The 143,094-nt window shown below is 48.1% G+C and overlaps 4 protein-coding genes and 3 pseudogenes across 10 annotated transcripts; 2 read left to right on the forward strand and 5 right to left on the reverse strand.

Annotated features, from left to right (window-relative positions):
• Positions 1–16,839: 16,839 nt before the first annotated feature.
• LOC149353677 (uncharacterized) lies at positions 16,840–32,030 on the reverse strand. Its single transcript, XM_089575846.1, has 2 exons — positions 30,446–32,030; positions 16,840–16,869 (listed from the first exon to the last, which is right to left on the reverse strand). Exons 1-2 carry the CDS (start codon positions 31,913–31,915, stop codon positions 16,840–16,842), a joined length of 1,500 nt encoding a protein of 499 aa, XP_089431972.1. The 5' UTR covers positions 31,916–32,030.
• Positions 32,031–38,195: 6,165 nt separating this feature from the next.
• LOC149353678 (uncharacterized) lies at positions 38,196–39,325 on the reverse strand (annotated as a pseudogene). The gene is made up of 2 exons (XR_016289332.1): positions 39,055–39,325; positions 38,196–38,805 (listed from the first exon to the last, which is right to left on the reverse strand). The product of XR_016289332.1 is annotated as an uncharacterized LOC149353678 (transcript).
• Positions 39,326–43,707: 4,382 nt separating this feature from the next.
• LOC149353679 (uncharacterized) lies at positions 43,708–95,915 on the reverse strand. Of its 5 annotated transcripts, XM_089582722.1 has the most exons (13): positions 92,310–92,386; positions 84,141–84,165; positions 83,390–83,483; positions 82,012–82,114; positions 70,875–70,949; positions 70,615–70,694; positions 69,919–70,028; positions 68,628–68,697; positions 58,093–58,883; positions 56,630–56,714; positions 50,545–50,593; positions 50,369–50,469; positions 43,708–45,892 (listed from the first exon to the last, which is right to left on the reverse strand). In XM_089582722.1, exons 3-13 carry the CDS (start codon positions 83,450–83,452, stop codon positions 45,785–45,787), a joined length of 1,635 nt encoding a protein of 544 aa, XP_089438848.1. In that variant the 5' UTR covers positions 83,453–83,483; positions 84,141–84,165; positions 92,310–92,386; the 3' UTR covers positions 43,708–45,784. The 5 variants fall into 5 exon arrangements, 4 of the variants coding, with proteins under 4 accessions (XP_089438848.1, XP_089438849.1, XP_089438851.1 ...); XM_089582723.1 differs by lacking the exons at positions 84,141–84,165; positions 92,310–92,386 and adding an exon at positions 95,731–95,915; XM_089582725.1 differs by lacking the exon at positions 83,390–83,483 and having other exon boundaries at positions 92,310–92,325.
• LOC149353680 (uncharacterized) lies at positions 84,244–87,805 on the forward strand. The gene is made up of 2 exons (XM_089582719.1): positions 84,244–84,666; positions 85,452–87,805. Exons 1-2 carry the CDS (start codon positions 84,331–84,333, stop codon positions 86,916–86,918), a joined length of 1,803 nt encoding a protein of 600 aa, XP_089438845.1. The 5' UTR covers positions 84,244–84,330; the 3' UTR covers positions 86,919–87,805.
• LOC149353681 (uncharacterized) lies at positions 86,623–92,283 on the reverse strand. 2 transcript variants are annotated; one of them, XM_089582720.1, is made up of 3 exons: positions 91,949–92,283; positions 91,278–91,757; positions 86,623–91,172 (listed from the first exon to the last, which is right to left on the reverse strand). In XM_089582720.1, exons 1-3 carry the CDS (start codon positions 92,178–92,180, stop codon positions 90,160–90,162), a joined length of 1,725 nt encoding a protein of 574 aa, XP_089438846.1. In that variant the 5' UTR covers positions 92,181–92,283; the 3' UTR covers positions 86,623–90,159. The 2 variants fall into 2 exon arrangements, with proteins under 2 accessions (XP_089438846.1, XP_089438847.1); XM_089582721.1 differs by having other exon boundaries at positions 91,160–91,757.
• An 11,828-nt stretch (positions 95,916–107,743) lies between the features above and the next one.
• LOC149353682 (uncharacterized) lies at positions 107,744–110,800 on the forward strand (annotated as a pseudogene).
• A 1,841-nt stretch (positions 110,801–112,641) lies between these two features.
• LOC149353683 (uncharacterized) lies at positions 112,642–120,789 on the reverse strand (annotated as a pseudogene).
• Positions 120,790–143,094: the final 22,305 nt, after the last annotated feature.

Here is a 143,094-nt window from a genome sequence, read left to right on the forward strand (position 1 = left end):
GACTGCCGTTGCCAGAAAAATGCTGAAAGTTGAGAGAGTTGGCATGTACAGGTAATTGAAAACTTCCTTAGCTCACTGTTTTTCAATCATTTCTCTCAATCGCACCTCAAATTCTATCTTGCTGCTAACTTCCTTGCTTTCGAGTAATGCCCATCTCATGTCATCTTGTACCCACTGATTCGGTGTATTGCCATGGGCTCCCAAAGCAAGCCTATTTACACCATGCTGCTTAATTTCTAACCTTCCTCGAACCTCTGCACGGGACTGCACGGCCATGCACGGGACTGCATGGCCGAAAGTCAGACTAGGAACCATCACTTCTTTCCAGATCCCTCTAACAACTTCGTACCTGTTATTCCACGATGCCCCATTTTTCATGACAGCTGCATTCCTGCTACCTTAGTCGCTACATATTTTTCGTTCTCCGCTAGATACTACGCACGATTATTTATCCACACCCCAAGATACTTGTACTAATCCACTCCCTTTAGTGTGACCTCCTGTAACCTAAGCTCGCCGCCCTCGTTATCATTCAAAATCATGAGCGCTGATTTTTCGTTACTAAACTTCAGACCTAATCTATCTCCCTCTGTTCCACAGATATCCATCAACCTCTGCAATCTTCCTTGTTGCCAGCTGCGAGTATATGATATCATCCGCGTATATCAGTCCTGGTAATGACTCTTCAATCCATTCTCCTTGCTTGAAAAAAGAAAGCTTGAAGCCAAGTCCGCTCCTCTCTAGTTTGGTCTCTAATCCTTGTAGGTACAACATGAACAACAAAGATGACAGAGGACGCCCTTGTCTAAGCCCCCGCTGTATCCCTACAGGTTCTGATATATTCTTTTTTATTTTTTTTTTGCCCGCTGAAACCTGCAGCACCCCTAGCGGTCACGCAGCGAACCACTGAGGGGATGGAGTGAAGAGAATAAAGAGAAAGGGACGAAGAGGAGAGTACGACAGGGGTGCGCGACCAGACACAGCAGCAATACAGTGTTCTAGAACAATTTAGCAGCGAACAGCGACTACCGTAGAGCCCCTAGCGATCGCTGCGCGAACGAAAGAGCAAGGAGAGGCGGAGCGCCACATTTGCTGCATCTATCCTCTCCTCATAACTTCCTTATTCCTGGAGCGCTAGACCCGACAGAGCCCGAGAGATAGAGGAAAGTTTATTGAATAGTTATTCGGTCGAGGATGGTTTTTTTACTTCAGAAGCCCAGCTCTGACTGCGATGTCGCGCGCGCGGCGGACCAGTGGAGTGCCCGAGGGCGCACTCAGCTTGCGATTAGCGCAACGTTTACTGCGCCATTTCGTTCTCTCATAACCTTCTCCTTCTTACAACGCTAAGTGCGTCCCAGCGCAAGTTCCAGAATGCATGGTTGATATCTGGGAAGCGAAATGGCGCTGTTACTGGACATAGCTTTCTTGGATGGGTAGTGAAAGGCACGAACTCCACGGGAAAAGCGGGCCTTCAAACGAGCTAACAGAGCGTCCTACGCATCTTACTATGTACAGGTTGAAGCAGTATGAGAGGGAACACTGGAGCGCGTTGTCTACGCGCTTCGTGAAGCACTGCCGCCGCGAACAGGTAGGAATTTGTTGTATAGGCACATGCCCGGTAAGCATGGTCGGATGCTCTTTCCGCGCATGCACATGGTGCCGCCCATTCCCGTCGGCTCTCGGGGGCAGTGATGATGATGATGATGTCTTCTGGCTTAATGGCACATACCCACGGCGGAGGATTGGCCAGGGTGCAAAGCGGATACAAACGCACTCATGTGCAAGGAGTGGAGTATTCGGATTATTTTGGGGACTTAGACTAGAATTTGTACAAAAAAATGCGTAAAAGAAAAAAACAGTGAATTTTCATTCTAGCAGAGGAATCTACATGATGCAATTACATAGTCGTGAGTACAATTGCACACTGCTTTCAGGACATATCCCTTGGCACTTGCCCCGAAGGAGAGGAGAATCGGAATAGATAGAGGAAGCTCTAGTCGAGCGAGGAGGATCTCCAAGTAAATTCTGCGGAGAGCAGCGAACCACCGGAGAAGAGGAAAAAGTGATCTATGGACTCAATTTCGCCACAAGACTCCCAAATGTTGGTCATAGATAGCCCCGATCGACGTAAATAAAGGTTTAGCCGCGGTACCCTGCAGCGCAAGAGGGTCATGGACACATCACATTGCCTCGAACTGCACATCCGCACACTGCTAGGAAATGCCAGGTGTTGAAAACCCGCTGTAGCAAGGAAAGGCTCGTGGCTCAAGTAGTGGAGACGCTGAAATCGCTGAAAGCTTGCTATAGTCAAGTAGATAGTATCAGGGACGAACGGGACAATAGGCCAATCAAGGGCGGACTTTGCTAAAAAATCAGCCCTCTCACGAGAAGCAATGCCACAGTGCCCACGGACCCAGTGAAAGCTTACTTCTATAATATGCGGTGGGATAAAAAATTAAGGGCAATGGCTCATAGGAGTATCTCTCGAGTTTTCGAGCGCGGTCAAGACCGAAAGGCTGTCTGAAAGGATAATGACCTGAGAGATACTGCAGGAAACCTTTATTAAGGCCAACTCGATGGCCAGAAAGTCAGCGACAAAAATAGGGGTACAATCAGGGGTCCGAAATGAATAACTCAAATCAAGAGCTCTTGAGTAAATGCCAATCGCTGCCTTTTCATTTTGCCGGGAGGCGTCTGGAAAAACGGCAATATGGTTGGGAGAATTATCTAGGTAATAAGCCCATTTAAAACATTGGCAGGCAAATTATTAGCATTCCTTGGGAGGGTGTCCTCAAAGGAGTCTACCGTATCAGCTCACCTGTGATTAACTTGTACTAAAGAATTTTGTTGATACAGAAATGTTTGATAGTAGGGAATTAGTGAACACAATCTGAAGGAGCTTATACCTAGGCCAAATAGTACCAAACAAGAGAGTTGGGTTCGTTGTAAATATGGGGTTAGACAATCCAGGAACAGGCTCGAAAGACCTTATAAACGTCCGCAAAGCGAGAAGCTGAAACTGCGAATTTAGATCAGGTATCCGCGCCTCCATGTACAACACAGCATTGGCGACTGCTTTACGCAGACCTAAGCAAAGGCGCAGAGCGCGTCGCTCCATTACAAACGGGGGTTCAAGCTTGTACCTAGGGCACCCAGAAAAGAGAACGGAGCCGAATTCAAGTATTAGCCGTACATAGGTCTTATAAAGAAAGAGCAGAGAGTCCCGACGCATACCGAATTTGTTTGCTGATCCTCTCCAACCGACCAAGGGCACGCTCACCTTTAAGCTCATTGCTTCACGAAGCGTGGAGGCAACGCGCTCCAGTGTTTCATCTCATATTGCTTCTACCTGTACGTAGTCAGAGGCTCCTTGTAGTAGGGTTTTGCGATTTTCGCACTGTATTTATGGGCAAATTCGGGTGGTGTTTTTTATGTTAATTTTGGATGATATTTTTTCAGGTAATTCAAACATTATAGTAGTTTTCATTTTGTGACGTACGTGATTCGTAGTTTTTCGAGTTTTATTCATTCGGTTCCAAGCTTCAAGGGACATTCCTCTTGTACACAGGTATGCCGTGCGGCTATAAACAATTATCGGCAAAGTCACTGCCCGGATTTTTACAACATGTTGAGATATTTAGATTAATTAATGCAGAAAGGTATGCGCGTTGGTCATTCGAATTCTGATACATTGCACCAGAGTAATGGACGGAAACATGAAAGATAAGTGGATAGGACTGTTCCTTAACGCAAAAAAAAAATCGTTACTGCAGGAAATGAAATATGAAAAGAGTGAGGACAGAAGCGAGTACAGGCAGCATCAGCTGATGGCTAGAACATGTGTACACCGCACAGACAGGTATTTCAATATGCCACGTCTCTTTGTGACGGGGCCTGAGATGAGGTGCTCACGGATTTATAACCTCCTTTTTCAGTGCTGTAGCCCACAAAATCTCATGACTTACCTTCGTTTTTGGCCTCCCAAGGACTTGTGGACTCATTGCGGAAAACGTGTCTGTACGCCAGAGTTTATCGTCACGCGTGTTCTTGGGAGACAGGACACAAAGCAAAGCATGAACATTTTTCAGTCCTGCAGCGTTTAAAAGGACACGATAAATGCGAAAGCACTCCTTCTCTGGCCCTGTCACAAATAGAAATGCCTCATTTGATTACCTGTATGCGTTGTGCACACGTACGCTGTAGCCACGCACTCAAGGTGCCTGTTACCTGCTTTCCTCAGTCGTTTCATATTTCACTTACTGTAGCGAAACACTACCGCACGTACAGCGATTGTCATATCTAGTCCTCTTGTATGTAATCGTCGCTTACACTCGTACATTGATCGAAAATATATACACGCGTACTATTTTAAGTCTGTGTCCAGAAATGCAGCGCGACACTTCCACAAAGCATCAAGCATGCCATTTCGATATTCTCGCTGGATACAACAGCTATAGCAGACCCAGCGAGGATTGCTAAAGAGCGGTCGAGTCTAAGACATGTTCACTCCCGAACAGTACTGGTTATCTGCCCTCAGATTGTATAGGCTCGCACTGTAGCACATTCGCGAGGATCGAGCGACAGCTGCACTTCAGCGTCTTTCCTTCACGTGCCACCTGGCAACACTGCAAGAACTACAGTGCAGTATGGGGTACGTCGTAATTTTCTTGCTTAACCAGGGCATGTAAACGATTGCTCACAAGTCTTGAATGTTCGAGGTGATTCCGGCTTTACATTTGGGATTAGGGTTTGCGCCCGGTGCCAGAATGACTCGTCAGGAGAGAGACAATAAACGCGCAAAACTATTCCGAACGCGCATAGCATTGTAGGAACGCCCACCTTATCCCTTTCCGACCGCGAATCCGATCCACTGATTAACTAATTAATTAATTAATCTTTATTGACAAGGATGGCCTGAGGCCTAAGGTGGAAGGGGGGGGGGGGGTATGTGAGGTTTAAGGCGCCGGGCTCCGAAACGAACTTCAGCAGGGCACGGAACTTGCGCTTGGCTTCGCCACTCGGGGCCGTCCTGTCTTGGTATGCCTGAATGTGGAGGGAAGAGGTATAGCGGACGTGGAGGCCAACCAGCCGGACTGACATTTTGGAAACCTTTGCAAGAGATGGCGCCGGCTGATCAAAAATACAATTAAAAACAAACAAAAGACAAGACACTGGTGGCAGTGGTCGCGTGTTGTGCACGGCTCCTATATACCAAAAAGTGTGTCCCACACAAAGTAGGGGAATCGGTTTACATGGAGGAAAATAGGAAATATAACTCGCCGACGATGGGAACAAAACTCTCCACCCCGCCATAACGCGCGAGGTGCTGTGTTACCCAACACCGTGCAAAATGTCACGAGTAAGACACAGAAAGGAGAGCAATAATTTTTTTGTGCGAAATATAGAAAACTTAAGAACACAACAACCAGTGCGCGGCCCTGCAAACAATGCGCTGACTGACGCGGGGCCACATGAGAGATTGTCGACGGAGTCATCTTCTCACAGTATTCAATGCACTCTTGCAGTAGAATAGCCCGGCGTTGGCGCGAATATAGCTGCAGGTTATTTTATCGCGCACTTTTGAGAGACCACACGCTGGGAAAACGCCGTGCAACGTTGTTTGCTCTCCACTGTAGGCCGGGCGCAGCTGTCGACCGCAGACGCGGACGCTGTATGACGCCGCACCCGCTCGCTCGACCAACGGGATGAGCACCAAAGAAAGAAACTGAGAGCAGCTGTGCGAACGCTCGTTCTCGCATCGCCGTTCTCTGCAGTGGGCGGGTGCGACCTAAATCCTCTTCTGAATGGAGCTAGTGCTGCGCTACACCCGCAACTTAGTGCTCGCTTTCGTTATCACAGCTAGCTATATGCTCCCGTGTATTTCACGGCATTTTTTTTTTCTCCTCCAGTCTTCACTACTCAGCCGCCACTGTCTCCGCTTATGCTGGCCCCCGTGCGGTCACTGACGCGGAGTGATGAGCTAGAAGCAGTTTAACGGCAGCGCCTCATAATCGACGGACGACGAAACCGAGCCCGCTTAAAACCTTCGCTCTTTTCCTTTCAGAACCTCGTCAAGCCAGGCACTGAGGACAAATTGAAGTTGGCCTACCAAACTTGGTAACAATGCGTTCTAATGGCAAACGGGCGCTCTCAGTGAAAAGAAAGGCTTTATGAGGTGGAAAAGACAAAACAAAATACAAATATCGTCGCATCGTCGTTGCCGCCGGCCGTTTTCATAGGCGAACTGCGATGAAGTCTTCTTTTAAAGCGGATCTCTGAGACACCGCCGTCCGCTGCCAATCTCCGATCACAAAGTCCACAGCTGTCTCGACGTCATCATCAAAGTCACGAGTTCGAATATCAAGTAGCGGAAAAAATATTCCACTTTCAGCTCCTGATTTCTCTGCGATAAATTGATTTTTTGCTGCCGAAAAAAACGCCGAAAGGGCCACAAAAAAGACAAACATTTTGGATTTCACTCAGAACAAAACTTTGATGCAGCTATTCTCAGGGTCCCTTTAACGCAACTTTCGATCGGTGAATGGTTGGAGCGTTCCTTGACGGTGATCCCAATATTATAAGGTGTTTCTTTCAGAAATAGAGAGAGGTCCTCCACCGTCCTGTTAACCACTCTGGCAGGTAGGCATGTTCGCAATGGCTGAGCTCGCGCTCCAGGCGATTACCATGCTCAGTTCAAGCACGGGCCCAAACAAAACTCTCCGGCGTGGGCGCCTTGCTCATCGAGTGCTTTCCTGCTTTCCCTATTTTTGCAGTGTCTGTATTAGCTCAAAGGTAAAGACCAGGGATACCACTGTCAGCACGACAACAAAGAGGAAATAGACAACGATGATGATTTTTTTTACTATTATGCAAGGGCGTCTGTGGTCAAAGAGCCCCATGGCGCAAGGTGTTTTTGTATACTGAAGATGGAGTCAAAGAACTATTTCTCAATTGTTTCACCCCAGGTAAGCGGAGCAACAGGCCAGGAGAAAGGGCATAGACAATGCACTCTATGTCGAGCATGTGTACAGCAATGGCATATACGTTATGCCAATCACATTAGGTTAAATATGTGATTGTGAAAACACAGGAGGGTTGCAGACGAGCTGCTCCGTGTCTTTCTGCCTTTGGCTGCCGCCTCATGGTAGCACTGTTCGTACTACAGTATGCTACTGACCAGTCCAGGTTCCTTCCTTAATTGCTAAAGCATTTGAGGCCTCTTAATTGTGTCATAATAACTCGCGCGACCCTAACAACCTTGGCCGACATGTGAAACCGAGGAAATTGGTGTCAGCAGTCTGGACTTCCACCTCATCCCCGAGAAATACGCTTCGCAATGTCTGGATAGGCAAGGGCCGTCTAGGAATACTTTGTCACTAAAGATGCATGCATTACATTTAGCAGCTCAAAAATGCCTCACAATTGCACAATATCTGGTTTCAGACCTGCTTTGTCAACATATGCGCAGGACGAAATAGTTAATATTTTGTTTACGCGAATCAATTAAATAACCAAATTAACATGTCACTTTGCCCTTGGATTTGTCCTGATGCCAGTACTACCGCAATATATGCCTTCGTAGACGACATATTTGCTTCGGTGTTACAGCTTTTCAAGCGAAAGCTTTACTGGCCTAGCCAAGCCAAGGTCATCGGCGCCTCATTTTGACCTTCAAGTGGAGGAGCGATGGAGGTGTGGCAGCCACGTGACATATCTTCTCTCATTTCCTCCTCTATCCCTTCCCTTAAGGCACGGTTCAGGTGTGCATCGAGATGTGAGACAGACACTGCGCCATTTCCTTTCCTCAAAAACCAATTTTCTATTTTCACTTTCCTCTTTCTTCCTTTCTTCTTCACTCCCTCCTTTATCCCTTCCATTACGGCGCGGTTCGGGTGTCCACCAGGATGTGACAGCTACTGCGCAGTTTCCTTTCCCCAGAAACCAAAACAAACAAAACAAGGGCCGCCGGCGTTCATTGGGTACATTGGCGTTGGTGCTGACAACGTTGTCGAGTTCGTTGATTTTGATGAAAGAAAAGGCGCACAACTGGCTACATCTAAATCTCGCTTTCATGTACGTGGCGTTGGTGTCCACTTGCAAAAACCTGCTTTCGCTCAATATTCTATGCTTAGCAATGTTAAAACCTCCAGCAGTTTTTTTTTTCTTTTCAGAGAAATTTTGCTAACTTTGCTCCTGAACGCATGGTGTATAATCGCTTAGTTTTATCCCCATCGTCTGTAATGATATAGTAGCCACATAAACCTAACAAAAAGCAGACGCCAGAAAGTTTAATTCGAAATAATCTTCATTCCCCTGTGTTCGCTAGCAAGGTTCACGTCAGCATTTGTTAACACATGCAAAAAGGTTATCGGAACGTCGCTTCTGCGCGAACCTACGTGCTCGCGTAAGCGGCGTTTCGATAACCTTACGAGCAATATCATGGCTGCTCAAAAGCTCCATTATGGTCTAAAATCGCTTGCAAAGCCATGAATTTAGGTTAGCCCGTATAGACCACAGATCTAGTGTCATTCGGGCGCACTTGATTCTTTAGTCAACAAAGCATTTTCCCGGAAAATAAAATAAATATCCAACCGTATATCAAGGAAGGTATAGATTTTCTTTGGCTTCCAACATTCAGGTTGTTTTGTTTTTTTCAGTCTTCCTCGTGCGATAAAAAAGCACTAGCGGTTTCAAAACAACACTTATATATACTTCAACACCGATCAAATGCCTAACCTTCATGCACATTTGTCAGCCTCAGGGATTCCTGGCGTTTTTCGCCTATTTCGTCATCGCGCTTGTACTTGCGAGTTTGGCCTGCGGCGGCGAAACCTGTAGTTTAGTTTTTGCTCTTTTCTACCTTACAAGAGCTTTATTTTCAGTAAGAGTGGTCTTTTGGGGGTTAGGAGCTGTATTCTATTCATACAAGCCAACTTCAATTTCTCCTCAGCGTCCACTTAACGTGAGTGTCGCCTCCTCTACCTCACGCGGAAGCCTTCACTTACATCAGTTGCCGACTTCGCTGAGAGGGCATTTTTACAGAGCAGCTTTCTTTAGTGCAGTCATGTGATCATTTTAAAGTACCGACAAGTCTCATTTAGTAATTTATAGACGGTTTTCCAGCGTACGTGTGCTGCATCCTCGGTAAAAATACCAGCTTACTAACTTGCGAGGCGTCACCGAATTTTTTTTTGCCGCCAATCCGCATCACGTAAACTATTGTCCATGGCTGCACATATGTAGCAAGAGTAGTGAGCTCGTTGCATGCGAAAGAAAGGGCCCGAAGAATTGCCTCGGCGCAGAAATGCTGAATGACATGGATGTGAAGGAAATGACGTTATTACTGCACAACACCACTCCCTTCCGGTGTACTTTTGCGCAGTTGTACTGTCCGCGTGCCTGTATCGCCTACATCTCCTGTGTCTTCTGTGCGTTCAGTGTCTCTTCTCCCAAAATAATGTCTTCATGGGACCCATATACACAGCCATGTTTCGTAGGAGCACATTATCTGATAAGAAAGTTTTTCTGGAATCAGCAAGGAACGCGGCCAAGCGATCAGGGAGAAATAACGAAAGGTACGAAGTCGATGATGGGTCTCGGTTTTAGTAAGCTGGCATGTCGCAAGGGCTAGTTGTGCGACCACTATAGAAGAAAGGCCAGTCTCTGCAGTGGCGCGCGGCGGTGGAGCGTCCTGTGCACGACCTAAGCATATATATGACTGCCCAAAAAAAGCAGTGCGTTTCTTGCGGCATTCATTCCATACAAGTGATGGCAAAGTTCACCAACCGTCGTATGATCCAAGCTTCTGCCCCATCTTGTACACCACACGTTCACAATGCAGACATATGGTAATCAGATTATACAAGTGTAGTACCAGCTTAACTTCTTGGCGTAAGCGCATCGTCAGTTTTCGCCCTCAGGAAATTTCTTGTGGCTTTAAGGAAGAAAAGCGAACGCTTTGAAGACATTCCAATTCCTGCCGTTCGTGAAATATATACAAATATACGGGGTTGTGGGACACTGCTTTGCAAAACTGCAAGAACACGCCAGCTTGAATGCTAATTTCACGCACGAGTGGGCCGAATGTTTCGTCTCCTCAAGGACGTTTTAATAATATCCGTGGATGTTTTTGCGCGGCAACACGTTTGCTACGCGTACCGTCTTGCATGCGGATGAAATTGTTCTTGAGTCTACTCCGGTTTCTGCAGCAGTTACAAGCTTCTCATATTAAGTTTACCGCACACGTTGCTTACGGGGCTTTCAACAAGACCAGAAAGAAAATAGTACCTAAGCGTCCCAACATCTCTAATGCACTTGGAACTTGAGCGAAAACCCGGAACGCGTACTACCTGTCTTTCCCTATTGGAAGCCCTAAGTTGATAGCTGCGCTCCTTCGCTCCGGTAGTCAGTCCCTAGCAGCACAGGTAATCGACCCAGTATTGCAAATGAATGGTTTCACTCTTTGCCAATACGTTTCCAATATTGGGACTGTGGCGTAGCCTTATCTGAGGCGTAGCCAAAGTTCTATTTTTTTAAAGGAGCATACATCTGACTCTTGGCGAGAAGGAAGGTGCAATAAAAAAAAAATGGGTGGGGGGTGGGGTGCCACTTGGGAAAGGGGTGTAATACAAAGTTGTTCATAAAGTTTCTTGCATATCCTAAAGCTCAACGAAAAGACAAACTATACCTTGTTCTATATTACAACCTTGCCTCATTTTTTATCCGGGGTCGCTGTTTTTGCTTATCTCACTCTCCTTGACCCTATCATTAACCTGTTCCCTCCTGAGCTTCTTCACCCTCAGATCTTCCTCCAATCGTCTTGCCGCCTCTTTCTGGGTCATCCCTTCGGTCTGTTCCCACCAGCTTCCATCTTCTTCACCTTCTTGCCGACGTATTCGTTGTCATTTCTCATTAAGTGACCAAACCATCGCAGCCTCCCACTTCTCTTTTAACATCAATTACTTTGACCGCCCTTCATACGTGGCGTTTCCGGACTCTGTCCTTTCTTGTCACTCCACTCATCCATCTTAGCATCCACCTTTCTGCAACTTTCGCCCTCGGCACGTCAGCCTTTTTTAGAGGTATAAAATGAATACAACTGGCAACAAGTAGAGAAATGGGCCATTTTATTACCTCTGCACCTTTAGAGCTGCGCTTTCACGCTCTTTCAGGCAGCACCACGTGGGCTCCTAAACAACCTTCGTTTAGCAGTTCTTCGCTGTTTTACAAGGTACTACGGTGCAGCCAGACGTTGCGTTCATGTCCATATAATTTTTAACGATTTGTTCGACGAAGTGTTCAATGTAACATCTAAAAGCGAGCTGCAAAGTAAGGTTCGCGATTTGTCTTTCCCTTTCTTTCGTTTTTTTTTCGCTATTGTGCTATTGTAATATGTACATATCGTTTCTTTGCAACCTGGCAATTTTATAGACTTGAAATTGTATTCAATTCAGTGTTGCTAAGAGTTCCTTCTGCGCAATTTTTCTGCCTCAGCGATTTCCCGGGTCGAGTACCATAAGGCTTTGATGGCTTAGGCAGTGCCGTTTTGTACAGACGTGCAATTGCGTGCGCAATAAGTTTTATTGTACTTCCTACATTAATTTTTATTTGCGAGATATGAAACCAGCCGTGCAATAAGGAATTAAGGGCTTGAAAGAAGAAAGAGGAAAAGACAGATACATGACGAAGCCCTTGACCAAGAAGAAAAGTAAAAATCCGGCGCTATTAACGCGGAAGAAACGAGACGCGACACGGTCACCTTGCTCTTGCACTGCGGCGCGATGTCGCAACAGCTTCCCCACGTACGCAAACTTTCCCCGCACTCCTTCGACGCGCTGTAACGCTGCGCGTTTCATCGCTTCGTCCAGAAAACGAGTCGGCGTTGAGGGCGTGTAACAAATGAATTCCGCAAAGAAATTTGTCGTGCGGCTCCCCTTGCTCAGTGAGAGGCAATGTGCTCCGCATACTTCAGTATCCCTCGCAGGACTGTCCTCTGAATATTCATTATAATATTCTTCATTTAGCATGGCGAGAAACATCTACAGTACCGCTCATCGCGCTACGTGTTCGCTTTTTCTCTATATTTTCGAAACCCATATAGTCGCGCGACAAATAATTGGTGTGTTCCCTGCAACCATGCAAACAACATGAACTGGTGGGCGAGTTGGTCAAGACGTGCAGTATTGTTCATCTGTATCGTGAAGACTATTTCCTGCCTCATCCGCGGGCTTGTTTGCGATGAAACTGCAACAGAGGTTGCGTGTTACGGCAATTTTTGTCTCGCACTTAGTTTGACAGCGGTACTTACGGGTTTCCGTGAAGGGCAGCTGTGGCGCCATCAAAGGGCACGCACACCTATAGACCAGAATTTTGAGCCTCTCCTGGGCGCGGCCATTTTACACCGACTGGCGCGCCGCGGTGCGGGCGTTTCTTTGGGGACTGCGGGGCTGCGGCAGTTCCGAGGCCGCGCTTCGGGCGCTAAAAAAACATTGTCGAGCATACTTCCGCAGCGTGGCTTTGTTGCAGGAAGTATTTACGTTATTAAAGCGATAACATTGACGCGTTTTAATAACATTTAGTTTGACATTCAGGTTAATTGTGCCGGCGCTTAGAACGCGCTCGTGCTTATATCGAATTCCGTCTTGGTGCTCCAGTGCAAAGAAACTTTTTGTTCAATATCAAGCATTAGGTGTGCGGCTAGCATGCAGTTCCAATTCCAATGCACTCTTAATCCTTCCTGCCGGCCGGCCATAAAGCCCCCCCCCCCCCCCCCTTCCACAAGCAGGGCTTTCTTGTCGCCGCGCCAGTTTATCAACAAATTACCGCTGTGAGCTCAACTGAGTCGCAGCGCCAACAGAAAACAAATTTTGTCATGGTTTACGCAACCTCGTGCATAAAAACGTACTTTCGCTTAATTTATCAAAGCTTGAATAGATATGAGCAGCTAATCCAGCTTTCACTAATTCTGAGGTCCGAAGTCGCGTTATTTTATTCAGGAGCTCTCGCCGCGTGTAAAAGCGTTGCGTAGCCGTTTGGCTAAGTGTGGAAAATGTAATGAAATCGCGCATAGTATTTTCCTATGAATAAGGTAGATACTGCACCGCTGCGGTGGCTCAGTGGTTACGGCTCTCGGCTCTGGCCCAAAAGACGCGGGTTCGATCCCGGTCGCGGCGGCCGAATTTCGATGGAGGCGAAATTCTAGAGGCCCGTGTACTGTGCGATGTCAGTGCACGTTAAAGGACCCCAGGTGGACGAAATTTCCGGAGCCCTTCACTACGGCGTCCCTCATAGCCTGAGTCGCTTTGGGACCTAAAACCGTAATAAACCAAACCAATTTAGTGTAGATACCCTTTTACCCTTTTATTGGTCCTCTCAAAAAAAGAGGTAAAAAAACATAAAAGAAAGAGAGAGGATGCCTGGACCAGCAATGCTTTGCCAGGCTTAACGCCAATTCAAAATAAATGAAAAATAACTAAATGTTTCAAAGAAGAAAAAAAAATTAAGCGAAAAACAGAGCATAAAAAAACTCATAAGAAAAGAAAACAAAAGTCTCGTCATAGTAAGTTTGACGCAGGCAGATAGCCAAAGCACAGCGTGCAGTCCGCGAAATAAATAAAAATAATAATAAAAAGAAAACCCAAGTCACTGCAAAGTCATTGTCACCGTAACAGTCAAAGAAAGCACTGAGCGCCGGCCACAAAATAAAGATCACAAAATAAAAACATAATCAAGACAAAAGAAAAAAAAACCGAAGTCACAGTCACTCAGACAAGGATACAGTCACAGTCACGCAATCAATACAGAGTCGCAGTCACACAGTCAAGGACGTAGTCACAGTCACGCCACGACAAAGCCACCAACAGCAGAAAGATACTATAGATAAACCTTTACCCCCCAGATACCTCTGACATGCGTGCGAAAAAAGCAGCTGAAATCGGTAGCGGTCGTGCTTACAATCCTGTGCATGAAATGTGTTTAATGGGAACAAGAGCAAGCTCAGCGCAAGGATGCCGAACAAGTACTGGTGATCGAAAACACGCGCTCCGTCGACTTTCAATCTGCAGCTCGCCTATCCACTTACTACTGCACTGAGTCAAATCAACAGATCTACATTCTGATGCATAAAATTATCATAGATGATATCGCACGTAAAAGGCGACAACAAACGACACGACAGCTCAGAAATCTGCTTAAAAGTGCCGGTTTGCAGTCCGTACACTACCTGGTAGACTACCCTCGGATGTGACGTTGAGTTACTGCGCACAAGATAACCGCAGTAATCTCTGGAAGAGGGAAAATGTGAGTAGTGACGCACAGCACCCACCCTCATACGTTAGCTGATGTAGCACAACAACGGCAGAAGCGAACACGTAAACATGCGTTCTACGCGCGGCGCCGCGCGACCCGCAGTCCCTCGGTAGCCACCCTACCCTCGGGCCGCGCGCGCCGACAGATGGCGACTGGTGTCGAGAGTAAGAGCGCTCCCGCAGCCTGCGTGCGAGGGTTAAAAAAACGCTTCCCTTGACGCCTTTCGCGTCAACGTTTTTCGCGTTGTGGCGCTTTCTTCTAAAGAGATGGCACCAGCGCTTCCTCTTGACGGCAACCGGGCGCTGGTGGCTTTCGGTTCCTCGTTCTTGGCGCAGATGATTACGAGTTTGCATCTTGCGCGGCTGAACAACGTAAGTACCGTTGTTAAACTTTTTACCAGACAAAAGTTACCAGAACACGCAAGCTCTGTGCGCAGTTCCACCGCAAACGAGCCAGCGGTTCAGGCGAGAATATTTTGAAAAGTGTTCACGATAGAGATGTACAATGCTGTATATTATAGAGTGAAGCAGCGCAACGGCTCGAAGTCTACAGGTGCCATTGCGCTGCTTCACTTGATACCACGCAAAATAATGTTACTAAGACTGAATCAGTTTCGCAGCTTCTGATCCCGGCCAACAGCGGAAAGTGGCCGCAGTGGAGGTCACGAGACCTAACAGCGATGCAGACGAGTCTTGCTTCCGGTCGAGCGTTGTCATCTGCTACTGTCGTAGAAAAATACAGGAATGAGGGACGTAGTAGCCATGCTCACGGGGCGTCTTATTTTCTAGTTTTTTTCATTTAGCTCACCTCTATGCGACATTGAAGCGAAGTGTTTAAATCGTAAGTATTTGCTCTCAGCTCTGGCTCTGAACCTAATGTCTATTTTCATTGCTTATCATTCAGGGTCGAAGACGTGTTCTTTGGGCTGTTTCAAACAGGTGTAAAGGTTTGCGGTGGCCGTACGCGAGTGGTTAAAATAAATTTTATTGCCAATTGCAAGTACATAATGTGGAATTGCTGAGATAAACCGCGAAACAATCTCACGGTGGAACTAATTGAGCCCTAGCATTAATCGGTTCCTCTATACTACCCGCTAATGCGCGCTGTGACCACCGGGAAAATTTCAGATACATAGAGCTGCGCAGTTCGTGTAATTGGAACGCGCGCATGGGAGAACTGCCGCAGTAGTGGTTTTAAAGCGTCCGCTCTTTATATGCCCGCGGCGCGGCTCTTTGTGCAATTCTTACAAAACTACACGAGTAATGCTTCTACGAGGAACACGTACCGGATTAGCCTTATGCAAATATACCAAATTTGCCAGAAAAGCTCCCAGTGCAGCGAGTCTAATGGTGGTCGTACGCATGTGTTGCCGAGATGACTTCGGCAATCTGTTTGCGGGAACAAATGAGCAATATACTGAAATTCCTCACGTCCATTCCCGAAATCAGCTCGTGCCAGAGATCGAGTGCCCGGTAGGACGTTGCGCGCCTGGGTGTAGCTTTTGCCTTTGTACTCTGGTACTTATTCCCACCTAGCTATATCTACTTCTCCCATTTCCCAACTCTGAAACCGTTCCGACACAAAACAAGATCTACTCTGATACCTGCGATCCGTTTCTCCAAATGCGTGAAATGACCTGTAATAATATTTTTTTTTCAAAATTCCACATGTAAAACTGTACCGCAAATTCACGCTACATAAATTTGTTCTTTGTCATCTCACCTAGGCATCCGATATCAGTTTCAACATGCTCAAAAGTTGAAGGGGGGAGGGGGGGGGGGACTGTTGCGGCTGCCTAAAATCGGAACAAGTAGCTGCCGTCGCTAGCACCCAGCTGTGCTACGTTTTTCACACGGCTTTTGCTTTAAAAGGCAACTGACTAGGGTCTGGACATTTTTGAAAAACAAGCCCACTGCATAGATGAGGCATCGAAGATAACCTCTGCAAAATACTAGAGCCATGCGCGCCCCGAAAAGCTGTAAAAAATGAAGTCAAAGCCCACTCGTTCTTTCCTTCCATACGCAAAAGTCCTCGTCCTCTACTCTGGCTCCCAAGCCTTTGGTTTGATGTCATACGGAAAACTTTCGCTAAAGGCATTCCATTGGTGCGTCGTTCTGACTGACGGGCGAAGGGTGGGCTTAGCGGGGGCGTCGCGTCGTCGCGCACGCTTTCCGCAGCGCTTCCGTTCTGGCACATGCCACAAACCCACATGAAGGAAAAAAAACTGAGGAGGGATCGTCCGGCGACAGCGTTGAACCCTAGTCATAAAAAGTAAAAAATAGTAAAACAGAGAGAGTCGGTTCTGCCCCCCGCCGTGGTCACGCCACGAGAGAGCCGCTGAGTGCGCGCTCCCTCCTCAGCTTTTTTTTCCTCTGTGCAAGCCCCCCAAAACAAGGTTTTAGTTACCTGTGCCAGTTCATGTATGCTTCAGCGTGTTCTGTGCATATTCCGTGTCGTGTGCAGCAGAGCCTTTCCCTCGCTCGCACACTCGACAACTCCGCACACACACCGCTTATCGTTCGTGCATCTTGTCTACACCTTGGCTCCATTGAACGACATGAGCTTAGGAGCAGAGAAAAGACACAAACACACAGAACACATAAACACACACGGAGAAAAGCAAACGGGTGGCTGTCGGGTCCGCGCTTCGCCGTGTGTTACGAACAAAACCGACTCCCCGCCCCTCTGGTCGTGAAACGATGGGGAGGCCTAAAAAAAGTAATGAAAAGGTGGCTCGCTAACTGGGGATGACAAACAGATGTATGAAAGGATGCGCTCGCGAACAAGTTTAGGTGGTCGAGCCGATCGCGCCTCTCGATCGTTCAGTGTGCGGAGGAAATGCAACGATGCTGTTTCGTCGTTGGATGCGCACGCAACGACTGGAGTCGAACCACGATACGGCACAAATTGCCAGGAGATTATGAGTTGAGTCGTGTCTGGCTCCAACGCATCGGCCTTCCTGACACAACGGTAAAGAATGTGGTGGTTTGCAGAAGACACTTCGCTCCGGACGACTGCGTCCACGACCCAAGCAACTGGGGAGAGGAAGGACAAAGAAAAAAACGCGACGAAACACCGCGAGGAGACCGAAAAAGCAAAATAGAGAGGCTTTTGTGAGACCCGCCCCCCCCCCCCCCCCTTTCAAATAGACCGGTTAGCAAAAACTAAGAAAATAATTCTTTTCAAGGCGACGTCATGACGTAGACATGTGACGCACTCCACCAGACACCACTCCTCCGGCTAACATCGGAGGAGGAAGGGCGATTTTTCCCTTGCGGAGCCTACTCGACGAGGTACGAGAGTTAAAGATCTCGAGGAGGGAACGGAAGGAGAGGAGCATGGCGAAGTAGCCTGATTGCGATGGCTGTAACTACGCTATTAAAGAGTCTTTTCAAAAAATATATGCGGCCGCGCCTTCCAGGGACGATGCCTCACTGCCAGAGAGGTAGAAAATATTTTCGACCTGTGGGTAGTCAGTAACGGAGTGGATTCTAAGAGAAGGCAAGCGTAGCAGGGGCGGCAGAAAGTTAGGCGGGCGGATGCGATTAAGAAGTTTGCGGGGATATGGTGGTCGCAGCTGGAACGACAGGGTTAATTGGAAAGACATGAGAGAGGCCTTCGCCCTGCAGTGGGCGTACTCAGGCTGATGATGATGATGATACACTCTTTCGTCTTGCACTGCGAGCAGCAGAATATCGCACTTTTCAGCGCCTATAGGTGGCGCGGCGGCATCGCCGTCATGGAGAACGGAGCGGTGATGGAGGTACCACGGAAGCGCGTGCGTATGAAGGAGCATGCAGCTCCCGACCCTGTTGCGTTTGTCGAAGCGATTCTGCCGCTCGCTGAACAAATGCAGAGGTGCTCCGTAGGGAATGATACACCTTTCAATGTATATGATCCGTTAACAGCTTGAAACCATACAACGCAAAGGAAGATAGGGGACTAAAGAAGCACTTTCATGCGCCTCTTTTCGATCCTCTGTTGCATTTACTTGCGCTAAAACTTTTTAACATGAATGGCTAAGTAATTGGCTTCAAAGTAGCGTAATTTCGGGTATGCAGTCCGCGGGCTGTAACGTAAAAAAAGCTGAAATTTTGCGCTTTGCGGCGCACTAACTATAGGCGCGGACAGTACAGTATCTTTCAATATCGCCGGATATGCATTGAAATTCCGTACGCTTACTCTATTAGAATGTTATTGTTCTGGGGTGTGTGCAAATAAATTTTGAGCACCGGTCGCACACATTGCTCCTCTGGGCTTGGTGTATCGGATGCGGAGAGTCTAGTGAACAAAATGTTTTTCAGAAATAATTGAGCCCTGCTGACACATGTGGACTGCATATTGTAAATTACAGTAATCAGCCACGACCGGCAATAATCTAGTGCTTTAACCTCGCCCTATTTACAGAACTCGTGAACATGCTAACGAGCGAAAAATACAGAACGTTTCGCAAAACATTACTGTGCACAGGGGTCCGCTACGTTTAAATGTTTCATGAGCACCACGGTCAGAACATCAACTGTTCACATTCAAACCACACCTTTAAAACGCATATATGCAAACTCTCTAACCGGCCTGTTTTTTTTTTATTCTTGACGCCCTGTCGTGAGAGTACTCGGTAATCTGTAGCGATGACACGGTGCCGGCTGTCAGCCGTGGTCGCAGAGGGCTAATATCCTTGATTGAAGTCATGAAACTCCGGATTGAGGAGTGCCGTAACCAGTCACGCTGTGGCGGCTAGCTCACCGATATAACGCCAGAAGAAATCTTTCTAGATTTCTCACAGTACACGACCATCGAATTTGAATCACTCACTTTATTCCCGATCTACAGCTCGAAGCTTCAATGTGCTTTCAATTTTTTGCACCTAGAGGAACTGCACAGGCTCAGTTCATCTCACCCGGCACGATTTTTGCACTGGGGGACACTACACAAACGATCGCTTCACACTTTTCGCGCCGGCACGTCCATTGCGCGAAGTGTAGCTGCTTGCACTGCGAACGCCGATCACCGGCAGACCGCTTCGGAAAAGAACCGCGTGGGGGCGCCACCGTTGCTGAAAAGTGCGTGCTCGCGTCGAAGCAGCATTGTTTTGAATTGGGCAGATAAATCCGCCCCGTAGAGGTTCTCAAGACTAGATATATATTTTAGCACAGCCGGACAGTCGTGCGACAAGTTGCCGTTGCTACCGTTGCCATGCTTGCATAGCCACATTTGCGGTACGACCGCAGTTGCCGTAGTTACCATGTTTATCGTGCGGCGATGTTAAAACTTTCTAACATCGAGAAGCAAATATTACGCTTCCACGCCCAGTCCTTTAACATAGCTGTTCGAATCCTCGCCGCCTTTCACGCGGCACGCCTACGTAAAGTACTGAACAAGGTCGCAATTTGGGCTTGTTGGTATATGGGTTCATACTTGACAAAAAAAAAAAAAGAGCGTCAACAAGAATTGCAGAAAAATCGAATACTAAGAAATACACAAAAAGGTCCGAACTGCAGCCCGACTTTTTCCCACTGAGTCATGCGCCACAGTAGAAGCTATAGAATCGGCACCATCTGTTCACAAGCTGGATTCACAAAGTTGTTGGCACGCAAGGTTATGTGGCTCATGGCGGCTCCGGGCTCAAACAGCCTACATTAAGGAGTCGACCACTCCTTTCCGACTTTTCCGCGCGGGCAGCTTTCTTGTTAGTTGTAGTAAACATCTCTTTTATGTCCTTCGCGAATTTGGCTGGTTGGCCGTGGGCGCCAGCTTTCTGCAGCCTCAGTAATGAACTCTGCACGCTTGATTGTAAAATATTTTATTCGCCGGAAAGAGCTTGGCAAGAGGTCTGCACGCTTTTCGTGAGTGCAGAAGCTTTTTCAAGTTGCGCGCCGCCCGCGACAGCAGAAAATAAGAAAAAAAAATGAAGCACAGCATGATGACGTGCGCTGGCTGGAGTCGCCGCTTTCCGGCGTGGACGGGAAGTGATGGAGAGCCGCGGGTCTGTTGAAAGGAGGCTTTCGGCTCAGCGTAATTCCTGTAAAATAAAACACTTCCGGGAAAAGAATTGCTGCAATATGCTCATGAGCTGGCGTCCTTTGCCGCCCGAGGCAATTCGCAGCCTCATTAAATGGTTGTGCAATGGAGTCTTGCAACGAAGCCTTGAGTTACCCGTCGGTACAGAGAGAATTCCCTCCTAATCTGACTAGCGGCCCCGTGATGAGCAAGTTTATTGTGAATTTATTATTTAAAGAATTCTGACGTTTGAGAGCCGGGAGAGTGGTACACCGTGTGGTGGAGGGCACTGGATCAGTTTGAACCACTTCGGGTTTACTGAAGAGTACCGAAGTTTCAGTTTTCGGGTCAGCTATCGAGCGCAAACATGGCCGCCGTGGCTGGGTACGAGCTTAGCAGATACGGCGCCAATGAATTTGGAGTGGGGTGGCGAGGAAAGGAGGGGGGCGGGTTAAGTTTGAGATAGGTATGATGCATCTTCGGCATTGCTACTTATAAGTATAGAAGTAGCATCATGCACTCACCCTCCACTCAGCGGACTGCAATACGGGCTACATTACCAGATAACATCTTCCTTATCAGCGTTTAAACGCAGAACTCGGCTAATTTCTCAGGAGGCGGCCACCATCCCTCGCCTTTAGAGTCAGTGGATTATCCAGTGAATAATCCACTGGATTATCCAGTGACTCTACTCGCCTCCCTTTGGCGCCGTTACCGGAGCTTAGAGGGAACTAGCCGATGGATATAGCAGAGAAGACGCTGATAAGAAGGAATCTTCGCGAAATGAGTTTGTCATCGTATGATTGCCGGTCACTCTTCGAAATAATGACAAGCTAGGTCAGAAATATCATGTACGAAGGAACTACATCATTCCACACTTCGGTTTATGGCTTGACAACTTCACTATATCTGATATCGATATCTAATAATGCTGTTCTACAAAACAATGTAGATGCATTAGATTTGCCATATTAGCACCTATTTCTTTTTTTACAAAAGAGGCAACAATTAACAGCCCAAGCTGAAATTATTTCTCCATCATAAAAATAACCCTATAAAGAAAGTCAATTCCTTAAACTGCCAATCATATTCAATTCTTTTTTGTTCAGTATAAACAAAGACAGTACAGCCAATATGATAACGACTCTTTTATTCAGACTCTATGAGGGAGGGGGCGGAAATAATAAACGTGATCACTAGTATAGATATGCCATTCCGGTCTTGACATCAGCTACGATTGTTTCGAAACGGGTGTTGTAAGCCATAGGTTAGGTCAGCCTTGCGATTATTCTATCGGTAATTGCTCCACTGTAGCGGAATTTAAATATTAGTTCAACACGAGAGTTTGAGACACAGATCGTCTCCACCGCACACACAAGCACCCACAATGGTTGTCAACTGCCACAGTCACCAGTTTGAGTCCACATCAATCTCATGAAGAAATTTCAGAACCCTCCCTCCTAAATGTCCCGTTTCTACGCGAGTTGCGGAGAACATTGAGGCACCCTTGCCCTTTTGAGCGAATCGATTAGGACCATTACCTTCTAAAGTAGCACTCTCCTCTCCGCTTTGTGATGAGGACAGCACATAAGATAACAGTCTGAATCACTGTATACGCCACATGAAGAACAGCGGAGATGTTGCCAGGCCTGTCTTACGTGTACACACTAACGTGCGAGCACCACCCGTGCGAATGCCTTGTACAGTGACTTCAGGCCTCTTTATCCCCTTGATCACACATGGTTTGTTGGGCGGACACAATGGCTGAACACCTTTGAACACCGTCTAGCTAGACGTCTCTGAGAGGTTTTTGGTTTGCTGGGAATAATCCCTTTCTGTGTAGTTGCTGGACCAAGTTAAGAGAGTTAACGCATAACCTTTCGGAGGGGAACCACGCTCTAAATTTTGAAGTGCGGACTTCCAGTCCGCCGGGACCTCCACAGGTTTAGCCAGGAAGACCTAAGTTTCCGTGACGCCGACTCAATGGCAATGCTTACAGCCGTCGTGGAGGACACTACTCGAGTGAAGGACACTACTCGAGTGAAGGACACTACTCGAGTGAAGGACACAACTCGAGGCCAGGCACCCCGAAGCCCCTCTAAACTCCGCCGAATTAGCTCTGCTGACCTTTTTCACGGAACAGTTAGCGAAAAGTTGCACTGGTGCTAGTAAATTCTCTTCCTTCTTCAGGTTCGTTTGCTTTTCTTCGGGGGAGTTCAGCCTCCTCCAAACGTGAGTTGTTCGGTGGTGTTTTGAAGCACAGGAGTCCAGAAGCAGAAGGTACGAAAGGGAAATTATATTTACAGAGTATATACAAGGCAAACTCAGTTACAGAAGCATGAAGTCACACAGACGTTTCAAGTACTGCAACTTAGAAGGTACTTATCTCACATAGAGATACTATCTCACACAGATACAACTTCGGGAAAATCTTACTCATCGACCGGCGGTCTCGGTTAGAGCCTAGAAGTTTTCCTTACGTGCTAAGCACGGAGCCTGGTTGGGACTTATCTCACACAGAGATGCGACTTCGGAAAATCTTACTCATCGACCGGCGGTCTCGGTTAGAGCCTAGAAGTTTTCCGTACGTGCGAAGCACGGAGCCTGTTTAGGACTTATCTCACACAGAGATGCGACTTCGGAAAATCTTACTCATCGACCGGCGGTCTCGGTTAGAGCCTAGAAGTTTTCCGTACGTGCGAAGCACGGAGCCTGTTTAGGACTGCCATTCCTGGCTTTTCCTTCCGTTTTTATTGCTTACATAAACAAAGGTGCTGGGGCGGTCATTTCTCTTGACCCGCCCCAGTCTTTGATCAACCAATCGCTACTTAATTTCGCAGTAGCCACGGCCCTGTGGGTTGGGCATAGCCTCGAAACCAGGGCTCGAATAAATAAAACAAACAAATCAAGAAAACATTCGTAAAACGCTCTCCACGCAACACCCTCGCCTTCCCCCAAGAACGCACTTTCCGTCTTAAGTGCATGCACGTGCGTAACTGCCTCAGGGCGGCCACCCTGGCGTGCTGCGTCCAACCGGTAGACCTTTGTTTACCTCCCCGCATGGCTACAACGCTATCAGTCAGCGGATCAGTCCTTTGATCAGTCGCGGTGGGAGGGAGACCACCCCTTTCGGGACGGCAAGGCCACGCCGCACGCGCGCCCTCTGCCCGAGGCGTCACGGCTGCGTTCCAAAGTGGCGTCCTCCCCATGCCGGTAATTGCTTCCGCATTTGTTGCTGCACTGCGCGAGCCACGCGGGAAGTACAAAGGGGAGAGCCAGCGAGGTCGTGTACGAGGCGCGATCTTACACGTCCCCCCTGAGAGGATAAACGAGCTTGGGAGTCCGCTCGTTTAGACAAGATCAACAAAAGATCGCGGCTGTCTACAAACACAATATGCATAGAAAGAAAATGACATGATGAAAAACGACTCTCGGGTCACAAAGATACAACACGCCGATACCGCACAAAAACACTCATGGATTATACACAGAGCATACACGATATCTGTCACAGTACGAGAGTCAGGGGCATGCAAGCATCCTTGCACAGAGTTCTGGCCACAGATCACCGATCACATCACAAATTGCAGCGGGTGAACGGGAACATTCACGTAGCCCGAGGGGCCATGGCTCATTGCTCCTTACCCCAGCTCGTGCTAGGGACGCGAGACAACGCGTCGGCGTTGCCGTTACAGGTGCCTTTCCTGTGTGTCACAACGACATTGTAGCGCTGCAAGGCCAGCGCCCACCTTGCCAGTTTTGCCCCATGATCCATTGTAGAAAAAACCAGCGCTTACAAACACGGACAGAGGACAAGGGAAACAGACTGACGGCGTTCTGTTTCTGACGCCGTCAGTCTGTTTCCCTTGTCCTCTGTCCGTGTTTGTAAGCGCTGGTTTTTTCTACAATGGATCACCACCAACTCGCCCAATCCTCAGTTCTTCTGTTGCCCCATGAGGCGTGCTCGTCGTTAGATAGGATAAGGGATTGTGGTCGGAGACCACGCTAACCTGTGCTCTGAACAACCAATGGTCGAATTTCTTGAGCGCCCAAATGATGGCAAATGCCTCGCGCTCGATTGTTGACCAGCGGGTTTGGGTTGTAGTGAACCGGTGGCTGGCGAAGGCGACCGGCTCCTCTCTCCCCGAGTCTCCCATCTGGGCCAGGCAAGCTCCGGCCGCGATCGCGGACGCATCCGTGAACAGCCAGTATGGCTTGAGCATATTAGGGGTATTTAGCGCTGCAGCTTCGCAAAGCGACGTTTTAAGCTGAGTAAAAGCTTCCTGCGCTTCCCGAGTCCAAGGAATCGCGTTTGGCACGCCTCGCTTCGTCAAGGATGTGAGCGGTGCAGCGACCTCAGCGTAGTTCTCTACGTATTCGCGGTAGTACCCGCATAGCCCAAGCAGGCTTCGCAGCTGCTTTTTCGTAGTAGGCGGCGCAAGGTCGCGAACAGCGGCCAGCTTATCGGGGTCCGGTCCGTGTGTACCGCCACCCACGACGTGACCCAAGTACTTGATCTGAGCTTGTGCGATCTGGCACCTCTCGGGGCTTACCTTCAGTTTGGCTTCGCGTAGTAAGCCGAGCACGATGCTTAAATGCTTCACGTGCTGCTGCCACGAAGCGGAGAAAATGGCGATATCATCGAGATATGCCGCCGCGTAGCTCTGGTGTCTCGACAGCAGCGTATTCATCATTCGCTGGAATGTGGCAGCGGCATTTTTTAACCCAAATGGCACGACGCGCCAAGCGTACTGCCCTTCGTGGGTGACGAAGGCAGTCAAATTCTGACTCTCGAGGGCCACTGGTACCTTCCAATAACCGCGTCTCAAATCTACGAGAGTAATGAACTTCGCGCTGCCGACCCTCATAATTAACTCCTGCGGGGGTGTAATCGGGAAGGCGTCAGTACTTGTAGCCGCGTTCAGCGCACGGTAGTCTATACACATACGCACTGAGCCGTCCTTTTTACCAACGCACACGACGGGATGAGCATGCTCACTTTCTACTATTTTTGCATCAGCTCGAGCTTTCTTAAAGCTTTCATCTGACAGCTGGGCCGAACAGAAGCTCCCGCGCTGCTCTGGGGCCTCGTCTTTATCGTCACGCGTTGAGCGCCGGACTTCGGCGGGGCACCCGTCACTACCTTCTTCATGTTGCTCGCCTGATGTCACGGCCAAGGGCGTCCGCAGAATTTTTTGCAGGGGGGGGCCCCATTGGCTGTTGGCGCCGGAGGGGGGGGGGGGTTATGTTCGTAGCAAAAAGGCACTATTTGCGGAGTAAATTTATTTATTTATAAATAAATAAAATAAATAAGTAAAATACACACATGAAAGAAAAACTACAAACAGCAAATTAAAGCGTGGCTAGGAGAGATACATTGGAGTTTATCAACGAAGAAACAATTAAAATTAATAAAAATGCAAAAAGATACTATCACTTCGTGGAGAAGAGTGCTCAGTCTTGCTGCATACGGGTTCTCGACACACCCGGATTGATGACCAGCACACAGCACAATATGTTCACAAACACGCAACGACAGTCAGTCAGTAAACAGCAACTGTAGACGCCTCGGATTTTTCTGGGCGAATTGCGTGATGACACGGGTGATAAATTCATTCCTGTGCTTCATTACACGCTCTCGGTGCACACTCATCATACAAAGGCCGTCCAGTCTGTCGTTTGTCATCGTTGAGCGTAGCCACGTTTTCACTCTCCTCATTGTACTGAAGGAGCGTTCGACCGTACAGGTAGTAACCGGCAAAGCCAGAGCCACCTCAATGGCTTTTGCAACACCAGGGAAGAATGTCTTGGCCTGATGTAGAAGCTCGCAGTAAGTTATTTCTGATGGGTCCCCAGTTTTGTTGCACCACATCTCGTACCAAGAGATGGCCTCTTCCTTGAAGTTGTCGACGCCGTAAAAGCACTGGAGTTCTTCGGCGAGAACAGCGAACTCAACACGGCTCAAGTGCTTCATTTTTGATGGATGCAGCTGGAGAAGTTTGAAGCTCCTCTCATTGCTTTCAGAAAAGCGCCGAGCTAAAGAAGCAGTGAGGGAGTCCAAGTACGGCACATATATTGCCACACGGTAGTATTCCTCCGGCGACTGAATCCCGTAGTTGTCTCGGTGGGCCTGACGAGAGACTTGTCTTGGCACAGATATCACCACATTTAAGTGATTGGCTGCCTCCCTTGCTGCATTCATGATGTTAGAGAACTCCTCTACAGCGTTCGTCCGGTGGCCGCGAAAAATACGTTGCAGCTCAGTGATGTGGTCATGCACAGAATGGAAGTCCATGGATACACCTTGCAGAATGTTCGTAACTGGTTCGAGCCGAGCGCTGTACTTCGCTACAATATGCAAGCAGACGATGAAAGATGAGCTTGTTGTTGCGCAGTAGAGGATGTGAGCTCGTTGTCTAGTTGCAGCGTTCGAGCATGATTCCGTGTACGCGAGCTCCTCGAGTGCTTCGACTATGGCCACGTAATGCTGAGAGAAGATCCTAATAGACTTATATTTTGCAGACCATCTTGTCACACACAGCATCGGAATGTTCGGCACCAATTTTCTCCGGAGTACGCTCTCGCGGAAGAAGTTTATGGTTTGTTTGATTATGCCAATTGTGTTTCGAATTTCAGAGACGTCGTTCAGATCGTTGATGACGAGATTTAGTTTGTGACTTGCACAGTGGAAAAATAGTGCCTTCGGGAACTGTTTTTGTATAATTTTGTTCACTCCAGCTTCTTTTCCAGCCATTGTAGAGCATCCATCGTACCCCTGTCCAACGAGGTTCGAAAGAATCAGCCCGACATTCGTCAAAAACTTCAAGATTGCCGCGGCGATGCAAGCGGAGTTTAATTGCTCCAGCTCTACAAATCCCAAAAACTGCTCTCGAACGCACACTTCGGCTCCCGCCTTGTCAATAAAGCGAACGCCTATAGACATCTGCTCTTTTCCTGAAATATCTGCAGTTTCGTCAGCAAGAACGGAAAAAGCAAACGCTTTGTTAGCTTCGGTAACTATCTGCTCTTTCAGGATGTCGCCACAGATTGTGATGATCCCGTTCTGGACGCGGACAGAAGTGTGCTTGGCATTGCCAGCAGAAGAAGCGAAGTGCTCCTGAAGTAGAGTATCTCCAGCTTCTACACGAAAGTCAAGCAGATCATTGAAGACTCCACTATCGGACTGCTTGCCGCGAATTGGCAAGTCATGCGTCGCGCAAAAGACAATGGTGGAAACTATTGGAAATAGTTTCTCACGGTTCCTTTCAACTTGCGCGTGGAGTGCTCTGTTCAGCTGCTCTACAACGGGTAGCTGCTTGCCTTTCATCACATCCATAAAGTTCTGTGAGGCCGTCATTGCCTCCTGGTGCCATTGGGATTTTACGTGATCCCTGCACGCCTCGTGCATTTTTCTGTAGTTACTGAAAGCGCGCACGATAAAACTTCCTTGAGTACCCCGGTGAACACGTGGAGGAAAAATGACGCAAAAACGACAAATAGCGCCTTTCGCTGTCGCTGAGTACGCAAGCCAGGGGGCGTAATCTCCCAGCCATTGATGTCGAAAAGGCCTCTTTCCAGGTGTTACATCCTTCTTAAAATCGTATGTAACATTTGGTGACCATGGCTTAGTAAGAAGACGTAACTTCAAAAAGTCCGGTATGCCAGTGAGTTTAGCTTTGCCTAGAAACTCTCCTAAGTCATATTCTTGAGGCAAGTTATTTGTTTTCTTGATGTTGTCTCCGGACTTCGATCCCAAGCAAGGAGAAAGGGAATCGTCTCGGCTTACTGCGTGACCGGAGCTCGCTGGTGAAGTTCCTTCCATGGAGACGACGACGTCGGCTACTGTCCGGTGATGAAAGGTTGCATCGCTCTGGTCAAATCCGGACTTAAATCCCAAGAAAGGAGAAATGGAATCATCTCGGCCTGCTGCATTACCTGAACTCACTGTTGACAGAGTCCCTTCCATGGAGTCGACGACATCAGCTACTGTCCGGTGATAAAAGCTTGCATCACTCTGTTCAAATGCTACACCGTTGTCACATATCACACCAGAATCTGCAGGGGCGCATTTGGATAACGCTTCGTCAGACAACCGCTGACGCTTGAAGAAGCGCCGAATGTCCATCATTCGGAACCGCGCGAGACAAAGCTGGCTATGGAGTTCTTCGGGGTTGGTAGTGTTAAAAATATATACACATTGATTGAAAAAACGGTTGAATGCGTACGTTGAAAACAAAAAATGACTATATATACAACGAAAACTTATTTATAAGATAAATGCACGCTCGCAGCTTCATACACCTCGCTCCATCTTGCTCGCGCAACCGCACAGTCGAGTATTTGCACACACACTACTCGCCGCTCGTCGTTTTCTCGTCCGCTGTCTTGATTGTTCTCAGCTTCGTTGACAACCGGCCACTAAAAATACCGAAGCACAAACACAGAGGCGCGCACACATGCAAGGGCCTACTTGCCGCAGTATCCCCGAATACGCACTGTTGGAGTTGAGGGTTCAGGACAGGAGTGCCGCTGAGCGAAGAGGTAGATGGCGAAAGGAGAATAGGTTTATTTACATTTTACATTGGTGGTTAGAAGTGAGACGATTCTGCCGCATCCGTTGTCGAGTTTTATATCCTTCTTCCCTAAAGTCCCTAGGTTGAGGACGCCCTTGCCGGAGTGGGAGGGGCCTAGAGCTTTCACCTGTGCGCACACACACGACACTGCACTCATGGTCACGCCCCCTTCACATGTGGAGTCTGAGGGAAAGAAGGTTGTCGTCGAGGTAGCGTTGACGGCGGTAGGTGATGGCCTCCGGCCAGCCGAAGGTTTCTGCGGGTCACCGACATCTGTTGATCATCAAATGCCACCCGCCGCTCGAGGCCAGACGCGAGGTCACGAAAACGCCGAAAGTGGTTCCTCGTGCTTGGGTCGGAGATGAGGCCCGCCAGCTTGTCGCGGTGCTTGGGCACGCCAAAGAGCAACCGGAGACGAGGCCCTTTGTTCCCTGGCACGGTCACGGCAAATGGGGAAGATAACGTTCGTCTCCCCGAGGCGGCGGCGGCGTTCTACACGTGCAGGCACTTTATGAAGGGGGTCTGGTTTTGTTCCTGCACTCCAACCGGGCAAACTCCGTAATTGAAGTCAGCTGGCACCTGGGTCCTCTCGGTGCTTGTGGTCCATGGCGGCAGGCCCGAAAGCAATCACCCTCAAGTCGCTAGCAGCCATACACAGTAGAAACAGGCGTGCTGGCGGCCACCCGGCGAGACTTGTTGTCGTCGTTCCTAATAGCACTTTGGGGGTGAAAGGAACGCCTCGCGACTTCCGAGGGGAAGGGACACTCGCCACTCCGGTCGGAAAATTTGTTTTGTGTGTTTTTATGGGGTTCAGAGCCCCAAAACGACTCAGGCTATGAGGGACGGAGTAGTACAGAGTTCCGGATAATGTCGACCACCTGGGTCTCTTTACCATGCACTGACATCGCACAGTACATGGGCGCTGTTGGGATTTGAGGCCCAGCCAGAGGTTACAGGCGAGCCAGGCGAGCCAGGCAGGCGCCATCGGGCTGCCTTGACCAAAGGCGCTGGCTTCCGGAGAAGATGCAAGGAACGCTGGTGTGGGGGCGCCTCTGGAGACTGCGTCGCCGTGAACAAAAGCAACTGCTAATCCCCTTTGCCGAAGATTCTGAAAACGGCGCTTCTACCGAACTGCGCTCTCCCGTGGATCGGAGGAGACAGCGAGCGGCGGCGGCGCCAACTCATCACCTGCTTGCCCTTGAGCAGCCCGACAAAGCGGGGGTGGACACGGCTGATTTGTCCCTCCCTCCTGAAGAATTCATCGGTGGCCGGATTGTGCACTGTCTGCCTCCGTGTGGCTACCTCTCTAGAGATCAAAGAAACAGGCACCCATCTCAAGACGCCTCGAAACACATGCTCGCCGGTGCCGCTGTATGTCTGCAACGACGCGTCCCCGCGGCACTTCGCAGATGTGACCCAAAGCTGGAAGCGGGGCCGCTTTTACTCTTTTTGCTGAGCGCACCGCCGCCCCTGGTGTGCGGCCATCACTCACGGTTAGAGTGAGTGATTTTCCAGGGGGGTGCAGCCGCCCCCCCTTGCCCCCCCCTCCGGACGCCCATGGTCACGGCCAACTCTTTGTTCTCCGGTTCGCCTGCCTGCGAATCGTTCGCGTGAGCCGCGCCTGTCGTTGAGACCGGCTCTAAAGTCTCCCTGACAACGGTGAAAGATGCTGTAGTAGGGCCAGCTGTAACGTGTGCGCCGCCCCGGGCGACTGCTTCATTGCTGTGTTCGCACTGTGCTAGCAGCTCCCAGTCTTCTCGCGAGAGCAAGCAGTCCACTCCCTCCGCGAGCTTGCCCGTAATTGCGCACACGACACGTGCTGCCTCTGGTCGAGCTACAAGCGTGGGGCGCCGCCTCATACTGATCGCGAGCGTAACTAGCTTCGCTTCTAGTGTTTCCCCGAAAGCTGAGACAAGCTTTATCTTCCCGGAAGGCTCATGAGACGCGTCTGGCACAAGGCTTTCTCTGACTACCGTTATTTCACTACCGGTGTCTATAATCGCCGTTGTCGGTACTCCGCCGCATTCGATCTCTACCTGCTGCAGCTTCGATTTGCGCACTTCTTCTGGCGATCTCGGGGATTTAATTTCTGCAACCAGAGCCCTGTGTGGGTAGGCCGACTCAGCGGTTTCGGCAGCGTCCTCGCTGGCGAAGGCTACTTTCTGAACCCAGGCGCGTTTATCGTTTGTCTGCGCGTTCTGCGCAGCGCGGGGGCAGTGTTTAGCGACGTGACCCTCTGCGCGGCACACATAACACTGTGCCTGCCGTTTGATGTCACTGCTTGAAGGTGGCCATGGGGACCTTTCTTTCTCCGCGTGTGCGGTCGTTGGTCGCACCGCGCGCCCCTTTCCTTTAGCTTGCTCGAAAGTCTGAAGCATCTGCGATAACTCATCCGGTCTCGTCCACTTTTCCCCCTCGCGGAGGCGCACATACTCCAGACCCTCGGTGCTTAGGCCAGCTTTCATGCGATCGGCTACGATAAGAGCCACCACATCTTCCTTAGTGTCTGCCTCCCTCGAACGAAGGTAATAGTGAAAGTATGTCTTCACGCGAGAGGCGAATTGGGCCCAAGTTTCCTCTTTACGCTTTGCGGCGCGTTCGAACCGATCCAAGTACTCGACGGGGGTCAGCTTTAGCTCGCTTAATACGGCCGCCTTCACTGACTCGTAGTCGCTGCACTCGTCGTCCTTAAGACCGCGAAGCAAATACCGCACACGCTCGGTCAGCGTCGGCATGATCAAGTGTACGCGGCTGTTTTCCGGCACATCGTACGTCGTGAAAACTCTTTCCACCTCGTCAAACCAAAGCGGTACGTCCGCGTCGCCCGGCAACTTGAGTCCCTTTAGGACTTTGGCGCATTGGGAGACTGGGTCGAGGCCCGTTCGCCGTTGTTCCCCTGATTCCGATATCAAGGGGGTCTGCCGGCCACCTGTCATCGCTATCCCAAGCTTCTGCAATTCGATGCGCTCTCGAGATTCGACTTCGAGCTTATGCTTCGCAAGCTCGAAATCCAGTTCCATGCGGCGGATTGCCATAGCATCGGAACTCGCCGTTGCAGCTACCTTTTGTAGCGCTTCTGCTATAGACTCTGATGTCGCTGCGTCCTGCTGCGACGTTTCGCCTAACTGATCATCGCCCTCTGACGTTTCGCCTGGCTGATCATAGCCCTCTGTAGCCATCCCCTTTAATGTTAGGAGAAGGTAAGTGACGCCAACCAAGTAAAATACAGGAAAAACACGACGTTTCGGGACCGGCTCGGCCCCTTCTTCACGGTGTGACTACGGGCGAGCGCAGCTTGGCTTTTTAAGCCCCTGTGTGGAGGACCTGCGGGTCAATGGCCGCAGCCCATGGACGTAGGATGAGGGGAGAGTCCCCAGGGAACGATTAACATTCTCTCGTGTTTGCTGTATGTGCCACGACTCGAGTAGAAGCCTCCTGCGTGGGTTAGCTTCCGTTTCCAATACAATGGTGCTGTCGAAGTCAATTGGGTGGTCACACCCTTCACAGTGTTCGGCCAAGGCGCTGCGTTGACGATTCATGTGACGGACGTCCGCTTTGTGTTGGTTCATCCTTTCCGCGAAGTTCTTCGTTTCCCCTATGTACGACGCCGGGCAGACGGAACACGGAATTTTGTACACGACGCCCTGGGCCTTTTCTCTGGGCTGCCGGTTTTTTGGGCGGGGGAGAAGGCGACCGATAGTGCTGGTCGGTTTGTGCGTTGTCAGCACCCCTTCTTTTCCGAGAATGCGACCGAGCGTCTCGCTCACGCCTCTCACGTAGGGGACGCAAACACGTTTCCGGAAGAAGGGGTGCTGACAACGCACAAACCGACCAGCACTATCGGTCGCCTTCTCCCCCGCCCAAAAAACCGGCAGCCCAGAGAAAAGGCCCAGGGCGTCGTGTACAAAATTCCGTGTTCCGTCTGCCCGGCGTCGTACATAGGGGAAACGAAGAACTTCGCGGAAAGGATGAACCAACACAAAGCGGACGTCCGTCACATGAATCGTCAACGCAGCGCCTTGGCCGAACACTGTGAAGGGTGTGACCACCCAATTGACTTCGACAGCACCATTGTATTGGAAACGGAAGCTAACCCACGCAGGAGGCTTCTACTCGAGTCGTGGCACATACAGCAAACACGAGAGAATGTTAATCGTTCCCTGGGGACTCTCCCCTCATCCTACGTCCATGGGCTGCGGCCATTGACCCGCAGGTCCTCCACACAGGGGCTTAAAAAGCCAAGCTGCGCTCGCCCGTAGTCACACCGTGAAGAAGGGGCCGAGCCGGTCCCGAAACGTCGTGTTTTTCCTGTATTTTACTTGGTTGGCGTCACTTACCTTCTCCTAACATTAAATTTCCCAACCAGACAGACTTCTGTCGAATGTTTTCTTTTGATCCCCTTTAATGCACTCGCATTTTCCTGTCTGCGATCTGAGCTCGCCATCATGCTCCGTGTCAACACCATACGCCCGTTTACACATGAGCCATAACCACCTCAGAGGTACGCAAGGAATCCCGCTCACCCGTGCTGGTGTCGCTAGTAGGATCCGTTGCCTCTCTGTTGCCGCTGCCTCGTCCCGAGATGCAGGATGAAGGACGCCTCAGGGTCGGCGCTCTGGACTACCTTGTTCCCTTGGCTGGACCTGAAGATCGGCTCCTTCCCGGGTTCCCGGACGGTCGTTGCCTGACGCTGCTGGCTTGACGGTGGTGTCGGCTCACGGTCGACGATTGCCGAATTCTGTCGTGACTGCGCCAGTAAATTCTCTTCCTTCTTCAGGTTCGTTTGCTTTTCTTCGGGGGAGTTCAGCCTCCTCCAAACGTGAGTTGTTCGGTGGTGTTTTGAAGCACAGGAGTCCAGAAGCAGAAGGTACGAAAGGGAAATTATATTTACAGAGTATATACAAGGCAAACTCAGTTACAGAAGCATGAAGTCACACAGACGTTTCAAGTACTGCAACTTAGAAGGTACTTATCTCACATAGAGATACTATCTCACAGAGATACAACTTCGGGAAAATCTTACTCATCGACCGGCGGTCTCGGTTAGAGCCTAGAAGTTTTCCTTACGTGCTAAGCACGGAGCCTGGTTGGGACTTATCTCACACAGAGATGCGACTTCGGAAAATCTTACTCATCGACCGGCGGTCTCGGTTAGAGCCTAGAAGTTTTCCGTACGTGCGAAGCACGGAGCCTGTTTAGGACTTATCTCACACAGAGATGCGACTTCGGAAAATCTTACTCATCGACCGGCGGTCTCGGTTAGAGCCTAGAAGTTTTCCGTACGTGCGAAGCACGGAGCCTGTTTAGGACTTATCTCACACAGAGATGCGACTTCGGAAAATCTTACTCATCGACCGGCGGTCTCGGTTAGAGCCTAGAAGTTTTCCGTACGTGCGAAGCACGGAGCCTGTTTAGGACTTATCTCACACAGAGATGCGACTTCGGAAAATCTTACTCATCGACCGGCGGTCTCGGTTAGAGCCTAGAAGTTTTCCGTACGTGCGAAGCACGGAGCCTGTTTAGGACTGCCATTCCTGGCTTTTCCTTCCGTTTTTATTTCTTACATAAACAAAGGTGCTGGGGCGGTCATTTCTCTTGACCCGCCCCAGTCTTTGATCAACCAATCGCTACTTAATTTCGCAGTAGCCACGGCCCTGTGGGTTGGGCATAGCCTCGAAACCAGGGCTCGAATAAATAAAACAAACAAATCAAGAAAACATTCGTAAAACGCTCTCCACGCAACACCCTCGCCTTCCCCCAAGAACGCACTTTCCGTCTTAAGTGCATGCACGTGCGTAACTGCCTCAGGGCGGCCACCCTGGCGTGCTGCGTCCAACCGGTAGACCTTTGTTTACCTCCCCGCATGGCTACAACGCTATCAGTCAGCGGATCAGTCCTTTGATCAGTCGCGGTGGGAGGGAGACCACCCCTTTCGGGACGGCAAGGCCACGCCGCACGCGCGCCCTCTGCCCGAGCAAAGCCAAGGCCTCCGCACGGCAGGGTGACGTCACGCGAGTGCGATGGGCCTGGAAGTCAGCTTCGCCACGCCTAGGTTTCTTTCACGAGCGTAGGGACGCGCGTCGACATTTTTTTTTTTAAACCTGTGCCCGTGCGCGTGGTAACGATTCTAGTTTTTAAAAATTACTGCTTTCCGTGAAGCAATAGCCACTAAACCAAATTAAGATTTCACTTTTACTGCAGAGCACTTAGAACTGGCACAGAAATTCTTGCGTTTGGCGATTCTTCACACTCAAAACTATCATAAAAAGTAATATTCTGCTATGCTTTGCTGGGACTATGTGACTACTTACATGAATTTTGCATAAGTCCTCAAAAGGAGCCAGCCAGTGTTCTTATTGTCAGGGGTGCTATTAGATCAGTTTTTTTTTTCAAGGCGCTAGTTAGTTCTCTATAACTGATTGATAGTATTCATTTTCACAGTCCCTTTTCAGGGAAGTTCAATAGCAAAACAACGTCTTGAAGGCCCAGAAGAAATTTATTTCAAAAATACAAACAAATGTTTTGAAGAAGAAAAGATTTATTTAGAATTCATTTCAAAGCTCACTTACTGAAAACAATTTATCGACATGACAGTTGCATGCACAGACCATCGTCACAGAACAATCTTTTACAATAATTTTCTTCTTCTCCTTTCTCATTTCTATCAGCCTTGATTGCAAGTATTCAGAGATTGCATAAAATGTTGAGAAATTGAAGATCCATCCACAAACAAAATTCTTGACACATGAATGCTAAAAGACGGTGAACTAATAAAGTATAACAGTTTGGAGTGCCCCAAGGAGAAATAGGTATCTGTATGCGCTCAAAAGCAAACAGCATAAACAAAAACAAGTTCCTCAGCATGTGCTGAAATAAAATAATCATACTGTCGGATACAACTAAAGTCTGCAGTAAAGGTCCGCCCAAAATCAGGCTAGTCACAGAAATTCCGCCATGACAAAAAAAGTTCCATTCTGAAAGCGTCCGTTGCGGTCAAAACAGATACCTAATTATATGAAGAAATTATTAGTTGAAGCCTTTTAACGCTTCTCAATTTTTTGGATAGTCAAGCAATAAAGTTCTGATTTCAATTCTTGTAGCTTGTTCATCACTGAGGTACCGGATGCTTCAGGCTGTGGCCAAATGCTAGCAACTGCAGGTTTTTTGGTTGTAACCAGGTATAAACACCATATACACTTTTTGCACAGTCCACAAACACGAGCATGCACATAACTAAACAAGACAACTATATAAACACTAGACAACAAAAGGGCAGCATTTTTCAGGCCTTCACGGTTTTTAGTTTCCGCTCATTCTTAGCATGGGACAATTTATCATTTTCTCGGCGGCACAAATTGTTCAATAGTGTGTTCGCCGCAGCACTTATGACAAGCTTCATCACCTCATCTGTTGTGTGGCCTAAATCACACACATCTAGGTCATCAATTTCTCCAAGGACTGAAAATACAAGGACAACAAGAGCATCCTTCTGCCTAGGAAGGCTGAAAAATTGTGTGCAATATTTTGGGGCCCTGAGTTTGTCCAGTACAATTTCTGTGCAAAGCACAGCGTTTACAACAACGGCTCGTGGGAACTTGAGTCCTCCTCTAGACATATTTGCGATTAATGCATTCTCTGCATTATCTAGATCTACATCTTGCAGGACAAGGTTTTCCCTGCAGGATGTGCATGCTAGTTTTTTTAAAGCTGCATGGGCACAGTAGCCAGCGACATACGTTACCGCTGGCAGCCTCGAAACTTTTGCCTCAATGTCAGAGTCAGTCACGGCAACACGAAATTGATGCTGCAGTGAGTGTACATCTACCTTTGACACACTTGACACTGGCATCATGTCCAACTCAGGCAAATCTAGAACTTTTTGCAAACGCAACTTGTTCTCCGACTCATATATTTGCCTGATGGACACATGGTAGTTGGCCCCTGACAGTTGCCGGTACTTGCCAAAACGATCCTCAAGGCTGTCAGTTTGAAACTTTCCCAAGAGAACGTAACTAAAATGAAGCTCTTCCAAACAATACATGGCGAGTTCGTGCAAGGCATGAGTAGTGTGGCTCAAAGCAGAGTGCGTTTCACGAGTCAGGCGGCCATTGTCGTGTTTCAGACTTGCCCAGTGGTCAAGCCAGTGAACTATTCTGCTCAAAAATTCAAGCTGAGGACACGACGAAGATGATATTGGGCTTTGCAACTCATCTCGAAGCCGCTGTCCTTTTTTTGGCGTTTTTACATTGACCACATTCCACCAAGTCAAAATGGTGTCAATGTATTCAGATGTTTCCTGAGCATGCTGCAATGAAGCTGTGTTAAGAGCAGCAACAGTAGATGAGCTAAAAATCTTCAGGGCTAACTTAACATTTTGGCGTTCCATATTTGAAGGGTTCAGAGCTTTTAAGGTAAGCGTTGGCGCTACCTGTAAGAGCTCATTTTTCTCGGCTTCGTGAAGCTGACACAATACTTTAAAGGATGCTGTAAGTATCTTTGGTTGGGCATCAGTACTTTTCGGATCAGGAAAGTACATGCACTTCCCAATGTTGCGCTGATTGAGCCAGTTGTTCCTAATGCACTTAAGCAAGTGGACCGGGTCTACCACAAAAAACAGGGGGCGTGATGGGTCGGCAGGATGCTGATACACAATGCTGAGTTTTGCAGGCGTAGCAAAGAATGACATAGCTTTCCTGTTTATGGAGTTATTGTCTGATATCAGTGCTAAGATCCTAAAACCAGATGCCTCCAGATCAATAATAAGCTTCCGAAGGAAGTCATGCAGTGCCCTGGCATCAATTTGTGCAACAGGTAGAATGTGTACAACATCTTTGTTTGAAGAAAGCAGGCTCTGGATCATGAATACGTGGGCTGTTTTTGCAGGCCTTGATGAGTTAACAGCAGCACCTGCCACGAAGCCAGCCTTGTAATCAAAATATGCTTGAAGGTGCACTTCGTCTATCATTAAAGTCACTGTCCGTTCATGCTCTTTGTAAGTGTTCACAACCCGCTTCGCATAAGAAAGGAAGTTGGATTCCTGTTGCTCTGTAGCAGGACTTACATCATATGATGAACAGAGCCGTCTGACTGTGTCTGGGTGCGGCAATTTAACTTTCATCGAGCTTCTTAAAAACTTGTAAGCGTGAGGTGAAATCGTGAACAAAAGGCTTGCAAAAACCAAGAAATCTGAAGGATATCGGTTAGCATTGTTTAAAACAAGATCTACATGGGTTTTGCAGAATTTCAGCACTTCCAAATGCCATTCTTGCAACTTGCATGCAAAATGTTCATCACTCATTTCATTCAGTAAAGTAGCTACCAATTGCAGAAGACGACGAATCTTCTCAGAAGGCTCAATGGAGATATTCCTTTGCATCTCTTCAATCATCTGTAGCACTGTTTTCAAATCCCTTAGGTCACAAAGCTTTTCAGGCAGGAGCACCTCACCACACTTGCTCAGGCGCGTTTCACCAAAAAACACTTCTACGCGAAGGTCTGATGACACAACCACGGACGAACGGACTGCAGGAGTGGACTGAAGTGTCAAATCCAAGAAGAAAACCTTCCCATCCTTGTTGACAATAGTCCAGAAGCCGGAATTTTGAAGGCTTGGCAAGGCATCGAGGAAATCGGAGAAACCGGTTATCCTATTTTTGGCCTCCTCTTCAGCTTGAGTCTGCTTCGAAAGCAGTATTGCCTCTTGTAAAGAAGCAGCTTCCAAGCGCATCCTTTTCTCATCTGGTGCTTCTCGAGTCGGCGCTTGTGGTCGCGACAAATATGCGGGGCACTTCGGAAACAAACTTGGGACTGCACTTCGTTTCAGACGAATGGTTTTCAAGGAAATTTCGACAACTTTTCCAGTTTTGATATCTGTGTAGGCAGTTGTTTTCACGTAATCCGTGGGCAGGAAATGCTTTTCACATACCTGAAATAAAATTTAAAAAATCAAATGAGCATATAAGTGGAAAAAAGATGGCATTAGCAAACGTGCCGAAAAATTCAAAGACCCTGTGACGCTGTGTCTGAGAGTCAAAAATAAAGGTCGTCAGCACGAGCGTTACGATGGTACCATGCGTAACCGAAATCATGCATTAGCGACCATCAGCAAATAAACCGCACGACGAAAGCTTTTCGTCCGAGAGCACCATATAACAATACAAAAAAGAATGCTTACCACTGTGTACTTCGTTGGCAAGAAGTCTTTCCGGGGAACTGCTCTGACCCATGCTGCCCGCATCGTCGGGTCAGTAGGAAACCTGTGCACTCGGACACTTGGGCCGCCGTCATAATTTGACTTGCAGTTGGGTGCACAGCAACAGCCAGGCATTGTTGCATTCCAATGGATGAATAATAGCACAGAAACGACCAGCAGCAATTTCGTAAGCTCCGCTTACGATCACTCAAGATGCGCCATGCTTCACGATGCTGTCAAAAACGTGGTTCTTGCTGCTCATCATCCTTCTTTCCTCCATGCTGCTCATGTTGCTGCTTTCCCGTCCCTGAAAGTGTTGCCAGCAACTGACACAAAATCGTCCAAACCAGCGGGAGAACAATATAGTGGGAATATATATATCTATATGCTTTGTTCTACACTTTAGTAATACTCACTGTTCAAGGTTTATGTGTTTTTATTTGTATATATAATTAAAAAGTAGTGTAAAACATAACCTCAACAAACAAACGGCGTTCCCATGCACGACCCTTCAATATTTTTTGCGGGCCGAAGAGCCACGCTTAGCCAAGCCAAGCCAAGACTGACCAGCAAGTTTGCGGATGCGCGTGCGGGTTTATGGGCGCGCCGCCGGCCGCCGGCTGGCCTTCTCTCCCATCCGACACAACCATCCTCCTAGCGTGACGTAGTTGCCAAAGAGAGGAGGTCGTGCGGGGGCCTTCTCTCTGCCCGAGGCGTCACGGCTGCGTTCCAAAGTGGCGTCCTCCCCATGCCGCTTCCGCATTTGTTGCTGCACTGCGCGAGCCACGCGGGAAGTACAAAGGGGAGAGCCAGCGAGGTCGTGTACGAGGCGCGATCTTACAGTGCTCGAATTCTCTTTCAAAATATACAGTTGTACGAACGATCATGTTTCCACCAAAAAGAAATACTCCGCTAGAATCAGCGCGAGGAATGATCAACGGGCACTTGAGGCTCTCAAATGACCAAGGCGGGTTTAATCGCTCCCATGGTCTCTGAAAATGCATACCTAGGACACTATCAGTGTTAAGCGCCGAGTATAGGCAGGGTGTTTAAACTTTTTTTTAAGATGCAAGAGAAGAGCTTGCCCGCAGCTACCTCCTCTTCCAGGAGACCAAGTTGCATTAATAACCTCTTGGAAACAATAAGGCGGAGAGGTCTTGATAGCGGCTCATGACTAAACTTTGTTATTCGCAGCTACTTCCGGAACTTCATGGGCTACTCTTCTATAAGCTCATTCAGTGCAAAACATTCATACGCTCAAATTGTGACACAGGTGGGGGAACTAAAGGTTTTTGGTGCAGTATCCGGCTCACTATGGGGCTTCGTAGAGTTATACCATTGAGGAAGCATGATTTTTGTCATTGTTTGCCTGCGATTCTGTGGATCTCGTAACCTCTGGAGACGTAAAAAGTGCATGCGACTGAATTTGGCGAATGGACAAGTTTCCGAGGTCTATGTTCAGCCACGCATAGCGTCTGTACAGGGTAAAGCCGGACTTTTCTACTGATACAGTCAATCCCACACCTCGTAGTTAATCTTGTATCGTAATAAGGGTCTGTAGAGCTATCAATGCTAGTCGCTTGTGTTGGTAGCCAATAAACCAAATGCAAATGTCGCCTCCATATATTGATATATTCGGCCTGACCTGCGATTATTTTGAAAGGCCCCGGGAAGACCATGCCATTGCCAGTCTGGAGGAAAGAACACTTCCTTGAGGCACAGCTAGTGATGCAGCTCTTTCCCAACTCAAAGTGCTCGCTAACCGTACTCGTATAAAATGTTCGCAGAAAATAAGTGGATTATCCGCAGATGACTTCGTACACTGATACTTTGTAAACAGTTTCGTATGGAAATTTGAAGAGGCTGTCATAAGCTTTAGCAACGTCAAGGAAAATGGCTTTTTTGGAAAGGCCAAAAATCCATCTGATGTTCAGTGCGGCTTACCAGTTCCAAGACGCTATCTTGCTCACTCAAACCTGGACGGAACAGTCACGCACAATGAAAGTGCCTCGCTTTCTTCTGACCGCCAACACTGTGGAGATCGCACTGGATGTCTTTTTCTGCCCGCTTGACTGCGTTCTTTCCGATGACAAGAATATGGCGAATCATTGGTAATCTTGCTGGTGCATCTGATACTTTTAAAGCCTTTTAACGCGATTGCGTTAAAGGCCCCGTTGCCTAAAAAATCCGGTATCGTCTATGGCAGCGTCGACGTCGTGAGCCAAGAATCACGAGTATGACTCGGGTAGGTGGCGCTTAGAAAGCAACACAGCAACAAAGATGATGGCGATTCTTAATGAGAATTGCCAACACAGTAAACAAAAAAAAATTAAAAAAGAAAAGTTGAGCATGGTGGCAATTGCCACCACCCCGTTTCAAAGGGGGCGCTCCTATCCATCCGTCCGTCCATCGATCCATCGATCCATCCAGGAGGCATGTGGGCCATCTAGGTCACATGACCTTGAGGAGTAATCACAACCTGCCCACCGGATAGTAAGCAAACTGCCCACCGTGGCAGGTGACAGTTATCCATGATTATCTATCTTATCTATGACTATGATTATCGATAATTATCTATGATTATCTATGATTGAGATGATGGAGCCTGATGTGCGGGTTCTCAAGCGCAGCGGGTCCCTGATGTCTCATTCGTCTACTTCTCCGCGTCCGCAGGCCAAATCAAAGAAGCAGCAGCTTGGCACTAAGCCTAAGGACACCATTTTAGAGCAGGCAGTTGCTGCTGCTCTGCTTTCGCAACCATAGCGTCGTTGCGAGTTCTACAGTGGAACTGTCGCTCTATTCTTACAGCTTCAACAGATTTACACTGTATTTCTTCCCAGCTTAATCCGGATGTCATAATTCTTCAAGAAACGTGGATTTCAGCTGACAGACATTTTCATTTTAAAAATTACCGTTCATTTCGTATAGATCGCCAGTCACGAGGAGGGGGTTTGCTAACTTTAGTTTCTTCAAAACTTTACCACAGGGCATCTTTTCAGCAAATGTCCCCTGACTCTGAGATACGTATTGGCATCAGACTTTGTTCTTCCTGGGTGCTCTCCCTTTCCCTTAGTAAATGTTTATTTCCCCTATGGAGTACAGGATACTAGACCACTGGAGTTGTGTCCTGGAGCAGTGCTGCAGAGGTTAATGTTCCACTGCAATGAGATGGCAGGTGCTAGCACCGGTGGGGCTTGCAAGAACTGGGTTGCTCTCCCCGAGCAAGCTCTCATGACCAATCATTACCTGCACTGCCACTTGCCACGGAGGGCAATTTGCGCACAATCCGGTGGACAGGTTGCGATGTCAAAAATGTCACTTTACCTAGGGGGGCCACCACTAAGGTCAAGCTCAGCCAGACAGGGGTGAAATCTGTGAGTGGGCATCTCAGTGCAAGCACACTAAAACAGCATTTTGCTGTAAAGTGAAGTTTAATGCTTGTGGTCTTGTGGATGCTGCAATAATGATTCCATGGATTGGAAGAGTGGGACGTAACACGTTCACTTCTTTTACTAAATATATTGGAATTCCAGCGCACTTTGGAAGTTCCGAGGCTGCAGAGTTCCTAAATACAACAGTCGAACTTGAAATTCCAGGTGTTATTCTACACACTTTAGGTATCAAGAAAAACAACCGTTTTCATACTATTGAAAAGTTACACAGCACGAGGCCATAAAACCAAATGAATGCACACACTCCTTTCTTGAAGGAACTCCACAGTTTAAATGAACCAGTCAGTCCATTGTTACGTTGCAGGGGAATTTTGGAAAACTGTTTTTCAGCTAAGCTAAGTTAAACCATTTGAAAGAAGCAAGAATTATATTCAAAGTGGGACTACACTGTGCAACACTGAAACTGCATTAATATCACAGGATCTCAGCTCTTCACAAGGAGCATGACACAGATAGCATTTGTTCTGTATGCTTTTCTTTGAAGACACTAGTGTACCTTAGGGACTGCCAATGGTTATAGATACAAAAGTGAAGTACCATCACAACTCATTTCATACTTTAAGAGAGAAAAGCTCCTTGATGGCACTGTAAGTAAAGCTTTGCATGTTATCTTTTCTTCCACAAGCAAGACTAAAGAGTTCTTCCCATGGTAAATTAATTTTCTTACGACAGTCTAAGTCCGTAAGCTTGTCTCTGGATTTGTGTTGGCAATGCTTGGTTTATGGAGGTTTAACGTCCCAAACAGACTCAAGTAATGAGGGACGGTGTAGTGAAGGGCTCCCGAAATTTATACCACCTGGGTTTCCTTAGCGTGCTCTGACATCCCACAGTATAGTTGGCAATGCAGAACCACTAACAAAAGCTTTTGAAGTTGTACAGAATATGAGGCATATCGTGCATATGCTACGAACAGACTAATGCATGACCTTCAAAAACAATAAGGTTAAAAAAAAAGAGAATGTAAACGATGAAACAATACCATTCATGCTGTTGTGCATTACCGTTCAGTAGCAGTGCATCTTTTTGCGGAAGGTTAACGCTGTCATGCGCTTAAGCAAAAAAACTGAAGCATTGTTTCGTTTCACATGTAAATATAAAGTATTTCATTTGAAATCCAGAAAAATAAAAAATTTATGACATTTGATAACATTAGTGCTGCTTTCATTATTAATCAAAAGACATGTTTTGAAAGCTCAGATGATTTATTAAACATGCTGCACTTCAGCATGCTAATGGTATATACAAGAGGTAAATACAACATTGCATATGCTAAACTGAACCAACAAGCCATCCTTGGACAATTCACTTTATGCAATATGGCTGGTGCACTGATAGTGAGTTGCTTATCACAGGAAAATAAATAATGGATAACTTAAAAAATGTATTCGGTAAGATATAAAGGCCTATAAAATACCTCTCATTTTAGTTGCAAATTTTCTATGAAACGATGCATAACACATTATATTACACAAACCACCACATGACATTCACTTACGGCCACTAAATATTTCATAATTTAATTTCTTGTTTCATGCTGTTTCGGTTTCTCAGCCTAACGATGGCTGAGATGTGCAAGGAGTGTTTAGGTCGTGTGAGGCACGAAACACCCCACCCCCCTTCCCCCCAATATAACAGCTGATACATTGTTTTTGTTATTTCAACCATTGAAGCAGGACAGCTTAAGGGGGGACCCTCGTCTTTGAAAAAAATATATTATTGAAGACACAATTCTGCAATCTTCCAGGAACATGCAATTTTGTGTGCTGATTCTAAATATGTCATTTAATTTCATTCATAACAAATCCTCGTACAATTATACAAGATGTTATGCAAGTCTTGGCGAAAGCATTCAAGAAATTTTTCAGCAGGGAACTTGCTAAAATGCATGCCAATGGTTTCTCTGGACATCAAGAAATGCAATAGGGTAAAATTATCGTCCTGCTTACCATAGAAGTTGTGTTACGAGGTTCTGAAGAACAGTTTGTATTCCTGTTTCTGGAGTGGCAACTTAAATAACCCGATAACTCAAGTTTGATGATTGGCAGGATGAGGACTTTACCCTTATTGTGTTCCCTGATGTCAAGAGAAACCAATGACATGCATTTCAGCAAGTTCCCTGTAGCAAATTTCTAGAAAGCTGTCTCCAAAACATCACTTACATATTGCACAAGTGCACAAGGACTTGGTTTACGTGAAACTGAATGACATATTTAGAATCGGCATACAAAAATATGCGCGCTCTCTAAAGATTTCATCACTTTGACTTCACTGATAAAATTTTTCAAAGACCAGGCTCTGCCTTGAGCATTGAATGAATTAATTGAATCTACATATCAGCAATTATATTGCATTTTTTTTTCATGCCTTACCTGACCTAATCACTCCTTACATATCACAGCCATAATTTGGCTGTAGAAGCCAAAACCAAAACAGCAACGAGAAATTAAACTCTATAAATTATTTAGAAGTCTTAGAGATACCATAGGGCGGTCGATATATGCTAACATTAAAAACTCTGAAAGATGAAAACATGAAAAAATTTTGTGTCTACAGTACCTTAAACGAAGCTGGGCATTGGCAAAGACACAAGCTCTTCGGTTGAAAACACATAGTTCAACGCGTATAGAGAAATTTCCACCTGCTGGGTAGCACCCGAACAGAAACAAAAACAAACAAATGAATATAGTAGAAGCTAAACTGTCTCTTAATTGCTGCCAGGCATTGGTCAATCAAACAACATGAAGCAAGGGCTGGGAAACATTAGCACACATTTATATTTTCATATATTGTCATTAAACCCGCAGCCACAGGTTAGTAACAGTGAATTCACAAGACAGGCCATTGGCCCGTGTACCTGGCATCACGTGACGTCCGGCTTCTGCTCCATGAGGTCCATGCTCAGCCCGCACAGAGAAAGGCTGCACACATCTAATCCACTTATCACCTCCTGTTCACACCTTCACCTTTGCAGGTCATGATAAGCGGATTAGGGGTGCATGCAAGTCTTTCGCCATGCTACGTTCTGCAACATCACGGTCCAAGAGAGAACCGCATGGAGCAGAAGTGGGATACGATGCGATGAAAGATCCAAAGGACAAAGGTCAGCTGCGCGAATTCTCCTTAAGTTTCAGTGACTGTTCCACAATGATTTGTCAGAGAACCAGGTACAGCCTACTTCCAGAATGCCAAGGATGGCACTTCGTGCCTTCGGTAGAATGAACACTTCCAGAAGTGAGTGTTCCACAGGAAGTTCAAGGCGTTCAACCTCTCATCAGCCTCTCGCTCTCGTCAAAAGTAGTCCCTTGGTTTTCCATGAAGACTCGTATCAGGAACTCTGGCATAAAGACTTGGTTGATGATGTCTCCATCCTGGAAAACAAGAAAAAGGGAAGGGAGGAGGAAAGAACAGAGGTACAGGGGAATTTCACAAACTTCCAATTCTCTTCACGTGTAGTGTGTGCAGATTAAAGCTATACAAAAGGGCACACCTGATCTTATTGTAACCGAGTTTCACACAGCCTTACTCCCCAAGTACGAGACAGAAGCTAATGACAAGTTTCCGGTGCAGTTTTTGTGCAGAATAATAACCTGTTTTATTTATTTTTTTTTCTTTTTCAGCTTCCATGTAGAAGTAAAAATAAATTGGGCTTCCAAGAGCAAAAAGAATTCCCTTTCATATTGTTGTTGCCCAGACAGGGCCACAATTACGTCAGCCACATGCTATGTCTTTATGTGCAGAAAGTAAGTCTTCACCGCTGAAAAGTAATTCCTGAGGGTACTATCATATCGTGAGCTCCATTCAAAAGCATTCAAACTCAAAAGCTGGGTTTGGTTTGGTTTGGTTTATGGGGTTTAACGTCCCAAAGCGACTCAGGCTATGAGAGACGCCGTAGTGAAGGACTCTGGATAATTCAACCACCTGGGGTTCTTTACATGCACTGACATCACACAGTACACGGGCCTCTAGAATTTCGCCTCCATCGAAATTCAACTGCCGCGGCCGGGATGGAACCCGCGTCTTTCGGGTCAGCAGCCGAGCACCTTAACCACTGAGCCACCGCGGTGGCCCGAACTCAAAAGCGCATGAACCTAATGACCCACTGCTTCCTATGTATACATTTTTTTTTACACCTCACAATTGCAAAACCTTTTGTGCTAACAGGTTGTGCGATATCACCGCACAGCTAGGTAGCATCACTTGGAATCTCATGAGCAAATGAAGCTGGGTGGAGAGTATAAAAACACACCATATGCAAGGGAAAGAAAAGCTACTAAAAGCGCATGAAAGCTTTGGCTATGCAGAGAGAGAAAAAGGAAAATAGCAAATGTGTAGCTTCATGGGTGCCAATTGGAGGTTCAAGCTGAAGGAGACGAGAAGACAACAACACATTCTGCGTTGCGCCCCAATACTCCTTCAATGCCGCTCTGCTCCAACCCCTGGCAGCCTCGAATCTAGTCAGAGGTTACCTAGAGAAGCACCTAAAGCACCATTTAGATGTGGCAGTGCATCAAGGCTGCTCTCTGTGGCTCGTGAAAAACAGAACAACCCACGTGGACGATACGGTTTCAGAGACCCCACCATCTTTCCTTTGGCCTTTGGGGTCTTGCTTAAAGGGACACTGAGGAGAGCACTATTAATATTTTTTTTATAGTAAAATCCGATAGTTCGGCATGTCATGGCTTTGTTGCCACTTGGCCGGCAGCGAAAGATGCATTTAGTTCTAAGAAATTTGGATTCGAAGTTGAAAAAGTTTTTCCCGCCGCTCTGATTCAAACTTGGGATTCTCCTATGACGACACAGGACTAAGTGACGTGAAACATGACGTGCGCATGACGTACCGCAGACTCCGTGATTTCTGGCGGCCAGCAGTGCGGCCTAGCAGCAGCCGAAAAGAAAGCTACCGCCAGCCGCACGTTGAAGGCATCTATCGGCTATTGCGGCCATCGCTACAGTCGCTTCGATTACGTTTGCACTGGCGTTTTGCCAGCGTTACGATGTATCTCGTTCTCGAAGTCGTCAACGAAGTTCTCGCAAATAGACACCTTTAGCATACCGTGTTAGCATACCGTGTATGTTACCGCTAGCGGAATACCGGGAGCCCGCCTACCACCGGAAAACAGGCGCTGATTGGTCCCGATGCTTCAGGAGCGCGCATAGCTGCCGGGCACGTGACGCCATCTGGCGAGGTCAAGGACATTTGCGCATGCATTGGCTGCGCCTCAGGGATTTGTGGGTTCTCGGGTCCTAGAGTTGCTAGAACCATTGGTTCTAGCAACACTGCTTTGTCCTATGACGTCATCACGCTTGTACTTGCGAGTTTGGCCTGTGGCGGCGATACCTGTATTTTGGTTCTTGCTCTTTTCTATGTTACAAGATCTTTGTTGTCAGTATGAGTGGCGTTTTTGTAATCAGGAGCTGGTATTCTGTCGATACAAGCCAACTTCAATTTCTCCTCAGTGTCCCTTTAATGCTCAGAGCATTTGCGGGCATGAAGCATGACAGACAGTGTTGTACAGCTTACCCAGCCGCCAGTTTTCATACACTGCACCCCTGAATGCGAGCACAACCCGAGAGAGGACGCTACCATTAGCACGGCAGACCTTTACATACAACGCCATGTTTCTTGCATGCCATCTAAGAATGTGCTCCCACCCAGTGTCCTTCCAGACATTACAGGCAAAAAATTCTATTTCTTGGAACCTCTCTCTACAGTTCAAGGTAACAAAAAGTTAGAACACTGTCAGACAACATGAAATGAAGTGGAACAGTGATTGCTAGCATGTCACCAACTTTTATGAGGCAAGAAAAGCCAAGGACGACAGCATACCTTCAGCCCATCAAGGTAGCTTTGTCGGCTTGCTGCGCGCTTGAGTGAACTAGGATTTACGAAATTAAGCCTGGCTGCCGAGCTCACACCAACGACATCACAATCCTGGGAGAGCTCTTTCTTTTCAACCTCAGTGAGCATGCAGAGTATGCACCTCAAATGTGCTGCCGGCCCTGATACCCAGTCATTGTTTCTCACAGATTAAATGAACCACAAGAACGAAAAAGATGGCATCAGCATTATTCCAATGGCAGGTCGCCATACACCGTTCTCCTGCACCACAGCTCCTTGCATGCTAGACACACGGCTTGCATGCTGGATTTCCACACGGGTCACCTATAGTCGGACACAACTTAACTGCGCAGTGAAGCACTGCCGATATTCAGGACTGCCGCCCAGAACTTCTCTCCGACAAAAAAAAATAGTCAGCTGTTTAACCTTTTTCTGGTTACCGAAACAAGAAACTTCCCACAAGAAGAAATTATAAGCTCAAGAATTTTGACGCCCCTGGCCTGTTCCATACCATCAAACATTTATAATGAGATTTTCTTTACTGTTGGGATTTGCCAGCAACAGTTATACCGGATGCCACAGATAATGGCACACTGCTACCAACTGCTTTCTTTTTAAAGGAGTATAGACACCTAACTTTTGGGTGCGTGTTTTCTTGTTTGTAATGATGGTTAAAACATTATTATACAGAGGTTACCATGAGGCGTTCTAGTATGACTGCTAAATATATTATCATTGAATTTCTTTCTCGTGCTGTTGCGGTTTCAACAGCCGACCGATGACTGTGACGTCAAAGTGTGGTTACAGGTCGCGTGACGCACAAAAAAACTGCACTATAATGGCCGCTTCTACATTCATTGTCATCCCATCTCTTGAGGAAGGCTGGCTTCAGCACAGTAGTGAATTAAATCGATGAAGCAGCGATTATATCGATGTTTTTCCATGCCTCACGTGATGCATAAGAACATTTTAACGTCACAGCCATCGTTCGGCTGTTACAACCGGAACACCACGAAAAAACATTTGATTATAAATTATTTAGCAGTCGTTGGCAAATACCACAGGCTGATTTATGCATAGTAGTGTCTTGCACATCATTGTAGAGAATAAAACATGCCACCACAATTAGGTGTCTGTACTCCTTAACTTGCCTCCTACCATAGTTTCTGGGACATTTTCCATACTCATATAAATTCAAGCCATAAACTGCTGCATTTTACCACAGCCTAGCTAAACACAAATGCAATATAAACATCACATGTGAGCCTACTTTTGAAAGCTGGAATGCAACAGGCCTTGCCGAGATCTCATTTAGGGGTCCTGACACCATTTTTCAAACCCAACTTGTTTATTGGCTAGTTGTTCGCTATACACCTCGGAGCAACTGAATCAACTATGAGCTCATTTGGTGCAGCGAGTAATTCGTAATTGAATTTATGGAAGTTCTTCTGAACTGTGCAGCAGTCAGGCAACTCTGGCACTCTCGTACTTCGCGACGCCATAAGCCGACGGTCATGCGCTTGCTCACGACAGAACTGCACTTAGCGAGCACAGGGGAGTGGGTTGTTCATTGTTCAGGCAAGGGATGTGGACGAGTGAAGGGAGGAAGGTGGGGTTCTTTAACAAGCACTAACATCGCACAGCACACAGGCACCCTTTGTGTTTCGACTCCATCGAAATGCGGCGCCGTTGCAGCCGGGATTGAGCTCAGGTCCGTCGGCTAAGTAGCTGAGCACCTTAACCACTTGAGGCACCATGGCAGGCAGATCCATAAAATAAATGAATGCAGACAGAAATACACTGCTTGAATGAATCCCAAGATAATGTAAGGGCTGCAAAGAGAGCTCAGAGACACCAGTAAAGGTGCGAATGACCAACTTGCATCTTTGCCATTTCTGCCTGACCACAACCACTGCATGTAACGGCTCCTAGATCATAAAATATCCCATTATATGCTCAATGACTATATGCCTAGTGCTCTCACAATAGATTAAGCACCACTCACGAAGTTTCTGTGTCTTCCGAACTCAAGCACAAAAAGTTTGATGATAAGATTTGTCTGCTCTTCGGAGAACATGTGGATGTAGACCTGGTGGGTCAGTGCTCCTGCATAAAAATACGAAGTCATTAGAAGCTCATATTGAAAGAAGTCATGGTAATGGCAAAAGAGCGGAGCCATACTTTTTGCACGGCCACCTCTAAGGTAGACTTGCAATCTCCAGCTTTCCACCTGCGACAAAGGATGAAAGTACGGGCACATAAATACATTCTACCAATACCTCTCATCACCAGCCAGTAAGGGTTCTCTGCAGTAAAAAAAAAAAAAAAAGCCTTTTCCAGTGATCTCCAATTACAAGTATCTTGTGCTCGTCGTAGCCACCAAACAACAACAATCTAACCTAGCTTTGTTCCCTCACTCAATCTATCCTGGCCTCGACTACATTTCCCTTCCATTCTTATCCACTGTTTTGCAATTCCTGCTCTAGATTTCAGCTGAAGTATCATCAACTTGCATTTGTTCTTTAATCCATGCTTACCCCTTTTATCCACTTAGCTCTTCAGCACCCGATGTCCTACACGTGGAATTTTCTTTTTCATTAGATGCTGTATTTCTCAATACTATAAATATTTACCACAATTACAACGTTTCAAGGCAATGCTCATCTGAAGACCTTGCACATTACATGCCATATTGGAGCCAAACATTTCCTGGATGCACTATATAGTACATTTGACTTTTGGTAACATCACTGACGCTTCCATGCTAGCTTAAAGGCCAACTGCAAAAAATTTTTCACCCCATAAAAAGACTGCTAGTTCTACGTCAACAGAGAAAGTCCAAAAAACTAGAGATGACATAGTGATAATACAAGTGAGTGAAAAATCACTCACCAAAATCGTCTCAAACCAAAACTCTTTAAGAAAGGACGTCAGTATAAGCGACATTTCCCGGAAAAAAGGTTAGACTGGGAAAAAAATATAGTCGTAGATAACCACCAAATTGTTAAAACAAATTCATTGTAACGATGTGCTGTATCACTAGTTTATTGCATAGGAAACCCTATTTCATGCTGAATTTGACCGCTGCTTGAATAAACCTGATGTTTTGTGGCAAAAGCAAAATTCTGTTTGAAATAGCTGCAAATCACCTCCACGCATGGAAAAGGTGCTCTTTATAGCAAAGAAATACCAGGGAGTGCTTTTGCAGATACCTTTAATCATTATTTTGTGAACTATTATGGGGGTTTTACATCCACTGACGATTCTAAACTCATGCTTGATAGAAATCAATTTTCATTTTTTTGTTCACCCATTTACGGAGCCTGAGGCAGAGTCAGTTTTCATCTCATAAAAAAAAAAAATAGCTCAAGCTGCGATGTAGAAGGCATGCAAATTTGGTCAATCAAGTATATGGTCAATATTCTTTCTCCATGTTTCATCTATTATTTTAATATGTCTTTGACATGGGCTATCTTTCCCAGGAGAATGAAGATTCCCAGAAGAACATCGTTAGCCCACTAACGATTTCTTGTTCAAATTTCAGAACCTTCCACGTCGCCTACGTCCACACTGCGTGTCGTGCTTGTAGTCAAAGAACTGAAATTTCGTTTCCAATATACTTTTCTTCTTGTCTGTGAGGTAGCATTCTTTTAACGTGCTGCAAAGATGCGGTACCACACTCATTGCGCACTAACGCCGACTTCATTGCTCAACTTCGAAACCTTTCCCATTGCTTATGGCTTGCTGGCTTGTACCTAGACAAATAAAATTTTGTTCTTGTAAAGTTATCATTTTCCCACTAAGAGGCAAATTTTCAACACGCTCCGAAGGCATGGTAGAGTCAAAGTCGCTTGGCAACCTCCACAAGCGGGGTGCGCGCTCTAAAACGTCGCAAGTCTCAGGACAGTGGTTTGTCTATGATTGATTTTATCAATGACCCGACCAGCAGTGAGTGAGTCTCAAGATGCTGCCTTTTCGACGGGATTCAGTTCTAACATTAGTGACGACGGGAACCAGCTTGGAACCCTGGCGGCCAAGCTTCAATGCTCAACTAAAGGGTTTCCAGTTGATATTTTATAGCAAGAATAATATTCAAGATAGATGTTTTATTTTTTTTTCACAGATGGCCAATAAAATATCAAACATTTCCCATAATTCAGAAATTTCTTAACATCTTTTTTTCTTTTTGATACAGGCATGTCTTCACAAGTTTTGTTGACTTTCTGCCTAAAACCTAATTTTTTGCAAATAAAACTTTCTTACAACGTGCAATTCGTTACTGTTTCACAAACCTAAAAACCACATTTATCTGGCTTTGTTTTCATGTATGGCATTAAATTTTAAATGCAATAGTTTTTTAGAAGAAAAAAAAAGCCATTAAAAGCTACAAAGAAACGGTCATTTTTCCCAAGGTAAAGAAAAGGCTGAAAAAGGGGACATAAGCGGCATAAAAAATTATGGACCTATTTCAATATCACCAGTGCTATCCAAAGGGTTAGAGAAACATACATATGAAACTGTTCAATTTTTTTTGATAAGCATAATCTAATTTCTACTGCCCAATATAGATTTAAGAAACAACAGTCTATGGAATCAGCACTACTTCAACAAAAAGAATTCATCCTACCACAGTTTAAAACCAAGAATTTTGTGCTTGGCTTTTACTGTTGATTTCACTAAAGCATTTGATTGCAACTATCATTCTGTATGAAATTTATGGCAGTCGAGGGCACAGTCTAAAACATGAAATCCTACTGTGGTCACTGCTATCAATATATGTCCACATAGAGATTGCCACCCATTTAAAACACATCAGTAAAGGTGTTCCTCAAAGCAGTGTTCTTGACCCATTCCCCTTTCTTGCGCACATAAATGACCTAGTAAATATTTACACAGATGCGAAATACGTAATGTAAACTGATGATGCTAGTATATTTCTTTTCATCACCAGAACCTGACAGTTTTCAGGATAAAGTCAACTCTGCTCTAAAACTCTTCACAAATGGTCAACGGTAAACAGTCTATAACAAAAGACAAAAGCCAAAATTTTTGGCCAAAACCTAAGCAAATAAAGAGTAGTCGTGTGAGAATTGTGAGACTTCTTCATGAAAGCGAAAACAAAAAAAATGGCAAGTAGTGTTAGTTTCATGCTCACACAAAATATGTTTTCGGATGAGTACTGAATCGGTTTTCAGCAAGTTATCTAGTGTTGTTGGTATGATGGCGCAACACAGAGCTTGTTACCTTTGAAAATAAAGCTTCTGGTTTACAACCTTTTTTTTTTTCTCGACAATATTTGTTGGTGTGCGGCACAATGAAACATACAAACTTCAAAAGAATGCATATACTATAAAACTATGTTTTCTCAAGCACTATTTAATGACCATATAATCCTCATACCTCACATTTCATTGCTGAAAAAATATATAATACGAGCGTTTAATCTTTATAATTATAATCTAAGTCTGACCTTCAGAAAGGAAGTAAAAGAAAAATTGAGGATTCTTCATGAACAATCGGATCTCGATAAAAACGCATATCCATACGCCACTCGTTACACGGAAGCGAGGAAGGTGGCCACTTCCACTGTTCCATTGTGTGGCAAATTCCACAAAAAAATGTCGCACACGGCCAACACATTTAAATACATTCCATAAATCAGATATTGATTTACAAACAACTTTTGTGCAAACACTGCGCAAACATTTCACAAATCATTGCTCACAAGATAAAGAGTGTGATCATGTCTTATTTTAATTTTTTACGTTACTTCTGTGAATACACCGTGTGAAAGTGCAGTATTCTGTATATGTTGTACTCTGAACATGTTGTACTATCGCTGCCTGCCTTGTAAAGGAGGCTGTGGGCTTCAGCCAAGGCGCTTCTTTCTCAGGCCACTTTTCCCACAGCCTCCAGCCATTATTGATGGAAATAAACAAATTATTATTATAACAGAGTGCCAGAAATGACATATAAACTGGAAAATTCTGTGCCAAGCTCTATATTTTCGGCAGCTTGCTGCAGCTGACAAAGCGCAGTGAGCGGGCACACACTACAAGCGTGTACTGTGAGCGACGTGAACGCCGATCTTGTGAATTTACGGCCCTGCGAACCAACGGCTGCAACAAGGGAGTACTTTTTGCTGCACGGCACCTGCTTTTGTCTTCTTGTTACTGATGAGAGATAGAGCTGCTAGTACAGCTTTTGTCAAAACTCATTTTTTTTTCCAGAATCACCTCAAACTAGGCAGATTTTTAATTCAATTTCGCTTTTTTCTGGCCAACCCCGGCAAGGACCCTACCAGAACGACATGTGAAAGAAAACAGATTTCCATGTGCAGCACAAGGCTCGCTGTTTACTGTACTTCGAAAATGCACACGGCGTGTGGATTCATGTCCCCCAACGGCTACACAGCATTTCTGCATGGTAATCTTGCCTGAAATCTCTGAAAAACTTTACCGCAGTGCCAAGCCTAGGACTGGCAAACTGCATTTTAGCTTCCAGCCTTTCCCTTCACACCGACCCTATCCACACACTTGCAATGGGCCAGGCTTGAGGAACGCTCCCTACTTCCTGTACCTACATCATATCGGGTAAGTTGCCAAACGTGGAGCACATCACATGGCATCGTCTGCTACAGAGGTTTCGAAACGCTTTTAACAACAGTAATAGTGAGCAAAGAAGCTTGGAACTTTGTCACAATTATTTTTATGACATATCTAAGTACATTAAGCGGGATTCTAGTGAAAGCAAAATTTTGCTGCAGTTGACCTTTGGTTCAAATGTTTGTACAGATAGTAAAAAAAAACGTTCTTGCACTTTATTTCATACTTCAGCACAACCCATACTCAGCAGACCTGCCATGACAGAATTACAGATAAGTTGACTGACTGTGCCTTCTGTTTCTTTCATTTCAAATCTGTCTGCCACATATTAAAAGCCAAAATAATACACAAAAGCGAAACTTGTTTGCTTTTACTAGTGCAAGGGCACCTTGGCCAAAGAGTGCTGCAATGCTTTGGTCTGCGTGATGCGAGTTCAAAGACCCATTTTTCCAAGGATTTCACTCTAAAGGGGTCGAGCACCAGGCCAGGGACAAAATTTGTACCAATGAGAAAACCAGTGGTGGCCCGGTGGCACTGGGGGTTGAACCTCGCACCTCCCATGCAAAATGTCGATGCTCAAGCCACTAGGCCAATGCTGTGGTGCACATGCATGTTAGGTGATATCAAATGTACTATCGCGCTCAGCATGACTTTCAACATGCCTGGAGTGAACAGTATGCCAATCCCCTTTGAAGTAAATCAATGTGCCTTCACACAGAGCACCCAAGTTGCGAATATATTTAGGTTTGGTTTATGGTTTGGTTTATTGGGGTTTAACGTCCCAAAGCGACTGAGGCTATGAGAGACGCACGCCGTAGTGAAGGGCTCCGGAAATTTCGACCACCTGGGGTTCTTTAACGTGCACTGACATCGCACAGCACACGGGCCTCAAGAATTTCTCCTCCAAAGAAATTCAGCCGCCGCGGCCGGGATCGAACCCGCGTCTTTCGGGTCAGCAGCCGAGCGCCGTAACCACTGAGCCACCGCGGCGGGGTACGCGAATATATTTAGGATACTTTGTTCTTAGAATGTATAGCTAAATGCACACACCTCCAGTGCCACTGGGCTCGCACTGCTTTGAGAACTGAGCTCCTAGCACACCTTGTGCACTGCAGCTCATATTGAGTGCGGTAGTAGAGCCTCTCGCAAACTTAGGCTGAAGTGTGCACCTGCTTGGCCTGACAGCACTACTAAGCGGAGGCTGCTGGGTCCGAGACCATGCTGCATGGTGTGTTTGGGGCGGCTGATCACGGCAGGTGTCCTCCAGCCACCCTAGCATGGTCGCAGACCCAGCAACCAATGCTCAGCGGTGCCAATGCTAATCAAAGCCATGCATTCAAGCATTCGTGTTAAGCTTGTGGGTGGCTGCAGACTTCACACTCACACTGCAGCATGTGGCTTGGCCTGACATTATCCCCGGCTCATCACTGACTGGTGGCACCAAAACCATGCTTGGGTGGCTGTCGTCAGCCGCCAAAAACACACCGCGCAGAATGGTCTAGGAACCACCGACTAGCACTCAGTGGTGCTCATGTGAGTCCAAGCCATGTACTCAAGCGTTCATGCTAAGTCCGTAGGTGGCAGTGCACAGTGCAACCCCAAAAGCAGCAGCATAACAGAAAATTGCTAAGACACAACTGTCAAATGCTTTGCGAAATTACCTCTCTTCTGGCGATCTGATCCAATACAGGTGAGATCTTATGGAACAGGTAAAGAATGTGCTTCTCCTCCAAGTCCTTTACACAGCTGTTGAATGAAGGAAAAAAAATAGTAAAAGCGAGACTCATCAGCATATCGAGCTCAAAATCAGGAAGGAAAGAGAAAGAATTGAGTGCCTTTCTGAACCCTGAAAAAATAATTTGCATCAAGCCCAGCCAAGCAGGAAAAAAAAATCCAGTAGATCCTTTACAAATGCTCATACTACACGCATGAGCCCTTGCAAATAAATTAAAAAAAAAAACGTGAACGTCCAACTTTCTCAGTTCTTTAGAACCCTAGACAAATAAATAGTTGCAAGGCAAGGACAGCTGTAAGAGGGGCAATTAAATGCAAAGATAGGAATGGTAAGCTTGGATGCACTGAAGAATCAAGTCTAACGGTTATGGAACAGTGATGCCTACTGTGGCAAAAAGACACTATATATTACAAGCTGGTGACCACTGTGGTGGGTAGTTTTTGCACAGCTTATCCACATTCGCTGCTTACACACCACATAAGAATGTGAAATGCTATAGCACATAGCCCCAGTGCATCCCAAGGTTAAGCAGATATATATGGGGGAGGAAGAACTTCTCTTTAGAACAGCATACAAAACTGCCTTCAGTGGCTTGGAGCTTGTCGTGCACTAGCGAAATATAAGGCTTTCAACAGCAAAGCAAAGTGTGTGTGTGTGTGTGTGTGTGTGTGTGTGTGTGTGTGTGTCCTAATGACACCACATGATGTGCCCCCACATCAGAGGCTTATTTTTCTTCAAGAGAGATCTATGCAGTCTCCTGCGCATGCTTGCCCCATGTGGAGTCTCCCGTTTCACATGACCTTCTCTATGGCAAAAGGCCTTTCCATTATGCTGCCACAGTTTTTCAGCACTCTCTCCGGAAGGATGACAGCTACCTTCTTAATATGGCATTTAATATTCTGTCTCTCATCCAGTGTAACCAGAAGGCATCAAATTAAGCGTGGCCAGACAATGGCAATGCTTTGCTGGCTGTTCTGCCTTTGCTGGTATTCTCGCATAGTATCAGATCTCCCCACACACCTGTGGTCGGGCCCACTAGTCAATATAGTTTACATATTTTACTTCTCTGCCCTTCTCTCTCCCTCTCCCTCTTTCCACACAACAGAGCGGTAGGCTTGAGGATCATGGCACAGGCTGATATTTATGCCTCCTTTCGCAAATATATTCTCTTTCCCTTTGAAAGGTAGACTGCTACTTGTCACTAGTGCAGACTTGTTCCAACTGGCACACACTGCCAGCAATCAGTGTCTTAGAACACAAAAGCTTCCATTTGGCACCTGGTGAAGTACTGTTCCCCAAATTCTGTTTATGGAACAAGACAAAACTTGTGCTGGAAATGCTCACAGACTAAAAAGCACCTATAACAACATTTGCCAACTACCTGCATACCTGATGTTTCGAATTTCCTGATCCATACTGGAAGCTGTGCCTGAGGGTGTGCTCTCGGTGGCGTTCCGATCATCAGGTTGTTGCGACTGTACAGATGGCGTGCCACTGTTGGCTGCGGGCGACTCCAATGTTTCTGTCTTGCGTCGTAAATCATAGAAGCTTCTCTTCTTCACAACACCACTGCTCTCTGATGCTCCTATCTCTGGATGCTCCTTGTTCGATTCATCAGAGTTCTCAATTTTGCAGTCGGTGCACGGTTGCTTAATATCTGCCCTCTCTCGATTGGCTGGTTCCAGTTTCTTGTCCCGATACCTGTGCTCGTGCGTCTTTTTCGATGGTGATGACTCCTCTACCTTCTCCACCTTCCTTGGGGGAGTGTGACACTTGTCACGGTGCTTGCTTCCCTCTTGCGTCAGTTCCTTTTTCCTTCTGCTCTCACTAGGCTTCGACAACAGCTCCTTCTCAGTCTTGCAACGGTGAGACACTGCATCCCTTTCATACGACTCTTTGTGCTCGGCCTGGCCCTTGTGCTGTTTGCGACAGGAGGAGGAGCTCCTACCGCGACATGACGACCCTAGCTTGCGGCTCTTCACTTTCTTGTTGCCCCTTTGAGACGACAGTGTTTTGGATTTGCTGCTCTCCTTGGGCGGGCCAAGTCTACCTAACCAATTCCAACTGGACTGTACTAACGGACTGCCGCCCATAGATCCTTCAGGTTTGCAGGCCTGAGTAGCCAAGCCGCTGACTTCCTGGTGAGATGAAGCAGGGAGAGAGTCCATTTCTGGCACAAGCTGTGAAAGCAAAGCAAATGTTTTGTTATTTTCTCTTCTCTGTGAACAGCTGGAGCAAGTGTTCTCTCACGGTGCGTTGAAGACTTAAAAGCTTGAGAGCACTACAAGAATTGAAAGGCAAAGTTAACACGCAGTCTCATGTGTTCGTCAATATATCACAAGCTACATTTTGGACCCCATTTTTTGTTCTCAAATGGGCAAACCTCCAAAAGCAGGCAGAGCTTTATCATTCCAGTGTTTGTAGTTTTCAAGCTCTCAGCACAACCCACTACAGTAGAATCTCGATGACACAAATTTATACAGTGCCCTGGCAGAGTGCACTGCGTGTAATGGGCAGAAATTTGGATGCTACGAACAACCTCCACCCCAGTGCAGATGACACGAACACACAGGCAGTGACCACACCCTTGAGCACCAGGTATTTGCTTGTGGTAGATCACCGACACTGGGATCACTAGCCGTGCAGTGTACATCACGAGTAGTGATCGCCGGCGCTGCGATCTCCAGTGTCACTTTGGGCTGGTCGTGCACAGCCAATGCCGCGAATCGGTGGTAGCGCGTGACTCTACATAAAGCAGTCAGCCGTAAACAGATCTGCATAAACTCTACATACAATTTTGTTCGTTTTGGACGATATAAGTTTCATAGCCCCACGAGACTCGTATGATCAAGCTTCTACTTTATAAACCTTAAATAAAAACTTAAACATGATACTACTTTACAGACATAAGAAAGCCGACAGCACCAAAACCAAGGAAAGCATAGTAGATGCTTCTAGCTTTCTTTTACAATATGTGGACTTACTAAATGGGAAATTAACAGCCTATTTTATGGCTGCAAGATATAACTGATTATAAAAGCAGAAAAAAAAAAAACATGCTGCCGCATGCAACCCACAAACTCCAAATTTCTGTACGGTGCTCGACGAACCGACCTATGGCGGCGGCAGCTGTCCAATCTTCTATTTTCAGGGGCATCTATGTTGCCTGTAATCTAATCCTGAGAGTATTCATGAGTGCCGCAATCGTCTCTGGCGGCGGACGTAGTTCGTCCTATATCGTCCGGAGCTCTACTACCAACCGAGTGTGGCCACCACATTGGCTCAGTGGTTACGGGTTACAGTGCTTGACTGCTGACCCGAAAGACCCAGGCTCGATCCCGGCCATGGCAGTCGCATTTAGATCGAGGTGATATGCTAGAGGCCAGTGTACTGTGCGATTTCAGCGCATGTTAAAGAACACCAGGCAGTCGAAATTATCCAGAGCCCTCCACTATGGCGTCCCTCATAGCCTGAGTAACTTTGGGACGTTAAACCCCATAAACCATAAATCAAACCACCTACCAACAGAGCTATGCCAGCAGCTGTCTTACCTTCGATTTTCTGGAGTACTTAGTAGCATGTCCTGTGTTACCCTGAGTGTCATGAGGAACATGACTGAATGGTGAGGATCGAAGCTATACAACAAACCTCTTATGCTACCTGCGGCATCAAGGCTGCCTGAACCAAGGCCCTTCATTATGACATAGACATGAAGCACCAAACCGACAGCACCGACAACACCAACAACACCAAAACCAAGCAAAGCATAGGGGATGCTTCTATCTTTTTTTTTATATACATGTTGTTACTCAATGGAAAATTAATAGTTTAAATATTTCATGACTGGAAGCTAACTGATTAGAAACAGAAGGGAAAAACAACCACATGCCGCCAGTGGGATCCAAAACCACAACCTCCAGATTTCAGAAGCTCCTTATTTGGTTACCCTTGTTTGCTCAATAGCTTAACGATGGCCTCCATTTTGGTCGCCTTGAGGCCACAGGTAACACAAGAGGGTTCTCACACAGCTTCCACCCTTACCGTTCAATCCTGTTCCAAGTTACATTCGCGGTACTACAGGACACACTACGTCCACCGTCATAGACAAGGCTGGTGCTGATGAACCGTCTCAAGGTTAAGTTAAAAGCAACATAAGTGCCTATGAAACCAGAAGATTGGCTGCCGCCACAGTAACTAAGTTGGCAGAGCACTGCATGCGACATTCGAAAGTCGTGGGTTCGGACCCCACTGGCAGCATGTGGTTGTTTTTAGTGCGAAAGCGCTCATATGGTCGTCAGAGCTGAGCAAAAATCTTCCTTGTGCATCGCTCCAACTGTCAAGCCAATGGTGAGCAAAGACTTTCCAGCAAGACTTTGATTTGAGCTAGTTGGTTGTAGCATGACATGGTTTACGCAAAAAGCATACTGGCGCTAAAAGACTGAGACAAAACACACAAAACAGGACTGGCACTAACCTTCACCGAAGTTCATTCATGGAAAAAAACCACTTAATAACCACGCAAGTAGGCAAAAAGATAAAAGCAAAACAGTTACAAGGGGTGATTTAACAAAGGCACACGTGCCAAAAGGACCAGTGCAATGATTATAACGCTGACAAAGACCCACTAAGAAAACGAGTCTCTTCATATGACAGCGACACAGATGGCTTGCCATCCCGGTTTTGAAAACACTAAATTCATTGCAAGGTCTAACACAGATTAGAGCGTGAAATAATAGAAGCGTATTACATCACGCAGAGGAGCCATATCTGCATAAGCAAGCCATCTGTGTCACTCTCAGATAAAGAGATTAGTTTTCTTAGTGGGTCTTTGTCAGCGTTATAATCACTGCTGTGGTCCTTTTGGCATGTGTGCCTTGTTAAATCAACCTTTGTATCTGTTTTGCTTTTATTTTGTTTTGCCTGCTCGTGTGGTTATTAAGTGGTTTTTTCCATGAATAAACTTAGTTGGAAGTTGCCGCCAGTCCTGTCTTGTGTGTGTTGTCTCCGCATTTTAGCGTCAGTACGCTTTTTGCGTAAACCATGCCTTGAGCAAAGACCTTGCTTGTGCATCGCTTGTTGCGATAGAAGCAGTGACACCAATGTTAAGCCTATGTATAGCTACTGTGTGTATCTTGCTTGTGCATCGCTCGACATCCAATTGACGTCCAACCATATTCGAGCGTGCCCAACACAATGGCGGCCTCCAAATTTGGCCCGGGTCATTTCCAAAAATTTGGCCCAAGCCAACCCCAAAAAAGTGTGTTGTGTGGTGCTGGGTTTTAAGGTACATAGGCAACTATTAGGTTTAGGTTTATTGGGGTTTAACGTCCCAAAGCGACTAAGGCTATGAGAGACGCCGTAGTGGAGGGCTCCGGAAATTTCGACCACCTGGGGTTCTTTAATGTGCACTGACATCGCACAGTACACAGGTCTCTAGAATTTCTCCTCCAAAGAAATTCTAGCCGCCGCGGCCGGGATCGAACCCGCGTCTTTCGGGTCAGCAGCCGAGCACTATAGCCGCTGAGCCACCGCGGCGGCATAGGCAACTATTAAACAAGAAAGTTGGGCTAGTTGGTGGTGGACAGCTAAGGCCATCATGTGCCAAGCTCATGGTATAGGAAAGTTTTCTGCAGTTTTATAGAAATCGTCAGTTGTATAGAGGGCCTAAAGCTAGTAATACCTAGTGAAAGTAATTTTTAGAAACGGCTACTAATAAAAGCTTCAAAGGGACCCTGAAATGATTTTGATGGGCATATCCTTGCGCAACAGATCTGCAGAGGTAGTCTTTGAGGGTATTCGAATCACATTTCAAAGCTCTGCGTGCACCCTATAATTCAGAAATAATTATTAAAAATCGCTGCTCGTAGTAGCTCACAACCAATTAGGACGACACATCTCACCGCATGTCCCCTACCACGATGATGTGAGTGGGCATAAGTGCCAGCCTTCAAGCACGATCCATCTGCCCACTGACGTCTCCGGGGAAGGGGATGCGTGGTGAAGTGTGTCGCCCTAATTGGCTTCTGTGTCACCCTAATTGGCTGCGAGCTACTGCGAGCAGCAATTTTGAAAAATTGTTTCTAAATTATAGGGTGCATGCACAGCTTTCAAATTTGACTAATACCCGCAAGGACCACCTCTTCAGCTTTGTCTCACTACAATATGGCCATTGAAATCATTTCAGTGTCCCTTTAAAGAGGGTCGGGTAACATCAATGGCCATCCTTGGCTGGGCAAAGATCTCGAGGCTTCCAACCAATCAAATAAAGACGTCAGCCTTCTTCTCAGGAGTGAGAAAGTGGCTGAGGTGCATTGTAAAATCAAGTGAAGCACTGTGTAATAACTCACAATTTTTGAAGAAAACCTGCTTCTCTTAGAAAGATATTAACATAAGACATGCCATTGTCACTTAAGAGCAGCGCTGGGTGAAAAAAATACTTAGTTTTTCTAGTTTTGAGCATGCGAATAAAATATGGTTTATTGTGAGCTCGTCTCCACATCTTTCACAAACAGGTTTGTCTTGCATCGTCAGTAAGCAGTTATGTGTCAGGTGTGCAAGGCGACATAAGATTACTTCAAAGAGGCGTTCCTGGTGTCTGCATGACTTCCATTCCCCCAAGATGGGCTTTATGAAGTGTGGTTTGTTGTTCAGTTCATTATCCCACTCTTTCTGACATTTTTTCTTCAATATGTTATGTATCAACCTCATGTAGTCTTTATAAGGTATGTTCACATTTTTTATTTCACCACCCCGAGCTCGTACAGCAGCTGAGTCGGCACTTTTGCTACTGCTGCCCTGTTTGCGGACTTGGCTCAGGACCCAGCAGAACTATCAGCAGAACAGATTTATCTCGATTGATTACATCCAGGAGGTGCAGATTCTAGGCTGTTTCAGAATGTGGTAGCAACTTTGCCCGCCATATCTAGAAAGCTCACTATCAGCTTCAAATTGAGGGCGACCAAGAGTGGCAGGCATTCTGTTCGACAACCGCCGAGCACACTTGTTGCTACGCAGCCACCGAGTGATTCAGTCCATTGTGGGCGCAAGTCAGCCAAAATAAAGAGTTTTGTTAAGAAGCTATTTTCGCCCTCTTCCTGCTCTCCGGACTGCAGTCATCACTATGTGACAGTATGTACAGGTAAGCATTGCTTTTCTGTTTGCAAGGGATGGTTCATTTGTTTCTACACATAGACTGTTCATGGGGGATGTTCTGTATGCACCAGTTACAGACGCAGACCCAGGTTTTGTACAGGATCCAGTTCTTTTGAAGTATGATGGTCTTGCAGACCCATACTCAATGCATCCATACTCTAAAGTGGACCGTACTATGGAGCGGTAGATCTGTAAAGGAACCTATCGGAGCCCCAGTGTTTTCTTAAGGTACTTTCAGTATAGTATTTAAGGATCGGGAAGCTTTCTTTTTGAGGGTGTTTATGTGAGGCAAGAATATGAGCTTTCTGTCAAAAGTTATGCGTAGAAATTTGATGTTGTCGTTTTACTTGCAGAACAATTTCATTCAAGTGCAGGGTCGGATCAATCTGCAAGCCTCTTTTGAGTGAGAAAACGACAGCGCCTGTGTTTTGTGGAGAGAACATAAATCCATTTTGGTCTGCCCAAATCGCTAATTTGTTGAGCGTGAGCTGTACCTGTCCCTCGCATGTTGATATGCTGGAAGATGTAATAAGGGAGTAATTACTCATTGGCATCCACCCAAGCGCAGCCATATGGCTACAAAGGAAAGCTGTACAGCTTTCTCAGAAACTTCGCAGTTAAAGAAAAATTCGTCCTGGTCCGGGGTTCAAACCCGGGACCACCGCTTCACCGGAGCAGTCGCTCTACCAACTGAGCTAACTGGGACTGCAAGGTTAAGGTAGGGCGAGAGCGAATTGATCAATAACTCGAAGTGGGAACAGTGTTGGTCAAATGTTTTGGAGAATCCCATAGAATCCATTTGTGATTTTTCGTGCAATGTCACGAAAAATCACAAACTTCCAGGTGGTATCATAAGCCTTTTCCAAATCAAAAAGTACTGCCGGACAGTCAGTGCTGTTTGTGTATCAACGCTTCATGGGCTGTGTTTCTCAGACAGATGAGACGGTCATTTGTACAACATGCTTTTTTAAATGTACATTGGTGGACATCAACAAGTTCGGGTGATTACAGAATAAACATTAAATTTAATATTTAGCACACTTTCAAAACTTTTGGCAAGACAACTCGTAAGAGCTACTGGCCTGTAACTACCAGCCGAGGTTGGTGGTTTTCCAGATTTCAGGCATGGCACAATCGCAGCCATTTTCCACGCCTCTGGCATTTTCCCAGACTGCCATATTTTGTTGAATTTCAGAAGAGCTTCTACAGCATCTTCGGAGAGGTGGGCAGGCATTTCATAATGTACTTTACCATGGCCCAGTGCTGCCGATCTGCTGGCTGACAGTACTCTACGGATTTCATGTAGTGTAACCAAATTATTGTAATGTTCATTTGTACTGCCACTTGTCGGCAGTTATTTTTCACTGGTGTTCTTGTACTTAAAAAATGATTGCGTGTAGTGTGACGTAGTGTGAGAACTAGAAACTGTGGAGAAGTGTTGTCCTAGTTTGTCTGCCAGTTATTAATACAATCGCCGACCGATTTTTCGGACTCAACAGGACCTGAAAAATGGTCTGAATAATCGAACAGTCCGAAGAATCCGTGAACTGAAAAAAAAAAAAAAACTTTTCTGCGTAAAACCGACTTTCAAAATCGCGAAAATCGCCGCTCCCCATGCTCAGCCTACAACGATATTAGCCTCCATCTGAGTCATAGCCATGCTTTCGTCACGTCAGCACCCCATCACATCATGGTACCAGACAGTGCGATACGGCCGCAGTCATGCCACGAATGAATGCACTTGCTTTGCGAAGCAAGAACAGTCAGTTTGCATGGGGCAATGACGCTCGCGAAGACCGAGAGGTAACCCACGGGTAGCCTACGGGAAGACGCGAGCGGAAGTGAGCGCCTCTGAATGCAGTTCCCCCTTCCCACCTCTACAGCACTGCGACGGATGAGCCATGCCTTTTGCTCTCAGATTTTAAAAATTTATGAGGTTTTCGTGTGCTGCATATCTTCGAAAAGTTCCCCAGTCTTTGTTTTGTTTCCTTTTTGCTTCTCTGCATTCTTGTGTGCACCAGGGCTTGTTATTTCATCGTATTACTACTCATGACTGCGGAATAGCTAGACGTGCAGCCATAATGATAAATGTGAAAATTTCATTGTGTTTGTCAATGTTAAGATTATACGAAAATATTTTCTGTAGACTGGCACTTTCTCAAAACAGTGGCCAGTCCACTAAGTGCAAATTCCAATGGCGTGGTTTAGTTGGTATGATTTATGGTGGTGATGAAAAAGTTAATTACTACCGGAAGGTGACCACTTCTATGTGGGTCGTCAAGAACATCCCACTTAAAATCGTTAAAAACAAAGAGGGAGCTAAAAGACAAGTCTACGCAGCTCACTTTTCCTGAGGGTTGGTTGGTTGGTTTATGGGGTTTAACGTCCCAAAGCGACTAAGGCTATGAGAGACGTTCCTGAGGTTGGTGAGGAACATGTGGATTTGCCTTTACTGAGTAGGCAAACATTATTGCAGAGAATAAAATCTATGATAGGACTTTTAGTGCCTATTCACTCCCCCAAAACAGGAACTGCGCATTAAAATCACCAACTACCAGATATGGCTCTGATAACTGATCAAAAAGTGCTTCTAGGTCATGGAGTGTTACTGTGAGGCGAGGTTCAAGATATACTGAGCATATGGTAATTGTTTTAAAGAAAAGCACGGTGACTGCAACTGCTTCATATTCCATCACAAGCTTGATTTCACAGGTGGCAAAACCACTCTGAACTACACTAAAAACACCTCCAGAGAGCCTACTCGCGTGCTCACAGTCACGGCGAAAGACTTAATTTTTAAAAATATTTGTGTAAAGGTACAAAGTTGGTCTCCTGTAGACACAGTGCTACAGGAAACAGAGAACTTAAACGGTCTGTTGCATCACTATCGTTATTTTGAATTACACAGCAGTTCCAGTGGATAAGGGACGCCATGATAACTTTGGGGGGATGTTTTCAGAGCCTTAGGTCCCTCCTTGTTGAGAGCCTGTTACTGGATTTTTTTTTTTTTTTGTCATTTGCGCAGAGGTGAGCTCTGACTTGTCTCCATCGCCCTACTGGAGGTGCTGGAGTTCCGCGGAGAACCCATGGGCAGGGGGTTAAGGGCTGCTCCCAAACGGGGCAAGCCATGCAGGCTAGTGACTTGGCGGCCGGTGGGCCTTTTTTCGGAGCACAGATAACAGCTAACAACTACCGCTGCGTATTTTTGCGTATTCTACTTCAGTCGACTATGGCAGGGTGCAGGAGGCAAGGGTCAGGACCAGGTGTTTCATTGGAATTTCTTTGTTTTCTTTGCGGATGGTAATTCTGTGTACAATAGTCACATTCTGAGGAAACAGCCCCTCAAGAATCTCTCCCTTTTTAAGGTGCAAAAAGTCATAGTCCGAGATGACCCCGCATACTGTGTTCAATGATTTGCTTAGTGTGACGGAGACAGGATTATCACCAAAGGCTTCAATGTTCACAAGCAAGCTTTGATATTTAAGCTATGTCGAGCAGTTCGAGCAGGAGGTCAGCACTAGCCAATTTTGTCAATTTGTATAGAGGGCCCAAAGAATCTGTGAGAACTTTTGACATAAGTAGCGGGGATATTTGTCTGGCTGGCTTTTCTGCTTCTTTACTGCGAACAATGTGGTATTTTGGAAAAGTTTTCTTTTTGTTGAAAAACTGAGAGGTGGCATCGGTCTGCCCTCTTTTCAGAGGGCGATCATTTGAAAGCAGGGAGGCAGCCATAAAAAGTTGTTCTTCGGCCATGGTGCCAGCCACCCACCATGGAGCCCAACTAGGGGACGGGACAGGAAGTAGAAAAATAAGTCGCGCCCACATCAGCTGTACACCATGGCTATAACCAAATATAGGGCAACTCAGGGTAGTTACACCACACAAGGTTAACCCTAGCCGCCTATGGAAAGTGAAAAAATCACGAAGGAAGGAGGAGACAGGAAAGTTCTGAGAAAGATGATAGGAAAGTGAAAGGTGGAGGGGAGGACAGGAAAAGGCGACAGCTGATTTCCCCCTGTCAGGTCAGGCCGGAGGTGCAGTCTGCGAGAAGCTGGGACCAAAGTGGTATGTTGCCTCTGCCGAAGGGCCTTAAAGGTTCAAATGATCGGCATCAGCTCAACCACTAGGATCCGCTTTTCCCCGATGAAAAAATAGTGTAAAAGAAATACGAGGCACAGAAAGGGAATGACGCAGTCTGCATCATTGCCTTTCCGTCCCTCGTGTTTCCTTTGAGCTATTTTTTCATCAAGAATGTTATCCAACTTGCTCAACTTTCGGCTCCCCTTTTCCCCCGATATACCCTACACAGCTAAGCGCGAGTGCTCGGGTCCATGGTGACGCACTGCTCACTATCATCCCCCTGCGGGGATGTCCCGGCGGATGCTCAGGAACCCGTGGTGTCACAATTCATCGACATCTCCATGTTGCAGACGTCTCTGTGGGGAGGGAGGGACCCGAAAAAGTAGTTCATGGCTTTGACATTTCCGCCATCTAGTTGCTATGGTGTCGACTGTGGCATCATCCTTTACATCGCCATGCTTTTGCACGTCACACATCGGTTTAAACGGAGTTAAACCCTGGCTAATTTTTTCTTTTCATTTCTGAAATAATTATTAATTTCCCATTTAGCAATGCCACATATCAAAAAGAAGCTAAAAACATCCCCTACGGTTTCGGTGGTGCAAGCTTCCTACACCTGTATGGGCCTCTCATTTCTCTACCCTGGTCTGCTCAAATCCTTTGTAGAAGTAGAAGGAATCAGGCCTACTCACATTTTCACCTGCACTGTTTTCCACGTCTGAACTGCTGAGATGCTGCTGTTCTGCCTCTCTACTCTCCGGCCTGCATAGAAAATGGAACGGCACCGTGTGAGCCCCAAGAGCTGAATACATCAGAAATGCAAATATGCCAAAAAGAATCAGCTTACCGTATTTACTCACATAATGAATGCACCACTGATTTGACTTTCAAAATATACATTTTTGCCAATACATACGTACCACACCACATGAGCGCACCCCACCTCAAAAATTTTCACAAACTTTCTGGCGAAAGAAAGTGCGTCTGTGTGTCCATTATGTGAGCCAATACAGTAATGCAATGGCAGCATAATCTTTTAGGCTTTTCAAAATGGACATAAATGAAGGCACTAGCTATGAAACGAGTAAAAATTGCATATTCCCTAGGTTAGTCACAAGGCAATACAGTGTTACTTTACACAGAAGCAGATACTGCAACCATTGAGTCACATTGAATCCAGTAAGCTGTACATGTTTTTCATTGCAAGAACAGAATCCTTTTGAATGTTGTATGTTGCATGCAGTTTTCATCATCACTGCTTTTTCCAACACGACATTCTGACCCCACCAGCCTGTGGTTACTGCTCACATTTGCCATTATAGAGAAACACGAAAGGTGCCCACGCCAACAACAGGGAAGGCCACCATGAGTAATTATAACTGCTGTGAACACATCACACCACACAATGAGCCTTCAAATCAATAAACTTTTTTAGGGTGATGACTGTCAGATACTGCTTTGCTCTAATGATCCATTCCCTGTATGCCAGACAGAGCACCTTATACATCTGCAATAATCAGTCCTTTATGCACGTAGGTACCCTATTTCCAGTATACAGCATGCAGTCTGCAGGGCCCAATTTTGCTTGAAAAAAAAAAAAAATTATTTTCCCATAGACTGTCCGCACCTGGTACATAGAATCGTGTAGAACTGTACGCTTAGAGGATGCCGGTGAAGAAGTAAATGCTGTATAGTCCGCACCCATAGACAGTCCACAAAGCCCAAAATTTTAGCTTTTAAACATGTATAACTCACGGACTATATACTGGAATCCGTGGTAGGTTTCATGCAAAAACCTGGAAATGATGCTAACAGCTTCTTTTAATCCTGCGTTATCAGTTGGCTCAAAACAGATCTATTTTCAACCAAAGCACCGCAATTGTTGCCCATACACTCTGGCCTAAAGTCATCTTCGACATTATCATTACATAAAAGCAGCAATACCAAAGATAAAAACAAGTAAAAAGGAAAACTAACACGTACAGCGGTTTGAGAGCACCCTTATCTTCGGGCGTCTTTGGCCTAGGCCCAGCAGCAGGCTTGAAGTAACTACTGATTGCTCGCTGATTGCTGTTCTCAGATTTCCGGGTGTTCTGAAATTCAGCATAAAAGGCAAGTACCATAAAGAGCAGACACCAGAAACCAGCAGCTATTAGGGCTCCTTGCAACTGCGCAGTCACCTCTGGGCACTGCGAGTATGAATGCTAGCACTGGTAGGGTGAGAAGCACCAAAAAGCGCAATCAGTGCAAGACTGCTACAGATCTGCGAATCAACAGCCTGACTAAGTTTGAATAAAATCATGCCAGGCTGAATCCAGACAATTCAGAGAGCCCATGAGGTTAAGTACACTGGAATAAATTTTGAAATAGATTTTGGTGAAGTCAGGTAATCCACTGATCCCATGGCTTCACAGAACACACCATTCCAGGCAATGCCAATTTAAACAAACCCAAACTATGAGTAATTCCTCAAATGGCGACTTCTGGAATGGATAAGCTCAAAGACAAGACACAAAAATGTTCAACAGTTCATGAGCACATCAAGTGTACAGCACAAGCAGTTACCCTTGCCTGGTATCAACAGCTCAGCTACATGGAGTTCAGTGGAACCTGTGGCTCTTAACCCCCACTGAACATATTGACTGACATCCTATCTATGAATACAAATATGAAACCTACCTGCGCCAATTCAATTTTTTTCAGGCGTCGCATGCTCAGAGTTCGTGTTGATTTAACAACAGACTTTTCAGACATTCCACCTGGGCAAGAAGAAAATATTGAATTACAATCAAAACGAAACGCAAATCCCAATGTCCTCAAAAAAGGAGTAAAGGATACAGAACTGTCAGTCTGGGCAACACAAACGGCTAGCCATACCGTAGCCCTAAACTTACAGATTGACTAATCAATATGTTTGGCTTCTTCTGCATATCACTTACAGTCTGGCCGTGGCCGCAACGCATACGAGCGCGTGTTGGGCTGTGTTTGCATATCGAAGCCGACCTTGACGTCACCTGCGGGAGAATGACAGAAAAAAATAAGCAATGATTCAAAAAGACACAAAATGAAAGTACTAAATTTATGTAAAGTGCTATGAATGTAAATCCAAAATTACTGTCATATAAATGGCTTGTAAAGTTCCGTAAAATGTTGGAGATGAAAGAACACTACACCACACATCTTTGCATTTTTGTCCGACCTCCCAAGGCATGTGTGGCCACATTTGGGAAGTTTTCCATTACACACCTCTGTTTCACTGGCTGAATGAAGTACCACTAAGTTAATGACAATTCAATCTTCTAAATGCATTGGTGTGTTTCCTCATGAGTGGCTTCTTGGCAAAGTACAGATATGCATCCCATCTATTGGCGACACTGAACGCACAGTTTGCCAGAAGGGGCCTCAAGAAATGCACAGCTATAAGCTTCATCTGTTTTAGTCAGTCTATCCCATCTTGACTGTCGTTGCACTTCAACAGTTCTGACGTACAGACAGCTGAAACCACATGATCAACCAACGGTGAGAATGGTTTTGGAAGGGTTGAGTGCCTTTTCAATATTCTGATAGCAAATTCCCTGAGACCATTGCAAACAAACAGCAACTGCTGCGAGGGGTAAAAGCTCACTTCCGTTCTAGCTGCATGTGAATACTAAAGTCCATTTATTCACTCATTACCCCGGCAATATAACCCCGAAAGTATATACAGCTGGAGACCTTTAGTGAAGGCATGAATAAAGGCAGCACAGTTGCATCCAGTTGCATGAGCAGCTTTTGAGAGCTGTACATCTGGGTCTGCCTTCGCAGATGTCTCAAGAGGCTGTACGAAAGACATTACAGTGAAACCTCAATAACTTGACGTTAATTTGATAACTGGGAGTGCCGAAGTGGTCCTGGCCAACATCCATGTAAGGCGTTGGACACTTGCTAATTTGGACACGCTCCCAACCACAGGCCACATCTCCGAGTGACACTGCAAGCGATGGTGCTAATACCAAACATCATGCCAAAATACTAAATCAGAGAGTTGCCCACACATCTCTTATGACAGGCAATGGTAGGAATGATGACATTCGGGGGGCTTTGACGGTGAAAAATTGTGCGCCCACATAGTTTCAGTTTTTCTTTTCAGAGTTTCCGAAGAAATGGCGCAGTAATTCTCTCATCTTGGTGGACACCTGAACCGCACCGTACAGGAAGGCAGGAATTAGGAGTGAAAGAAGAAAGAAGAAAGAGAGGCTGTAACGAAGAAAATGAAAATTGTATTTGAGGAAAGGAAATTACGCAGTAACTGTCTCACATATCTCGGTGGACACCTGTCAATACGTTTGTAGAGGAAGGGAGGAAGTGGGAGTGAAAGAAGAAAGAGAAAGAGGGGCCGTAATCAAAAAAATTAAAATTGTATTTGAGGAAAGGAAATTACGCAGTGACTGTCTCACATTCGCTCCTCGCACGTGTGCAGTTGGGGCTCTCCGGGGCTCCGCGAAATCGCTCACACCTAGTGGAGTGTTGCTTCCACAACAGAAGTGTCTTTCTGCCCTGTAGTTTCAAAAGGGCTTCAACCCGCGCACGCTCATGAGCTCTTGTGGACAGGTATTTTAGAACAATACTGCAGCAAGTCATATCTTCAAACCACATTGGTATTTTTTCACAGAATAGAGCAGAAATAAGGAGCAAGGCTAGTTCTCTGCTGCTTTCTGCTGTAGGTAGGAGAGTTCGGACTCAAAAATGTCTTTTGTAAGCTGTCCGAGCTCCTCCTTGTACCTATCGACAGTTTGTTTTAGGCACAGGTTTGGTTTCCGAGGCGTCTCTCTCCTTCCACTTCCCTTAGCTCATTCAGTGCTGATGTAACCTGACGTTTGCCCTCCACTTTACCTGGACACTTTTTATCGTGCTTCTCGTTTTGAAAACTTGGCGGTGTGCCTATAAGGGCATCTTTTTTAGTCAAAGGCAGGTTCATGATCATCGGAGATGGCAGCAAGTTTGAGGTGGTTGTAGCTAAAACATTCACTGGCTCTTCAGAACCGGTTCTTTTGTTTATGCTTGCCATGCTCCGCTCTCGCATTACCTTCAGCTGCAAGCACTGAGGGCAGTCATCGAAAACTGAGCGTACCCTATTTTTGTCAGCCATCGTGGGAACCGATTATGCATTTGTATGTTGACAGAATTCTATTGGTGTCACATACACAGTCAAACCCATTTATAGCAATACCGGTTAGAACTGGTTATTTTGGCGGTTAGAACCTCCAAGATAATACTGGTTAGAACCTCCAAAATAACACCAATACAAAAATCTGACCCTTTGAACTTCAGACCTATATCACTAACTAGCACAGTATGCAAGTTACTGGAACATATTTTAAGGCACACAAATGTTTATCTAGAGGTAAATGACATTTTAATGCCTTGTCAGTACGGCTTTCATAAGGGCCTTTCCAATATTACTGAACTAACTGAAATAACACGACATATCCAAAAGCATTGATAACCAGAAACAAACTAACCTTACATTTTTAAACTTCTCGAAAGCATTTGATCGCGTCTCACATACTAAACTTATTGCAAAACTTAACTAATTCTAAGAACTGGCCCAACTCAAAACTGGATTAAAGACTATCTTAGTAATCGAATGTGTTATATCATGATTTCAGTTTCGAGACCAAGGATAACTTGCCTCAGTGGGTGCTGTATTAGCGGCGCTGAGTCTATTTAAGGCAGCACACTCTGAATAAAAAGGGCTCTCAATGTGGGTCCGCGTCTGCGTCAGTGTCTCTCTCTCATCAGGCCGCCGTCGCGGCGTGGCTTTCGTGGCGGCCACGCCGACACAACATTCTGGCGACGAGGATGGGATACGAACCCATGCGGGCAAAGCTTTTACATAGTCGACAACCTCGCTCCTTCACTGACATAACTGATCTTCAACTATCTTCTTCAAACTCCTCTTGCAGTCCCCCTGTTGTGAAAACTAGGGTGTTCCGTAGACAGCAGTACGCGAAACAACAAGTGGATGTAAAGAGGAGAGCAAAGACTCCATGTGTACAGATTGGGAATAGAGTAAGGGTACACCTTCCAGGGAAACGTCCTAAGTATGGAGGTCCTTTTACAGTACTGTCCATGGTATCGCATAATGCATTTAAGCTGAGTGATGGAAATATTTGGAATCCTTCCAAATTAGTCCTTGTGCATGCAGAGAGCAACAATAATGGTAACCAGAACACACAGTCCTCTGACAATGCTCCTCTGTTACACCAAAGCTCTCAGTCCTTTCCATAAGATTCCTACCTTGGTAGCTATCCCCATTCCCGCAGTGCAATCATCTTCAGCCGGAAGGAGAGATGATCAGGTATGCATTCAAATTCCGACTGATGTGCCCAGTCAAAATGCTATACTTAAAGCGCTGACTGCTGAGCGCTTCACACTATCTGAGGAATCTGTTCAGGCACCAGGTCTACATCCGCCTGTGGTGCCCAGCCAACATGAAGTTCTTCTTTCGCCTGATAGGTGTGTAACTAAACCTAATGGTTCAATACAGGCACCTTCGCCATGAATGACTGATGTGCCCCGTCCCCATGCTTTCTCTAAAACACCTAATGCTCATGTCTCCGAGCCTTCGTGCTCACATGCAGGTCTTCAAAAGTCATCGCTCCCTGCTGTGCCAGAGGGGTGCGCCACTGAATCTCAGGACTCCGGATTACAATTTTTGCCATATATTCTTGTTTAGGTTGTTGTACTTATCAATGTGTGCAACACACCCAGTTTACTTATTTGTTCTACGTACCATTCAGAACCCTTCCTCTCACAGTACCTGATGAGACTCACAGGATCAAATATTAAATAAAAAAATATATATATATCGGATAAAGCAATGAACAACCACAGCACCGTCAGCTTCTCCATGTGTTCTATGGTAAAATAAACCGCTTATAAAAATGCTGTCATAGTACATTACCGGTTATAACAATTGAATGTAGTCACTGACAGCCAACCTTAAAGGATACAAAACCATGGTCAACAACAAAAGTGCGCATTGTTGTGAAAGAGCACAGACCTCCAGTTTCAGGAATTAACCAGCGGACTCTTCCTGCTTTCATCCGGGTTGCGTTGGTACCCGCAAAGACTAATTAGCCACTTCACTGTCGACTGGCGAGTCCCGGGGGACTGCTTCTATGATAAAAAAGCTTGCTTACTTTCACTAACATGCGGGATTCCTACTTCTGCAGAGTTCCACCAGAACAGCCAAGAGAGCCCATCCCAGACCCGCCCATGCAACGAGCAACGCACGCCGCAATTAACAAAGTCTGTCCAGTTCGGGGACGACACATCACCCGCTTCGCTTTCTTACTTTGCTGTCCACTGTGCTACTGCCACACCAGGAAGCTTGAGACGGTTCCAGGAACCGACCGAGAAAAGTGACGAGAAAAAGGAAGATTCCGAGCTTTAGCACTGGGATATGCGTCGACAACTCTGCCCAACGGCCGCGCCCACGAAACCTGCTGTGCTTGGCAGGAAAAGGCGGGAACCGGAGGTGGAAACGCTATAAAAGAGTGCCCGTTTGCCTCATCGAGAGGACTTCATCATTTCTTACCTTGTACAGTCTCATTTGCACCATGATGTAAATAAGTGTAAATAGAAATGTCTTGTTGTTTTCCCTGAGTCTCCCTCCCAGTCTCCTCATTTCTCTTGCAGGGCACCACTGTGGACCGTGGCACGCAACAACATGCCTGCGACGAGCACCTGACCATGCAGATGGAGACAGTGGGCACGCCGAGAAGCTTGCATGCCATGGCAACGCAAAGGAAGAGAAAAGATTTTCTCCTGTGCAAAAGCAGAGGAGAAAGTGCGGGGTCTCTTTCAGTGGAGCAGTCCATTACTTTGGGGTGCGCAGCTTAAAGAAAAAGCGCTAGTGCAATATTGTTTGCATTCTGTACGTGGACTGGCTGAGAGAACAAGCGCTGCCCCATCCTCCTTTCCAGTACTACATCGAGGTTCCCTACACCGTATGAGGCAACTTTGGCAAGCAGCATGTGTGCGGTTGCTTGACTGTGCGGTCAACCCCGAGGAACTCCCCAGCCAGCTTTGCGTCGAGCGGTCCCAGATGATGGACATCCGACGCTTCTTCAAGTGTCAGCGGGTGTCTGACGGAGTTTTATCCAGCTGCTCAACTGAAGATTCTAGAGTGTCACGTGACAACGCTGCTGCATTTCACCAGAATGATGCAAGCTTTCATCAGCAGACAGCAGCTAAGGTCGTCGACTCCATAGAAGAGACTCCACCAACGGTGAGCTCCCGTGATGCAGTAACCCATGATGATTCCCTTTCTCCTTGCTTGGGACCAAAATTGCGGTGACAACCGCGAAAAAGCAACTAACCTGTCTCAAGAATGCGACTTGGGAGAGTTTATAGGCAAAGCTGAATTCACAGGCATCCCAAACTATTTGATGTTACTAAGCAAACAAGGGAAGGGGATGAGGGGCTCGTTATAAATATGACAGAAGCCAACAGCCACAGAAACCAAGGGGCACAGGGGATTTTTTTTTTAGTTATTTATTTTGTGGTGTTGATCAATTTAGAATATTACTGAATATGTTATCGTTTAAAGATAACTGATTAGAAAAGCAGAAGAAAAAACAACCACCTGCCGCCGGTGGGATCCGAACCCACGACCTCCGAATTACGCGTCCGGTGCTCTACCTCTGAGCTACGGCGACGGCTGTCAATTCTTCTGCTTTCGGGGGTATTTATGTTTACAAGTAACCTAACCTTGAGAGTGTTCATCAGCGCCACCCACGTTCACAAGCGGCGGACGTAGAACGTCCTGAGTTACCGCAGGTGTGACGTAGAACGTCATCGAACGGAGAGGGTGGAAGCTGCGTGAGAACCCTCTTATGCTTCCTAAGGCGTCAAGGCTGCCAGAATCGAGGCCCTCGCTAAGCAATTAAGCAAACAAGGGAAGGGGATGAGGGGCTCGTTATAAATATGACAGAAGCCAACAGCCACAGAAACCAAGGGGCACAGGGGATTTTTTTTTTAAGTTATTTATTTTGTGGTGTTGATCAACACTCTGATGAACACTCTCAAGGTTAGGTTGCTTGTAAACATAAATACCCCCGAAAGCAGAAGAATTGACAGCCGTCGCCGTAGCTCAGAGGTAGAGCACCGGACGCGTAATTCGGAGGTCGTGGGTTCGGATCCCACCGGCGGCAGGTGGTTGTTTTTTCTTCTGCTTTTCTAATCAGTTATCTTTAAACGATAACATATTCAGTAATATTCTAAATTGATCAACACCACAAAATAAATAACTAAAAAAAAAATCCCCTGTGCCCCTTGGTTTCTGTGGCTGTTGGCTTCTGTCATATTTGATGTTATGTCTACTTACTAACCCATGGTCGCCAAATGTTACGTACGACTTCAAGAAAGATGCAACACCTGACAATTTTTCACTACCAATGGCTGGCAGATTACACTCCTTGGCTTGCGTACTAAGCAACAGCGAAAGGTGCCCTTTGTCATTTTTGCGTTACTTTTCCTCCGAAAGTTCACCAGGGTGCTCAAGGCAGTTTTATCGTGCACGCTTTGAGTAACTAAAAAAATGCACGAGGCGTGCAGTGACCATGTAAAACCCAATAGCACCAGGAGGCAATGGCTGCATCACAGAACTTTATGAATATGATGACTGGCAAGCAACTACACGTTGTGCAGCAGCTGAGCAGAGCACCACACGAGCAAGTTCAAAGAAAGTGCAAAAAACTATTTCCTATAGTTTCCACCATTATCTTTTTCACAATGCATGACTAGCCAATTCATGGGAAGCAGTCTGACAGTGGAGTCTTCAATGATCTCCTTGACTTTCGGATAGAAGCTGGAGATACTCGACTTGAAGAACACTTCGCTTCGTCTGCTGCCAATGACTTCCGTCCGCGTTCAGAACAAGATCATTACAATCTGTGGTGACATCCTGAGAGAGCAAATAGTAGCCGAAGCTAACACAGCGTTTATTTTTCCATCCTTGCGGACGAAAGTGCAGCTATTAGAGGAACAGAGTAAATGTGTGCAGGCATTTGCTTAAATAACAAAGCATGAACCGATGTTTGCATTCGAGAGCAATTTTTGAGATCTGTGGAGCTGGAGCAACTGAACTCTGCTTTCATCGCTGCTACGATCTTGAAGTTTTTAATAGATGCCGGGCTGATCCTTTCAAACCTCATTGGACAGGGGTAGGATGAATGCTCTACAATGGCTGGAAAAGACGATGGAGCGAACAGAATAACACAGAAAGAGCTTCCAAAGGCACTATTCTTCCACTGCGGAAGTCACAAACTGAATATCGTGATCAACGATTTGAATGAGGTCTCTGAAATTCTAAAAACAATAAAGGTCATCAAACAAACCACAAACTTCTGTGAAAGCGTGCTCCAAAGAAAATTGGTGCCCAACATTCCAATGCTACGTGAAACAAGACTGTCTGCAAAATATAGGTAAATAAGGATCTTCTCCCAGCATTACGTGGCCATAGTCTAAGCACTCAAGGAGCTCGCTTCAATGGCATCAAGCTCTAACGCTGCAACTAGGCAATGAGCTCATATCCTCTATCTTGCAACAACAAGCTAATCTTTCATCCCTTGCTTGCACACTGTAGCGAAGTACAGCATACGACTGGAACCAGCTACAAACGTTTTGCAAAGTGTATCCATGGATTTCCATTCTGCACACAACCACATCCCTGAGTTGCAGAATATTTTTCGCTACCACCAGACTAACGCTGAAGAGCAGTTCTCTGACATCATGAGCACAGCAAGTGAAGCAGCCAATCGCAGAAATGTGTTGATATCTGTACCAAGACAAGACTCTTGTCAGGCCCACCGAGACAATTACGGGATTTAGTTGCTGGAGGCATACTATCGCGTGGCAATTGACTCTCCCACTGTCTCTTTGGATCGCCAATTTTCTGAAAGCAATGCGAAGAGCTTCAAACTTCTTCAGCTGCGTCCAGCAAAGATGAAATATTTGAGCCGTGTTGAGTTTGTTGCTTTCACTGAAGAACTCCAAGGCTATTACTGTATTGAAGACTTCAAGGAAGAGGGTATCTCATGGTACGAGATGTGGAGAAGCAAAACTGGGGACTCGTCAGAAAGAACGTAAGAACTACTGCTTGAGGCCAAGGCATTCTTCCTGTCTGTTGCAAAAGCCATTGAGGCGGTTCTGGCCTTGCCAGTTACCACTTGCACTGTCGAACGCTCCTTCAGTACAATGAGAGTGAAATCCTGGTTACGCTCAATAATGACAAAAGACAGGCTGGACAACCTTTGTATGATGAGTGTGCACCGAGAGTGTGCAATGAAGCACAAGGATGACTATCACTCTTGTCATCACGCAATTTGCCCAGAAAAACCCGAGATGTCTGCAGCTGCTATTCAAGGAAGACTGATGTACTGCAGTTACATGCTGGTGAACATATTAGCTATATTCGATTCAGAGCTGGTTTGAAGGTTTGAAGGTTTATTTCCGCAACTAGGTGTTGCGAGGACAGCCAGGGAAAAAGCTGTATAGACAGCTTGAGAGGTCCTGGCTTCCTCTTACAGTGCAGCATTGACGGCGGCAGAATAGGACATCAAACAAATTGTAAGAAAAAACTCGTACGTTCTGTACATAGAGTGACACATGTACTTTCAGTAAGCAGAACATTCTGCTTGTAAAAGAAAAAAGAATTATATTAGGTCAAAGAGACTATAAAGGCAAACACAGGGAGGAGAAAATAAAGGACAGCAGAACTGACAGGTGCACTCAAAATGGTAATAGCAAGAAAAAAAAGAACTACACGAATATTTGGGGCAATTCTTTCAGAGAAATATTGGAGATATCAAGATTCTTGTGGCAGTACAACTGGTTTAGAAGTGTCGGTAAGGTATGCTGCAACATTTGTTTGCCATAGTTTGTGCGGCATTTCTTAACATTCCAAGGCTCTGCTGCGCGGGTATCATACACAGTTCTGCTTTGCTCTAATCTAACAAGTGTAAGTAAGAAGTCATCATTTTTCATTATAGCGAGTTTATATTTATAGCACAGCCTATAGTTATACATGGATTTCATTCGAATAACGTTGTGTCGGTGGAAAAGGCTCGCAGTGTGGAAGAAATACGGCACTTTACATGCAATGCGTATAATACGTTTTTGTAAGACAGTGAGTTTGTTAATATTTTCAGCTGTTGTTGTTGCCCACACCATACATCCTCGTGGCCATACATCCTCACGGCATCAATCCTGAAAAGTGCCATTACTGCCAGCGCGGTGCAGAACCAGTTCCGTGGTGCAGGTGCAGCACATCAGCAGCAAGGAGGGGCTCAGTTCTCACGTGCATTTTTTGTGTGCAGTCGCTTTTGTGCCTAACAGGACTTTAGTCGGCCATAGAGTTGGCCATGATCCACCATTGTTGTGGAGTAGTTCTACTCTTCCAACCGTAAATATGACGAAACCGACTCTGTGCTGTCTTTTGCAGCAACTCACTGTTTGGACTGACCGCAGCCAAATTCTGGAGTACCATAAGAGCACAGTTGCAAGCTACTTCAATTTCGAATTCACGAGGCTCTGCAGACTCTAGAGAGATGTAAGAACTTTTGCCGCGCTTCAAGGCCCTTGCATATTTTTCGACGCCTAGGGGAGGCCGCCCACAAATCACCATCAAGAACCCGCCTCACTCATTGAGCTTTTGATAAGCAGCGATTTAAAAAAAACAAGTACTTCGGCAGCGCCAGAGCGATTCCTAGTTGCTTGGCGTGAGCCCCAGCGTCCCCGCAGCCGCATCAGAATGACCTGGCAACAGCGAACCAGCAGCGCCTACCTGCATGCTTAGCGCAGCAGGCAAAGGTATCGGCACCAACAAAACATGCTCGGATTCGCCCTGACCGTAGTTTGCCAATAGCCCACAAACCATTTTGCGTCGTCTGAAGAAAAAAAAATTTTTAACTCACACGCACATGGATGGCCTGTCACAGCATGGAAGCTACAACACAAAATGCAGAAAGCTACCTGCTGTCACGGAGATTTCAGCGCCATTTTGTCGCAAAATGACATCAGACCCATTGACAACAGCGAAGACCTCCCTCAATTCGCCTTCAATATTTACGAGCATGTTAGCGTCGTGTGCTGAAAGCCGTCTGCACGTGCGTGCACAACTTTTATGCACCTCTTTGGTGGCTGGTGTCCTGGTTCTTTCCACCACAGCAGCACCATTCCTGCGCCCAAATGAATCGTGGATGGTAGTGCAGAGGGCGCTGTGAATCGAGGGCTTTGGTGCAGTACACCATGAACCGGAGCAGGTGGTGTAGAGAACCACAGCTGAATCAAATGCAGCTATTGTTTTGTGTGCTGGTCATCAGTTCACATGAGTCAAGAGCCCGGACACAGCGAGACCGACCATTCTTCTTCATGAAGTGATAGTAACTTTTCACATTTTGCTTATTAAGTATAATTTTTTGTTTATAAATAAAAACCAATGCATGTTCTCCAAACCTAGCACTAATCTGCTGTTTCTAATTTTTGCTTCAAGTGCATAGTTTAGACCACAAATAGTGCCTTTTAGGTGCTAACCTACCACCTCCCCCATCACCAGCCATTGGAGCACGCATACTGCGCGGTCTTCACTGCGGTCTTACATGAACATCAATGCTGCTTTCGCTTTTCCCACGGCAACCATAAAGAAATCCTTTCATCGTAAAAAAAATGATGGTCAACATGGCTTTCCCATGGAAAATTGCATGACTGGGGTTGGATTTAAATCTGCCCAACATTAAGGGCTCAGTTCAAGTGTATGCTGCTATGCAGCACCCCCCATTCGCAGACGACAGCTGTCACTGGCGCTCTGACAGAGCTACCACCCACACAACAGATACCTCAATCCTGACTGAAATACTTCTTGCACCAATATGGACCAAAATGGACAAGCGTGCGCGTAAATGTCCTCCATCTTTTGCCCACTACTTTCATGGTAATAAATCTCTAAAAACGAATTGTACCAAACCTACACAGCAAATCAACGAGTTCAGGTGAGCTGCAAGAACGCTCACATAGTGGAACATGGCTCACCAACTGTTAAGTCGCCCTTAACGCATTCCAAAATTCCAGGTTCTCCTGAAGAAATGTCAGGCGGTCTCTCTTCAACCACATTTGACAGCTCAGCATTCTCAGCCTGGAGACAAATGAAACAAACAACAATCACTATCTGGTTGGCTTTTGATGTGTAAGGAGTGCCACAGAGTTGCTCAGACGACAGTGCAACCAGACAATGGTGGTGGCAAAAAAACATGAAGGTTACATAGGCACTGGCTACCAAACTGCTTTATCCAAGCATCCAAGCGTATATATATATCACATCAGCATTCCAAGCACAAAAAGAAAGTTGAAGACGAAAGGTCAACAGCAGCAGAACACTAAGGAACACAGTCTCATAGATAGAAAGTAATAAATGAGAAAATAAACTCAAGAACAGAGGCAAAATCCACCACAGCACTGAGTGTTATTGCAAGTTTTTTCACAGAAAGGAGGGAGTTTTGTCAACATCCAGTTTCACTGTGCCTCCTGGTTGCACTGTGCTTTGAATAATGAATGAAGCTGCACCACCCTGCTCTACAAATCATGGTTCTGGACAGGTTGGTTGGTTGGTTTATGGGGTTTAACGTCCCAAAGCGACTGCAGCTATGAGAGACGCCGTAGTGGAGGGCTCCGGAAATTTCGACCACCTGGGGTTCTTTAACAGTTCTGGAAAGAGTTAGTTTGCCAAGTTAACCAAACAGTGGAATAAAATTATGTAGCACAGAACACTCGTTTTTTCCACAGAGAAAATGCAGTAATATAGGCACATGTTCTGTGCTGTGCACTCGCATCTGTTACACGGGGTAGCAAAAAAGTGAGCTCACTGGCCCACGCTTATAGGCACGAGTGTGTGAGCACACCAAATTCTCTTCTAATAGCATGCTGTGCCCCCACTCAATGAAGCAGCATGGTGCAGTCATTGTAGGCCATGGACAAAGCTCTCCAATTGCATCACACAGAAGCTTCGTGGCCGGTACGAGAGTACAAAGAGTACCAAGTTGACAAGGCTTTCTCCATCGTAGTGTAGCTACGTCACACATTCATGAAAAATTTGTAAACAGGTCTTCTGCTACAGCAATCAAGAGCTTGAGATAACGGGGCAGAACACTAGAGGAAAGCAAAGGAGTCAAGTCTGCCCATGGACTTCCTTGTATTTCTGTCCCATTACCTGACGTTACAGTTCTAAAATGTACCACCTGGTTCAGAAGCGGCTAATTCAGTCTACTGCCTCCATTAGGTACGAAGACCACTTATTCATTTCAACAGCTTCTATAGTCATTAAAGCTCTGTTCTTTCAATGTAGGCCACACGTTTTTATCAGCGAAAGATGAAGTGCATGCACGTTTGAACATGCTCGCAATGCAAAACGAACCTTGCAGCGTTGAGAAGACAACCAGCCGTCATTTGGTCGTACGAAGTGGATACGCGAGAACATGGCGTCTCAGGGCCCGCTCTGCAGTCGGATGCTGCGTGTACGCCATGTAAACGAACCACCTTAATAAATTTCAGTTTTGGAGAAAATTGCTAACAATAGCGAAAAGGAAAACAGCGAGCCACTGCGCGCATAAACGTGTAAGGAACAGACTGCCAACTTTGTTGTCAAGAACGCCGTGACAAGAGCTAGTACAGACGCCTGCACGCCGGTCTACAGCGTTAGATCGGTATGCTGCGAAACAAACTGAAATCTTAACTCAGCTCATCTATTACTGATGCAGTGCAATTGCCAGGACAAACTGTGTGTCTATGCTGCTTCGCTCCAGCGCAAACATTGTCTCCAGAACCGTATACCTGCTTAAGCGTGCTGACGACTGTACCACACCGAGATAAAGTTGACTCTTGTGCAGAGCAACAGGAGGCAGAAGGTTTTGGGAAGACCACGTTTTTTGCGCGGCTAAAGACACAGCGCTAGAAAATGAAAGCCTATTTTTTATCGCAAGAATATTTTTGCAGGCTATCTAGTGCATGTTTATACTAGGGAGGTTACTGTGGTTACAGCACAAAAAGAGACAGACGACAGAAGAAAAGAATTGCACCACACACAAGCGCTGTGCCCCATTCACTTCGTTCCTTCTGTCGTCTGTGTCACGCCACTTAACAGCGCTGGAACCAACGTTGAACCTTACCTGCATAGATTTTGAAAAGAGCGACTGTATACATAGTTTTCACGTGACGTCACATCCTATGTCGCACGTCACACATCCGAGAGACCGCCGCCGCCGCCGCCATCTTAGGGTGTACGCTTAACCTTCCGCGCGGCCTTTCGCAGTGGTTGAACCTGCGTATGCGCGATACACGGTGCGTTTTGCTGGTGAAATGGCAAAAATCAGTGCCCAGGAGTTCTGCCCATCGTTCTTTGAGCAGCTTGTGGGCCCCACACGGGCTCGCTACGAGTCAAAGATAGCTATGTGCGATGGCATTGATCCGTACCAGCTGCACGTCGGAACAGATGCAACCGCTGATGCCGAGCTGCTGCCACCGACAACGAACATGGACATAGTGAACTACCTTGTTTTGTCGACAAGCTACGTGTCGATGCAGCAGATGAAAGCCTACAAATCGCTTGACGCACACAACTACTTTACGAGTGGTTGGGTGAAGAGTCTGTTGGCCAAACAACTGCCTTCAAAACGTATCGTCTTGTTGAGCGAGGTGAGTGCGCAACAAAACTTCCATTTCTTCGTACGCGTTTTTATAAGCTAAAGCACGGTCGTCTCCTCTGTCCTGCATGCGGTAGAGCACGCGCTAAAGCTACAATCTTTGGTTGTGCGGTTGCAAAACGTGTAGATGAATCTGCAGGGTGCAGGCGCTGTTCGCTTTTCAAGACACCGGCGTTTATCAACCTGTGCACGCTGCATTTTTCAATCTGGTCGATTCAGTAGTGCCCTGTGGTTCTTCATAGTGTACCGAAACCGATCCGCCTTCCGCAGGCTTACGCGAAAGTTTGAACGCGTAACTTCGACAGACATCATCGCCGCTGAGCGCTGGCCGGTGGGTACACGACCGTGCTGCTCGGCGTGTTCACATCGTTTGACGTTAGCTAATGGCCTGCAGCCACAAAAAAGAAAGAAAAAATGTTCTAAGACCCACCGGCCGTCAGCCAGCAACGTTAATGTCAATCCACGCTCTCGAGCGTTCGTGTTAAGTCTGCGGGCGGCGGCACAGAAGCAGTTTTACATTTCGACTAGATCAAAACGAGGTCGCTGCATCTGAGATCGCGTGGCCGCGGTCCTTGGGCGTTTGATGGTGTCTCGTGTCCTGCATTTACGCTGCATTGAGCTATGTGCTCGCAAAAGCAGTGTTTAGGCAGAGCCTGCTTTGGCTGGTGTCAACTTGGAATAGAAGCATAAATTGTAAATTTGAGCAGAAGTGAAAGCTTCCACATCCAACACAGTACAGCACAACTTTGTTTTCTAACTGGCATTTTTTATTTTCAGGTCAATCATTCCCAGCGGCTGCGAGATGCACCTCTCAAGGCATGGATTCTGGCCAACAGTGACGGAAGCATCATCACGGCACACTGCACCTGCATGGCAGGAGCAGGTGAAGCCTGCTCACACGTTGGTGCCGCGTTGTTTGCGGTGGAGACAGCAGTACGCCTCGGAGATTCCCAAACGTGCACAGAAAAAAACAATCTGTGGCTTCCTGCACACAAGCCAGGAGCGGCATTTAAGAGGCTGCGGGACATAGATTTTACGTCATCCCAAGCAAGAAAAAAAAGGATGGATCACGCAGAAAATGTTGACCCTAATGTCCAGGGTGCAACGACATGCTCTGGTCAGTCATCACTGCCCGTGCCACCTGCTCCAACCGTGCAAGAGTGCAATGCCTTGTATGCCAAAATAGCTGCTTCAGGGATAAAGTCGGCGATTTTTGCACTGCATCCGCAGTACAATGGAATGTTCCGGCCTCCCCAGACTAGAGAGCCAAAGCCTCTTCGTGGCCTCTTCTGTGAAGAAGCGCGAGCAGAAGACTTACATCACCTCACTCAGCGCGCAAAGAAATTCATGACAGCTTTTGTCATAACGCAGGAAATGGTAAACTTTGTTGAAGAGAGCACGAGAGACCAAGCAAACTGTGCAAAATGGTACACGCATCGTGCGGGCCGCATCACAGCATCTGTGATGAAAAGTGTGTGCGCTACCAGCATCAATAACCCTGCAATGTCGGTGCTGAAGCAGGTGTGTTATCCTGAGCAGCAAAAATTCTCCAACGCAGCCACAGAATGGGGGAAGCAACATGAAAAGGATGCTGTAGGCAGTTATGCAGAAGAAATGGTAAAGAAGCATACCAACTTCACACATGCAAAAGCAGGACTATTTCTGAGTGCGAAGTACCCACACATTGCCGCAAGTCCAGACGCTATAGCCAACTGCAGTTGCTGTGGCAAGGGCACCGTTGAAGTCAAGTGCCCCTACACTTTAGCCCAAAAAGGATTATTTGGAGCAGAGCAGCACCCGCAGTTCTGCCTAGAAAGCATTGATGGGCGTGTAACATTGAAGAGGACCCATGCTTATTTTTTCCAAGTGCAAACACAAATGGCAGTGTGCAACGTGGATTACTGTGACTTTGTCGTGTGGACGCCAACATCAATGCATATCGAGAGGGTTCAGAGAGATGAATCTTTTATTGAGAAGTTCGTGGCAACTGCGGCAGACTTTTTTGTGCGTGTTGTTTTGCCTGAGCTATTTGCTGGATACTTCACGAAAAAACCCACCACAAGGAACAAAGATTTGTTCTGCTACTGCCAAGGCCCCGACACTGGCAAAATGCTTGCTTGCGACGGCAACGACTGCAAGTATGGATGGTTTCACTTCTCTTGCCTTGGGATTAATAGAGCCCCTAAGCAGAAGAAGTGGTTCTGTGAAGACTGCAGCCAGTCATCTATCGGTGCGACGCAGTGACTGGGGCAGACTTACTGAGCTCCAAGAGGACAGCCATGCAAAATATATACATTATTGAAGTGCATAGTCAAGGTTTGGTTTAGTGGGGCTTATCGTTCCAAAAGAACTCAGGCAATGAGGGATGCCATAATGGAGGGCTCCAGAAATTTCAACCACATCTGGTTCTTAAACGTGCACTGACATCGCAGAAAACTCAATCTCTGGCATTTCACCTCAATCGGAAGGCGACCATTGGGCCAAGGTTGAACCTGTGTCCTTCGATTCAGCAGTTGAGCGCCCTAACCACTGAGCCATCGCGGCAACTAAATACCAATAGTTGAGTAGCTCAAGTACTCAACAGCCCCCTTTATGGATCACTGCCTTGTCGTGGCGAAGGGGCTTGCGCAACTCAATGAAGCCATGAGCTATGCTGTGCAGGGCCACCCAAGACAGACAGGTCATGGCAGAGAGTTCTGACAAAATGTGGTCCACTAGAGAATGCAGTGACCCACTCCAGTATTTTTTGCCAAGGAAACAGTACTGACTTTCACAGAAGGCTAAAGGAGTGTACCTGCGGAAATAAACCTTAACTGCTAACTGGAAGGTCTAATCCTGAAGTTAAAGCTCAGTTACTGTGGCCACTTAATGAGAAGACAAGAGCTGCTGGAAAGACCCTGTTGCAGGGAGAGATTGAAGGCAGAAGAAGGGGCCAGTAAAGGATGGGATGGTTAGATGACATCACCAAGGCAAGAAAATGAAATTGTGTGAACTACAGCAGTGAGTGGAAGACCACTAACTCCTAAAAGGCCTGACGTGATGTCGTGCATAAGGCCACGAAGAGCTTAATGCAACCTGACTGTACAGGTCAACAGTGGCAGCAGATAGAATAAAATACAATCATGCCCCAACTCTGGCGTGCGTGTGGGGAGCTTTCTCAGCTCTGAAAATTTTCTGACCGACAGCCACAGCAGCATTTTGCCCTTGAAAAAGATTACCTTCACTACATATTTTCTATTGCGAGAACAGAACCAAGTCGCACACATACAGAATTAGCATGTACATCCTTGGTAATTTCAAAAACTTGTGGTTACATGATACACACTGGCACGAAAAAAAGTTGAGAATCCTCAGTTACATATGAGGAAATGCAACATGGGGCAGTGACATAGAAATGATCGCATACAGTGTATTTCAGACACCAAAAAAATAGATGACGCATCCTGGCATCTGAAGAAAATGTACATTAAAACAAAATTACAGTAAAAATTCTTCAGTGTTCGAAAACTTGGCACTATCAACCCCAGAAGCAAACAGTCAATTCAACCATTGTTACAGAAGCAAGCTCAGCAGATTCAGAAAAGCAGGCAACAAACCAATAAACTGCATTAAAAGCAAAAGTTCACTGATTAAATGAAATTGCAGCCCACAGCTGCAAAAAGCTAAAGTCACTGAAATAAATTTGCACAAAGTAAAAATAGCTGCTATTAAGTACTAGAAACGCTCTGCCAATGCACGACAGTGCCATATGTTCTGTGTGTACAGGAACATAACTGAAGGGCTTCATAGACTTGCACAAATGTTTGTGTAAGGTCACGAGGAGAGTGCAGCTGCTCTTATTCATAACTCTCACTCGCCACTTCTGTACAAGGGAGATATGCCCTCTTAAATAGTTCACAGAGGCCTCAAGAAAGAACTATCCTTGTAATGCAAAAAAAGCGGCTGATAGTCTGCCACAGCACATACTACATTCTGTTTCCTGTTCAAAGCATGATTGACACACACATCAGGATTTGCAAAAAAAAAAAAACATTGCAGGTGACAACCCTTGCTTTCATGATTCTATTGAAACCAGTGATAAAAAGTTGTTGTAAATTATGCCAGCTGATGAAAAGAAACCCATCTCCGACATTAAGAGCAGTGTTTAGTTTGAAACAAGGAAATGACCAAGTGCAGTACACAGAGTCTAATTTGTGTTAAGTGCGTAATTGTGTACACTGCATCTGAAAGGGATAACAGCTTGGTCACAGTACAAGGGCCCATAAAAATTCAGGGGGACACTTTGTTGACCTAACGTGCGGTGAGGCGAAAGCCTTAAGCGCGGTCTTGCTGCTTGTGTCACTGATGTGTGGTTAAGATGTTAAGCTTCGCCTCTAAGAGTGGAACGCGACAGCGCCTTGCAACGCTGCCAGGGTGTCCACAGAACACCATCGCCCGTTCGGCTCTACGCCTTGCTCCTCGGTAACTTGGTTTAATGTATCTGTCTCGCATATCTCGGTGGACACCTGAACCTCGCCGTGAGGGAAGGGAGGAAGATTGGAGTGACCGAAGACACCGTATTCACTAGACGCGCCTTTGTTCATTCCCAACCATCGAGGTAGCATGGCAGAGTGGTTAGCGTGCTCGTCTCGCACTCCGGAGAGCTTGGTTCGATTCCCCAACTCGACCCATTTCCTACTCGTTTTTATTTATTTCTCTGCTCTGACTAGAAAAGTAAATTAGGTGAATTAATTAACTAAACTCAGCCCCACCTACTTGGAGCATCACTATACCATCCCTTTAATTGGTTGCATGGTTGCAGTCAAAGTACCACTGGCCCCGTTTGAAATTTGTGCACTGTGACGTCACGACCATTTCGACCAATTGAAAAGCGTGACATTTCTCTCGACAACTGCTGCTTACAACGATGAGGCATTAAAGGCTTCCGCCTTAAAATAAGAGTTTATGATTAACGTAGCAATGCACAGATAATGATTGCGTCATAATAAATAAGAGGCTTCCACGAAGAGCGGGTGATGCCCCAATTATCATCCCTTTTGAAGAATCACCGCACAGCTTAGGTTATGACATCGGCCGCCATGGTAGCTCAGTGGTTGCGGCACTCCGCTGCTGACCCAAAATATGCATGGTCAGTTCCAGCCTTGGCGGTCGCATTTCAGTGGAGTCAGAATTCTAGAGGCCCGCATACATTGCGATGTCAGTGCATGTTAAAGAGCCTGTTACTTGAAGATGAATCACCAACAAGCCCAAGCTGCTGTTCTGGAGAAATATGGGAGGGCTTAGTGCTGCAGTAAGCATAGTCTGGCTGATGACCATGGCCCCAACTCCACTCACTGAAACCTATCCAAAAAGCAGCCATTTTTGCCTTCATGAGACAAAAAAAAAACCTCTTTACATTGTACATTTCTGTACACAGGATAAAGCAGCATGTTCCAAAGTTTTGCTACTGCACTGACCTGTTATGCCCGATCAAAACCTGGACTTTTCAATTAGAGGGGACCACAGACGGACACAAGTTTGTGAGAGCACAGCAGACTGCTACTATCTTGTCTAGTGGTGTGAACTTATCTGCATGCCTGGCTGTCACGAAGTTAATTGGCTGAATATCCTTCAAGATTACAAATTTGTTGCGAACTAATCCTATCACACGCTCGACATGAATGCGAACATTCGCCAGCCTTCGAGTGTTTTCGACTTCCATGGCTGAGAGCTGCTTCTTGCCCTTTGTGAAAGCAGGTATGTGTAGTTTTGCACAGTACAAACCTAATATGTCTGCAATGTCAAATCCTCTGTCTGCAAGAACAACATCTCCTTGAGTTAAATTGTCGAGAATGCCGCAGTTTTCGGTTATGTGTTTGTCAGAGACCCTTCCACCCCAGCCTTCAGAAATGAAAGTAATTGCACCTTGTGGAGCAATCCCTACCAGGTATTTCGCAGTGTTGCTGCCCTTGTACTGTGACCAAGTCTCACTCCTAGGCTCAAGTGCAGATGGCCGTTCAATCTTCACTTCAAAGCAGTCAATAATGATGGCTACTTTGCTCCCAAAAGAATCATAAAATGCCTGTGGCATCGTACTCTGCAGTAGCTGCCGTGACGGCCATGCAATTTGCGACCTCAACCGCCAGAATGCCCCATGCAGCCATTTTTCAAATATGCGGCTCACAGTCGAGCATGAAACTCCAAATCTGTATGCAAGATCCTGCAAGGGAAAGCTGCATTTCAACTTCATCATAAAAATAACAAATTCAACAAATTTTTCTAAGCCATTCTGTTGAGTGTGCTTAACAGAAACTTCAACCAATTCAAAAACTGCCCGAAGAGTAACAAAATTTGGCAATCCTGTATAAAATGCAACTTTTCGTGCATCTTGACGCAGTGATGCCTCGGAGATGGCTGCGCTCTTGTTCTTCAAGATTTGAAGCTCTGATGTCAGACGCTGGTTGTCGGCCTCCAGAGCCTCTAGCTGGTGTTTCGTCAGCTCTGTTTGAACAGCAGTTTCTGGAATGATATGAAAATAAAGAGAAATGTGATCGCCTAAGTTAAGCAAATTTCGGCCCAAGTAAAAAAGCAGTCATATCTGCAGGGAGAGAGTAACAAGCCTACCTCTGGTTAGCTTCAAGTCTAATGCACAGCCTGGAACAACAGCTTGGTCGTGTGCGCAGTCGGCCGCTACGGCGTGATGCGGCGCAGGTTGGGCTGCACCATCGTGCTGCATGGCGTCGTCCGGCACGGACACATCACCCCGAAGCTCGTCGTCCAACGGGAGGGCGGCGGCGACTGCTGCGGGTGCGACCACTCTCATCGCTGCGCGTTGGTCGTGTTCGCAGTCGGCCGCTACGACGCGATGCGGCTCAGGATGCGTTGCACCATCGTGCTGCATAGTGTCGTCAGCTTGAAGCTCGTCGTCCAGCTGGAGGACGGCGGCGGCCACTGCTGCGGGTGCGACCACACTCATCGCTGCGCGTTGCTTGGCGCGCTCGTACCGGGCGCTCGCCTCCGCTACGCGCAGCTTGCTGCTGTAACCAAGCTCTAAGCTCGGCGCCCAGTCGGGATTAGTCTCGTCCATGAGACTTGATGGTTTGCCTGAAAGCAACCATACATTCATGATTTGATCGCAATCAATGTCGCGGCATTCCAAAATGAGCTAATGCGGCACCGCCGGCGCAATCAAGTGCGGCAGCACTAAACTAGAGGGAAAAGTTCGCTTGGGAGCAATGATTTCAAAGAGTTACTAGTTCTACTTAATTTCCGCACACGCTCTCGTATTTTCTTACCTGTAATAAAGTGACGACCGCATACACGAACGTTGGCGAGGTTTTTCAAATCCTTGCGGTTCAAACGCGCCAGCCAGGCGTTCCGGCGCTTTTCGGACAGCGTCTGTGTGCGCTGGCACTGCCATGAAATAATTTTCGGCAACAGGAACATCCCTGGGGGTGGCTCTGCACTACCTGGCCTTCGTAAGGTCTTGCTTCTGCTGCCGCAGCCAACTACAGCACAATTCGGCATGCTGACGGTCTACAAATTCGCAGCGACGAGGGAATCACACGGCTGCCTGCGTCTGCGTACACCCCAATATGGCGTCCACGTATCCCAGAAGGCCCTGTGAATGGCATCCGGTGACGTCCGTGCAAACTATGTATATGCACGACGCCGTTACGTGTTACGTTGTGTCACGGCCGGTCTGGGCATGAATCTGGGCGCGCGCGCGCGCTCTTTCCTTTTGGATTGGATTGGATTAGATTTGGGGCTTGTCTCTTTGCAACGGGGATTAACTCTACAGACTGTTGCGCAAATCAGAGAAAATCGAAAAAGAAAAATTCTCTCGGCTTAACAGCGCGTTTGTTCGGGCTCAAATTTCGCACAGAGGTTGCATTTGGTGGTCAGTTTTGTTTTATACTAAATTTAGGTGGGGTACTTGCCTGATTCAGTCAGAATTATCAGGAAATCCCCATCGTATGCGGTGACCATGCGAACCAAAACCGAAAGACTTCGCAGCAGTGGTACCCGTGGCGCCATCTCGCACCCATCGGAGAAACGAGCTCTCTACCGGGGAGGGCGGTGGGGTGGAGATTGCTGCGATGTCTTTCAGTTTTGGATCGTCGTCGCCACATACGATGGGGATTTCCAAATAATTCTGACTGAATGAGGCAAGTACCCCACCTAAATGTAGTATAAAACAAAACTGACCACCAAATGCAACCTCTGTGCGAAATTTGAGCCCGAACAAACGCGCGGTAATTTTTTTTCGATTTTCTCTGATTTACGCAACACGCGATATGGGGGACATTACACGAAAGTCCACTTTGTGACGCTACGGCGGAGTCTGTACCGCCGTGTCCTCACCACCAACTAACGCTTCAGCCTACTCCAATTTTCAAGGCGACGCTTTGTTGTTTCGACCGCCCTGGCCTTGGAAATCCCAATAAAAAAAAAACATTGGAACCAATTGGATTTCCAATGGGTTCCAATTGGTTCCAATTGGAATGGTGTTCCAGTGGGATGGTTCAAATGGACTAACCAATTGAACCATTTGGGTTTCCAATTGGTTCCAATTGGAATGGTGTTCCAATTGGATGGTCCAAGTGGACTATCCATTGGACCTTTTGGGTTTCCAATTGGTGAGCCCAATAGACGATATGCGAAATTGCTTGGCGGTCTGGCAACACCGCGCCCACAACTTCCGGTTTCCATCTTGGCGCGGTCGAGCTCGACGAGCTGGTGCATCGTTTGCTATGCGTACTTTCTTCTTGCGAGTGGAATTTCAACAGGCAAGCTTCAGCTGCTGCGTTGTTTTCACAGTTGATCTTTGACTAAATGTAGGTGCTTTCAATAAGCGCCAGCTTACTCCTACCGCGTCCTCAGCGTCGCTTGAAGTCTGGCGCTGATGATCGCAATAATCGGCACTCGAAAGTGGGTTGGAAAGTCGAACCGTGACCGTGTGCTGTTGTCGTTTTAATGCTCGCATTAAAGCACCAGTTCAAGCATCACGCATTATCATTGCTATTTTATTCCCAGGTGGACGTGAATTCATCTGGTAGGGTAGCGAGCAGTTATTTTGCGGTGAGTGCGCACGTGTGTTGACAAACTTCTGTGATAGTGCGAACTTTCGTTCGCGCCGACGCCAGGAGCTTCGTGCATTGCAGTATAATCATACAAGACCCTCGAACAGCTGCGCAATTCGATTCCTTTACTGTAATGTGCAATGCGCATCTGCGGTTTTCAACGTCACCGTTTCAGAGCCCGGCGTCGGTTGATTTTCGCCGCAATTCGTTGAAACCGCGTCTTGCTTAAGACGCAGTTGAAGCGAGTATTGCGATGTTGTCAATCGATATTACCAAGAGGAAAGTGGGCATATATAATTCAAAATGTAAGCAAAGACGCAGTTTTTCTTTTTTTTTTCAGATAAGCACTGAGCTACCGCGGCGTCTTGATTAGAGAAAGAGCGTACAGCTGTAGGTGCCTGCACGGACTCGATACGCTGGTCAAGTTGGGTGTGCAGGGGCGAAATTAGCATGTTCGTTGCTTCCGAAACTTAATTAGCTTACTCCCAAACTTGGACAAATGGCTTTGTTGCGAAGCAAGCTGTTGAAGCTTGCCACAACGATAATAAAATCTGATGGCCTGAAGCGTTTTCAGAACACTGTTGCACGAACTTTCTAGCTTAGAAATGCGTCCCTCCTTCATAATAAAGTAGCTATATTATTCGCTTCTTTTTTTTTAGATTTTCGTCGCCGCAGATATGGAAGGTATAGGAATCCTCAAGAAATAAAGCATTCGCACCTCAGTATTTACACGTAGGGTGTATTGCTTCACAAAGACTCCTTAACGCGCATAACATATGCGTATGGTCCAGGGAGTTTGCTCGCCCTTCTAAAACTAATTGAACGCGGGAAAAACTTAACTGAACACGTAGCAAACTAAGCAGTAATCGGCATATGGTTCTTCGAGTTAACTTATTTCGCCACGGCACAAGCGATTGGCCCGCTCAAAAAAATTACCTTCTCTATTACGTTGTCCAAGTATGCGTCTATATATATTCACGCCCGACCGGAGAGTTGATAAATACACGAAATCGGCTTCTAATTTTGATCAGAGACAACAAAGGCTGTGGTCCTTATCTTAATTTAAACGCAAATCACCTCGAGAGATTTGTCAAAAATCAGCGCAGAAAGCGAAAGCTGCGCACTGATCCGCGTGCTGACACACGATACCTCGCATGGCGTTTTGTGTTACTAAAACGTTGGGACGGAGTAAAAAAATAGAAAAGCGAAAAGCTGGAACGCATCTGGTTCTGGCACGCATCGTAGTGTCTTTTCACAGTGGAGAGGGTAGCGCAACACTGCATCGGCATTTTACTTTTCAAACGAAGCGCAGCCGTTTTAACCCAACGCTGGGCAGCGGTTTCGTTTTCTGTACCGTGCCAACATGGAGGACTTAGTTCTCGGAGCGTCGAGAGATGGCGCTGCGCATTTCGCATATCGTCTATTGGTCCGCCGAACTGCACCCAATTTATCCAATGAATGTTTGCATGTTTGACGAAAAAGGTAGAACTAATATGGTACTTACAATAAGAGCTATCAGCAGCTTAGCCTAATAAATTGTACTCGTCACCTATACCACCACTGGAGCTGAAATTAAATTAAATATCTGCGCTCAGTGGGCAAGCGCCACCGGCCCCAGCATGAGAGCCTAATAAATTGGGTATATAAGTTGGAGCAGAAGTGTGTTCTCTGAATGTACATATTGAGCTAATGTATGCTACTAGTGCCTGAATGTGCAGTGTTGCTTGTGTATTATGCATGTGTGGCTGTTGGCTTTGATTTCCATAAAAGCATGTTAATTTCAATTCCGTAGAAAAATGTTGATTGGTACTAGGCACAGTGTCTTTCCATTTCTAGGCACAGGTTCGACTCCATCAGCTCAATTGGCGCTCGTACGAACGCCAATGGAGCCGAACCTGCAAATTCATCGGGGGACCACCCGAGTCACACAGCGGCACGCGTTGCTTGAACGGTGCGTCGCTGCATCCAGCCAACCCAATTGGAGGACGACTCACCAGAGAAACCCATCGGGTAGCTCCGTCCCGGTTCGAAACTGAACGGCTGCTGTAGCGGCGCAGAGGGCCTGCCCATGAATTCAGACCTCAGGTGTACAACTTGCGCATGGTTACCTTGGCAGTAGGTTCGGCGGCCAAACGAGCGCCGCGCATGCTCCGTCTCTCCACCGCATCTGTACGCGAGTCAGAATGGTCGGTACGGTGCGTCACCTTGCTGTCAGTACCAGCAACGCCATTGATGGTACCAGCGGCAGGAAAGATGCATCAAAGCTCAGTCTGTCAAAACGGCAGTTTCGTCAGGAAATGAATGCCACAGACGCCCGCACGACTCACCGAGGTCTTCTGCCAATTACCTTGAGGCTTCCAAAAGGTGGCGCAAGCCACCATACCGAAGAGGAAGTGAAGCCAGCCGTCGGCAACGCAGTAGATCTGATACGAGACGGCGCTGTTATTCCGAGATTAGAAGGCGCCAGCAAGTCTGGAAAGGAACGGCGCAGTGAATCCACGTCTAGACGGAGCTGTCATTGTGGGAAGAGACGACGCAGTAAATCCGCTACCAGACGGCGCAGTGATCCCGGGACGAGAAGGCACAGTCGGTCAGGAAGGAGACGATGCAACTAATCCAGTACCAGATGGCGCAGTCAGTATGGTACCAAGTCGCCGTGAATCCACTACGCTGGCCTCTGCGCTTTTTTCAGTCAAGACCAAGTACAGAGACAGAGTGGTGACCAAGATGGACTGGCTCTCCGACGCTTCTTCAAAACAAGTCTCAAGGAAGCAACAACCCAAGAATGGCCGGCTCCTTTCAGAGGGAGAGCTTAAGTCGCTGCATCCCTGAGTCATCACGACATTTTCCCATGGCTGCCACCAAAAGAAGCCAATCCCTTACATCAAATCGGGAGGTTACACAAAAACAAGTTGTCCAATCTTACCCACCTCATGACGCAACGCAAGAATTGGGCCATGCCATTCCCGCCAAAAAGAATCGATTTCAAGAGTACCCACCCGACTCCTTTGCTCTCGGTACACTCGTTTTCAGCCCTGATGGCAACTGTTTGCGACCCGAGGGCACCACCTCCCTACTAGGCCAAGAAGCAGGCACTCGCGCAATAGTGCGTCCAGAGACTGCTGTCGTCGTGGAAGCAGTCCGCTCTGGGAATAAAAACCTTGCCCTGAGAAATTTCGGAGACTGCCACAGTGATACTCCTTTTCAGCCCTTCTCATATGACTCTTATGCTCACGTAGAGGTGCAGCAAGCTTGTTTAGACGGTGAACATATATTAATGGTCCCTTGCCGCTGTATTTACGATAAGGTGAGTAGTAGTAGTAAAAATATTTATTGTTGCAAAAGGAAGGGTTAGGGAGTAGGGGGTTGGGGATAGATAGATGTGGAGCTTCAGTGGTCGGTCTTCCCTATTCCAGGATCCCGTTGGCCTCCGCCGCTGCCTTGGCCCTCGTCACCAGCATAAGCTGTGTGCTCGGGTCGGAGTCAGTCAGGAGGGTCTCCCACTGCTCTAGACTAGGGCTATTTATCTTTGGTAATAAAGGGCTTTTTTCACAGCCCCAGGTGGCGTGGTACGTTGTGGCGTAGCCCCCACACCACACGCACTCTTTCGCGTATCTGTTCGGCCACATTTTATGATACGTGGCTCTGCTTGGGTAGGTGTCTGTTTGTAGTCGTCTGAGCGTGGTGGCCTGCTCTCTGTTGAGGACATCCGCCGGAGCCGAGTACTTCTTGCGCGCTCCCAACAACACCTTCATTGCCTCCCCGTAAGATTCTGGCGTGCTGAAGGGTTCGACCGGCAAACCCACCCTCCGGTTCGTGAACCCTCGGACAACGGTGTCTACCATGAGATTTCCCTCAACCCCAGTGTCAGGGACCCAAATGATGGCGTGTTGAATGTTTGTGTTGTTTGATCCATGTCTGTGTTGTTTTTGTTCGAAGAGGATCCTCGCGGCTTTTCGACCGATCCTTCCATCTCTGTATGTCCTCGCTGCAGCCTGAGAATCTGTCGCTATCCAGTAACTCAGTCCCTGCCGATTGGCTTCACTCACGGCTAGAGCTATGGCGATCTCTTCCGCTGGTTGGGTTGTCCTTGTGCGCACTGGCGTTCACTACTGCTACCGCCCTAGGGTTTTCCTCCGTTCTGTACTTGGACGCGTCAACATACAAAACCATCTGTTTCTTCTTTAGGAACCTGTCCAACTCCGATGATCTCGCCGCCCGTCTTCCTTCGTGGTTCTTCGGGTCCATGTTTCTGGGCACTGAATTAACCAAGAAAGTGCTCCTAATTTGGCTGTCAAAGTCTGTCTTGTCTTCGCCCTCGTCTTCTGCCGGGTGTCCTAGCTTTACCAGTAGTGCGCGGCCAAGCCGCTGTTCTTTTAAGTCTTTGCAGTTGAAATCTGAGCATGGTTTCGCTGTGCTCCGCCGTACACCACCATGTACATCAGGTTCTCTGTCGAGGCGCAGGTCATGACGCCTAAGGCTTGCTTATACGCCTTTCTGATGCATGTTTCCATTTTGTTCTTTTCCCCTTTGTTAGGTTATAGGTACGGAAGCGCGTACATCATCCTCGGTATGATGAGCGCAGAAGTGATCCGTAACGCATCTCGCTCCTTCACCCCTTTTCTCTTGTTCGTAATCCGGCTTAGCATCCTGCATATCTACTTCGTTGAGTGTTCCAAGAGCTGGATGGTATGGTCCCGTTTGCCTTTCTCCTGCAGCCACATTCCCAAGATGCGAAGCTTGTTTGTCCTTCTTACGGGTGGTCCATCTATCTCTAATTCTATCGTTCCCCTGTCCTCCTTGTTTTTGTGAAGTCTAATAAATTCTGATTTTTCTGGGAAGCACTGCATCCCGCTAAATAAAGCAAATTGACCGATCTCATCCGCCGCTCTTTGCAGTATTTCTTGCTTGTTTCCCGTCGATCATTTTGTCGTCCACACTGTCATGTCGTCCGAATAAATTGAATGTTCTTCATCTTTGATGTTTTTCAGTCGCCTAGTTAATCCAATCTTTGCTATGTTAAAGAGCAAAGGTGAGATGATGGACTCTTGTGGTGTCCCTCTGTTTGGCGTCGTCTTCTTTTCTGACCTAATGTTGTTGATGCCGATCGTTGCTGTTCTGTTCGACAGGAAGGCCTTTACGTATGCGAAGATCCTCTCCCCAGAGTTTGTTGCCGAGAGTTCTGTGAGAATGGCGCTGTGGCCGATGTTGAAGGCCCCCTTGAGGTCTACCGCCAAGATTACGCCTTCGCGAGTTCCCGATATTTGTTTTAGTACCGTGTCTCTTAACTGGGGCATCACGTCTTGCGTGGAGAGCCCCGTTCTGAACCCGAATATGGTATCTGGAAACAGACCGTTGTCCTCCATGTAGTTGCTCAGTCGAGTCTTGACCACTTTCTCGTATAGTTTACCAAGGCACGAAGTTAGTGATATGGGCCTAAGATTCTCTAAACTGGGTGTTTTCCCTGGTTTAGGTATCACGATAATCTCAGCGTGTTTCCACTCCGCCGAGACCATGCCCCTTACCCAGTGCTCGTTGATTAGTCCAGTCGGGCTTTCGATGTGGTCATCATTGAGGTTTCTGATCATTGCATCTGTTACTTGATCTTTTCCCGGTGTTGTGTTCCTCGTGAATGACCTGGCAGCCGCGTATACCTTGTACTCTTTTATCGGTTCATCCAGCTTCGAGTTCCTTGTCCCTGAATATACCATGGTGCAGGGTGGCACCAGCGTGCTTCCGACGTACCTGGACCAAAGAAAATCTGTAATCTGGGGGTCCGTTCACTGAAAATTGTGCGTGATACGTTCTATCGTTTTGCTGTTTTCTTCTTCGATTTTGTCGGGTCTATGAGGTGCCTGAGCAGCGCCCATGTTTTAGCGCTACCCAAGTTGCCGTTTAGTTCATTGCAAATTTGGTGCCAATCATCTCTAAGTAATGAATTTCAGAAGAGGGCAAATACGGGCTGGTTGGTACATGTTTTACGAATTGGAAAAACAGCGCATGCAGCGAAAGGCGACACAAGAGAAGGACAAAAAACCAGCGCTGGCCAAACGGAGGTCTTGTCCAAATCTTTTGTTCCCTACTTGTGGATATACCTCGCTTCTGCATGCGATGCTCAGGCACTCGGTGTAGAACCTGGCTTGCTTCCAGGTCTCGGATCGTAGAATGCGGCAGACTCGCTTAGTGTGACCATCTGAGGGTGCGAGCCCCCCAAATAAGCTGAGGACATCAGAAGGCAGATAAGAGTTCTTGATTGAAAATGTGAGAAGACGAGCCCGGCATGTGTACCAACCAGCCCGTATTTGCCCTCTTCTGGAATTCATTTCTTCTATATCGGGCACTTTCCTACCCTCTTTACGCCTCCGCTCTTCAGTTATATGTGTCAATATTTTGGCCGCAACCACATGCCGGGCTCGTCTTCTCACGTTTTAGTTACGCTTTCAGGGTTTTTAGAAAAACACAGCTGAGCCTTAAACAAACTCTGGTTGTAGACGTAGCTTATGCGACCAGACGAACACAGAACGAAAGGATAATAGTTGTTAATCTCATAGTTAACTAAAATCAGTTAATAAACGCACGTGCATGTTTAGATCGGAAACTTCAAGGCGGTCGTATCCCTAGACAATTCCATTTGGTAGTATTCTAGCGCACGAGTGTTCCCAGGTATTCGCTTTCAAATTTCGAACCGAATTCTCGTAATGACGCATGCAAGGCGGCGACTATTAGCAGGGAACTCCTCCCTTCAGTGACGCAGCTGTCGCGTGTGGTGCTGAGCAACGGATGAGCAACGGCAAAAAGCAGCAGCTGAATCGGATTACTTCTTCCTTTTAACTCTAGGCTGGCGAAATCAAAGAATGACAGTTCGCAAAAGCTGCGTAATAAAAGGGAGGAGTTTCGCGTGAAGATTTCTCAACCTGGGTTACCCTTGCCGCGCGTGTCCCTCTACACTTTCCCCATATTAGTCTTCTCCCTTGAAATTTTCAATTTCTTTCGACGTGCGTCTACGACCTGTCCTGGACAGCTGCGGCCAGAGTCATGTGACTTCCTCCTTTTCGACATGTTTGCGGATGCTGACTAAAGCGAAAAGTTCAGTCTTGCCTGCATGCCTCGCCTGAGCATCACAAGTGTCTGGAAACACTATGCTGTGTTTTGTGCAGTATTTTTTCTGTTTCTCCATTCTGTCGTACAGGTACTTGACCTGTCCTCCTCTTCTATCTTCAGGCAACTGCAGTAAGGTTGAACACGCTTCCTGCTGTTCACTCAGCACGCGATTCTTCAGACCTCTGAACTCTCAAGATTTAGCGGCAGATTCATCAATTACCACTTTCTAACCTGGCTGCTTTCTTAACCGTCGTCCACTGTTTGTACGAGAATGTGATCGTGCTAAGTAACCACCACCGGTTTCATCGGGTGAATAAACTCCTTCAGGTTACGTTTGCTTCTTCATTTCCTTCCAATTCACTTACCTTCTGATCGCCTCTCAGAATGTCCTCCGTCCTGTATACTCCACCTTTCGTTTGTAGCTTTGCCATACAAGCTCCCGTTCAACGTTTATAGATACTGTGAACAACTTTTATAGATACTTCTCCCGTTATCGTGTTTCGGCGTTCCTTTCCGCGCACAGTCTTTTCAAATCCTTTTGTATGCTTAGCTCTCGCACCAACTTTAGCGCCTCTTAGCCCTTTTCATCGACACTCAGCACTCTGGCACCAAACATGCCCGAAGTGCGGAGGCAAACGCCTCACTGCAAAACCACGGGTCGTACACACCGCTGTGAAGTGTTTGAACTATGCCGGAGCACGTTCAGCATTCCGAGAAGTCTGTCAAATCGCACAGTGGGAGCGAAAAATAGCTGGCTAGGTGGTTGGCTTCCGATAGACCTGGAAATTATCTGCCTCTGTTTCGAGACAGGCGCTGCAAAGGCTCAATAGACGTCAACGCTAACAGTAGCGAAGCGAGGAGACCTTGTATCATGCACTGTAACTACAATTCCTTGCGGATCCGCCACGTGGAGTTGGCTCAACACATCCTTCGACAACAATACGAAGTTCTGGGCCTTCAAGTAGTCTACATCCAACGAGGGAGCTCCTGTTTCCAGGATACATTGGTTATGTCAATGCAGCAGAATGCGAAGGCTCCTTTTGCAGCTGATGGGCATTAGCGCAGACCACTGCGCACTATCGTAGCGCTTGTCAACAGGTGACGCCATCGCTGCATTATTCTGCGTCAGGGCACCTTTACGAATGAGGTCGGTCTCTACGAAATGAAGTGCGTGAAGTGCGCGGTCGTAAAAGAAAATCTGGTCACATATGATCAACTCCCCCTTCCTGGCAGGTTGTGTTACACGAGAATACCACCCGCGGAAATGCGCATCGCGACCGCTGGAGGACGCTACCTGGTGCAGCAATGACTAGAGCCTCGATATCACAGTTTCGCAGCTCCACCAAAAATGTGCCCTCAGTGGCAGTCACGCGAACTAACGTCGCTGCAGTCGATTCTTGTTTCCAGCCGAGCGCTTCGTCTGCTACACGCGGAGCGGAGAGGCTTTGCGCATATCTGTTTTATTTGTAATACCACTGTTCTTGGGAACTAAGCAGGCAAATAACCACTGCTTGTTCATGCTATGTGACACGATAATGACGTGCTGAGATAAACACGAGGTGCCGCGAAACTGCTGTGGTCAACTTGAAGGTGATCGCTTTCGTGACGGCCGACGAGAAGCAATAATTTTTTTTTTTTTCTGGTAAGACAGCCCCTCATTCTTCTTAAAAAGTGGAGTCGAAGGATACCAGGATGAAGGAGCGAAATAACCTCATGAACTTGCTTTGGTCCTTTTGCAAATATAAACTGCGGCACAGCACTTTATTCGTGTAGGTTTACCCTAAACTGATTGTCTTCATTGGTTTCGACGCTTGAGAGCATTTGCATGACACATTTTCTTTCCTGCAAACCTCTGGACGACAGGAGAAGTGTGTGGAGATGCGAGTTGCGAGTAGGCACTGCAGCCACAGAGCTGGAGGTGTGCTGGCTGAGATGCATTGTTTAATTGCCGGCACTGCGCTCGGTAACAAGGCTTTCGAGAGCAGCTGAGTCCCCGCGCTCTGTACCCGAGACACGGTCGAGGTGCAAAGAGTGAACATCGGTGAGAAAGCAGTAGATATTCAGTCATTGCTGATTTACCAGAAAGGTTTCAAGTTCCTCTCTAAATCACTATGGCTTGAGATTAGCAGATTAGATTATTATTTTTTGAAAGTTGTACATGTGCGGAGCAAGCTATTCCATCCCAAGTGCAATCACACCTTCTCTATTGCAAAATGAAGAAACTTGTCCCATACCATAGCAATATGGCAACTAGTGAAGAAGATTCGAAGGCGCTCCGTTTACTTTTGTTTCCACCTGTACCTACCAGAGGGTAGTCAGTTGCCCTTTAAAGGGCAATTGCCCACCTCTTGGTCGAAAATATTTTGTACCTCTCTGGTAGCGAGGCATCGTCCCCGGAAGGCGCGGCCGCAAATATTTTTTTGAAAAGACTCATTCATAGCGTAATTACAGCCATCGCAAATCAAGCTACCTCGCCATGCTCCTCTTCTTCCATTCCCTCCTCGAGATTTTTCTCTCTCAAGCCTCGTTGAGTAAGCTCCACAAGGGAATATCGCCCTTCCTCCTATGGTGTAAGTCAGAGCGCTTGTAGGCGTGTGCGAAAACGGAAGGCGCTGCGGAAAGCGTGCGCACAACGAGCAGACCACGCGACGAACCGGCTACGCCCCCCCCCCCCCCACCCCCCCCCCCCTTCGCCCGTCAGTCAGAACGACGCACCAATGGAGTGCCTTTTTGAAGGTTTTTAGTATGACGTCAACCCGACGGCTGCAGAGGATGAGGACGTTTGCTTCTGGAAGGAAAGAACGAACGGGCTTTGATTTCAATTTTTTACAGCTTTTCGGGGCGCGTATGGCTCTAGTATTTTGCAGAGGTTATCTTCGATGCCTCATCTATGTAGTGGGCTTGTTTTTCAAAAATGTCCAGACCCCTGGACAGTTGCCCTTTCAAAATCCGAACGTTTCGGAGCCGCCTCGTCCCCTTTTTTGGGAGTGACGGGAAACTGTTGGCTTGCGGCTAGGGAGGAAAAGAGGACGGCATTGTGAAGAGAGCGAGAGAGAGAGGGGGAATCTACGGCTATGGGTCACGTTCATCTTTCTTGTAGTGATGTGGACAAGCCCATGAGCCCTCAGTTTGTCTGGTCTGGCCTGATGTCAGGCAACTGCGATTTCGGCAGCCGAGATGTCCCTGATGTCCCCGTCGACCAAGTACCCGTCTTTGTAACGAGTGGACAGCCTTGAAGCCTGCAACCTAAGTTCACTGTAGCTCTGTGTCACGCTCATCAACGCGACGTCTGCGCCCAGCACCTGAGATGAGCCGGAGTGCCTCCCCTCGTCATTTTAGGACGGTCCGCAATGGTCTTCGGCGGCCAGGCCAGCCTTTCAACTCTGCAGCAAGGAGCGCCACCGTGGTGCACCGCTGATGGCAACACGTAGGACCAGCGGCGGAGGCGACGACACCGAATCCCTGGAATCTTGGAGTCACGCGCGGCTCGCCGATGCATGTGCAGCTGTACTAATGTATACACAAGGTAAAAAAAAAGCGGTGCACCGTAGATGGGTGAAACCAACGGCATTTTGTGTGCCGCCATGTGGTACTTCTCAGAGTATTTTATCAGCTTAATTGGTTAATTCGCAAATATTAATTGCTCAAAACTTTTAATATTCACTTTAGAGTCAAGCGCATTTTGTTAATTAGTTGGAAGGGGATAAGAAACAACCGTACCATTTCTTCCTGCCAACGTATCTCACACATTGGTTCTTTGTCCAGCCATTTTAAAATCCGTGACATCTTAAAAACTAGTTACAGAAAGAAATAGCGGGAAAGTTGACCCCTATCCAGGTGACAGCCTGTAGCGAGATTTATTGGCCAGGACCGGGTCTCAGCCCTCACGTGAGGATGAGTTTGGCGTGCACAGACAGAGAACAACGAAAGGGAGTGGTTTCAAGAGGGGCCTTGCTGGACTGTCGTTTACACGTGGCGCTATCATTTGTGACGGTTCGTGCACGTGCACCATGGCAAGACCCCGGTCAGTGACGTTTCCCGGAGGCTACCGACCACGCCATCCCGGCATCGTGTCCACGCGGAATGACTCCCATATTTGTATTATGCGACGACCCTTGTTGCCATAACTGGTTGCCGCCGATTCCACCGGGAAGGGGGTTGACAAAAGCAGCGGCCGGTGGTCGCGGAGAGAAATGCAGACAGCGGCCAGGGACAGTGGCGAAAGGGGAGGGGGTAGGCGTAACAAAGAAACCGAGGTTTAAAAAGAAGGAGCCGGCGAGAGGAACAGGACGAGCGATCGAAGCTAGCGTACGAGACGGAGGAGACGGGCGGAGGAGAGCAAGGCTGAAGACCGGGCCGGCGCCATGACCTGAGAGCCCGGGGTCTAACCCTTGCTTGAGTTCGGCCTTCGCCAACGCGTCCCTACACCTAGAAGCTCGGAGTAGAACGGCCAGCCGAACACGAAGGAAGCGCAACTGCAAGGAATCCCCATCCTGGCCTCGGCAGACAGCCAGCCCTTGAAACGCGTCACGCCGACGCAGCCCCAGTGACGACCAACCCAGTAGGTCCCGTAATACAGTTGATTTCATTAAATTTATCTAAAATTCATTTTTCGAGTCTGCGATTGCATCTCCTTGTGCTCAGTGTGGACACAGGATCATTAAGAAACCGGTTCATCTCAGCAGCTCTAGGCGCACAAAGCAGTCCAGCCAGCAGTATGGCAACGCTCGCATTACAAAGGCCTATATGTGTTTACACGTGTTGCAACAAGCCAGTCGTGACATATAGACCTAACTGTACGCCGTTAGGCTAATCATCTGTGCTGTTCGGAACGAGAGAATGGAAGCAGAACACAAAACAGGTGTATTTGTATGCCACTTCCGTTCTATCGTCCCGCAACAAAGTGCACCGTTGCAGCACAGTAACTGGCTCACGCATTATAAACGAACGCAATTATATGCAACACAACGTCTGTACCTCCAATGTTCAGGGCGTCCGACCGCGAGGTCAGATTACACAGGAAGCAAAAAAAAAAAGGAACTTGTAGATCTTATGGAGTTTTAACTAAATACCCAGTTTTTTATTCCGTCCGTTACTCTTAAGGACCATCGGTTATCTCGTCTTCGCATTACAAGCCCTGCCCAACCCCACTTCTTCCCCTTGATTTCGACTAGGATGCCATTAACCCGTGTTTGATCCCTGACCCACTCTACCTTCTTCCTCTATACTCCAACTTTATTAACTTTATAATCGCTCGAGATTCGTGAAATTTCAATTAGACTTTTGTGAGGCTCCCGATTTCCTAACTTTCGTTGAAAATAGCTGTGCCCTGAATACTCTTTTCTGCTTTGAGCATATCTAGCGCGAGAAATTTAAAACGCTTGCTTAGATGCACGCGTTTTCAACATGACCTTTAGGGTAAATAAAAGGAAAAAAAAAGTGTCAGCCCCTATCCGCACCTCCTTTGCTTTTCGAACGAAAACTATTTGTGAGCTACAAATATTATAAGTTTATTAGCTAGGAGCTATGACGTGCTTTAAAATATTGCTACTAACAAGACGACGACGAAGCAGGCAGTGGCGTGGGACGGAGCTCTCGCGCTAGGCCCACCGGTCATTAACGCATATGGCATCGTGTCATCGTGTAGTACAATTTTTTGGCTTGCCACCGCATAGCTGTATTATCTCGTAGCTATATAATAGCTCAGGCGAGTTACTATGAGCAATTGTGAGTCGTTTATGAGCATTAGGAGCTATTTATCAACGACGGAGGTAAAGGAAGGCGGATGTTACGCAGGGCTTGTAATTAATGAAGGGTATCTGAAAAGCGCAGGGTGCGCCCGAGAAAAAAAAAGTATACACAAAGAGACAAAGGAAGTCGAAGTTTCGCATATTCGTCTAGGGCGGCAGCGAATCAGGTGGGCAGATGAGATTACAAAGTTTGCGAGGATGAGGTGCATGGCCGCAGATGGCACAGGAGGGATACCGGAGAGGCATTTGTCCTGCAGGCGACGTAGATAGGCAGAACGTGGTCTATGCTATACGTTCTTCTTTCTCCCGCTGTTTGCCGCTCTATGCACATAGAGGAACTTTGACTCACGTAAATAACATATACGTACAGTGCTGGCTAAATACCACCGATGTACGTACGTGTTTGCGCCACAACTCTGCAGCTGATAGCAAACGGTTGGTTGGTTAGCCTCAAATAAAAATGGCACATGCCCACAAGGGGGAACGGCCAAGACACAGACGGTGAATCGCTGGAAACAGAAGCGTTTCGAGGACATAAAAAACAAAAATAAAAGGATAAGAACGTAACAGTAGGGTATAGGCTGACAGATTGGACGATGAAGCTACAGGCAACCTGTTAACTACGCGACCAAAGAGGGGACAATGGCTTTATGTGCAAATTCGAAAGCAATGCATGTAATGTTTTAAGTTCGCACTGACTGAGCGGGGAGTCCAAATAAAAAAATCAGGCTGTACTTGCTTTCTTTTTCGCTATCCTGGCCGGCCCACATATCCTTTTCTTTTTTACTTGCGAGGATCAGCCAAACAGACGTGCAGATTAGAGCAAATCCTACGCACTTGGGCTAAGTAAAGGATCCGTATACCTCTAGAAACTTCTGGAAAGCTGCACAGAGAGAAAGTGAAAATTTAAAGTGTGCATATCTATAAGTGCACACCTTAAGTTAGGCGAACCAATTTTTTCAACATTACACTTTGCCACAGTTTTTTTAACGGTAGTTAACATACAGAAGCAGTACTACATTCAATTATAACGTCAACAGCAACAGTGAGAAAGTCTACTGCCATTTTTTAGCATGCCTTGATGGACGCGCACGCGAAAGGAAGAAAACGAGAAGCAGTGAAACAAGAAGAGGAGAAGGTCAAGAACGAAGACAAGATGGCGACCAACATGGCTATGGATGATCACATCTGGCTGGACAACGATGGCTCGGTTCCGTCGCCCGCTTGCTCCGAAGGCCGCCAGGTAGACACCGCTCTTCCACATGCTCCCCGAGTTCATTCCTCCCCTATAATAGTCATTTCCTATCTTATCCAAGCTTGTTATCAGCATTACCTTGTGGAGATGCCGCATAGCCAATGACACTGAAACCCCCGTTAAATCAAATTGGCTCGGGATAGACCACCGAACTCGACGTGCAGCGGGCTACAAAGCAACGAGGACAGAAGTAGTACACCCTTTTGCCAAAGATCTACATACCTACGGGGATTGCTGCTGGGCATTAGAAGGACCCTTGTAAATTGCCAAGCTCTGGAGCGGTAAAAAGAGATACAATTCCTCTTAGGCTTTTGAGGGTTGGAGTATTGGCGATGCAAAACAATCCACGCTGGACGGTCCAGATGGCGTTTCAGTTTTTTTTTCAGGATTAACAAGTGACACATAGCGCATGATCGGCCTACCTTGATGACTCAAGCTCTTTTCGGTCAGCAGGGGAACGGGAGACATTTCGGTTGCGAGTTAATACAGCGCCGGCACTGCGGACAACCGAAGAAGCCTCGCATGTACTGAAAATAGAGTACTACCAGTTGCAGCATTTCCATGGGGGGGGGGGGGGGGGGGGGTACGCGACGGCAGAATCACGCCTTACAAGCTGTCGTTTAGCCACCGCTATGAAAGACGTTTCGCGCCAGATGGCCAGCTAGCCGCCAAAAAATACAGGTGCCCCAATCGACGTGCTCGGCTGTCAGACGAGACACGCACATGTGTTGGCTCTAAGCGTTCCCTGGCCGCGACAATCATGACAGGTGCTGTGGAAGGTCCTGCTACGCCGAAGCCCGGTCATCACCCGGCGCTTGGGGGCCTGCTGCGGCTGCTGCACCGTGGAGGCTGCGGCACTCTTCGTGGCGGCCGTCACCACCGCCGTAGTGCGCGGCTCGTCAGCGCCAAGTGGCCTCAGGCGGGCAGGCCGTGAAGGGCGCGACTTGCTGTCCGCGCTGGACACCAGGCGCTGCAAGTCGGCCGCCTGCCAGCGCTACGCCCGCGAGCTCAGCGACTCGCTCGACTTGAAACAACAGCCGTGCGAAGACCTGTACGGCCTCGTGTGCGGCCGTTGGCCACAGCAGGGCGGTTCGGTGCGCTCGCGAGCTGCATTCGACGCCAAAGCGCAGGCGCTCGCCTCAGCGCTCTCCAACCAGGAAGGCGACCAAGTGGGCGCCCTCGTTCGCGCGTGCTTGCGGCGAGACCTTTACGACGACGGTCTGGAGCAGCTGCTGCAGTTTCTGTGGGAGCGAGGCTTGCCCTGGCCCCGCACACTAACCCGCCCATTGCTCGAAGTGCCCTTAGACCTGTCGGCAAACTGGAACTTGCACCTTCGGTTCCGGGTGGATATCACTACTGGCGACAATGAGCGCCCCATCGTCCAGTTCCGACAGAGTCCTGAGCTTCTTCAATGGATCGACAAGCAGCATATGAGGCAGAGCACCGACTACGATCTTTGGATGACGAAGACCTTGGTGCTTTTCGGAAAGCCCAGCCATAGTAGCAACACCAGCCTGATCCTTCTTATCAAGGCCATGGACAATCTGATCACTCAACTGATGGGCGCCGCGGTACAGCAGTGGCAGCCACCCGTCGTAACGTCGGTGGGGCAGCTGTCGCTCTACGCACCGCTGGGTGCGGGCAAATCTTGGCTCGACGTGTTCGAGCGCAGCCTTGTGCTACCTGAAGGCAATGCTCTCAGCGGACGAGACACCGTTCAGCTGTTCGACCGCGACGTGCCTCAGACAAGCCTGTACCTGATCGGGCTGGACTCCGAGACGCAGACGTACCTGGCGCTCAGCGTGGGGCTCCGCGTCGTCGAATTCATGATCATCATTCATTATTTATTTGACCCTTAAAGGCCCGGGGGGGGGGGGGGGGTAGTATTACATAAAGGGGGGGGGGGAGTAGTACATTAAACATGACTCACATTGGTGGGGAGAAAAAAGAATCAATAAAAACACACAGACAACAAAAGCATAAATAGAAATAATGTCACGAAAGGGAAATGAAAATTTATACAGCAAGATAAGACATCAGACGTTCTTTAAACCTTACTGGATCTCATTCAATGACAACCGATTCTGGAAGCTGATTCCAGCCTTGAATAGCTGCTGGCAAAAAAGATTTGTCAAAGGCATTAGTTGATCCGTGTAAACGTTGGATGCTCATGGAGTTCAATAAACGGGATAATCGCGTAGGTTAGGAAAGTTGTGATATAATTTGTGCAATAAACAAACGAGAAACTTTGCGTCTAAGAGCTAGTGTGCTGATAGCGATGGATGACTTGATAGCAGCAATGCTGTGCTGAAAATCATAATCTGAAGTAATAAAGCGTGCCAGACGATTCTGGATGGATTCAATTATGCTAAGTAAGCCTGGTGAGGAGACCAAATTGTTGATGCGTACTCAAGTTTAGTGCAAATGAGTCTCGTATGCAAGCTTACGGATTGATTGCAGAGACAATGAAAGTGACCTTCTAAAAAAGCCCAGTGTTTTTTATGTATCAGCAACGAGTTGAGTGATGTGTTTATCCCACGTCAGTTTGCTGCTGATTTTGACTCCTAAGTACTTGTATGATTCAACCTGTGAAAGGATAGTTGATTGAAGAGAATAAAGATATGTAATATTAGAATGCTTGCGTGAAATTTCCGTAAATTTGCACTTAGTGATGTTAAGCTCCGTCAACTATTCGGAACACCAATTTGTAAGTCATTTTGTAGGATAACCTGGACATCGTGAGAGGAAATGCGACGATATAACACACAGTCGTCCGCGAAGAGACGAATGGACGAAGATATGCCGGATGGGAGATCATTGATAAATATGAGAAAGAATATGAGAATAACTCGGCTGGGTGGTTGCGACGAGTCTTGAGGAGCCGCACGGCGCTGTCGACGGCTGGAGCCACGTTGCCTCTCGCACGTGAGCAGAAATCTGTGCTCAACATGGCGCTAACGCTTCAAGGCGGCGTCTTCATTTGGGCCAGCAGCAAAAGCGGGAAGTTCGGAAAAAAACAGGTAGACTTGCTGCTCGTAATAAGCACATTTACACGACCACCGTGCATATAGCTTTCCCCAGGACGAATAAGTGACAGGAATAATGATGAAAGACAGCAACGTGGACGATTAAACAAACTATATGGAGGGGGCCGTTTTCTGGTTGTGCAGCCCTTATTAGGCACCCTCGGTGGTAAGTGAGCATGGGAAGCTCTCCCGCCGATGGAGCAATTTAGTTCATTTTTGTACCGTTTATCGTCGTGAGGAGCAGCGCCACAGAAGCGTTATGCATGCCTAACCATCACGCAACGTTGTGGACTTTCGCAGATAGATCCTACCTATCCCTGGCCGAAGACAGAGATCTGGTCGTCTCTGGCGCAGAAGTCTTTCTTTCTTTTACCTGCAGTCCATAATTGCACACATGTCGGCATGATATACTATAAAGCCGTACATTTGTAACTCGCGGACGAAACAATTCACAGAGGCACCTTATCACACTGAGTTGTCTGTGATAGCATTAGCAGCTTTTGATCCCTTTATCGGAATTGTCATCAATTCCGGTCTGGTGACGTCACTACTCTCCAGCCAGTGGGGGAATTTTATGACCGACGACACATTTTTTTCCCCGATGAGGCTTATAATGCTATCGCATTTAAACGCTGCACACCGGTGCAGTCCTAACGGTGGTAATGAGTCCCAGCTAGTGCCTCGTCAATAATTATTGAGTGCCACGAAACAAAGCTCTTTATATTGTCCGCGATCTATGGCAATTATGGACTACGACGACCTTTCAGCGCCATTATGGCTGCTGCCATGTTGCTATATTCTTTGTGGCCACAAGCTTGACCACTAGAGAGCTCATTCCAGTGTCACGTCAGCATACTCGTCTGTCGTCCACGCCGTCGCCCTCATACGAAATCGTGACCCTATTCCCATTTACTTGCTACACAGAAAACCTCAAATATCGCGCACATGTACTCACATGACTATACATAGCGCATGCTTTTCTGAGCAGGCAAACTGCTTCTTTATTCACACTACTGCACATTAAAGGTGCACTGAAGAGGAATCTGAACTCGTCTTTTTGCCGCGGGAACTCGATCTACACGTTCCTAGCATTCTTAGAAACTGCGACTTATTGCCCTGTCTGGCCGATTTCTCTAATTAAATCGAATTAACGCCCGGCTCCCGCCTTTTTTTTTTTTAATTCTGCCTCGTACGGTGGGCGGAGTCGACCAACGCGTGGAGTGCCCTTCAGCCAGCTCCGTGGAGGCTTTGCTTTCGCTTCATTTTGTTTTTTAGGTTTCCGTGAATAGTTTCATTTGCAGATAATATAACCGCAAAATAAGCCCGCAGAAATAAAAATACGCGCGGACTATTTGCTTCTACGGACTACTACGTATTACTCCGCCGATGGCAGAGCGGCAAGCCGCCACGGGACTGGGTGAAAGGCACTCCCAGCGTTGGTCGACTCCACCCACCGTACGAGGCAGAATTAAAAAAAAAAAGGCGGGAGCCGGACGTTAATTCGATTTAATTAGGGAAATCGGCCACACAGGGCAATAAATCGAGGTTTCTAAGAATGCTCGGAACGTGTAGACTGAGTTCCCGCGGCAAAAAGAAGAGTTCAGATTCCTCTTCAGTGCACCTGTAATAGATTTACACATAAATTCGCTTCGGGATGATCTCAAATGAAGGCGCGCTCTCCTCCAGACAGCAGGCACACTTTAATACGCTCACGAACGGTTTTCCTGAAGCCGAAATGCCACGTTGCTCCAGAACCAGCTTCTGACCAAAGGATCACGCATTCGGCGCCAGGGAAGCTGCAGCTCTTCGCGCCCTCTTCGCAGCCGGAAAGCGGCGGGTACACCGGCGTCCCTGAAGGCGGCCAGCTGCATTGTGGCTTCGTTGCAGAAGGGCACGGCCCGGCGCCTCCAGCCCAGTGCCCCTTCGAGGCCCGTTCACTGTGTGTGGCAGGAGGCAATGAAGAGGCGCTCGGTCTCGGCGCGTTCTCCTCCCAACAGGCGCATGGCCGACAGTGTCACAAGCAGGGTCTCGCGGTCTTGCCAGCTCTCTGGGAAGAGGGCGGAGGAGTCGTGGTCCAGGAGCCGCCGGGTGGCCTGCCCTCCGAGGCCGGCGAAGTTGACGGCCAAGGGGAGGTCCTCGTGGTAGAAAGGGAAGAGCCACGAGTGCGGCTCCAGCAGCAACGGCGCGTCGGGGTCTCGCCGCTCCATGGAGCGAGCCTCGTTGAGCGCTAGCCAGGTGGAGCAGAAGCTGGCGTTTGCATCGACCGACGAGACGTCCTCCGACACGTTCCGGTGCAGGTGTATCACTGCGATGGGACAGGAATATGGTATTGGGAGTCGTGAAAGTAGTAAAAAAGTTGAAGGACGCTCATGTAATGTGACAAGAGTAGCAGCGTCAGCTGTGTGCGCAAGTTGATGATGTAATTGTATGCGTACGACGGCCACGTGATATGGCCCTGGGTGTTTGCGCGGATGACTGCAAGTCACACGAGTGCGAGACGATTACTTCCAGAGCATCTGTGCGGTTTGCTCGGCAGCGGCCATGAGAAGAGCAAGCTGGCGTCAGACGGGGACAAGCTATCGCGTTCAGCGGGAGTTAACTACACTTTGAGGCCAAGCAATATATAAAAAAAAAATATCTGGCTGTCCCTCTTTTAAAGATGATGATGAAAACTCGAAATCTGGACCCCTCTCTCCTGAACACATGGGTTGAGACTGCATTCTTAGCGTTCAGTAGGTCAACGCGGCAGACTTTTCGGGCATGGCGTACCACGGCACCGTCGGAGACGTTGTTCACCCAGGAGGAGCTATCATAAGCAGTCGTTGCTTGCATAATATTTAGCTACCGCCAGTGCTCCACATCCACCGAAACAGGCTCATCACCTGGATTTATCGTAGTATTTTACATGCGACGAGTGTAGAAAATACCCTCGGAGTTGTCTCTTATGAAAATTTCTGTATCTTATTTGTATCACCCTTATGTGGTTTTTACTGCGTTACTATCAATTCTGAAATATCGATCCAGCTCTAAATTTTTTAGAGTCGTTATCTAGAATAGCTCAAAAGCAAGATGAATACCTCCCGACGGGACAAGGCGTGGAGGCCTAGCGCGCTGCCGCACGCTCCTCACGGCTTCGACACTGCCTCCGTCGTGGTGCTGCATGAGCAGGAGGTCGTGCCAGGCGGGCCCCACCAAGTGCTGCACCTGTCATCAGTGGCGGTCCTAAAGGGGGGGGGGGGGGGCGGAGGGGGGGGCGCCCTCCCCCACCCACCTTCCTCCCCAAAAAGCCTTTGCACATTTTCCTTGCAAATATTGCTGTAATTCTTCTGAAACAGATCTGTTCCCCCTAGATGTTCCACCTCCTGTTTCAGCAAATATGCAAAAAGTTGCTATTATTCCATACATTCATGGTTTGTCTCATCGCTTGAAAAAGATTGGACAACGGGCCAATGTCAAAGTAATTTTTTCAGCTCCTGAAAAGCTGCAGAAACTCTGCAAGTTGACATGACCTGGCCCTGCGAAAAAGAGTGGGTGTACCACGAAGCATGGAACAAAGTTCGTTGAATGTATGGAATCAATTGTGTACAGCATACCATTGACATGCGGAAAGAAATATATAGGTCAGAGTGGAAGCTTGTGCCTGAACAAACGTCTTCGCGAGCATCGCTACAATGTAAAAGAAAAAAGAGGGGTTTTTCTTGATGTCCACTGTAGAAACTGTGAAGATTGTGTACCTTTCTATGAATTATGCAATGTCATCGCCAAGAACCCTAGCAAACTTGCCCGTGAAGTTATTGAAGCAGAAGCCATAGATAGCCTAGGTGACTTGTGCATCGCGAAACCGTCTGTTGGATTATCTCGTAAAGAACTACATTATCTGAGAAACTATTGAAAATTTTGTCCTGCGCCTGTGCAATGCATCGCCACGTCGTATATATTCACCGCCCTGCGGTTCACAATAAACTGTTGGAAGTTAGCCCTCGTCTGTGTCCTTTCTTGTCCTTGTTCTGTTCCTGCGCTATTTTTGTTGACGTTTTCCAGAACGTCCGTTTTTGGGCTCTCGTAGGGTATGATGTGATTTTTGACGTAGAATGGAGAGCTTTGACGTCCGTGATGCGTCAAGTAATCCCCTACTTCGTACGTTCACCTTGTTAGCTGCAGCCTTATTTCACACAATTCTACGTTCTACAGGTTTATTTATTTATTTTAGTACCTCAAACACCCCAAACACGGGGCATTACATGAGGGTTGGGTTGTACAGAGATATTAAAAAAAAACGAACGTATTCTGTACAATGCCAATATCAAGGTTCAAAATATAAATGAAACAGGCAAACAGCTCAGAAAATCAAAATGCAAAACGCTCAAATGCTTTCGAATGCAAAAGAAAAAAACAAGACAAGAATAAAAGACAGGAAGAAACGCTAAACGGTGGGTAAGAATTCAATAACAGATTAGAGAACAGTGAAAACCGCATAGTAAAACAAAGTGCAATAGGACAACGTGAGAGGGTAAAGGTACACGAAAACCTAAAATGTGTCTAAAAATGTAAGCTTATCTTTAAATGCAAGTGTGTCTTCTATTACTACAGTCGCATTGGGAAGCCCGTTCCAGTCTTTTGCTTTTCGGACGAAGAAAGGCTGCGCAAATGTTTGTGTTTTTCGGCTGTCGACTATTTTTGTGACGAGCTGAAAACGGGGAGTGTTTTGTGACGTAGATGCTTAACGGAAATTAATCGTAGAAACGATGAAAAAGGACTAAACTTGCTATTTTTCGACGGTGCTTTAATAATGGCCAACTAAATCCGTTCTTCAGATCGGTTACACTTGTGCAGGATGAATAATCGGAATGAACAAATCTAATTGCGTGAGTTTGATAGTTTCTATGCTCTCAGAAAGGTATTCCTCATGTAGGTTCCAAATAGCGGCTGCATATTATAATTTTGGGCGCACTAATGAGGTGTAGGCTAGTAATTTTATATGTGCTGGGGCAAACGCTTTGAGCGTTGAAGATAGCCAAGGGATCGACTGGATGCTGTAGTGATGTGGTTGATGTGCGTTGACCACGTAACATCGTCAGACAGGTTTAATCCAAGATATTTGTATGCTTTAGTAGCATGCAAACGAGAACCGCAGATAAAGTAGCTATGTGATATTAAGTTGGAGCGTCTATGGAAATGCATGACGTTACATTTAGCAATGTTTAAACACATTTGCCATTTTTCACACCAGTTTTCTACTGCTGGCAAGTTACGTTTTAAGCTAATACTGTCTTACAGCAGTGTTAGTTATACAACAGGTTGGTAGTTGTACGAGTTCACTTCGTACGTGACTGTCGAGGTATCGTGATCCTGCCGTGCCCTCACAGTTCCTTTTGCGCTTCATGGCTGGCACTATCATTGAATTTAAAATATTGTGAGATAAATATATCTATTCTGTTTGTGCGTTTTATGGGAGTTTAACGTCCCAACGCGACTCAAGCTATGAGGGACGCCGTAACGAAAGTCTCCGAAAATGACCGCCTGGGGTTTTTTAACGCACTGACATCGCACAGTACGCGGGCCGCTAGAATTTTTCCTCGATCGTAATTCGACCGCCGCGTAAATATATGTGAATAATATAAGTTAATGGTTACGTGAGCTATATTCGTACATAAATCATAAATACATATGCATTACATATGAATATTATTCACGTAACCGTTAGCATTCAAAGCACGAGTTATAGTATAACATCTTATCGTTCGCCAATGATTTTTAAACAACAAAGTGCCCGAAAATTGCTCTGCAAATAGAGTGCAAATAAAAAATCGTTGTTTCTGTTTTTTTTTTTGGTATACGGAAGTCTTTCCGCCCCCCCCTAGAACCAATCGCTGGGACCGCCACTGCCTGTCATGCATGGTAAGGATCAGGCAGACGGCAGTCACGCATTATACCTCATTTGAGGCTGCGCCTCCCCGTGACTTACTGTGCAATTCACCAAAGTTAATTTCTTTACGAGGAATATACAGAGCAGGCCTGTATACAGTAGTTTTCACAGACATCACAGTCAGAGTGTCTGGAATAGACGAGCGCCATTACGAGGCACTAGCTGGGACTCATTACCATCGTTACGGCTGCACCGGTGTGCAGCGTTTAAATGCGATAGCATTATAGGCCTCATCGAGGAGAAAAATGTGTCGTCGGTCATAAAATTCGTCCACTGGCTGGAGAGTAGTGACGTCACCAGACCGGAAATGATGACACTTCCGATAAAGGGATCAAAAGCTTCTAATGCTGCCTCTGTGAATTGTTTCGTCCGTGAGTTACAAACGTACGGCTTTATTGTATATCATGCCGACATGTGTGCAATTATGGACTGCAGGTAAAGCTAAGAAAGACTTCTGTGCCAGAGACGACCAGATCTCTGTCTTCGGCCAGGGATAGGTAGGATCTATCTGCGAAAGTCCACAACGTTGCGTGATGGTTAGGCATGCATAACGCTTCTGTGGCGCTGCTCCTCATGACGTTAAACTGTACAAAAATGAACTAAATTGCTCCATCGGCGCGAGAGCTACCCATGGTCGCTTACCACCGAGGGTGCCTAATAAGGGTTGCAGAACTAGAAAACGGCCCCCTCCCTATAGTTCGGTTCCTCGTCCACGTTGCTGTCTTTCATCATTATTCCTGTCATTTCTGCGTCCTGGGGAAAGCTATATGCACGGTGGTCGTGTAAATGTGCTTATTACGAGCAGCAAGTCTACCTGTTTTTTTTTCCGAACTTCCCGCTTTTGCTGCTGGCCCAAATGAAGACACCGCCTTGAAGCATTAGCGCCATGTTGAGCACAGATTTCTGCTCACCTGCGAGAGGCAACGTGGCGTCCTCCAGCCGTCGGCAGCGCCGTGCGGCTCCTCAAGACTCGTCGCAACCACCCAGCCGAATAATTCTTATATTCTTTCTCATATTTATCAATGATCTCCCATCCGGCATATCTTCGTCCATTCGTCTCTTCGCGGACGACTGTGTGTTATATCGTCGCATTTCCTCGCACGATGTCCAGGTTATGCTACAAAATGACTTACAAATTGGTGTTCCGAATAGTTGATGGAGCTTAACATCACGAAGTGCAAACTTACGCAGATTTCACGCAAGCATTCTAATATTACATATCCTTATTCTCTTCAGTCAACTATCCTTTCACAGGTTGAATCATACAAGTACTCAGGTGTCACAATCAGCAGCAAACTGACATGGGATAAACACATCACTCAACTCGTTGCTGATACATAAAAAACACGGGGCTTTTTAGAAGGTCACTTTCATTGTCTCCACAATCAATACGTAAGCTTGCATACGAGACTCATTTGCACTGAACTTGAGTACGCGTCAGCAATTTGGTCTGCTCACCAAGCTTACATAACACCATTGAATTCATCCAGAATCGTCTGGCACGCTTTATTACTTCAGATGATGATTTTCAGCACAGCATTACTGCTATCAAGTCATCCATCGCTATCAGCCCACTAGCTCTTAGACGCAAAGTTTCGCGCTTATGTTTATTGCACAAATTATATCACAACTTTCCTAACCTACACGAGTCCCTTCTAGTCCCTCCTGTGTGCACGCCATCCCGTTTATTCAACTCCATGAGCATTCAACGTTTGCACAGATCAACTAATGCCTTTAACAAATCTTTTTTTGCCAGCTGCTATTCAAGACTGGAATTGGCTTCCAGAATCTGTTGTCAATGAAATCGATCCAGTAAATTTTAAAGAACGTCTGATGTCTTATCTTGCTGTATAAATTGTTTCATTTCAGTTTCGTGACATTATTTCTATTTATGCTCTTGTTGTGTGTGTTTTTTTTATTGGGTCCTTTTTTTCTCCCCACCAATGTATGTCATGTTGACTGTACTACTCCCCCCCCCCCCCCCCCCCCCGCCCTTATGGAATATCCCCCCAGGGGCCTTTAAGGGTAAGGGTCAAATAATTGCTGAATTCGACGACGCGGAGCCCCACGCTGAGCGCCAGGTGCGTCTCCGTCTCGGAGTCCAGCCCGATCAGGTACAGGCTTGTCTGAAGCACGTCGCGGTCGAACAGCTGAACGGTGTCTCGTCCTCTGAGAGCACTGCCTTCAGGTAGCACAAGGCTCCGCTCGAACACGTCGAGCCAAGATTTGCCTGCACCCAGCGGTGCGTGGAGCGACAGGTTTCCCACCGAGGTTACGACGGGTGGCTTCCACTGCTGTACCGTGGCGCCCATCAGATGAGTGATCAGATTGTCCATGGCCTTGATAAGAAGGATCAGGCTGGCGTTGCTACTATGGCTGGGCTTTCCGAAAAGCTCCAAGGCCTTCGTCATCCAAAGATCGTAGCCGGTGCCCTGCCTCATATGCTGCTCGTCGATCCATTGAAGAAGCTCAGGACTCTGTCGGAATTGGACGATGAGCCGCTCGTTGTCGCCAGCCGTGACATCCACCCGGAACCGAAGGTGCAAGTTCCAGTTTGCCGACAGGTCTAAGAGCACTTCGAGCAATGGGCGGGTTGGTGTGCGGGGCCAGGGCAAGCCTCGCTCCCACAGAAACTGCAGCAGCTGCTCCAGACCGTCGTCGCGAAGGTCTCGCCGCAAGCACGCGCGAACGAGGGCGCCCACTTGGTCGCCTTCCTGGTTGGAGAACGCTGAGGCGAGCGCCTGCGCTTTGGCGTCGAATGCAGCTCGCGAGCGCACCGAACCGCCCTGCTGTGGCCAACGGCCGCACACGAAGCCGCACAGGTCTTCGCACGGCTGTTGTTTCAAGTCGAGCGAGTCGCTGAGCTCGAGGGCGTAGCGCTGGCAGGCGGCCGACTTGCAGCGCGTGGTGTACAGCGCGGACAGCAAGTCGCGCCCTTCACGGCCTGCCCGCCTGAGGCCACTTGGCGCTGACGAGCCGCGCACTACGGCGGTGGTGACGGCCGCCACGAAGAGTGCCGCAGCCTCCACGGTGCAGCAGCCGCAGCAGGCCCCCAAGCGCCGGGTGATGACCGGGCTTCGGCGAAGCAGGACCTTCCACAGCACCTGTCATGATTGTCGCGGCCAGAGAACGCTTAGAGCCAACACATGTGCGTGTCTCGTCTGACAGCCGAGCGCGTCGATTGGGGCACCTGTATTTTTAGGCGGCTAGCTGGCCATCTGGCGCGAAACGTCTTTCATAGCGGTGCCCCCCCCCCCCCCCCCCCCCCATGGAAATGCTGCAACTGGTAGTACTCTATTTTCAGGACATGCGAGACTTCCTACGTTGTCAGCAAGGCCGGCGCTGTATTAACTCGCAACCGAAATGTCTCCCGTTCACCTGCTGACCGAAAAGAGCTTGAGTCATCAAGGTAGAAGAGGGCAAATACGGGCTGGTTGGTACATATTTTACGAATTGGAAAAACAGTGCAATCAAAGACGAGACACAAGACACAAGAGAAGGACAAAACACCAGCGCTGTCCTTTGTCCTTCTCTTGTGTCTCGTCTTTGAGTGCGCTGTTTTTCCAATTCGTAAAACATCAAGGTAGGCCGATCATGCGCTATGTGTCACTTCTTAATCCTGGAAAAAGCTGAACGGCCATCAGGACCGTCCAGCGTGGATTGTTTTGCGTCGTCAATACTACAACCCTCTCAAGCGTGACAGGAATTGTATCTCCTTTCACCGCTCCAGAACTTGGCAATTCGTTCGGCGGTATATCGCGAGCCTATTTGATTTCACGGGGGTTTGAGTGTCATCGACTACGCGGCATCTCCACAAGGTAATGCTGATAACAAGCTTGGATAAGATAGGAAACGACTGTTATACGGGAGGAATGAACTCGGGGAGCATGTGGAAGAGCGGTGTCTACCTGGCGACCTTCGGAGGAAGCGGGCGACGGAACCGAGCCATCGTTGTCCACCCAGCTGTGATCATCCTTCGCCATGTTGTTCGCCATCTTCTTCTTCTTCTTCTTCTTCTTCTTCTTCTTCTTCTCCACATGAAAATGGCACATACCCACGCGGGGGGATTGGCCAAGGTACGGTGGTGAATGCCAAGGAGGTATATGCGCAGGGGCAAAAAAATCTAAGTAGATAGTAGAATGATTGAAATGAGAAAATATTGTGAGGCGGGAGACAGAGCGCAGGATGGAGCGAGCTTTAATGGCACCCGTAAGTATGGCGACCAACCCTTCGAAGAAGAAGATGATCGATGATGATGGATATGTACAGATGAAGACGAAGGTCGCATGTTGTGCTTTGAGCGATGATGATGGATATGTACAGATGAAGACGAAGGTCGCATGTTGTGCTTACACTTTCTCCCCTCGCGTACGAAAGCGACCGGCCCGGGCGCAGATTAGAGCACAGTAGGGCGACGGGCAAAGGGTTTGAGGCGGGAAACATGAACAATCTCGGCACCTCGGCAACGACGATCATTAACAGGATGAACAGGGGCAACGCGATAGTTCACCGGGGACGTTTGTTCGAGTACAGTATACGGACCAATATAACGGCTCAAAAATTTTTCACACAATCCCGGGGTACGCACTGGAGTCCACAGCAGTACCTCATCACCAGGGTGAAAAAATATGGCACGGTGGGAGAGATCATAGGTGTTTTTCCGGGAGGCTTGGGAGGCGTCGGTATTCAGGCGGGCAATGGCACGGCAGTAGGTAAGACGAGAAGTAAACTGTTCGTGAGAGAGTCTGGAAGAGGTTGAGGGGGCGGAGAAGAAAGACGCTTCGAGGGTGAAGGTAGGCTGACGTCCATACACAAGGAAGAATGGGGAGAAGTTGGTGGTTCTTTGCACGGCACTATTGTATGCAAAGGTAACGAAGGGAAGCATGGTGTCCCAGTTGGTGTGGTCGGGCTGGATGTAGGTGGCTAGCATATCGGACAGCGTGCGATGAAAGCGCTCTGTGAGCCCATTGGTCTGAGGGTGATAAGCTGAAGAGGTTTTGTGCACGGTTCTGGAGGCGTGAAGAACTTCGGCAAGGATGCTGGAGAGGAAGGACTTGCCGCGGTCACTAATAAGGACACGAGGAGCTCCATGGCGCAGAAGGATGGCGTTCAGGAAGAAGTGGGCGATCTCTGAAGCAGAGCCGGAAGGAACAGGGGCCGTTTCAGCGTATCTAGTAAAGTGGTCGATGGCAGTGACGATCCAACGGTTGCCCGTTGGTGTTAATGGTAAGGGACCGTAGAGGTCAATCCCAACGACTTCAAAAGGGGAGAAAGGACAGGGGAGAGGCTGTAGAAGGCCCGCAGGGGCAGACGTGCTCCGTTTACGACGTTGGCAAGAGATGCAAGACGCAATATATTTTCCAACAGCGGTTGAGAGGCCAGGCCAAAAGAAACGGCGCTTGATGCGGTCATAAGTTTTCTGAAAGCCTAAGTGGCCAGCCGGGGGGTCATCATGAAAGGCCTGCAAAACTTCTCGGCGAAGAGAACGGGGTACGACAGGCACCCAGGAATCACCGAAGGGGCTGTAATTGTGCCAAAGAAGGATGTTGTCGACTAGCTTGAAAGAGTTAAGTTGGCGACGTAGGCGGGCATTCGGTAGCCGCGTAGCACCGCTCAGACGGTCGATAAGAGTCCGGCAGTAAGGGTCGGCCCGCTGCGCTGAGGCGAGATCGCCAAGACTGGGAGCTGGCATCAAGTCAATGGGTGCGGCGGTCAAGGTTGAAATAGCCGTCGAAGAGGTAGTTAGGCAGTTTGAGGATGCGGAGGACACGGGTTGCGGATGCGGTGGTTGGGTTTGGGCGAGGGGACAACGAGATAGCGCATCGGCGTCCTGGTGTTTCTTGCCCGATTTATAGGTGACGGTAAAGTCATATTCCTGGAGACGGAGAATCCAGCGGCCGAGGCGGCCGGACAAGTTTTTCTGCGAGGACAACCAGCACAGGGCATGATGGTCAGTGACAACTGTGAACTGGCGGCCGTACAAATAAGGGCGAAATTTCTGAATGGCCCAGACAACAGCGAGGCACTCTTGCTCAGTTATCGTGTAGTTCTGCTCCGCTGCAGTCAGTGTACGACTGGCGTAGGCGATGACTTGCTCGCACGAAGAGTGCTGCCGCTGCAGAAGAACTGCACCAATGCCGTGTCCACTGGCGTCCGTGTGTAAAATCGTTGGAGCATTGTCGTCGAAATGTGCCAGTATCGGATCAGATGTGAGAGCCTTCTTTAAGGTAGTAAAAGCGACCTCACAGGTCTCAGACCAAACAAACGGCTGGTCAGCGCAGAGGAGCTTATGCAAAGGGGCCGCAATAGAGGCAAAGTTGCGTATGAAGCGCCGGAAGTATGACGCTAGCCCCAGAAAACTGCGCAGGTCTTTGACGCGCGATGGGCGAGGAAAATGCAAAACTGCAGCCACTTTGTCGGGATCAGGCTTTACACCCTTCTGGCTAACGACGTGACCGAGTACCTTGATAGAAGTGGAAGCAAAGCAACATTTCTTGGTGTTTAACTGTAGGCCGGCCTCAGAAAGTGCGCTTAATACTTCATCGAGACGAACAAGGTGTTCAGAAAAAGTCGAAGAAAAAATGACTATGTCGTCGAGGTAGCATAGGCACGTTTTCCACTTCAGGCCTCGGAGAACGGTGTCGATCATGCGCTCGAACGTGGCCGGAGCATTGCATAGGCCGAACGGCATAACGTTGAATTCGTATAATCCGTCGGGAGTGGCGAAAGCAGTTTTTTCCTTGTCGGCCTCATGCATTGGTATTTGCCAGTATCCGGATCTTAGGTCGAGACTGGAGGAAAATTGTGCACCTTGGAGACAGTCGAGGGCGTCATCAATCCGAGGCAGCGGATAAACATCTTTTCTAGTGATCTTGTTAAGGGCGCGATAGTCAACACAAAAGCGTACTGAGCCATCCTTCTTTTGAACCAGCACAACAGGCGAAGACCAAGGACTCGAAGAAGGGCGTATGATGTGGCGCTTGAGCATGTCGGCTACGTTATCTTGAATAACCTTGCGCTCACTAGAAGACACACGATACGGGCGACGGCGAATGATGCCCGAACCATCTGTGTAGATGCGATGCTTAGCTGCGGTGGTTTGGCTCAAGGTTGTTGCCTGGGTATCGAAGGAAGCGGCATGCTTGGTCAAGACGGCAAACAATTCATCTTTTTGAGTCGGTGTGAGACCGGGGCTGATAGCAGCTGAAATAGATGCAGAGGCAGAGGCAGGGGTCGAAGGAGCGAAGCTTGATGGGGCAGAGGAAAGAACGGCCACAGGTTGAGTGGTATCCACAGAAGCGATGGCTGTGCCTTGACGCAGAAGAATGGGTTCCGGCGTAGTGTTGAAGGCAGTCAGTAGTGAAGACCCATTGGTGAAGCGGAGCAGGGACGCGACGAGAAAGATGCCCCTTGACAGAAGACGGGGGCTTGGTGTGACGAAAACGTCCCCAGCGTTGACGTGGGCAGAAGCAACAGAGAGGACATCTTCGCAGCCAGGGTAAAGTACATGATCAGCGGTGGTAACCAGATGATGAGAAGGCAGGACAGAAACGGCTGAAAGGTCGGATTCAGAAGCCTGTAGAGTAGGGGGACAGCAGGTAATTACAGCTTGCGCAGAGTGGAGGAAGTCCCAGCCGAGGATGAATTGTTAAAGTTTTACAATAAATAAACAAATTAGATATAGCAGGAATAAAACAAAATACGCTTTTGGACATGCGGTGGAATTTTATATGGAGTTAACAGAGTAAGCGACCAGTTGCAATGATGTAATCATGAAGGGAGCCGCAAATAGTGCTTAACGAGAATCCCGTGGCGCTCGCACCAAAAGAGAGCAGAACTGGCAGAGACAAAGGGAGTCCTAACCACGAAAGAGGGACCGCCAAATACTGTTTTCTTTTAAATGCGAACCGCCGGCAGGAGAGGAGAAAATGGTCTATTGTTTCAACTTCTCCGCATGTGTTACAAAGGTTTGTCGTAGCGAACCCGTGTGAAGGACTGTGTACGGGAGGCCTAGGCATGGACCAAAAGAACTCTCTCCATCGACTAACACCAGAGACACTGTGTCTGGCTCAAAATTATCGCCCCGTCCCGTCAGCGAAGGCGGTTGTGTGGAATGCAGCGGGCGCAACACAGAGACGTGCGAAATAGCCAGAGGGCTAAGGAGGAGAGGCCGCGCGGGGAGCCCTGCGCGACCACACGCATCCCTGCGGCCCGTTGTGCAGCGCGTCCCCAACTCCCCCCCCCCCCCCCCCCCCCCCTTTGGCGCAGAGACAGGCACGTTTGTGCGTTTGTGTGTGCACGCATGCGCGCCTGCAGACGGCCTTGTTGCGAGGTACGGTCTGTGGACTCGGAGAAGGCTAGGAGTTGGGTCTTTATTAAGGGAAGTTAACCAAAAAGAAAAGAGGGCCCCAGTTCCTTGGAAAGTACAGACTGGCTCCCCGAGCAGCTGCTCTCTTCTGCTGAAGCGAGGAGAAATGAGTCAACACACAACGCCTCCGAATCAACCTAATTTATTCTCACTCTGCCTGAAGGTGAAACTGGGAGTTCCGCTCACCGCTGTCTTCCGCTCTGAGCTGTCACACTCGTTTATCAATTTTAGCACAGACAAATCTTTCCTTTGCTCCTCGTACAGGCGGGTTTGCTCAATCACAGGAGGAACCTCGGTTAGCCCTGCGTCCGCCGCGCTGCTGAGCGCGTCTGAATGGCGATCGGTCTCCCTTGGCTCGCGAACTCCTTCTGCTTTGTCCGTGCATAGGCTCACTGCCGCTTCTGAACACCCTCGCTCGTGACGGCTCTCAGTAGATGTTTTATCTAACTGCTTGATACCTTCAGGGCTCCCCTCGCCTTCCTTCTTACGCTGCTCGGAGTGGTCCAAGCGCCCTGAAATGTGCCCGTGCGATATCTGACGCAGACGACAAAAACGTGAGATGTGCCCTAACCTGCCGCACGAGAAGCAGGCGATTGATTTGACGCGTCCATTCAATTCTCGCGCCTGCCCAGATGGAGGGCCCTCACGTATCCGAAGGACCTTTTCGAGCAGCTTCTCCAGCCGATCCAGACGTTCACGAAAATCACCCGTCTCCCCTCTGCTTTCTACAAGCCGGACAGTCGCGGTGCTCGTGCTCGTCACTTCCTCTAACTGCTCTTCTCTAGACGCTACCTCCACTGCCTCTTCGAATGTCTTGGGATTGTGTGATAGAGCAAATCTCCTTACCGGATCGCGGAGCCCATTCAGAAAAATAGAGGTCAGCTGCTCCCTAAGGATTTCGCGCCTCGCTTCTCTCTTCGACGTGTCATCGCCATCAACGTCCTCAAAAGCCTCTGTTCCGAGCCTACGAAGCCGGCTCGCGAATGAGCGCACATTCTCACCAATGTTCTGCTTTGCATTTATAAACTTCTCTAACTTCCTGCACGCCGGCTCAGTATCATATCGTTTCAGCGCGAACGCTTTAAACGATTTATACGAAGTCGCACCTGCCACCTCCTCATCCAACCATGCAAAGTCCAGAGCAGCCCCGACCATCTTACATCGCGCCATCCCGACTAACTGTTTCTCCTGCCATCCTCCCAGATTACCGACCTGCTCTAAAATTTTCAGAAAGTCCCTTATTTTGGGACCGTTATCACCCCCCGTGAATGATGGAATCACAGCTCCCAACAGCATCTCATTTGCTCCTATCACCCCTTCGAGAAGACTCGGTGATTCCTGCAGCGACATGTTGGCCCCTTTCTCCTCGGGTACGAGGGTTAAAGGTCTCGCACCAAAACTTCAGCAAGATCCCACCGTTGCCACCACTTGTGACGTTCCCGCCTGTCGGGGGTCAGTCACAATGCAACACAGTTGTTTGTTGCCATCTACGGGTTCTGCTGAAGCGAGGAGAAATGAGCCAACACACAACGCCTCCGAGTCAACCTAATTTATTTACACTGCCTGAAGGTGAAACTGGGAGTTCCGCTCACCGCTGTCTTGTATTAGGCGTCGCGGTGCAGTCCGGCCAACAGGTGCCTCGCTCTCGGCTGCTCTGGCAGGGTGGCGCTCAGGCTGGTGGCGGTCCCACGTTTCGGTGACTATGACGGGTGGTGGCGTCAGGCTTCTTGGGCGTCTCGGCTGGCGGTCAGTTTGCAACGGATGCCCTCGGGTCCGGCCTCACCGACTACAGACCAGTGCGATCTGCTTCTGTCCGTACACTTCGCCCGTCTCTGCCCGTTCTCTCCTTTTTCTCTCCTGTCTCCAACGCGTCTCACTGAGAACTCTCTTTCTTTCCTTCGGTGTCCTCCTCGCCTCCTCTGCTGGGAGCCCTCTTGGTGCTAACTTGCCGGCCTCCCTCGCCACCTCGAGCCATTAGTAAGGCCGTCGCGTTGCAAGACAATGCAGGCCAGAGGGCCCGCGAACTCCGGGAAACTCTTTTTGCCGCGAGCGTCCCGGCCTACCCTCTGCGCCGCAGGGTGCCGGCCTCTTCGCGAACGCGGGTCTCATGTTCAGCCGAAGACGCACTCCTCTCGAAGTTGACATATTTATGAGGGTCACGGCTGTCCTCTCTCTTCTCGCATCAGAACCCGGGGTGGTCTCTTCCAAGAACCGCGGCTTGGACACGCGACCACGGCATTCGAAAACTTGGCCGTCAACGGACAAAGAGATTCCTCCTCTAGCAGCGGAAGAGAGCAGCTGCTCGGGGAGCCAGTCTGTACTTTCCAAGGAACTGGGGCCCTCTTTTCTTTTTGGTTAACTTCCCTTAATAAAGACCCAACTCCTAGCCTTCTCCGAGTCCACAGACCGTACCTCGCAACAAGGCCGTCTGCAGGCGCGCATGCGTGCACACACAAACGCACAAACGTGCCTGTCTCTGCGCCAAAGGGGGGGGGGGGGGGGGAGTTGGGGACGCGCTGCACAACGGGCCGCAGGGATGCGTGTGGTCGCGCAGGGCTCCCCGCGCGGCCTCTCCTCCTTAGCCCTCTGGCTATTTCGCACGTCTCTGTGTTGCGCCCGCTGCATTCCACACAACCGCCTTCGCTGACGGGACGGGGCGATAATTTTGAGCCAGACACAGTGTCTCTGGTGTTAGTCGATGGAGAGTCTTTTGAAATCCTAAGTGTGATCCGCCTTCCATATCGTGGCATAACCTCACAACTTCACTCCTCATTAGCAAAGGGACAACTACTCGATCTGCGGTACCGTGCGCTTTGTCTCTGAAACGGAGTATACCAAAAGAGTCCAAATGATACAATCTTGACTTTTTTCCTTCTGAGCTGTCACACTCGTTTATCAATTTTAGCACAGACAAATCTTTCCTTTGCTCCTCGTACAGGCGGGTTTGCTCAATCACAGGAGGAACCTCGGTTAGCCCTGCGTCCGCCGCGCTGCTGAGCGCGTCTGAATGGCGATCGGTCTCCCTTGGCTCGCGAACTCCTTCTGCTTTGTCCGTGCATAGGCTCACTGCCGCTTCTGAACACCCTCGCTCGTGACGGCTCTCAGTAGATGTTTTATCTAACTGCTTGATACCTTCAGGGCTCCCCTCGCCTTCCTTCTTACGCTGCTCGGAGTGGTCCAAGCGCCCTGAAATGTGCCCGTGCGATATCTGACGCAGACGACAAAAACGTGAGATGTGCCCTAACCTGCCGCACGAGAAGCAGGCGATTGATTTGACGCGTCCATTCAATTCTCGCGCCTGCCCAGATGGAGGGCCCTCACGTATCCGAAGGACCTTTTCGAGCAGCTTCCCAGCCGATCCAGACGTTCACGAAAATCACCCGTCTCCCCTCTGCTTTCTACAAGCCGGACAGTCGCGGTGCTCGTGCTCGTCACTTCCTCTAACTGCTCTTCTCTAGACGCTACCTCCACTGCCTCTTCGAATGTCTTGGGATTGTGTGATAGAGCAAATCTCCTTACCGGATCGCGGAGCCCATTCAGAAAAATAGAGGTCAGCTGCTCCCTAAGGATTTCGCGCCTCGTTTCTCTCTTCGACGTGTCATCGCCATCAACGTCCTCAAAAGCCTCTGTTCCGAGCCTACGAAGCCGGCTCGCGAATGAGCGCACATTCTCACCAATGTTCTGCTTTGCATTTATAAACTTCTCTAACTTCCTGCACGCCGGCTCAGTATCATATCGTTTCAGCGCGAACGCTTTAAACGATTTATACGAAGTCGCACCTGCCACCTCCTCATCCAACCATGCAAAGTCCAGAGCAGCCCCGACCATCTTACATCGCGCCATCCCGACTAACTGTTTCTCCTGCCATCCTCCCAGATTACCGACCTGCTCTAAAATTTTCAGAAAGTCCCTTATTTTGGGACCGTTATCACCCCCCGTGAATGATGGAATCACAGCTCCCAACAGCATCTCATTTGCTCCTATCACCCCTTCGAGAAGACTCGGTGATTCCTGCAGCGACATGTTGGCCCCTTTCTCCTCGGGTACGAGGGTTAAAGGTCTCGCACCAAAACTTCAGCAAGATCCCACCGCTGCCACCACTTGTGACGTTCCCGCCTGTCGGGGGTCAGTCACAATGCAACACAGTTGTTTGTTGCCATCTACGGGTTCTGCTGAAGCGAGGAGAAATGAGTCAACACACAACGCCTCCGAATCAACCTAATTTATTCTCACTCTGCCTGAAGGTGAAACTGGGAGTTCCGCTCACCGCTGTCTTCCGCTCATCGCTGTCACCGCTGCCTCGCTCTCGGCTGCTCTGGCGGGGGTGGCGCTCAGCCTGGTGGCGGTCCCACGTTTCGGTGACTGTGACGGGTTGTGGCGTCAGGCTTCTTGGGCGTCTCAGCTGGCGGTACTCTGACGGGTTGTGGCGTCCGGCTTCTTGGGCTCGGAACAGAGGCTTTTGAGGACGTTGATGGCGATGACACGTCGAAGAGAGAAGCGAGGCGCGAAATCCTTAGGGAGCAGCTGACCTCTATTTTTCTGAATGGGCTCCGCGATCCGGTAAGGAGATTTGCTCTATCACACAATCCCAAGACATTCGAAGAGGCAGTGGAGGTAGCGTCTAGAGAAGAGCAGTTAGAGGAAGTGACGAGCACGAGCACCGCGACTGTCCGGCTTGTAGAAAGCAGAGGGGAGACGGGTGATTTTCGTGAACGTCTGGATCGGCTGGAGAAGCTGCTCGAAAAGGTCCTTCGGATACGTGAGGGCCCTCCATCTGGGCAGGCGCGAGAATTGAATGGACGCGTCAAATCAATCGCCTGCTTCTCGTGCGGCAGGTTAGGGCACATCTCACGTTTTTGTCGTCTGCGTCAGATATCGCACGGGCACATTTCAGGGCGCTTGGACCACTCCGAGCAGCGTAAGAAGGAAGGCGAGGGGAGCCCTGAAGGTATCAAGCAGTTAGATAAAACATCTACTGAGAGCCGTCACGAGCGAGGGTGTTCAGAAGCGGCAGTGAGCCTATGCACGGACAAAGCAGAAGGAGTTCGCGAGCCAAGGGAGACCGATCGCCATTCAGACGCGCTCAGCAGCGCGGCGGACGCAGGGCTAACCGAGGTTCCTCCTGTGATTGAGCAAACCCGCCTGTACGAGGAGCAAAGGAAAGATTTGTCTGTGCTAAAATTGATAAACGAGTGTGACAGCTCAGAAGGAAAAAAGTCAAGATTGTATCATTTGGACTCTTTTGGTATACTCCGTTTCAGAGACAAAGCGCACGGTACCGCAGATCGAGTAGTTGTCCCTTTGCTAATGAGGAATAAAGTTGTGAGGTTATGCCACGATATGGAAGGCGGATCACACTTAGGATTTCAAAAGACCCGCCGGGCGGTTAGCAAAGGCTATTTCTGGCACGGGCTGAGACAAGATGTTGCAGAACACTGCAGAAACTGCCAGTGGAGAAAAAAACCGAGGGTGAGCGAATTGCATGGACCACCTCCTGATCTTAGTGTGACTTAGGGGAAGTCTGGGAGTTGCCACGACCATTGAACTGTGCTCATGATTTCTGCGGTTGCGTGTTTTACATATAGAGGGCGGAGTTGTCCGCCGTGTGAAACTTACTCCTCTGCCTGGGGGGGACTGAGGGTCCGCCCACATTGTGCCGTGTTGTGAAACCAGTGCTTGTGCGCGACGACGATGTTTGGCAGCTTTGTCGTACTCGAAATATGACTGCTGCCATAAGATTGAGTTGCTAACTTTGCGACGTACTGTTGGTTGTGAAAGTGCGGTGATCACAAAATTTTCATAGAAAATTTCTTGATAAGAAGAGGGGGTTGTGAAGGACTGTGTACGGGAGGCCTAGGCATGGACCAAAAGAACTCTCTCCATCGACTAACACCAGAGACACTGTGTCTGGCTCAAAATTATCGCCCCGTCCCGTCAGCGAAGGCGGTTGTGTGGAATGCAGCGGGCGCAACACAGAGACGTGCGAAATAGCCAGAGGGCTAAGGAGGAGAGGCCGCGCGGGGAGCCCTGCGCGACCACACGCATCCCTGCGGCCCGTTGTGCAGCGCGTCCCCAACTCCCCCCCCCCCCCCCCCCCCCCTTTGGCGCAGAGACAGGCACGTTTGTGCGTTTGTGTGTGCACGCATGCGCGCCTGCAGACGGCCTTGTTGCGAGGTACGGTCTGTGGACTCGGAGAAGGCTAGGAGTTGGGTCTTTATTAAGGGAAGTTAACCAAAAAGAAAAGAGGGCCCCAGTTCCTTGGAAAGTACAGACTGGCTCCCCGAGCAGCTGCTCTCTTCCGCTGCTAGAGGAGGAATCTCTTTGTCCGTTGACGGCCAAGTTTTCGAATGCCGTGGTCGCGTGTCCAAGCCGCGGTTCTTGGAAGAGACCACCCCGGGTTCTGATGCGAGAAGAGAGAGGACAGCCGTGACCCTCATAAATATGTCAACTTCGAGAGGAGTGCGTCTTCGGCTGAACATGAGACCCGCGTTCGCGAAGAGGCCGGCACCCTGCGGCGCAGAGGGTAGGCCGGGACGCTCGCGGCAAAAAGAGTTTCCCGGAGTTCGCGGGCCCTCTGGCCTGCATTGTCTTGCGACGCGACGGCCTTACTAATGGCTCGAGGTGGCGAGGGAGGCCGGCAAGTTAGCACCAAGAGGGCTCCCAGCAGAGGAGGCGAGGAGGACACCGAAGGAAAGAAAGAGAGACCTCAGTGAGACGCGTTGGAGACAGGAGAGAAAAAGGAGAGAACGGGCAGAGACGGGCGAAGTGTACGGACAGAAGCAGATCGCGCTGGTCTGTAGTCGGTGAGGCCGGACCCGAGGGCATCCGTTGCAAACTGACCGCCAGCCGAGACGCCCAAGAAGCCTGACGCCACCACCCGTCATAGTCACCGAAACGTGGGACCGCCACCAGCCTGAGCGCCACCCTGCCAGAGCAGCCGAGAGCGAGGCACCTGTTGGCCGGACTGCACCGCGACGCCTAATACAAGACAGCGGTGAGCGGAACTCCCAGTTTCACCTTCAGGCAGTGTAAATAAATTAGGTTGACTCGGAGGCGTTGTGTGTTGGCTCATTTCTCCTCGCTTCAGCAGAACCCGTAGATGGCAACAAACAACTGTGTTGCATTGTGACTGACCCCCGACAGGCGGGAACGTCACACCCGCATCTGCACAAGTACAAGTTGAGGTGGGGGATTCTGCATCGCAAAAGTGTCATGGACACTTCATACCGCCTTGACTTGCATGATCGGACATTCCATGGAAACCTTAAATGTTGAAAGTCCACGGTATTCAGCAACGGCTCACCCAAGCTGGCTGATATATGTTGGAACCGCTGGAAACGGGAGGTCTCCAACAGTATGAGGTGATGTACGGGATAAATTACAGGAGCAGTGAGAGCTGACCTTGCCAATAAATCAGCCACCTCGTTGAAATAGATACCCGAATGACCAGGCACCCAGACAAAGCGGACCTCCCTTACTGTGCGCGGAACAAAAAACCTAAGAGAACGCATCAATAGAGAGGTGCCGGAAGATTGGAGAGAGACTAAAACTGAAATGCAGTCTGCAAGGATAAGTACCCGTGCTACATGGCTCGGAATTTTAAGAAGAGCCAAACCAAGAGCCAGAAACTCTGCAAACTCTTCTTGCTTCACTGCTTCTCCTCTTTTCACGCGTGCGCGTCCATGAAGGCAAGCTAAAAAATGGCAGTAGACTTTTCACCGTTGCTGTTGACGTTAATATTGAGTGTAGTACTGCTTCTGTATGTTAACTACCGTAAAAAAAAAACTGTGGCAAAGTGTAATGTTGAAAAAATTGGTTCGCCTAACTTAAGGTGTGCACATATACATATGCACACTTTAAATTTTCACTTTCTCTCTGTGCAGCTTTTCAGAAGTTTCTAGAGGTATACGGATCCTTTACTTAGCCCAAGTGCGTAGGATTTGCTCTAATCTGCACGTTTGTTTGGCTGATTGATGTGTTCTCCAGTCGGAGTCTGAGGCAAAACTGTTTATTGAGCGAAAGCGTACAAGCGAGGCAGACAGTCGGGATAGAGAGAGAGAGTGCAGAGTTCAGTGTCCGCGTGTAGCTTCGTACATGCATATGGTACGTGCCAGGACCGAAGAGCCGCGGAGACGCGGGGATGAGGTGTTGAGCGAAATACGATGCTCAGGCCAGACAGAAGGTACCATACGGGAAGCGGCACTTGGAGCGGCAGTAGTGTGATACACAATTGGAGCGGCAGCACCACGATACACAACACTCCTCCCCCCTTAGACGTAGTAGTCTCGGAGGTGAGAAGGAAACTTCCTCTCTCGGGCGGAGCGTCGAGGAACGGTGCCGGTCGCCGGAGGAATTCTGTCGGAGGTATCCGCGTTCTCTGAGTTGGAGCGGCTGTGCCCGGGTTCAGGTGAGTCGGCGTCTGGCTCGGCCGAAGTGCTAGCGGGTTGTTCGTCCTGGTCTTCTGACTCTGAATGCGGCTCAGGCATTTCGAGTTCAGGTGCACGGTGAGGAAGATCGGGTAGGTTATAGTCCCTCTTTCTAAGGTGGTCGACGTGCCTACGCCAGGACGTACCGTCCAGTAGTTCGACTTCATAGGACACTGGTCCTTTGCAGGAGCGGATGATCGCGGGAAGCCACCGAGACCCATGTGGCGAAAAATTCCTAGCAAAGACTGAGTCACCAGGCTCAAACTTGCGGGTTGGTGTAGCGCGGAGCCTCCGCGACAACTGGTCGCGTCGCAAGTTGCCTTCCTGAGAATCAGGGTGCAAGTAGTCTAGGGCGGACTTTAGCTGACGTGAGAACAGTAGCTCCGCCGGGCTTCTTCCTGTAGTCGTGCAGGGCAGCAAGTGCTGCTGGAAAAGGAAACGACTGAGCTGAAGTTCGATGTCGCCCCCTTTCAGTCGTTTAAGAGCTTTCTTCGTTTCCTGAACGAAGCGTTCGGCCTGTCCGTTAGAAGACGGATGGTAGGGTGCGACTAAAGCTTGACGAATGTTGTTCCTGGCGAGGAACTGCCGGAATTCAGCTGATGTGAATGCAGAACCGTTGTCAGATACGACGACGTCGGGTAGTCCGTGTGTGGCGAACAGCCGTCTGAGTTCTCGGAGAACAAGTGCAGCGGAAGTTGTCCTCACCACAACGACCTCTAGCCATTTTGAGAACGAATCCACGACGATCAGAAATATCTTGCCTTGGACTGGTCCAGCGAAGTCCACGTGCAGCCTAGACCACGGTCTCGTAGTCTGCTCCCAGGGATGGAATGCAACGCGGGGTGGAGCATTCCTGGATTCTTGGCAGGTCTCACACGCACGGACGGTGTTCTCCACATCGCTGTCGAGTTTCGGCCACCAGACGTAACCTCGCGCGAGTCCCTTCATGAGAACGATTCCTGGGTGTGATGAGTGAAGTAGCTCAAGCACTTCTATGCGGAGTTGCGGTGGAATCACGACTCGGGAGCCCCACAGAATGCAATCACGATAAGCGGAGAGTTCGTCGCGGCGCACGAAGTAAGGTTGGAACTGGTCCTCTACCTTTGCTGGCCATCCGGTACGAATCCACTTGAGTACTCGCGACAACACACGGTCCTTCCTTGTCAGCTGAGAAATCTTGGATGCATCTGCAAAGGCTTCTGGGGGATTTTCGAGCAACAGGACATCTGTCATGATGGGACTTTCGGCATTTGTGGAGGGCAGCGGCAGGCGGCTGAGTGAATCAGCATTGCCCATTTGACGTCCTGGTCGGTAGATCAGCTCATAGTCGTACTGTGCGAGGAGTAAATTCCATCGAAGCATCCTCGGTGAAAGTACGCTAGGTATTGGACGACTGTGATGCAGCAGGCCCAGCAACGGCTTGTGGTCAGTGTAGACCTTGAAGTGCCTGCCATATAGATATTGGTGGAACTTCTTGACACCGGAAATGACAGCCAGAGCTTCTCGGTCTGTCTGAGAGTAGTTCCTTTCGGTCGAGCTCAAAGTACGGGAACCGAATGCAATTGGAGATTCTTGTCCGGTAGAGTCTTCGTGACTAAGGACAAATCCTATGCCGTAGGCAGACGCATCGCAGGCAAGCGTGAGCGGCTTGTGCACGTCGTAGTGGACTAAGACATCGGATGTCTGTATAAGTTCCTTGGCGTGCTTGAAAGCGTCGGCTTCTTCTTTGCGCCATCTCCACGTCTGATCCTTTGCAAGCAGACCGTATAGAGGCTCGAGGGCGTGAGCTGCACCGTGCAAGAATCTGTTGTAGAAGTTGAGCAGTCCGAGAAAAGACTGAAGTTGCTGCTTGTTCCTTGGACTGGGAGCTTCTTTAAGGGCTTCGACCTTTTCTTCGGTCGGATGAATACCGGCAGCGTCAATGCGGTATCCAAGGAAGGTTACTTCCGGCATGCCGAAGGTGCATTTCTCTCGGCTCAGACGAATGTTGTCGTCACTTATGCGTTTCAGCACATCTCGCAGGTGTTTGTTGTGCTCGTAGGCATCTTGACCTCCCACTATAATATCGTCCAGGTACACGTGGATCCCAGGTAGTCCCGAGAGGAGCTCTTCCATGTAGCGCTGAAATATGGCTACGGCGGACGACACTCCGAACGGCAAGCGAGTAACTTTGAACAGTCCCCGGTGCGTATTGACTGTTAGCAGATCGGCTGTGTCACTGTCCACGGCAAGCTGCTGATAGGCTTGATTGAGGTCTAGTTGTGAGAATACAGTGCACCCCGCAAGGTTTGAAAAAAGCTGATCGATGGTTGGAAGAGGATATGTTTCCATCTTGATTGCTTGGTTAACGGTGCTTTTGTAATCACCACACAGCCTGATCTTGCCGTTCTTCTTAACGACGCAGACTACCGGTGTCGCCCATCGGGAGGATCGCACGGGCTGGTAGACGCCTTCCTGTACAAGAACGTCGATGGCTTCGTCTACCTTGGGCAGTAGAGCCACCGGAACTTGACGTGCTTTCCTGAAGATGGGAGCGATTTCAGCCTTGAGCTCGATACGAACGGACGGTCCCTTGCTCTTCCCTAGTCCTTCAGCGAAGACTTCTGGGTATTCAGAGACGGCGTTCAGCAAGGTTAGCGGAACTTCGATTTGAGATGCGTGGTTTATTCCGCAGAGCGATATTCCCAACGCAGAAAACCAGTCTCTCGCCAACAGGCTGGTGCCATTTCCTCGGACAACGAGAAGTTGAAGCCGAGTGCTCTTCGTTCTGTATGAGACGGCAACTTCCACTGATCCCAGAATCTCCAAGCTTTTCCTTGTGTAGGAGCGCAGCTGTAGAGAGGATGGCCTTAGGTCTTGCCTTGACAGCCGAAGTTTTTCCATGGTCCTCTCGCTGATGATGGTGCAGGCGGCCCCGGAGTCAACCTCCATGGTCAGAGGCCTACTGTTTATCAGGACGTCCACGCAGACTGCTGGAGAAGTGATGGTGTTGGCACCACTCGTAGATTTGCGGTCTTGAATTTCGCGATGAAAGCTGACCGATGCCGTAGAGTTTACGTCTTGAGCTGGATCAGCTGATTGCAAAATTTGATGGTTGCGTCCACGAGAGTACTTGTTTTTGCGAGAAAACTCCTTTCGGTGTTGACCAGGCTTGGAAGTTTTTTCTTTTGCTGCCTTCTTCCTGCAGGCCTTCTCCAGGTGCCCTTTGTTGCCGCAGTAGCGACAGATGGCGGAATGATAGGAGCAAGTACGAGCGTCATGCTCGCCGGTGCAACGCCAACATTGATGACTCGGAGGATGGTTGGCGGGCTTGACGTCCGAGCGCTTGGGGTTCCGTTGCAATTGATGCGTTTCTGGGGGGACCCTTGAGCGGCGAACCTCTTCTGTCTTGGCTGCTGCTTCTTCCGCAGCACGTGCCAGTAGGATGGCCTTCGACAGCTTGAGATCCGGTTCAGCCAGGAGACGTCTTTGGATAGGCTCTTCACGCAGGCCACAGACTAGGCGGTCGCAAAGAAGTCGATCCAGCCAATCCCCGAATTCGCAGTGGCGAGCTAACAGTCGAAGAGCGGCGAGATATTCCGGCACCGATTCACCAGGTTGCTGGTCTCGCTTGTTGAAGCGGAATCGTTCCATGGTGACGGAAGGTTTCCCGATGAAGTGGGTGTCGAGCAAGGAAACGATTTCTGAGAAGGGAACCTCCGAAGGTGCCTTGGGTGCGCACAGCGAGCGCAGCAGAGTATACGCGTCGACGCCGCATACGCTGCAGAGGAAAGCCCGTTTCTTCTCATCGGACTGGATGTCGTGGGCTTGAAAGTAGAACTCGAGGCGTTCTAAGTAGACTGGCCAGGAGGAAGGCTCGGCGGGCGAGAATTTTCCGATCGTGGCCGAAGGCAGAAGCGCTGCCATGTCGACGGACGTGCAGGGCTGGAGCGGATCCAGGAGCTTTGCCGGAGGCGGTCAGTATTGACTGCAATGCGCGCTGGAGGATCACGGCGATCCCGTCCTCGTCGCCAGTGATGTGTTCTCCAGTCGGAGTCTGAGGCAAAACTGTTTATTGAGCGAAAGCGTACAAGCGAGGCAGACAGTCGGGATAGAGAGAGAGAGTGCAGAGTTCAGTGTCCGCGTGTAGCTTCGTACATGCATATGGTACGTGCCAGGACCGAAGAGCCGCGGAGACGCGGGGATGAGGTGTTGAGCGAAATACGATGCTCAGGCCAGACAGAAGGTACCATACGGGAAGCGGCACTTGGAGCGGCAGTAGTGTGATACACAATTGGAGCGGCAGCACCACGATACACAACACTGATCCTCGCAAGTAAAAAAAGAAAGAAGGATATGTGGGCCGGCCTGGATAGCGAAAAAGAAAGCAAGTACGGCCTGATTTTTTTATTTGCACTCCCCGCTCAGCCAGTGCGAACTTAAAACATTATATGCATCGCATTCGAATTTGCACATAAAGCTATTGTCCCCTCTCTGGTCTCGTAGTTAACAGGAACCCTCTACCTTCATCGTCCAATCTGTCAGCCTATACCCTACTGTTACGTTCTTTACCTTTTCTTTTTGTTTTTTTTTTCCCTCGAAACGCTTCTGTTTCCTGCGATTAACTGTCTTTGTCTTGGCCATTCCCCCTTGTGCACATGAGCCGCCGCGGTGGCCCAGTGGTTATGGTGCTTGGCTGCGGACTCGAAAGACGCGGGTTCGATCCCGGCCGCGGCGGCTAGAATTTCTTTGGAGGAGAAATTCTAGAGGCCCGTGTACTGTGCGATGTCAGTGCACGTTAAAGAACCCCAGGTGGTCGAAATTTCCGGAGCCCTCCACTACGGCGTCTCTCATAGCCTTAGTCGCTTTGGGACGTTAAACCCCATAAACCAAACCAAACCAAACCTTGTGGGCATGTGCCATTTTTATTTGAGGCTAACCAACCAACCGTTTGCTATCAGCTGCAGAGTTGCGGCGCAAACACATACGTACATCGGTGGTTTTAGCCAGCACTGTACGTATATGTTGTTTACGGGAGTCAAAGTTTCTCTAGGTGCATAGAGCGGCAAACAGCTGGCGAATTAAGAACCTATAGCATAGATCACGTTCTGCCTATCTAAGTCGCCTGCAAGACAAATGCCTCTCCCGTATCCCTCCTGTGCCATCTGTGGCCACGCACCTTACCCTCGCAAACTTTGTGATCTCATCTGCCCACATGATTTGATGCCGCCCTAAGCGAAAATGCGAAGCTTCAATTTCCTTTGTCTTTTTTATACTTTTTTTTCTCGGCCGCACGCAGCACTTTTGAGATGCCCTTCATTAATTACAAGCCCTGCGTAACATCCGTCTTCTTTTGCCTCCTCCGTTCATAAATAGCTCCTAATGCTCATAAACGACTCACAATTTCTGATAGTAACTCGCCTGAGCTATTATATAGCTATGAGATAATACTGCTATGCGATGGCAAGCCAAAAAATTGGACTACATGATGACACGATGACATATGCCTTAATGGCCGGTGGACCTAGCGCGAGAGCTCCGTCCCACGCCACTGCCTGCTTCGTCGTCGTATTGTTCGTAGCAATATTTTAAAGCTTGTCATAGCTCCTAGCTCATAAACTTATAATATTTGTAGTTCACAAATAGTTTTCGTACGAAAAGCAGAGGTGCAGATAGGGGCTGACACTATTTTCTTCATTTTATTTACCCTAAAGGTCATGTTGAAAACGCGTCCAAATAAGCAAGCGTTTTAAGTTTCTCGCGCTAGATCTGCTCAAAGCAGGAAAGAGAGTATTCAGGGCACATTTATTTTCTGCAAAAATTGTGAAATCGGGAGCCTCACAAAAGTATAATTGAAATTTCACGAATCTCGAGTGATTATAAAGTTAATAAAGTTGGAGTATACAGGAAGAGGGAAGAGTGGGTCAGGGATCAAACACGGGTTATTGGCATCCTAGTCGAAATCAAGGGGAAGAAGTGGGGTTGGGCAGGGCTTGTAAGGCGAAGACGAGATAACCGATGGTCCTTAAGAGTAACGGACGGAATAAAAAACTGGGTATTTAGTTAAAATTCCCCAAGATCTACAAGTTCCCTTTTTTTTTTGCTTCCTGCGTAATCTGACCTGCAAAGCTGTAGAAATTGAAATCAAAGCCCGTTCGTTCTTTCCTTCCAGAAGCAAACGTCCTCATCCTCTGCAGCCTTCGGGTTGATGTCATACTAAAAACCTTCACTAAAGGCACTCCATTGGTGCGTCGTTCGGACTGACGGGCGAAGGGTGGGCGTAGCCGGTTCGTCGCGTCGTCTGCTCGTTGCGCGCACGCTTTCCGCAACGCCTTCCGTTTTCGCACTCGCCTACAAGCCTGCACGGAGGGAAAAAAAAAACTTAGAAGGCAGGTCCAGAGACAGCCTTGAAGCCTATAGTCATAAAAAGTAAAAATATAGCAGTACGGAGAGAGTTAGTCCCCCACCGCCGTGATCACGCCACAAGAGAGCCCCCTGCGTGCGCGCTCCCTCCTCAGTTTCTTTCCCTTCATGCAACGCCCTCAAAACAAAGTTTTTAGTTAACTTTTTAATTACCCCCCCCCCCCCCCCCCCCCCCAGTTGTTTTTCCTCCATGCAAGCCCCCCAGAATAAGGTTTTATTTACTTGTGCCAGTTCATGAATGCTGCAGAGTGTTCTGTGCGTATGCCGGGTCGTGTGTAGTAGAGCCTTTCCCTCTCGCGCACATTCGACCGCTCCGCAAGCACACTGCTTATCGCTCGTTTTCTTGCCTACACTGCCGCTGTCTTGGTTTTTGTCGGCTCCGGAAAGTAAGGTCGCAAACTAACAGAGCACGCAAATACACACAGAGAAGCGTACAAGTGCACAGGATTGCTTTCCAAGAAATGCCGGAGTGTTCCCGGGTCGACGCACAACCGTGCGTTTCGAACGAAAGGGACTCCCACAACTCCGGTCGTAATATGGTGGGGAGGCCTCACGGGGAAAAAAAAATGCAGGCATGAAAAGGGTGCTCGCTAACTAGGGAAGGCGCTGACGAAAAAAGACATGTTGAAAGGATGCACTAGCTGACGTGCTGAAGGGGTCGAGCTGATCGCGTCTCTCGATCGTTCAGTGTGCGGAGAAAATGCAACGACGCTGTTTTGTTGTTGGATGCGCACGCAGCGGCTTGAGTCGAACCACGATCCTGCACAGATTGCCGGGAGATTATGAGATGAGTCGTTTAACAGTACTGCATGCCGGAGTGTTCCCGGGTCGGCGCACAACCGCGCATTTTGAACGAAAGGGACTCCCACAAGTTAGGTCGCACCCTTTCATGCCCCCTTTCATGCCTGCATATTTGGCGAGTTGGTTAACATACATCTTGCAAAATTTTAGCGCGAAAAACACGGACAGAAAGAGTAGACGACACGAGCGCTGACTAACAACCGGAAGTTTATTCGAAACCACGTAGAATTATAAAGGAAGAAAGTGAGATAAAATCGTTGGTCAAAAACCAAAAGAAGAAAACTAAACACAGCAGTCACCGCCAGCTCCTGCTATCAAGGCGCAAAGCACTTGTCCAGATATGCTACCTCTTTTTCCCGTATAGCAACAGACGGTTTGGCCACGCACGTGTTATGAGCCTTGGTGATACTGTATGCCTCGTAAATTTCCCTACACAACACATTGTCATGCTTGTACACAATCGTAGTGTTGTCAAGGTCCGGCGAGCACTTACAGGTACCGAGATCCTTGCACTCACGGCAGTGCAAAACAAGGTTCGAAGACACCGGTTTTCTGCAGTCCAGTGAGTTCTTGTGCTCCTGCAGCCGCACGTTGATGCATCTGCCCGTTTGGCCGAAATACTCCTTCCCGCAGGCCAATGACACCTTGTACACAACCCCCTTTTCGCAGGCGGTGAACTCGCTGGCATGACTGGCAGTACACTTCCGCGGGTCCTGTCGAGGCAGTGTCTTGTCAAGCCTGTTTCGAACTGCCGCGCACATCGAGGCACCCTACACCTACCTTAACGGCAGCGCCCCTTGCGGCCTCTCCGCGCAGGCATCGCGGCGGGGGCCTCGCCCTCCCGCACGAAACGCGCGAGCTGCGCACACTATCCAGTATATTCTAGGCACCATAGTTTCGGTATTGAAAACTGATTTTGGCGTGGCGTTCGCACCTTAAATAGCTTCCTAGATCACCCGCACCGTTGCGCACCTGGGCGCCTTGGTGCGCACCTTCTATCCTCGATCAACTGCACTGGTGCGCATCCGCTGTTCTCGATCACCGGAAGCGCACCCTGCCGGGTCACTTTTTCGTTGCCCTGTCACGCACCCGGGAAATCGGCGGTTCGCAAGGGTGCAATCCCGGCAAGCATTGCGGGACGCGCGCTGCGGAGAAGCCGCTTTCCCCCTTCCACGGTGGCCCGTACTACCCTAATCGTGCCTGCGCACAGTCTCACGCAATGGAACAGAGAATGCGGATGGTTGCCGCCATTGATGAACTGCTGTCAAGTCCGTCTCATAGCGAAGATGACATGATAATCGACTTGATACAGACTAAACACGGCGATGAACAACCGAAAATTTGTTGATTGGGTCGGCAGGCGCCTCGCGTCTGTTTACATTTCACTGCTTGGCATATATAGCTGTGTGCATGGCCTTGGACGTGTGAAATGTGATGTATTTGCAGTTCCGAAAGCTATTTCGGGTGAACAGCTAGGGGAGCGTGTGACCGGTGTTGTGGTTTACAATCATATGCACGCGCCAGAAAAAAGGCATCCTAAAGGCGGTGCTGCATGCACGCCCCCTCGTGCAGCTTGTCCTCGGTGTTGACCCTCGCCGGGCAGCCACCGCCGCGGTGCGCAGGGAACCGCGCTGGTTTCGGGGCGCACCCGATGCGAGGTGATCGAGGATGCTATTAACTGCTTGAATCGGGAACATAAAGGTTTGTGGGTAGCATAATACAGGGGTTAACTATGAAAAAACAACATTTTTACGGTTCGCAAAATTTCTGTCAAGTAGGCCTTTAATAGTGGACCCATTTTTTCTCTAATGGCCCGAGTACATCTTTGCCCGAGTGCGTTAGAATGCCACACGTGAACACTATTAAGCATGAAATGCTTTTAGCTCCCGTTGTCGGCAGTGTGGTGACGTCACGCCGAGACCGAGAGCCAACATCCGGGCACTGAAACGAGATTTAACGAGACTCTCTAAGCCATCATACAGGACCGGCATGCAAGCGCCGGTAGCTTCGCGCCGAACGGGTGGTGGCGTTCCTCCCTTCCTGTATGGTGCGGTTCGGGTGTCCACCGAGATGACAGAGAATTACTGCATCATATCCTTACCTCAAAAAGCGTTGCGTTCAAAGGGCAGGGCAGCGCGCCGAACGGGTGGTGGCGTTCTGTGGACTGCCTGGCAGCGCTACAACACGCTGTCGCGTTCCACTCCTAAAGGCAAAGCTTAAGCGTCATTATTTAACAGTTAATTAATATTGTCATTAATCAGTAATTAGTCACTAATTAGTAATTTGTCATTACTTCGTCACAA

The sequence above is a fragment of the Amblyomma mixtum genome, chromosome 3 (assembly GCF_055824585.1).
Source record: "Amblyomma mixtum isolate Tamu chromosome 3, ASM5582458v1, whole genome shotgun sequence".
NCBI lineage: Eukaryota > Metazoa > Arthropoda > Arachnida > Ixodida > Ixodidae > Amblyomma > Amblyomma mixtum.

What these genes read in the sequence shown, in the direction of transcription:
- LOC149353681 (XM_089582720.1), bottom strand. Translation starts at nt 92,180, where the DNA reads ATGCCGAATTGTGCTGTAGTTGGCTGCGGCAGCAGAAGCAAGACCTTA. An exon ending in CGGTCGTCACTTTATTACAG is followed by an intron (nt 91,758 to 91,948) that starts GTAAGAAAATAC and finishes GGTTGCTTTCAG; the next exon opens with GCAAACCATCAAGTCTCATG. An exon ending in AGACTTGAAGCTAACCAGAG is followed by an intron (nt 91,173 to 91,277) that starts GTAGGCTTGTTA and finishes ATATCATTCCAG; the next exon opens with AAACTGCTGTTCAAACAGAG.
- LOC149353677 (XM_089575846.1), bottom strand. Translation starts at nt 31,915, where the DNA reads ATGGCAATCCGCCGCATGGAACTGGATTTCGAGCTTGCGAAGCATAAG. An exon ending in CGGAGAACAAAGAGTTGGCC is followed by an intron (nt 16,870 to 30,445) that starts GTGACCATGGGC and finishes TCTGCTCCTAAG; the next exon opens with CTCATGTCGTTCAATGGAGC.
- LOC149353680 (XM_089582719.1), top strand. Translation starts at nt 84,331, where the DNA reads ATGGCAAAAATCAGTGCCCAGGAGTTCTGCCCATCGTTCTTTGAGCAG. An exon ending in GTATCGTCTTGTTGAGCGAG is followed by an intron (nt 84,667 to 85,451) that starts GTGAGTGCGCAA and finishes TTTTATTTTCAG; the next exon opens with GTCAATCATTCCCAGCGGCT.
- LOC149353679 (XM_089582723.1), bottom strand. Translation starts at nt 83,452, where the DNA reads ATGTTCTCGCGTATCCACTTCGTACGACCAAATGACGGCTGGTTGTCT. An exon ending in AAAAAATTGAATTGGCGCAG is followed by an intron (nt 70,029 to 70,614) that starts GTAGGTTTCATA and finishes GCTGAATTTCAG; the next exon opens with AACACCCGGAAATCTGAGAA. An exon ending in TCGGAAGACACAGAAACTTC is followed by an intron (nt 45,893 to 50,368) that starts GTGAGTGGTGCT and finishes CTTGTTTTCCAG; the next exon opens with GATGGAGACATCATCAACCA.